Below are 142293 nucleotides of genomic sequence, written 5' to 3' on the forward strand. Positions count from 1 at the left end.
TGTATTTTAATTTATCCCTTTGTCCAGTACCCCAGATTACACCACAGGTCAATATACCATACTAAGATCTGAAATGTGTGGGGAATATGCCTTTCTTTTGTAAAGTGGAGAAAGAACTTTTAAAAACACAAATTTGGGATGCCTGGGTGGCTCAGTTGGTTAAGCGTCTGCCTTCGGCTCAGGTCATGATACCAGCGTCCAGGGATCGAGTCCCACATTGGGCTCTTTGCTCAGTGAGGAGCCTGTTTCTCCCTCTGCCTGCTGCTCCCCCTGCTTGTGCTCTCTCTCTCTCTGACAAATAAATAAATTTAAAAAAAAAAAAACACATTCATTCTCAGATCAATTTTAGAAGAAAACAAATGGAAGTAAGGGATCTAGAAACTGATTCCCTTAAAATTGCATAGTCCTTGGAAAGAATTTTACAGGGGTTTGCCTACTCTAAGTTAAAGACCAATGGATTAATGCATATCATAATAAACTGACTACTATTTACTGAGCACCTACATCTACCAAGTATGATAGGCAGTTCACATATATTATCTCTAATCCTAAACAACCCTATGCAATAAGTACTGAATTATCTTCATTTTACAAATGAGGAAACCAAGGCTTAAAGCAGTTATTTGCCCAAGGTTTTATAGCTGGCAAGTGACAGAGTGGAGATCTAAACCCAAATCTGGGGGTGCCTGGGTGACTCAGTCGTTAAGCGTCTGCCTTCGGCTCAGGTCATGATCCCAGGGTCCTGGGATCGAGCCCCACATCGGGCTCCCTGCTCTGTGGGAAGTCTGCTTCTCCCTCTTCCACTCCCCCTGCTTGTGTTCCCTCTCTAGCTGTGTCTCTCTCTGCCAAATAAATAATAAAATCTTTAAAAAAAAAATAAACCCAAATCTGACTCAAAGTTCATGCTCTTTTCATAACACTTTGTATACATCCAATGCTACCAGACCTCTCTTACCTTTAGTACATCAGTGGGGTTGGCTATAGTGGAAGATATCACTCCTGACACTACCCCACAGATCATATTAATTAGAAGAGTTTCATCTGTAAAAAGGAAAAAAAAAGTCTGTATTAAGTACTAGTTTCAAAGAACAGAGTACTCATCTATCAGAGGAAAGGAACCCTGGGCAGAGAAATGACTGTAAGAAATGAACCACAGGGGCGCCTGGGTGGCTCAGTCGTTAAGCATCTACCTTTGGCTCGGGTCATGATCCCAGGGTTCTGGGTTCGAGCCTCACATCGGGCTCCCTGCTCCACAGGAGGCCTGCTTCTCCCTCTCCCACTCCCCCTGCTTGTGTTCCCTCTCTCACTGTGTCTCTGTCAAATAAATAAATAAAATCTTTAAAAAAAAAGAAATGAACCACAAAGCTTACAAAACTAAAGAAACTCAAATATTTCTAGATCCCAAATCAGTACTGAAACATAAATCATTATTTTTTTTAAAGTATTTCTAAAAGACACTGGAACGTGTCCTATTATTCTATATACAGCAACTGCCAGTAACCCACATAAATTCAGAATGTGGTATTTCTTCTTCAATCATTTCAAACACCTAAAGAAAATTCTTTTGTCCTTTTCTGGAGAATCATCAACTCTAGAAGACTTAGGAACCAAATGTTAAAAAATAAAAACTTATGTGTTGGGGCGCCTGGGTGGCTCAGTTGTTAAGCGTCTGCCTTCGGCTCAGGTCATGATCCCAGGGTCCTGGGATCGAGCCCCGCATCGGGCTCCCTGCTCCGCGGGAAGCCTGCTTCTCTCTCTCCCACTCCCCCTGCCTGTGTTCCTTCTCTCGCTGTCTCTCTGTCAAATAAATAAAACCTTTAAAAAAAAAAAAAAAAAACTTATGTGTTAACAGAAAAGATTACCTAAATATTGATTTTGACTGGCCTTGATATCTACTAGCTTCTATTTATTTAAAGAAGATTCTGTAGACAAATATGAAAAACCAGTCATTTGAAACTAAATCTGCTCAGCAAAAGAGAAAAAAAGAAACCACAGAGCATAATGTTCCAAAATGAAAATTCCATCTTCACCATGCCTCCTTACCATGAAGAGCCTACAAATAGAAACTAGGTAAACCCAAGTGAAGCATCTGTGAAAGGAAATTATTTTAGGAAGCAAACCCTTCCGAATCCTCAAAGAGGCTCCAGAAAAAGTCAATTTAGGACAATAAAGTAATTCAAAGACATTACTAATCAAAAGGCTCTCCAGCTATCCCCAACCATGCAAAAGCCCTAGGCCTGTGGTAAAATAACCATTAAGTACGGTATCAAGCTGGAAACACTGCAGCAGCACATTTAGAGACATATGATAATGCTGAATGTGGGTAAGGTGGCCACAGTATAACAGAATCTAGAACAGTCTAAAATTACTCCATCTAACAAAAGCTTATCAAAATTGGCAGCTAGAGAATTGCTTATAGCTGAAGTCCTTTTGTTGATGAGGACAGCATTAATTTTCTGGACAAACTTACTCATGTTCCCTCTGTGATGAGCAGAAACCTTTTTTTTTTTCTTTGATAGGAAAAGGGACAAACTTAAAGAGCAGGTCCCTCTATCCCATATATCACCTCTGCAAGGATTAATCCCAAGTCAGTAGGACCTTGCTTTGTCCTTGCAATGACTGTCACCCACTCTCAGGCATCCCATGATGCATGCTTCTCAGTAAGCATGATTTCAATAATCCCTCTGAGTATTACCCTAAAAGAGAATGAGTGTATACTGACCTTCTAAACGTTCTACAAATAATCTCTTCAAGCTTTGGTAAATGCCAATTTTAATGGTGCCATATGATGCCTGTCTTAGTAAGGCAGGGGCAATTCTGCCAAAAAAGAAAGAAAAAGTCAATTATATTCAATGTGCACTTGTAGATTATACATATCTAGTTTACTCATTTCCATTACTCACCTCATTCCACCCAACTACATCAGAATATGTTTTTCAAGAACCCATGGAACATTCACAAAGAGAGCACATTTGGATCATAAAACAAACCTCAACAAATTTAAAAGAATTGGAAGTCATATAGAGTATGTTCTCTGACCATAATGGAATTAAACTAGAAATCAATAAGGAAAATCCTCAAACACTTGGAAATTAAACAACACATTTCTAAACAATCCATGGTTCACAAGAACTCTCAAAGGAAATTTTAAAAATATGCAGAACTGAATGAAAATGAAAATTCAACCTATTAAAATATGTAGGATACAGCCAAAGCAGTGCTGAGAGGGAAATTTATGGCACAAAATGCTTACGTTAGAAAGGAGGGAAAGTCTCGGGCAACCCTCTGGGGTCCCCTCCCTCTTTAGGAGCTTTGTACTATCACTTTACTATCTCAATAAACTTTGCTTTGCTGCCCACCCAAAAAAAAAAAAGAAGAGAAAGAGAGGAGGAAAGTCTCAAATCAATAATCTAAGTCCCTAACTCAAGAAATTAGAAAAAGAAGAGCAAAGTAAACCCAAAGCAAGCATAAGGGGAAGGAATAATAAAGAGCATAAATTAACAAAATTGAAAACAGAAAAACAGAGAAAAATCAATAAAACAAAAAGATAGCTCTTTTGAAAAAAATCTAAAATTGATAAAACTCTAGCAAGGTTCACAGTAATAAAAAGAAAGAAGACATAAGTCACCAATATCAGGAATGAAATGGAGAGCACCACAAATTCTGCAGCCATTAAAAGAATAAGGGAATGCTATAAATGACTTTATGCTCATAAATTCAAGAACTCAGAAGAAATGGACTAATTCCTTAAAAACTATGAACTACCAAAACTCAAAATGAAATAGATAAAAATATGGGAATCATCAAAAAAAGATGAAACAGATAATCTGAATAGTCTCATAACCATTAAAACATTTTTAATTCATAATTTAAAAGTTCCCAAAAAGGAAATCTCCAGGCCCAGATAATTTCACTGGGGAATTCTACCAAGCATTTAAAAAATCAACACCAATCTTACACAATCTCTTCCAGAAAAGAGAAGAGAGAATATTTCCCAATTCATTTTATGAGGCTAGTATTACCCTAATACCAAAACCAGACAAAAAGAGTACAAAAGCAAAAAAACTATATGCCAATATCTCTCAGGAATTTAGATGCAAAAATCCTTAACAAAATATTAGCAAACCAAATCTAGCAATGAAAAAAAGAAGTATAGGGCGCCTGGGTGGCTCAGTTGGTTAAGCGACTGCCTTCGGCTCAGGTCATGATCCTGGAGTCCCTGGATCGAGTCCCGCATCGGGCTCCCTGCTAGGCGGGGAGTCTGCTTCTCCCTCTGACCCTCCTCCCTCTCATGCTCTCTGTCTCTCATTCTCTCTCTCGCAAATAAATAAAAAAAAAAAAAAAAAAGAAGTATACACCACTATTCACATCATGGAGATTTTTTATTTTTTTTATTTATTTGGGGGGGTTATATGGTATCATTTGTTTTTTATTAAATTCTTTTTTAATTTAAATTCAAGTAATTAACATATAGTGTATTATTAGTTTCAGAGGTAGAGTTCAGTGATTCATCAGTCTTATATAACAACCAGTGCTTATTACATCACGTGCCCTCTTTAATGTCCATCACCCAGTTACTCTATCCTCCCCCCAACCCCCTCATGGAGGTTTTTTAAAAATCAACCGTACTTCCTAACAATTGCAGATACATCTTTAATCTATCAAGGAGGTACAGAGCCAAGATTTCACCCTATTTAAGTTCTGCTTATAAACTGAAGACATTCTCACTCATACCGTATCCTTTGAGATTCTTCCAAATTGCAGAACTACACTTTAGTAGTTATAAATAGAAAGAAGACAGCAGCTTGGATGGTTATGATTTTTAAAATGATGACTAAATATGCATATTTCTGACATTATTGCTTGCTATTAGAAAAAAATAATCTTGTGATTATCCATGCTGATTAAAGAACAAGATGAAACAGCTGATCCATGATTCACTAGCTTCAGAATGTATTACTTGATCTTTTTCCCTAAGAAAATTATCTTTTAAAATTAAGTCTAGGGGCACCTGGGTGGCTCAGTCGTTAAGTGTCTGCCTTTGGCTCAGGTCATGATCCCAGGGTCCTGGGATCGAGCCCCGCATTGGGCTCCCTGCTTCTCTTCTCCCTCCCTCTACCACTCCCCCTGCTTGTGTTCCCTCTCTCACTATCTCTCTCTCTGTCAAATAAATAAATAAAATCTTTTAAAATAAATAAATAAATAAAATTAAGTCTAACACAGGTTAATAGTAAAATTGATGTCCATTCTCTGAGCAGTAAACTGGTAACCTGAATGCAAGAGTGACCTAGGAAATGGCAGCAGATACATGGCAAAATGGATGATAAACCACAAATCTACAGCTCATTAAAAGTTGACAAATAGATGGGTCTCCCTCTCTCTCATTCTGCATTTTATGTTTCAGCTCCCAGAACAGTATTTCTTTAAAGAGGAAAATTTTAAAAGAAATGAGTATTTGGCAACTCAGGAAAAATATTACAGAAATATATACAGTTAACTGGTGCTGCTATTCACAGTGTGCTATCGATGACTCTCAGGAAAACAGGAGAAAGCCAATGCTGCAATGAGATATCCATTTTAAAACATATCACTTAAAGCCAGATGAACACAAAATCCAAAGCTCGAGACCTACAAGCAAGTGAAATATAAACTGGCACGTCAATATTGAATTACAAATTGGAATGGTGAATATGAAGGGCACACACTATCAGACAGCTGAAATACATGGCTCCTTTAAAAAGTATTTCCCTTCATGATGTAAGGAAAGAATCCACTCTCACCCAGAATACAGAGCCAATACACCTTCTTCTTTATAGATGCGGAACAAGGCATGAAACATTCCTCGGTATTTTATCTCTTTAAAGCGAACATCAATGCTTTGGCCTTGAACTTGAAGTCGCGTTTTGGTCAAGTCCACAGGGAACGTTCCTATAAAGGAACACAATGATTTATAAGTTTTTCCAAAGAGTCACAGTTAAAATTTTGGCCAAATTTAAGCCAATGACAATTTTAAAACATAAGACAAAGTTCTTTTTATAACACACAGAGGGTATCTCTACTAGGAGTACCACTGTCAGAAGAGTTGAATGTGGTAAAGTGAAATATACTGTACTGTATCTAGGCAGTAGGATTTGACCCACAGTATAACTGAAACTGTGAAGTGCTTTAAGATGGTCCTAATATACTATAAATACAAAATAATTTAAATGTTTTATTCATCTGTAACATACAATTTGGCATTTGTCTCTTCCTCTGTCCCCCATCTCATCTCCCCACTTTGCCTTCATAAAATCTCCCCAAATTTTCACAAAGAGGATAAGAAAGCATGGGATTGCTGTTCCAGGTACCCTTATATACTATTAGAAAGTTTTGTGGTTTTTTTTCTTTTATCTGTTTACAAGAAACAAATAGTTCCCTAATATTATGAAAGATAACGGCAAAGTCCTATTTGGCCTACTCATCTGGATTCCCAGGTAATTTGGGACTAATACCAGCAGAGTGCTTAGGAAATTTCTTTAACCAACTTCTTTTATTACATCAACACACAGAAGTGGCCATTATATTGACAAAATATGTTCCAGGGAATCTTTCAAAGTCTAAAACTAACAAGGTGATTATGTAGCTCTGGTCACTGATGACCTTGATATCACAACACCAGAGCATTTGCCAAGAAAGTCAACAAAGATTAATGGATTAGAGTCACTTATGAATATTTTAGGAAAGAGAAAATTTGGAAAATGAAAAAACACAATCTAAAAATATTCCAAAATTAAAACCAAATAGAGAAGAATCTAGTTTGATCTTATTAGTCAATTTTCTTCTAAAATGGGACAGAGGTTTGAAAAAAAAGAAGTTTGGATACTCTCTAAGAAAGCTATAAACAACTTAGCATAAAGGAAAGACCATTAGTGCAAAAATATAGCAGAAACCCCTATATTATCTAACTCCCTTTACCTTTTCATATTACTTAAGCCTAGAGCAAATTAACAAATCATTAAACTATCAAAAGAGCTTCTTAAGTTTGACTTTTCTTAATCTCACTCACCATACCATTTGTAGTACTTTCTCAGAAAATATTACTTGATGGCTTAGAGACAATAGTTTTAAAACAAACAGAATGAGCTTCTTTTCACTTTTTTTCTAGTTTTCACCAAAAATAACTGTCACCATAAGCTACCATCTATAACATAGAAGCAGATTTGTCAGTTTTCACATTCTTACCAAACTCAGCAACAATAGAGGCAAGGCCGCCATATACAAAGGGTTTCCAATTCAGACCAGACATCTCATGGCTTACAGTGGCACTTTTCTGGTGCTAAAAATAAACACAAATCAGAACAAGGCACAAGAGTGAGGAGCATTTGTGTCTGATCATATTATTTATATCAACAAAATTGACAAATAAAACAGATGTAGAGGAAAAACCCTACCAAGTGGAATGAAACAAAATGGGGAATCCTGTTTTATGTGCTGGATGATCATGAATGTGTTCTTTACTGCCATTCTGTATGGGTACGCGTGCAATTCCCTCAAAGATCAACTTGCACCCTTCATTCTCTCTAATTTTATCCATGTCCCCACCCGAAGAAGAGGTTTCAGTCCATCCAGCACAACCAACTTAGACATTCAACTAGACAATTACAAGTGAAGGAACCTGGAGTTCAAATTATATAGGCTGAGGCATCTCATAAAAGCAGTTCATGGTATTCTGTTACCTTGATTCAGGTGCAAAGCAAAGGCTGACACCACTCCCCTTTCATGTTCTTAGACCTCTCATCTCTCTACTAAACTTCAGGGTTTTAGTTCATCTAGCTACTTCTAGCTATATACAACTTCTCCCCTCAAAGCCCAAGCTGAACTAAGTACTTTTTCATCTTCCTTCTGATTCCCAGAGGAATGAAAACAATAAAAATGATGTCTTTCTTCTCTCTGACATTTAACATATATCCATCTAGTGAATTTCTTTTTCCCTGGCCTTTTAAAGCACATACATATAAATATTGTTTTTCTTTGATGTTTAGACTCTTTAACAATGTACTTCTATTTCCAGCCCCCTATCCTTCTTCCCCATCCCACCCCCATTAGACCTGTCATCTTCAATCTTTTCATTTTTGTTTTTCCTGCCACTCTCAGCTATTTCTCTGTTGGATTTTATTTTTTTTTCCATAGCTCTGCCCTTTAGATTAGTGGTTTTCAAATTTTAGGTGCACCAAAATGATCTAGAAGGTGAATTAAAACATAGTGTTGGGCCTCACCCTCAGAATTTCTGATTAGTGCCCTGGGTTTGGCCTAAGAATATACAAGTTTCCAAATAATGCTGGTGCTTCCACACTTTAAGATCTACTACTGCTCTATGCATCACCTACTAAATTCTGGTCCAGATGGAAGTAATCTCATTTAAGATGGACTCTGAGATTTCTTTTAAATTATTCCTTTTCCAGAACTTCACAGTACGTATACTATTGAATTTCAAAAACATCTTCAAGTGTTTTACGGTCAGGAATAAAGATTCGGAAGTCAGACTGCCTACGTTCAAATCCTGACACTACCACTTACTAGCTCTGTGACCAAGTTACTTAACTACTCCATGCCTGCATTTTCATAAAATGGGGACGATAATAAATACTATCTTATAGGTTATTGTGAAAATTAAATGATATATGTAAAATACCTAGAAAAGTAACTGGCACCTAGTGCAACTATTATTTTTTTTAAGTTTATTTTTTTAGTAATCTCTATACCCAACATGGGGCTCGAACTCACAACCCCAAGATCAAGAATCACATGCTTTTCCAACTGAGCCAGCCAAGCACCCTCTAGTTCAACTATTAGCTATTATCATTACTACATTTTGAAAAGTACTCAAAATTACATTTTAACAGCTATTACTTGCTGCTCACCACCCCCACTGCCCAAACTGAGGTTAGCACCATTGAGTCACAGTCTCTTTTTAGGGGAGACAAGGTTTTGCTTTATTTCCACAAAAGGAAATCTCTGTAACTAAGCACAAATGAACAATTTTCCAAAGAGGACAGCAAACATGCAGACAAATGTTTTAGTAAGAGGCCACAAAAATAATTATGGACACTTCCTTTAAGCATAGTGTGATCAGCCAGTCCATCTGATACATAGAGTCTGGAATAGATAGCTCTTTTGGAGGAAAGTTGTTGAAAGAAATTCTAAAAAGCAAAGTAGGAATAGGCACTTCAAGTACGAGCTGCAGTTTGAAATGAGTCTTGAGTACTATTATCTTATTAACATTTTCAGTTATGACCACATTTTATTACAATTGATAGTAAAACGTGACACACATGGTGAGAGGGTAAGCATGGAAAAGCAAGGACCATGGCATATCCCCTCTCTTAGTCAACAGAGAGGGCATTCCCCCCCACACACAATTTAGAGATTTCCCAAAACAGTCAAGCATTTCAAATGGCTGCTATGCTTCTCTCCAAAGCTTTCTTTTTACAACTTCTTTCCACTCATCTCATTACAGAGAAAGCCTCTATCAGAACTTCACTACCTGCTGCCCAGACTTTTAATAAGGAAGATGTTCCCAGGGTTCAGGGAACAATACATCAGTTAAAGGCAGGGGGCAGAGCCATAGCAGGGAATGGAATTTTAGATCAGTCAGTCCAGTGGTTCCTTAATGAAGTTTTCACAATTCTGAGGTGAAATGAAGAAAATAAGGGCACCTAGTGCTTTTTTCTTCTGCTGAATGTGTTTAATTTAAAGAACTATCTATTAGGAAATCATGTTCTTCCTCCTGGAGCATTTTTTTAAATCACCTTTCCTGTATGAAATGTAGTTGGTAGTTGATTTGGTTTAGTATTCTTCTTAGTAAAATAAGACTGGCTACCTTAATTTGTGCCTCCTCCCCACACTTTCACTTAAATGTTATTGGTGCACAAAATCCAAAAGTCTAGGGACCACTGGCCAAATTCAACACTGCTACCACTCCCTCATCTGTCAGTAAAATCCCTTTTCCTCCATGTTAGGAAAGAATCTTGTTACGAAAAAGTCCTTTATATCTTTAATTAGGTCTGCTTTTAGACATTCTTTCCTCATACAGAGCCAAAAGTCTGCTTTCCTCTAGTTTTCAACCATTTGGGGAGGTAATATTAAACATATTATTTTTCCCTATGGGGGTCTTTCAAGTATTTAAAGACAGCTATCATGTTCTCCTACATCTTTCTCAGTGTAAACATCCACAATAATTTTCATCACTCACTATATTATACTCCATTTACTACAGCTGAAAATTGCAGTCACTTTTGTGGAGGCCATATCACACTACTGAAATCATTAAAATGCCAACTAAAACCTCTAAGTCTTTTACATAAGGCCATACACATACATGCATGTCCTGTTATATCTATTCCACAGTTGTGCAACGTTTTTTGAACATTCATTTACCCCCTTCTGTATCTTAATTTCAGGCACATAGGATGAGATTTCTCTTCTAGTTGTCCCATGTTATTTTCTCTCTTATCTAGGTAAGATTTCTGAAGGCAAACACCATGTCTCACAGTACTTTTCATAAGCCTTGCACAGAATTGGGTATATAGCCATTAAATACTTGGTTGATTCCAGTGAAATGTCCTTTATCTATGTAGGCAGTGTGTATGTAAAAGATTATGTGAGAAATTAGAAAGTTAACTTGCTAGACCTGAGCAATGCTACACACTCTGTACACAACATTTTGTTTTTATTCATCCTCAGCGATTCTCTAATTCTCTTCCCTTGGCTTTTTGCAGAGAATTACTTGTGTAAAAGACCCCAAGAGTGCTAAAAATGATTTTTTACTTGTGAGGGTTATCCCCAGATATGGGTAAAAGGAAAGAAGTCACATCTGAGTTAAAACAGAAATATAGTACCTTAAACATTTATCGCATAAAGCAGCCAATGAAAAATGTCTTTAAAATGCAAATTGTGTTCTGAAGTCTAAGGAAAATCTGATCTCCTAAAGAGTGAGAAGAATGTCTTAGAACACAAGTTACATAGCACTACACTATTCCAAATATCTGCTCAGATAAATCTGGGTGCTTTTCTCACTTTCTCCTTTAAAAAAGAGTAGGCATTACAGATTCTCAGACTTCGGAGGTAATAATGGAAAGAGAAGCAAATATTTATTGAAGGCATACTTAATGCCCAAACCTGCAACATGCTATGGGTATAAATGTCATGTTAAAAGAAAACAAACATATGTTCTAACATATGACAATATCTATCATTCAACCTATCTTTCCTGGATAATCAAGGAGATTGGGGTGGGGATAAAGTTGTACAAAATATAGTACTTGCCTTTCAAAAGCTTATAGTCTGGCAGAAGAAATCAAAGTAGTTCATTAGAGAAAAATTAAGCACTAAATTATATATTACAAACTACAAGAGCAGGAGCATGGAAAAGGAGACAAACAGCATGGGCCTGAATAATCTGAAAGGCTTCTAGATGTGAAAGACTTAAAATGGGCCTTGCCAGAGTGCAGGCAGAATCAGGATAGGTGTAGGTAAGAGAGGGGTGGAGGATGAAAACAGGATGAACAGAGACACAAATGTGGAAAAAGCACAGCAGGTGGAGGCAGGCATCAGTAGAGTTTGTTCCGAGAAGGAAGAGTGGAACCTAACTGGAACAGAGAATTCCCTTAACAGATTGAAACAATTATCAGACAAGAAGTACGGTAAGGAAAAGGTTACACTGAAAAGCTTAAAACCAAAATGCGTGTGTGGCAGCGTGAGACGGATACTATAAGTTTTTGAACAGGGAAGGGACATGAGGATATCCACATTTTAGTTAGCTTACTAGGGCTGCAGCAAGCAGTGGATTACAAAGGAGAGAGGCAAGGAAACTAGCTTAAGATGGTATGAAGTAAAGCAGACAAGATGCTTGTTGGCAATGAGGTTAGAGATAAACTTATAAAATAGAAACACAAAGGAACTTGATGATGTAGGGAATGAAGACAAGAGTTCATAATAACTCCAAGCATCCCTAGCCTGGAAAAAACAAGCAAACACTGACAGAAAACCACAAACGTCCCTGCTGTTACCTTGTCTGAGAATCTAATTCATGTTGATAATGGCTGTCATCCCAATTAGTTAGCTGAACTGCATTTTAATAGATGCCTTCAATGCCTTGACCTTAAGGAGTGGCAGGGGATAGAAACTGAAGGGGAGCATCTTTTAACAGCATCCCTCACACTAACACAATGGAGGTGTTTGCTTACTCCGCTTACAATCACGGCCGCCGTTGCAAACTTCACCCTTAGAAAAATTAGGATTATTCCAGGAAAGATACCCATTCACCCTCTGGGTAGCAGGATCTTGCCAGTTCCTCAGCTGTCAGAGCGAGTTCGTGGAGAGAAGGGAGGCGCCTGAAGAAGGCGGCCTCCCAAGGGGGTCGAGGAAGCAGGGTTCAATCGAAGAAGTAAAACCACCGATGCCAGAAGAGTGAAAGACAGGGAAGGGACTCAGCTGAGGGGAGAGAGAGATCAAAGGACCGTTAAACCCCTCCCAGGCCGGGAACCAGGCCAGCCCGGCCCCGCGCGGCCTGGCGCGGCCCAGCCCCGCTCCCCAGCCTGGAAGTCCAGGAGCTCCCCCTCACCTGCTCGGGCTCATCGGACGACTGGGAAGCCGAGGCTCCCACAGTCGGAAACGCCACCGCAATGCCAACCCGGAAGCATTGAGACCAACGGAAGTAACCAAGTCGTCGCCCCGGCAACGGTGGCACAGGCATTCCAACACCACCTCCTCAAAGCCTAAAAAAGAAGGCACGAAATGAGAGGTGGAAACGACAGGGGTCTTAACGGGGGAAGTCGAGCCGGCTGCGGATGCAAAGACCCAGAAAGGGCAACCTTTTGGAAGGTGTAGGGAGAGAGAACTAAGGCGTGAGAATTTGACAGCTTCTGCAGCTCACATGCTCGCCAGTCGGGGGCAGAGATGTCGCCTGGTTACCGCGTTACCACCCACCTCGCGCGTACTAGGGCTAGGAAAGGGGCGGGGGTTAAGAAGAGAGCGGCCAGCCGAACCTAAGTGACGCGAGGGGCGGGACAATCGTAGTGAAGGGACGAGACAATCGTAGTGAAGGGGCGGGGCGGGGCGCCTGCGCGCAAAGTACGAAAAAGGAGGGAAAGTGAGGGGGCGGGGCAGAGGACTTAAAAGTAGGAAAATGAGGGAAAGGAGTGAAGGGTATTTAGTGAGGTGCCCGAAGTCAGAGAGAAAATAAAGATCAAGTAAATAAACCGCGGCACCGAATGGGCGCCAGGTATTAGGGACTGAGGAATCATACTTGGGCCCTGTACTCAAAGCACACAGTTGAGAAAAAACAGGTTGGAAACAGAAAGGGAGACCATAAAAACTTAAAGAATCTGAAGAGTAGAAAACCTAAAGGGAGAGTCCAAATTAATCCGTACCTTACAATCGGCCAGAAAATGAGGAGCGAGCCTGAGTTGCGGCTTCTAGCTCTAGCCCCCAGGGACCGGAAGGAGTATTTGCAAAGCACCCTGGGTAATTCCGTTGACCAATGGGCTACATTCGATTTTTAAGCCGCTCACGCAAAGGTTCCATAATCCCGCGAGAATACAAAATAACAGAGTTTGCGTGTTGCGTGTAAGTAAAAGTGGGTCGATGCAAGGAAGTGGCCCTAAATTATTGTTGAATTAATAAGTATTTAGAATACTTTGTTCCGAAAGGATTTTTCTCATTTTAGTTAACACTTAGGTTTCTCCGCCCATTAAAAAATTTCTTCAGGCAGCACACATAATATTACCTGATGTGGAATGCTTACCAAGGACAGTGCCAAGAGCTTCGTGTGCCGACAACTACTCCATGAGACAGGTACTATTATTTTCCCCTTTTGATAGATGAGAAACCTGAGGTTTTAAAGGAGTAACTTGGTATTGGCAGAGCTGGGACTCAAATCTGGGTCTGACTTCAGAGCTTAGGCTCTTAACTGCCCTGCTATACTGCTCTCGACTTTAATAGTACTCTTGTTACCTTCGCATTCCAAAATGTGAATTCCCTTCAATTTACGTCTCAGCGAACACTCCCTTCTAGCCAAAAAGGGCTGTAGCTTAGAGTCCTTCTTACTTGGAAGAACTGTATTCTCTCCAACGATGTGAATTTTATGTCTCCAGCTGTGGCCTGGTCCTGTCCCTCACATCCAAGTCACTGAACTTTATAAAATTAAGGCTTTCTCTGTGAGCAAATCACTGTCTTAACTTTTCTACAAGACTGCACTTTTGCCTCTTCAGCCACTGCCACCACCAGCTAGTCTCACTGACCACCCAGGTAAACTTTGTTAAAAGCAGCTTTGTTTTCAAATGACTTATCTTAAAAGTTCTACAATAGATGAATTAAAAGGAGCGTTTGTAGAAACAAACACATACCACACTTTTATTTAACACATTTGCTATTTGATTGTTTAGTTTGTTTTCAACATTTTTCTAAAACAACATAAAAAAGATCTAATCCTCATTATCAAAGTTGACCATTTTCCTTTTTAATTACCTTCTATTTGTAGTCTCTATCTCACAGACCAGTATTTGATTATACTCTGTCTTATGTTATGCCTGAATTCTGATCTCTCCAGGAGAGAAAGTATTCAAGAGGATAGAATCCTGGAATCTTCAAGTTGGAGGGGCACTTAGAGGTCCCTTCTATAATATTCATTATGTACAGTGATCCAGTCTCTGCTAGAATACTTCCAGTATAAGTATGCATCACAAGTCAGCCCATTACACTATTGGATAACTGTTAGGAAGTTCTCATTTATGTCGAACCAAAATATGCTTTCCTCTTTCTACTCTCCCAAGAGAAACACCTGGTCTTAAAGAATGAAAAGAGCATTGTATTTGGAGCCAGAAGAAATCTTTTTTATTAATTAAGGTGAAGTTTACATCATTAATACAATATTATGTCAATTATATCTCAATAAAAACAAAAAATAAAATTGAGAACATTTTTATTTTTATTAAAAGACATAATTAAGAGAGGGAAAAGGCAAGCTACAGGCTGGGAAAATAGACTTCTAATCCATGTATCCTACAAAATCTCATATTCAGTATAAATAAAGAACTCCTAAACTCAGCAGTAAAAAGATAGGCAACTCAGTATGTATGTATACATACACATATACACACGATGGAATATTATTCAGCCATAAAAAAGAATGTGATCTTGCCATTTGTGACAATATGGATGGATCTAAAGGGTTTTATGCTAAGTGAAACAAGTCAGACAGAGAAAGACAGCTACCATATGATTTTACCTATATGTGGAATCTAAAAAACAAACAAAAAACCCCAAAGACTCATAAATATAGAGAACAAAACTGGTGGTTACCAGAGGGGAGGGGGATGCGGGAATGGGAGAAATAAGTGAAGGGGATTAAGAGGTACAAGCTTCCAGTTATAAAATAAATAAATCACGGAGATGAAAAGTACAGCATAGGGAATATAGTCAATAATATTGTAATCACATTGTATGGTGACAGATGGTAAGTACACTTACCATGGTGAGCATTGCATAACTTACAGCATTGTTGAATCACTATGTTGTACACCTGAAACTAATATAACATTGTATGTCAATTCTACTCCAATAATGAAAAATTTTTTCTTAAGTCTGCATACATGCCAAAAAAAAAAAAAGGCAACTCAATTTTTTTAATGGGGAAAATACTTGAGAGGTACTTCATTAAAGAGTATATCCAAATGACATATAAGCATATGAGTAAGTGTTCAACATTATTAGTCATCTAAAAAATTAAAATTAAAATCACAATACACACCCACCAACATGGCCAAAGTTAAAAGGACTGACAGTACAAGGGGTTTGGTGGAAAGCATCTCAAATTCTCATACACTGCTGGTAGAAGGATGTATTAGTTTTCTATTGCTGTGTAAAAAACATTGCCACAAAGTTAGCAGCTTAAAACACCACACATTTATTGTCTTCCAGTTTCTGCAGATCAGGAATCCAGGCATGACGTAACAGGGTCCTGGGCTCTGGGTCTCAGGAGGCACAATCAAGGTGTGTTTATCTCAAGACGATTAGGGAAGAATTCGCTTCCAAGCTCTCTCAGGTTGTTGTGAAATTCACTTCCTTGCAGCTGTAGCACTGAGGGCTTCAGTTTCTTGCTGGCTGTTGGCCAAAGGCCACTCTCAGCTCCTGAAGCTGTCCCAGTTTCCTACAACATGGCCCTCTCCGTGGGCAGTTCACAATACGGCCACTTGCTTCTTCGACGCCAGCAGGAGAATGAGAGCCTAAGATGTGGTTTTATCAACACAGAATATAGTGAGACTATTATTTTTCTGTGATGAAGTCTACACCTATTTTTCAAAATTAGGATGGTTTCTTTTTTGATTTAAAAAAGTACATAGTCATTATAAAACATTTAAACTGTACACAGAAGTGGAAAGAAGAAGGTAAAAATCACCCAAAACCCAAACATCCGAAGGTTGCTACTCTTAACAGTGTGGAGAACCTCCTTCTAGTCCTTCCTCAGTGCATGCACACATACTATACTATCATTCTTGGGATGTGCATGTTTCTGTCACATGTTCCTACAGGGTGGCCTCTGTGCTGAAGTCAGTGTCCCCTGCTACCTCTTATGGTCCTCCCACATTTCCCCAATTTTAAAAGTTATGTATCTTTATAAAGGGAAAAAGAAAATATAAAAACCATAAACAAGAGGATAAAAATGCAACAGAAGTAAAAAAAAAAAAAAAAAGTAAGCATCACCCCCACTACCCAGATAATACCATTAACATTTCTATGTGTTTCCTTCTAGTCATCTCCACTACCCAGATAACACCATTAACATTTCTATGTGTTTCCTTCCTGTCTTTCCATCTTTTATATAATTGTATATATACCTCATAAACCTTGCCTTACCTCCTGGCTTCTCACAAATCTCAGACCCCTACTCATCCACCCCCCCATCCTGGACAGCCAACGTCTCCCTCCATTTATCCTTCTTATTAGCTTCATGTTCTTCCCAGGGTACATGGGAAGAGAGAAAATCTTCTAACCCTGTGTCACCCTCCAGATACTGCCAGATCACCTTCCATTCATAGCCCTTTAAATTTTTTTTCCTTTAAAAAAATTTTTTTAAGATTTTATTTATTTATTTGAGAGAGAATGAGAGAGAGAGAGAGCATGAGAGGGGGGAGGGTCCGAGGGAGAAGCAGACTCCCTGCTGAGCAGGGAGCCCGATGTGGGACTCGATCCCGGGACTCCAGGACCATGACCTGAGCTGAAGGCAGTTGCTCAACCAACTGGGCCACCCAGGCGTCCCTCCTTTAAAATTTTTTAACAATATTTTACTTAACCCAGTATATCTAAAATAATATCATTTTGGAATGTAATCAGTATAAAATATTGTGATATTTCACAGTTTATTTAGATACTAAGTTTTTGTGTATTTTACACTCACAGCCCATCTCAGTTCAGACTAACATTTCAAGCGTTCAATAGCCACATTGGTGAGTTGGCCACCATACTGGGCAGCAGAGATCTAACTCATTGCTCCATCTGATCACATACCTTCTCCAGCATCCCCCCTCCCCACTCCAAGAATCATCTAGCACCCTGCTACTCAAATGTGGCCAATTGGCAGCATCAGTATCACCTGGAGCTTGTTAGAAATGCAGACTCTTAGGCCCCACACAGGACCTACCTAAATTAGAATCTGCATTTTAACACTATGCCCAGGTGAAATGTTTGCATCTGTTAGACTTAAGAAGTCTGTTCTGCCTTGTATTAAACACTTCCAGTAACAAGGAACTTCTTATCTCATCCCTAAGGAAGCCCATCCCATCTTTAAATGGTTCTAATTATTAGAAAAACATTTGTTCTTCCTTTATTGAGGATTCCCTGTAAGCCTGGCATTGTGCTAAGAACTTCACATCAATTACCTCATTTAAGCCCAACACTCTATGAGATAGTTGCCAATTTTGACTCCTTTTGTTGTTGTCGCCATTTACTGCAATAAAATATACAAAACATAAAAATTTGCCATTTAACGATTTTAAGTGTACAATTCAGTGGCATTACCTACATTCATAATATTGTGCAACCTTGACCACGTACCTCATATAAGTGAAATCATACAATATTTGTCTTTTTGTGTCTGGTTTATTTCACTTAGCATAATGTTTTCAACATTCATCCATGTTGTACACTGTATCAGAATTTCCTTCCTTTTTACAATAATTATTCCATTGTATGTATGTACCACATTTTGTTTATCCATTCATCTACTGATGGACATTTGGATTGTTCCCACTTTTAGGCTATTGTGAATAAGGCTGCTATGAACAGTGGTGTACAAGAATTTATTTGAGTCCTTGCTTTGAATTCTTCGGGGTAAATACCTAGGAGTGGAATTGGGGATCATATGGTAATTATATATATTTAACTTAAGGAACCACCATACTGTTTTCCACAGCAGCTGTACCATTTTATCATAGCCTTTAAAAAATAGGAGTCATCATATGTGGAATATAAGAAATAGTGCAGTGGGGAAAGGAGGGAAAACTGAATGGGAAGAAATCAGAGACAGAGACAAACCATGAGAGACTCGGACTCTGGGAAACAAGCTGAGGGTTGCTGAAGGGGAGGTGAGTGGGGGGATGGGGCAACTGGGGAATGGACATTAAGGAGGGCACGTGATGTGATGAGCACTGGGTGTTATACGCAACTGATGAATCATTGAACACTACATCTGAAACTAATGATGTACTATATGTTGACCAAGTGAATTTAAATAAAATAAATAAATAAATAAATAAAAATTAATAATAGTCATTGTGGTTATTTTTCTGATCAGAAAATTTTTAAAAATGCTCTTTTAAGAAAACTGGACTATAGAGAGAAAAAAGATTTTTAAAAAATTGTAATCCCATTATCCAATGAAACTCTTCACATGTTCATAAAGATTCTTCCAGGATTTCTTTTTATGACAGTTGTTCCTTAAAATAAAGGTTTTTATGGGGCACCTGGGTGGCTCAGTTGGTTAAGCATCTGCCTTTCGTTCAGGTCTTGATCCCTGGTCCTGGGATGGAGCCCCAAGATGGGGCTCCCTGCTCAGTGGGGAGTCTGCTTCTCTCTTTCCCTCTCCCTCTGCCCCTCCCCACTGCTCATGTGCTCTCTCTCTCGAATAAATAAATAAAATCTTTAAAAATAAATGAATAAATAAAGGTTTTGTTTGTTACCATGGAATTCTAAACATGCTTTTGAAGGAATAATATTTTAGAAATGTACTTGCCTTAAAAATACACCATTTTTCAAATAATATGCAGCCATCAGAAATTATGTTTATGAGAACTATGCAATCATAATAATAAGCTTTATCTTCTATTCAATGCCTACTGTATTCCAGAAACTTGACACATGCTGACTCTAATCCTCACCACAACCCTATGTAGGCTTTACCATTGGATGGGCCAGGTTTTGCCAGCTGTGTTGTCTTGAATAAGTACCCAAACTTCCTGTCCCTACATTCCCTCACCCATGAAAACAAAGAACCTACTCGCATCTACCTCTGGAGTTACTAGCATTCAAATGAGGTGATCCACATAAGGCACTTGGAACAGAGACTGGCTCATTATCAGCACTCAAGAAATGTCTATGTTCACCAAATAAATTTCAGGGGCCCTGACAATTTAAACATGAAAAATGAAATCCAACCATGACAGTACTCACAGTACTCGAAGAATAGAATATACTAGGGCTCCTGGGTGGCTCAGTCGTTAAGCGTCCGCCTTCGGCTCAGGTCATGATTCCGGGGTCCTGGGATCGAGCCCCACATCAGGCTCCCTGCTCAGCGGGAAGCCTGCTTCTCCCTCTCCCACTCCTCCTGCTTGTGTTCCCTCTCTCGCTGTGTCTCTGTCAAATAAATAAATAAATAATCTTAAAAAAAAAAAGAATAGAATATACTAGGGGCACCTGGGTGGCTCAGTGGGTTAAGCCTCTGACTCTTGATTTCGGCTCAGATCATGATCTCAGTGTTGTGAGATAAGCCCCACGTCACATATGGCTCCATACTGGACATGGAGCCTGCTTAAGATACTCTCTTTCCCTCTCTATGCCTCCCCTCAGCCCCCCTCCACCTCCCCCCCCCCACACTCTATGAAAAAAAGAATAGAATATACTAGAAGTATAACCCTGGGGGCGGGGAAGTCCTTCTAAGCACACTGTCAAAGGCAGAGACAATCAAAGCAAAGGATTATTAGAACTGACCACACAATACAAATTATGGCTGAGTGACAGAAAACACCAAAAAGTTAGAAGATAAGCAATAATTTGGGGGAAAAAAATGTAGCTAATTTGACAGATAAAAAGGTCTTTAATATACAGCAAGCTTTACAATAAAGAAAATATGAACAACGGTATTTTCCCGGAAAAATAGGTGAAGGATAGAAACAGTCAAGCAAGACAGTCCGATGTGTATGCCTGGGGACATTTTGGTGAGCCCTCCTGACGCAGCTGCCCTGACACCTGACACAGCGGCCTGTTTCCGCTGTCCCCATCACAGGGCACCCCCCGACCTCCAGCCCAGAGAACTCTCACCTTGTAGTTCAGTTCTTTCTGCATTATTTATGTGTTCTACAAAACTGTTATTTCTTATCAAAAAAAAAAGAAAGAAATTTTTTAGACAGGGCTAAGCTCCAAGGGGAAACTAAAATCATCTTTATAAGAGAAGTTTTATGATATTAAACATAATGCTTGCATACTCGAATCCTGAGAGAAAAGTTGAGAATTTCATTGAGCATCTCCTCTACATTCTGGCATTCTGGAGCTGAGAATAAGGAATCTTACATGTTCCAAATACCTTCCTTCTTCTCCTCCACTCAGTGTCCGTAGACAGATAGATACATAGCTAGCTAGCTAGCTAGGTAGATAGATAGATGCAATTTATTCATCCAGTCACTGGATAGGTACTTAAGAAGCACCTGTTGGGTGCCAGGCATTGTGCTAGGCAGAGGGATCTAGCAGTGAACTAGAAACAGTCCCTGCCTCCATGAAGCAGATAGTCTAGTTGGGGGAGGAGGGGCAAACAGAAAGGAAGTCAATATTCAGGTGAATGACATCGTCCGGTGTGAAGAAAAATGAGGCAAGGAAAGGACACAGAGAATGGCAGGGGCTGCTGTTTTAGATTAAATAGGAAGGACTCCTCTAATGCGGTGATATTTGAGGAGAGGCATGAAGGAGGTGAGGGAGTAAGCTATGAGGATTTCTGAGAACATTCCAGGCAAAGAGAACAACAACAAGAAAGGCCCTGAAGCAGGAGGTGTGTTTGATGAACCTTGAGGTCACCAGGGTGACTGGAGCAGAGGGATGAAGGGAGAGAGCAGTAGGAGATGAGGACGGAGAGGTCATGGGTTGAGAGAGATCAGGTAGAGCTGTGTATATTATGGTAAAAACTTTAGATTTTATTTTAAGTGTCTGGGAAGGTTGACATAATAAGGAGAAAGCAAGCCTACAGAAAGCAGAGGTATCTATCCTTTATATATATATATATATTTTTTAAAGATTTTATTTATTTATTTGAGACAGAGAGAATGAGAGAGACAGAGAGCACATGAGAGGGGGGGAGGGTCAGAGGGAGAAGCAGACTCCCTGCCGAGCAGGGAGCCCGATGCGGGACTCGATCCTGGGACTCCAGGATCATGACCTGAGCCGAAGGCAGTCGCTCAACCAACTGAGCCACCCAGGTGCCCTCTATCCTTTATATTTTTAAACAAAAAAGAGAGTAATTTCCATTAAAACAAATGATTCCTAGTTATATGTGATTATAGACCAAATGGTGCCCAATCCCTAATCATCCTTTACTCCCCCATCATTAAGACCTTTACCTCAAATTGGCAGGGTTAGCAATAGGGAATTTGGGTGTTATGAGGAAAGAGTTAACATAGCAGGTTTGGTGGCTTACTCCTTGCATGTCTCCAAGAGAACCAGGATAGACCCTTAAGCAACTCACGAGAATCTATCTGTCAAAGTGTTCTTTATAATGCCAATGGATTGATGATTTTGTTGTGTACACCTAGAGTAATAGGCCATGCCATGCCATCTTGTTAGGATTACTTGGCACAAACACAAAGATTGATGATGTGAACCTGATTTCATTGTTGAGGTCAACATTGTTGAGGTCCTGAGTCTCCTGGTCATGGCCAGTTATCAGGATGTAAATATGTGACCAGCCCTCCCATCTGTGACCCAAACCCTGAGACTCAAAATGGGCTTTACTGGGCATAGATATTCCATATGTGTCCCTGGAATTCACTGCTATAAAACATTGAAAGGGAAATCAGAAAGTATTTTAAACAAAATGAAAATGAAAACCTAACAACGTAACAAAAGCTGTGGGATACAGATCAAGCTGGATTTAGAAGGGAATTTATAGCCCTGAACTCCTATATAAAAAAAGAAGAAAGGCTTCAAATCAATAACTCCAGCTTTGATCCTCAGGAACTAGAAAAATAAGGAGAAATTAAATTAAAAGTAAGCAGAGGAAAGGAATTATTAAGGTAAGGGCAGAAATCAATGAAATAGAAAACAGGGAAAATATAGAGAAAAATCAATGAAACCAAAAACTGGTGATTTCAAAAGATCAATGAAATTTATAAACCTATATCCAGAAAAAAAGAGAGAGAGAGAAGACACAAAGTGCCATTATCAGAAACGAGAGCAGGGATATCACCATAGATCCTCCAGACAGCAAAACGATAAGGGAATACTATAAACAACAAACAACATAGGAAATTTAGATAAATTGGAGTTCTTCAAAATTTAAAAATTTTTGTGACTTAAAAAAATAAAAAACTTTTAAGATGAGGTTCATATATACAATGGAATATTACTCAGCCATCAATACTCACCATTTGCATCAACATGGATGGAACTGGAGAGGATTATGCTAAGTAAAATAAGTCAAGCAGAGAAAGACAATTATCATATGGTTTCACTCATATGTGGAACATAAGGAATAGCACGGAGGACATTAGGGGAAGGAAGGGAAAACTGAAGGGGGGAGAATCAGAGGGGGAGATGAACCATGAGAGACTATGGACTCCGGGAAATAATCTGAGGGTTTCAGAGGGGAGGGGGGTGGGGGGATGGGTTAGCCCGGTGATGGGTATTAAGGAGGGCCCGTGTTGTAATGAGCACTGGGTGTTATCCGCAAACAATGAGTCATGGAACATTACATCAAAAACTAATGATGTACTGTATGGTGACTAACATAACATAATAAAAATAAATAAATACATGAAGTAAAAAAATTAAAATTAAAAAAATTTTTGTGCCTTAAAGGACACTACCAAGAAAGTGGTAAAATAACCCACAGAAAGGGAGAAAATATGTGAAAATCATATATCTAATTATAGTTTAGTATCTAGAATGAAGAACTTTCATAATTCAACAGAAAGATAAACAATCCAATTAAAAGTGAGTACTACAGGGCGCCTGGGTGGCTCAGTCGTTAAGCGTCTGCCTTCGGCTCAGGTCATGATCCCAGGGTCCTGGGATTGAGTCCCACATCGGGCTCCCTCCTCGGCGGGAAGCCTGCTTCTCCCTCGCCCACTCCCCCGCTTGTGTTCCTGCTCTCGCTCTCTCTCTCTCTGTCAAATAAATAAATAAAATCTTTAAAAAAAAAAAAAAAAGTGAGTACTACAGGGGCACGTGGGTGGCACAGGTGGTTGAGCATCCCACTCTTGCTTTCCGTTCAGGTCCTGATCTCAGGGTCTTGATCTCAGGGTTCTGAGATCCAGCCCCACGTCGAGCTCTGTGCTCAGCACAGAATCTGCTTGAGATTCTCACTCCCCCTCCCTCTGCCCCTTCCCCCCCAAAAATAAATAAATCTTTTTTTAAAATAATAAATAAATAAATAAAAGTGAGTATTACCAGAGACAGAGATGGACATAATGTGATTATAAAAGTGGGGGGGGGTAAATTTTGCAAGAGGACATACAATTCTAAACATTTATACACCTAATAACAAAGCTTCAAAATACACGAAACAAAAACTGATGGAATAGAAATGAAAAATAAGCAAATACACACTTAGAGATTTCAACACACCATCCAATAATTGATAGTAAAGTAGACAGAAAATATGTAAGGATATAGAAGAATTAACACTATCTACCAACTTGGGGTGCCTGGGTGGCTCAGTCAGTTTAATGTCTGCCTTCAACTCAGGTCATGATCCCAGGCTCTGGTCATGATCCCAAGGTCCTAGGATGGAGCCCCGCCTCAGGCTCTCTGCTCAGTGGGGAGTCTGCTTCTCCCTCTCCCTCTGCCTGCAGCTCTGCCTACTTGTGCTATCTCTGTCAAATAAATAAATCTTAAAAAAAAAAAACACTATCTACCAACTTGACCTAATTGAAATTTATAAAACAGTCAACGAACAACACAATATACATTCTTTTCACATGGCCAGGTAAGGTTTACCAAAATAGACCATATTCTGGGCCACAAAACAATTCACAACACATTTAAAAAGTATTAGAATTATAAAACGTATGTTTCCTGAACCCAATGAAATTAGATTTTACTAGATCAGATTAAATTAAATCAATAAAACAAAGATTTCTGGAAAATCCCCAAATATTTGGAACATGAATAACAAACTTTTTTAAAAAAATTTTATTTATTTATTTGAGAGAGAGAGAGAGATAGGAGAGAGAGCATAAGTGGGGGGAGGGGGGAGGAGGGGCAGAGGGAAAGGGAGAAGCCAACTCCCCACTGAGCAGGGAGCCCAATGTGGGGCTCCATCCCAGGACCATGGGATCATGACCTGAGCTGAAGGCAGATGCTTAACTGACTGAGCCACTCAGGCGCCCTGAATAACAAACTTTTGAATAACACATGGGTCAAGGAAGAAATCAAAAGGGAAATTATAAAGCATCTTGAAATGAATGAATATGAAAACAGCAAAAGGGGTGCCTGGGTGGCTCAGTTGTTAAGCGGCTGCCTTGGGCTCGGGTCATGATCCCAGGGTCCTGGGATCAGGCTCCTTGCTCAGCGGGGAGCCTGCTTCTCCCTCTCCCTCTGCCTGCTGCTTCCCTGCTCCCTGCTCGTGCTCTCTGTCAAATAAATAAATAAAATATTTTTTAAAAAGAAAAAGAAAACAGCAAAAATTGTGGGATGCAGTTATACCCATAGTTGAAAGAAATTTTATAGCAGTAAATACTTATATTAGAAAACATTAAGGATCGGGTGGGAGGATGGGTTGGCCTGGTGGTGGGTATTGAGGAGGGCACGTTCTGCATGGAGCACTGGGTGTTATGCACAAACAATGAATCATGGAACATTTCATCTAGAACTAATGATGTAATGTATGGGGATTAACATAAGAATAAAAAAAAAAAGAAAAAAGAAAACATTAAGGATCTTGAAACAATGACCTCAACTTTCACCTCAAGAAACTAGAAGACAAAGAGCAAATTAAACTTAAAGTAAGCAAACTTAAATCCAAAGTAAAGGTGACAGAATTCAAATACACTGAAAATTAGAAGAAAAGAAAGGAAGGAAGGAAGGAAGGAAGAAAGAAAATTGGTTCTTTGAGAATGTCAATAATATAGATAAACTTCTAGACATACTGACCAGGAAAAAAAAGGACCCAATGAACCAATATTAGGATTGAGAGGAAGAGCATAAATTATACATCCTACAAATATTGTGGCAGGTAGACTCTAAAATAGTCCCCATTGATGCTTGTCTCCTGGGATTCATGCTCCTGTGTAATCCTTTCCCCTTGAGTGTGGTCTGAGGTAGTGACTTGCTTCTAACCAATAAAATACAAAAAAGGTAGTGTGGTATCACTTCCATGACTAAGCTATGACTACCATCTTGTTATAGTCTTTCTGTTGCTGGCTTTAATAAAGCAAGCTGCCATGTTGGAAAGGCAGCATGGCAAGGAACTGAGGGCAACCTTTTGCCAACAGCCAACAGAAAATCGAGGCCCTCAGTCCAACAGCCCACAAAGAACTTAATCCTGCCAACAACCATGTGAGTTTAGAAGTGAATCCTTCCCCCAGTCAAGTCTTTAGATGAGACTCTGGCCCTGGGTTACAGCCTTGTGAGAGACCCCAAACAGAGGACCCAACTAAGCTGTGCCTTCTGGATCTGCAGAATCTGTGAAATAACAAATGCCTGTTGTTTTAAGCTGTTAAGTTTGCAGTAATTTGTTATGTAGAAATAGGTAACTAGTACAAATGTTAAAATAAGGAAATAGTATCAACAACTTCATGCTAATAAATTTGTGAACTTTGATTAAAAGGAAAAATGGACAAATTTCTTAAAATACATGAACTATCAAAACTCATTCAAGAAGAAATCAATAACCTGAATAGTCCCATTACTATTACAAAAATGTGTAGGGGCACCTGGGTGGCTCAGTCAGTTAAGCGTCAGACTCTTGATTTCGGCTCAGGTCATGATCTCAGGATTGTGAGATGGAGCCAGACGTTGGTTGGGCTCCCTGATCAGCGGGGAGTCTGCTTGAGATTCTTTCCCTCTGCCCCCCACCTCCCTGCGTATGCACATGCACTCTCTCTCTCTAATTCATAAATAAATATTTTCTAAAAATTTGTAGTTAAAAACTTTCCCACAAAGAAAACTCTGGGCCCAAATGACTTCACTGATGAATTCCCCAAGCATTTAAGAAATAATTAAAATTCTATACAAACTCTTCCAGAAAATAGAAGATAATAGAATACTTCCCATCTTGGGCACCTGGGTGGCTCAGTTGGTTAAGCGACTGCCTTTGGCTCAGGTCATGATCCTGGAGTCCCTGGATCGAGTCCCGCATCGGGCTCCCTGCTCGGCAGGGAGTCTGCTTCTCCCTCTGACCCTCCCCCCTCTCATGTGCTCTCTCTCATTCTCTCTCTCTCAGATAAATAAATAAAATCTTAAAAAAAAAAAAAAGAATACTTCCCATCTCATTCTATAAGACAAGCATTACTGTGATACCAAAATTAAAGACATTATGAGAAAGAAAACAAGGACCAATACTGCTCAAAAACTTAGATGCAAAAATTCTTTGTGAAATTTTAGCAAATTGAATCTAACTATGTGTACAAAGGATACTTCATCATGACCAAATGAAGGTTTATCTGAGGAATTTAAAGTAGGTTGAACAATCAAAATTACTGTAATTCACCACATTAACAAAAGAATAAAGAAAAACCATATCATCATCTCATTAGACCTACAGCTAACATCACATTCAATGATGACAGACTAAATGCTTTCCCCCTAACATCAGGAATAAAGCAAGGCTATCCACTTTTACCATTTCCATTCAATATTATACTGGAAATTCTAGCCAAGCCAGTAAGTTAAAAAAAAAAAATACATCTAGACTGGAAAACCTTAAGGAAAGGAAAACATTAAACTCTCATTAGTCATGGATGATAAATTGGCAAAACAGAAAATCTTCCGGAATGCATAAACAAGCCACAACAACTAATAAGTGAGTTTAGCAAGTTTGCAGGATATAAAGTCAACATACAAGAGTCAGTTGTATTTTTATATATTAGCCATGAATAACTGGACATTAAAATTTTTTTAAGCATCAAAAATATGAAATATTTAGAAATAAACTAGGTGAAAAATGGGCTAGGCATTTTTCTACTACAAAAAAATTACTGAGAGAAATTAAAGAAGACTTAAATAGAAAGATATACTATACTCAAGAATTAGAAGACTTGGTGGGCGCCTGGGTGGCTCAGTTGGTTAAGCAACTGCCTTCGGCTCAGGTCATGATCCTGGAGTCCAGGAATCGAGTCCCGCATCGGGCTCCCTGCTCGGCAGGGAGTCTGCTTCTCCCTCTGACCCTCCCCCCTCTCATGCTCTATCTCATTCTCTCTCTCAAATAAATAAATAAAATCTTTAAAAAAAAAAAGAATTAGAAGACTTGGTATTAATGTCAATCCTCCTCAAATTGATGAATAGATTGAACAAAATACCAATCAAAATCCTAGGACACTTTCTTGCAAGAATTGACAAGCTGATTCTAAAACTCCTCATTGATATGCAAAGAACCTAGAATAGGCAAAAACAATTTTGAATAATAATGACAAAGTTAAAAGACATACCACCTGATTTCCAGATTTCTTATAAAGGTACAGTAATCAAGACAGTAGTATAGCCAAGATAGACCTATAGATCAATAGAACAGAATAAAGGGTCCACTGCTCTCTCCCAGGCTGGCCAGGGTCAGGCGCTAGGCGCGGAGGGTGAGGCCCTCGCTCCCACCCTCACCTTCCACGGAGGAGCCCCTGCAGAGGGAGTGCCAGACCCGGGCGGAGTACGGGCTCCCGGGGCAAGTGAGCGCCTAGGTGGAGAAATGGATTCAAGTGAAACGGAGACCCCAATAACGGAAATGAAGGGAGGCAGAAGAAGTGTTTGAAAAGCTCCTTCCAGACCAGCTTGTCTTGCTTCTGGAGCATCTCTTGGAGCAGAAGACTCTGAACCCCCAAACTCTGCAAAGCCTCAAGAGGACACACCACCTCCCCCAACAAGATGCCGAGGGTCGCCATTGGTGGTGTGAACTCACTGTTAAGCACAAATGCACAAAAGCGTATGTGGAGAGATTCCTCCAGGAGGATCAGGGCATGGGCATATACCTCTATGGGGAGCCAATGGTGAGCGAAGACGCCAGGCAGCACCAGGTTGCCGGCCGGTGCTTTGTGCTGACCAAGGAGCAGATGGATAGATCCTCAGCCGAGGTGGTGGCTGAGATGTTATTCTGAAGAGGAAAGACCACAGCCAGATTCTTTTTCATGCATCTATGCCTAGCCCTGATGGGACCAGGATCTCATTAACCCTGGACATCACAGGAAGGGTAATGGGGCTGCTAAAGCCATCAGCCAGCAGCATCCACGTCTTGGTGCTTCTCTTTCCATAGGCTGCTCTCCCTGGAACTCATGGACGGCATGGTGCCTTTGTCCCCTGCCCTGAACTTGCCACCTCAAGATACTGAATCTGCACTGGATCTCTTCCCTGAGGTGAAGGCACTTCTTTCACACAAATGATGAAAGCTGCCTGAGATACATTGGAAAAGCTGCTGAACATTTTGCATCAATACCCTCAGCATATGGCTGTATTTCTAGAATTCCAGGAAGTCACAGATTCTGTATCCTGGGACCAGCGAACATCATTAGATAGTCTTCTCTAGATCATTTCAGGAAGATTCTGCAGGATTATTTTGATTGATATGTCTGTTGTTTAGATTTTTCCAAAATGGTAATACCCTTGGTAAAAGGGCAGGGTAAAATCCAAGATGTATTAATAATAAAACATAATGGATTACTAAACAAACAAACAAACAAAGAACAGAATAGAGGGTCCAGAATAGGGGGTCCTGGTTGCATATATGGTCAACTGATTTTTGACCAAAGTGACAAGGATAATATTTTCAACAAATGATGCTGTCAAAATTGGATAACCTTATGCAAAAAAATCAAGTTTGATTCATTTTGTCATATATAAAAATAAATTCACAGTGTACTATAGACCTACAGGTATTAAAATACTTCTTGAAGCTGTTATGCAGCAGTTAAACTTAATTCCTGATATAGAGGGATTCCATGGTGTTAAAAAAAATGTGAAGAATTATATTCCTCTCTTAAATATTTATAATGTAAAATAACCAATTAAAAACTGAGAAATATGGGACGTCTGGGTGGCTCAGTCGGTTAAGCGTCTGCTTTAGGCTCAGGTCATGATCCCAGGGTCCTGGGATCAAGTCCCGCATCGGGCTCCTTGCTTGGTGAGGAGTCTGCTGCTCCCGCTGCTTGTGTGTGCTTTCTCTCTCTCTCTGACAAATAAATAAATCTTTTTTAAAAACTGAGAAATCCAACAATAAACAAATCTCTTTAATTTTGTTTAATCCAGTAATACACAAATGTATTTGATCATGGAGCTCTTTATTTGCACATTAGTAATATCCTATGAAACACACTTTGGAAACCATGATTCTGTTCATCACTTTTGCTTTACTTGTGAGGAATCTGATACTCAGAGACAGTAACTCACTTGACCAAGACCACTTGTCTAATGATGTCTCCAGGCATAAATTCTCTGCTCCTTGTATTATGCAACAGATTATCATTTTCATTAGATATGGGATAAGTCTTGAAGGTTTCATAAGCAAGTGCTCTTTCTATTTCTGTGCTTCCACTACTCCAGGGCCTGTCCCTATTATAGCACTTATCATCATATAGTACAGTAATCTGTCTTCCCCATTAGACTGAGCACTCCCTCTGCCCAGGGAATGTGGATGGATAATTTTTGTTTTGCCCAGGTAGTTCCAGTGACTAGAATATAGTGGAATCTCAGTAAATGTTCCACGAATAAAAGGACTTGGGGTGGGGGAAGGACTTCCATGTGAACAGCCCAATAACAAGAGTACAGATATCCAAGAGAAGAGAACAAGACTCCAAGTTGGGAAAAAAGATACTGAGGAACAGTGATCTAGGGGAGCGAGACAGGATTGGAGAAAAATTAAGAACAGTATTCTCACAACAAGGAAACAGGAAAGTAGTCACCAATGCAGAGAAGATATTTGGTTCAGGACAGCTGGTGTGTTGTTGCATAATCTCTAAATAATTAGCTATAGTAAATGCCAAGAAAATGCTCTGCTCCCTGCAAAAAAAAAAACACACATTATGACATAACCACATTAAAATAATTACTTCAGGGGCATCTGGCTGGCTCAGTAGAGCATGCAACTTTTAATCTCAGGGTACTCAATTCAAGCCCCATGTTGGGGTGGAGTGTGCTTTAAGAAATAGGTAAATAAATAATTATTTCAGTTGGGTAACACTGAATATCTATTATAAGTATCAGTTCAATATGTTGGGGGAAATCATTTCAAGCTTGTTATTCTCAAAATAAAAATCAAATATATGAAAACAAAATTACATCACAAAAAGGACATTATTGATCACAACAAGCTCTTAGCATACATAAGCTCGTTTAGGTCTAATAACTACCCTGTAAGGTAAACATTTCCCTGTTCATTTTAAAAAGATTTGAGGAGGGGTGCCTGGGTGGCTCAGTCGGTTAAGGGTCTGCTTTCAGCTCAGGTCATGATCCCGGGGCCCTGGGATTGAGCACAGGGGCTCCTGCTCAGCAGGGAGCCTGCTTTTCCCTTTCCCTCTGCCTCTCTCCCCTGCTCGTGCTCTCTCACTCTCTGTCTCTCTCTCAAATAAATAAATAAAATCTTTTTAAAAATTAAAAAATAAAAAGATTTGAGGAACTAAATCTTCTAAGAATCTGCATTCTGTCATAAGAATCTGGGTTGCCCCAATTTTCCCTCCAATAATTTCCAAAACCAAAGTTGCTCTAATGTGGTGAACTTCTCCAGTGACCTCAATTTTATAAAGAGAGTTTAATTTTTCTGATTCACATAACTTCTTGTTGAGCATTTAATAATGATAACAGGTGCATCATCTTGTTCAGGACAAACTGTAGGAATTCAAAACAGCTGCCTCTCTAAGGAGCATCCAAGACTTTTAAGAGTTCCTAATATGGGTTTTGTATCAAAATCAATTTGTAACTTTTCATGGGAAGAGAAGAAAAAGAGGAACGAATGCTTATGGAGTGCTTAATAAATTCCAGATATTGTGCTAAACACTTTAAAAAGCTTCCTGTATATAATTCTCATACCCTCCTTTTGAGATAAAATGGACCTTGCTTTCGGAATGTTTATAAAAAATTACGAGTTTTAAAAGTTAGGAAAACAAGGGACACAAATGGGATAAATGTTTAAGAATGGAAATTAGTCATAAATATACATAAAGTAAACTTAAAGACAGCACTACTACAGGAATAAAACCTAATTTAACTTTACATATAAATTTCTATTCATTTATATCACTCAGTAACATTTTAAATAATAGTCCACAAATATAAGGCAACTATATTGATATTATTTCCTAACACCACTTGGAAATATTAGTTATGTTCTATTCTAGAAAACTCGTCACTTAGATGAGAGATCTTAAGATTAAGTTTAAATTGTAAAGTTAACCTATGATCTTCGCTTTGGAAAAAAGTAAATTTCATTACATTTACATTTACACAGATGCAGTCAAAATCGTGTTCAATAACTCTACCGCAGGAAAGATTCATTATAACACAGTTCTAGGGGTGCCTGGGTGGCTCAGTGGTTAAGCGTCTGCCTTCGGCTCAGGTCATGATCCCAGGGTCCTGGGATGGAGCCCTGCATTGGGCTCCCTGCTCAGCGGGAAGCCTGCTTTCTCCCTCTCCCACTCCCTCTGCTTGTGTTCCCTCTCAAGCTGTCTCTCTTGCTGTCAAATAAATAAATAAAATCTTAAAAAAAAAAAAAAAAACACAGTTCTATAGAGCAGGTGTTGGTCTTGCCTCCTACCCAGCACTTAACAACAAAATTCAACCCATTAAAAGTAAGGGCAGGCCCTCTGGTTTGAGTTGATATATTTTTTTAAGTCATTAAGTTATTCCCCCCTTCCCCCAAAATTCCAAAGCAGTCTTAAAATAAAAGTGCCCAGCTCAAATGGCTGGAAATTCCAGCCCTGTACTGGCTTTCCTATAACTGACATTTCAGGTATCATAAACCATTATTAATCTGATCTTGGGAGGGGAATGGAAAGGGATGTTGAAAAAAATTAATATTCTTTTTGCATATAAAACCTGATCCCTAAATTCCTAATAAACAGCAGGATCAGTGGATGACTCATGATTACACTTTTATCCTTTTTAACTGGTTAAATCAAATGACCCCTCTAGCATTCACATTTTAAATCTGCAAGTCTAGACATTACATCAAAATTTAGATGTCCAGCTTGGGGAAGCTGGACTCCAGCCCCAGGAACTACCACCCAAAGTAGATGGAGTTCACGCTACCTAGTCTACACATCGCCTTCCCCCCCCCTCCCTTTTTCTTTCTTTCTTTTTTTGCAAACCTCAGCAGAAGTCCAAGATGCCGTGGAAAATTCTCAAAGGGCACTAAAGTCGAGCAGGTCGCTCAGCTGCTTGTTGATCCCTATGAGCGGCCATGCGCTGCTGCTGGGATTCATCTTTGGCCACTTCCAGGAGGTCCTAACGCTGCGAAGAGGGGCTCAGTAGGAGACCACCAAAGCCCAAAGTGGAGAGTGGGGAGATGAAGCAGGGCGTCAGGAAAGAGGAATAAACTTGGGGGTGCTGGGCTGACTTCCAATGTCCCCTACTCCTTCCCAAAGCAGTGTGAACAGGAGGCGGCAGAGCCCGGGACGGGTGAAGGCTCAGTTCGGCGTCCCGCCAGCTGGGCGGCGAGGAGAGACGAGAAGTGACCCGTTGGCCCCGCGAGGATGGAATTGACAAGCTGCAGGGCGCACGTCTGAGGCGTTACATCCGCCTTACATCCCCAGGCAGGTGTGCAGTCGCAAAGCTCCCCTCTGCAGGTCCAAGGCGCGTTGTTACAAAGAAAACAGAGACACCGACCACTAGTGTCACTCTCGCCGGGCCCCCTCCTGCCTTTGCTGCCCTGTCCGCGAGCGACTAGCCCTGGACGCGCCGAGCCCACGAAGCCCGCTGCGAGCCAAAGCCACGTGCTCTCCCACTTGCCCGGGAGCCCCGGCAGCCGCCCGCGGGCTCGTGACCGTGAGTCGCCGCCCCGCTCAGCTCGCCAACGTGGGGCTGACTCCGAGTTCGGCACCCTGCGGAGGAGCGCGGGCCAGGGGCACCCCTCCCCCCGCCTGAAATTGCCTGCCACCCTCTGGCCGCATCCAGCCACCGGGATTAAAGTTCCCCTTGGCTGGGTTTACTTTGCGCCAAAGGGCTCTGGGTCCGAGCGAGGGCGGAGGGTGCTCCCAGCCCGCCCCTTCCTCCCAGGACCAAGTGACCGCCCCCCCCCCCCCCCGGACTTGAACTAGTGGGTCTGGGGCGGGCATTTGTTCCCTGGGGCGGTCTTAGCCCGGGGCTTGGCCACGGCTCCAGCTCTAGCGCCCTCTATGCCTGGAAAAGCCCCTAGTTAACCCCTTAGTCCCCAGCTCGCTGGCGTCACCTGCGCGGAGGAAGTAGGGTGGGTGGGGGGACGCGGAAGAGCCGGCGGGAACCGGGAGGAACCGCTGTGCGCGCCGGGACAAAGCCCTCAGTGGCGGGAGGGAGGGAGGGCTGGCGGGAGAGGCATGCAGGCCCCCTGGGGAACGCAGCGCGGCGGGCGTGGGCACAGCCTGCCTCCCGCTCTTCTCACTCCTTACTCCGCCCCGAAGCGGAGCCAGAAGGAGAAGCAGCTGCGGCCGCATCTGGATCCATTGCCCATGCCACGACTAGCTGTCGTCCCCCAGCAAGCCGCGCTGGATGCTGGAGATTCCTGCCCCGCGAGGTTGCGCTGCGCTCCGCGCTGAAGATGGGCGCGTGGGGGAAGGGAGGCCAGGCCCTGTCGGCCCATCTCGGCCCACTCTCCGAGTAGGTTTTAGTTGGTCAAATTCGGTGCGGCACCCAATGCAGAATAAAGGGCAGAACCGCCCTTGAATTCCACAAAGCAGCGTGGGCTTCATGTTTCCAAACACTACAATCACTCAACCCCCTCCCTGTCCACAAATCATGTCCTCCCATCCGAATCCTGTTCGGAATGCTCCACGGAATTTCGCAGTGGAACCAGTCCGTGGAAATGGATCAGAACAATCCTTTTCATTTCACAGAGGTGAACCAGACAGGTGTTGTCACATAGCCACTATCTGGCCAAGTTTTGAACTTGGCTTGAGGAAGAAGCCCCAAACGGAGAAAGAAAACATTACTAGACCTCTATTATGTTCAATTCAGGGATGGAAGTAAGGACGTCTCCACTGACAACCAGGCAGTTTTTCGGTCAGTGAAGGCAGTAGAACCGGTAAGACCCAAGCAGAAGAGGCAGTGCGGAGAAAGAAGACACATCCAGAGTAATACATTGAAGGAAACAGCCAGAGCTGAGGGCAGCACCATGACAAGAGGGAGCCCTTGGTACTCTGAATTGGATGAAAACAGGGAGGTAGAGTCAATGGAAAATATATGGATATAATTCCTTACAAAAGAAAGTGTCCGGGGGCGCCTCGGTGGCTCCGTGGTTAAGCGTCTGCCTTCGGTGAGTCCTGAGATCTAGCCCCGCATCCGGTTCCCCGCTCCGCGGGGAGCCTGCTTCTCCCTCGCCCCCTGCTTGTGTTCCCTCTCTCGCTGTGTCTCTCTGTCAAATAAATAAATAAAATCTTTTTAAAAAAAAAAAAGAAAGAAAGAAAAGAAAAGAAAGTGTCTGGCAGGGAAGGCAATTGTAGCTTGGGGGTGGGAATTTCCATGATATCAATGGCTTAAACCAAGACCCTGAGGCAGACTGACCGTATGGTAACTTCCCCAATATCTGCTTCTCCTTGTTAGTAACCGCCTCCTGTTCTTTAATGTTACATCCCTGCCCTGACTCCCTTCTGATATGTGTGATTCCAATCTTAGCGAATTAGCACAATTGAAATCTAAATTAATCAGCATAATCCCATTCCCTGCCATTGACTGACTACGAACATGACCCAGTTGGGGCCAGTGAGTGTAGCAATTTCCTGGGGGCTTTGGGAAAAGTTTTTCTTTCATGTTCTGGAGGAGTTTCAGAGGCAATCCCCTCTTCTGCATGTGCTCAAAGAAATAAGGAGCTCCTGATACTGTGGGCAGCCATATCTCAACATAACAAAGAGCCAAGTTAAAATAAAGCAGAGGTCAAGAAAACATAGGCAGAAAGAAATCTGACTTTGGTGTCATTTTTGATCCTCTGAATAGTGGAAATTTTCATATCTATTATGGCCCATAATATTTTATTTTATACCTTCTTTTCCTTATTAGACTGCAAATTCCATCAGGGTTCGAGCTGCCAGGCCTCTTTCTATAACATATAACTAACACAGTAGACACTTCAGAAATTGGGGCTGGAATGATATCTACCAATCACATGATGTTATAACAGAAATAATTTTTATGCTGTAATACAAGTCTTTGCATGTGTCATTGTTAATGTTTTTAATGACATATTTTGTTATTCCCCCCAGTGGATTTCCTATAATAGCTCTGTCCACTTGGGACTAGAGGGAACAATATGATATAAAAATTAATAACAATCAAGTTCATGCCTTTAGTTCACAGCATGCCAATCACCACTGAACTAAAATCCAAGATTGAGATCTACTCTATCATAAGCCATGTTCAGCATTTGCCAGCAGTTCCAAAACGGAAACACCTAAATATCCATCAAATGATAAATACATTAACAAAATATGGTGTATCCATACTATGGAATACTATACAGCCATAAAAGAGGATAAAGTACTGATACATGCTGCCACATAGATGAACATTAAAAATAACTATGTTATGTGAAGATGCCAGGCACAAAGGCCACATTTTGTATGGTTAAATTTTATGAAATGTCAAGCATAAGCAAATAAAGAGAGACAGCAAGTAAATTAGGGGTTTATTAGTGCTGAGGGGTGTTAGTGTTAATATGGTAATACTCCCCAAATTGACCTCTAGATTGAATGTGAGACCAGTCAAAACACCACCTGCTTTTTTTCTTTTTTCAGAAATGGATGAGCTGGTCATAAAATTCATATGAAATTGCAAAGGACCCCAAATAGCCAAAACAAATTTGAAAAAGAACAATGTAGGATTCCCATTTCTCCATTTCAAAACATTCTACAAAGCTACAGTAATCAAAAGAGTGTGGTCTTGCCATAGGATAGAAATATAGACAAGTGGAATAGAATTAGAGCCCAGAAGTAAACCCAGACAACTATGGTCAATTGATTTTTTACGAGGATGCCACAACCATTTAGTGAAGAAAATTAGTCTTTTCAATGAATGCTTCTGGGACAAGTGATATCCATATACAAAAGGATGATTTTGTCCCTTATCTCATACTATATACAAAAATTAAAATGGCTTGAAGACCTAAAACTATGATTTTCTTAGAATGAAATATATGTATAAATCTTGACTTTGTATTATTCAGGTTTCTTTTTTTTAACAGTATTTATTTATTTGAGAGAGAGAGTGAGAGAGTGCACAAGTGGTGGGGAGGGGCAGAGGGAGAGGGAGAAGCAGACTTTCCACTGAGCAGGGAGCCTGATATGGGGCTTGATCGCAAGCCCTGGGATCATGACCTGAGCCAAAGGTAGCGGCTTAACCGACTGAGCCACCCAGGCATCCCGGATTATTCAGGTTTTTTAAATATGACACCAAAAACACAACTGACAAAAGGAAAAAAGTAGATAAATTGCACTTCATCAGAATTAAAAATGTTTGTGCCTCAAAGGAAACTAATAAGTGAGAAGACAACCCACAGAATTGGAGAAAATATTTTCAAATCCTATTTCTCATACAGGGCTAGTTCAGAGTACAGAAATAACTTTCCAAACTCAACAACAAAAAGAAAAACAATCAACTTAAAAACAATCAAATTCAAAGGACTTGAGCAGACATTTCTCCCCAATGGCTAACAAACACACAAAAAGATGTTCAGCATCATTCCAATGCAAATCAAAACTACAATGAGATACCATTTCACATCCACCATTATAAGTACTCAAAAAAAGAGAAAATAACAAGTGTTGGTAAGAATATAGAGAAATTGGAACCCTTGTATATTGCTGGTGGGAAAGTAAAATGGTGTAGCCACTATAGAAAACAGTTTGGCAGTTCCTCAAAAGTTAGACATATAATTATTGTCTCCGTCGGCCTGGGTAGCTTAAACAACAGATATTTATTTCTCATGGTTCTGGAGGCTGGGAAGTCCAAGATCCATGTGCTGGCCGATTCTATTCCTGGTGAGAGCCCTCTTCCTGGCTTACAGATGGCTGCCTTCCTGCTGTATCTTCGCATAGCTCTATCTGTCTCCTGTCTCTTCTTATAAGTACACCAATCTCATCGTGGGACTATACCTTTATCACCTCATCTAAAACAATTTACCTCCCAAAGGCCCCACCTTTTTTTTAAGATTTTATTTATTTATTTGACAGAGAGAAACCCAGCAAGAGAGGGAACACAAGCAGGGGGAGTGGGAGAGGGAGAAGCAGGCTTCCCGCTGAGCAGGGAGCCCGACGCGGGGCTCGATCCCAGGACCCTGGGATCATGACCTGAGCCGAAGGCAGACGCTTAACGACTGAGCCACCCAGGCGCCTGGTAAGGCTACTTCTTAAAACCATAACAAGAATACCAGTATTATAATTTTTATAATAATTTTAATAGCATCAACCTTTCGGTCGGTGTTCAGATTTCCCCCAATTGTATCATGAACACTTTTGCTATGGTTTGTTTGTTCAAACTGGGATCCAAATAAGTTCTACACACTACAATTGTTTGATATATTTTAGGTGTGTTTTGATCCAGGGCATCTCCCTCCTTCTCTTTCAATGCATTTGTTGAAGCAATTCTGGGTTGTCTGTCCTATAGAGTTTTCCATAGTCTGGGTTTTCTCACTGTGTCATTTAGTGTGTATTTATCCTCTGTATTTTCTATGAATTATTATTTAGAGCTAGAGGCTTAATAGACTTTAGTTAGGTTTTTCACAAGAATACTTCATATGTGGTGTTGTATACATGCCATCAGGAGGCAATTATTGTCTGCTTGGCTCTATTTTGGGGAGGCTAACAGCCACTTAAGATCCCATCCTAGCTACAGTTTTTCACCAAGGATAATAAAATTATGACACTCTATCATTTCTTCTCCATTTATTAACTGGGCTACTTCTGTAAAAAAAGGAAATGTCCTCTTATTAGTTATGTGGATAACCTTAAGAACAATATGCATATGAAAGGTGAGATAAAGGGGACGCCTGGGTGGCTCAGTCGGTTAAGCGTCTGCCTTCGGCTCAGGTCATGATCCCAGGGTCTAGGATTGAGCCCCTCAAAGGGCTCCTTGCTCAGCGGGGAGCCTGCTTCTCCCTCTGCCTGCTGCTCCCCTTGCTTGTGCTCTCTCTCTCTCCCCTTCGCTGACAAATAAGTAAATAAATAAAATCTTAAAAAAAAAAAGAGAAACATCTGCCTCTAAAGCGGGGCTTGCAAATAATGAATTAAAAGGTGGCAGCAAAAAAAAAAATAATTAATTAATTAAAAAATAAAAGGTGGCAGCAAACATGAAATAAAATCTCTGGAAGGACAAGTATGTATATTTAGTCCCTAATACTCATTAGCCCTTAAGGATGTTCTGCTTCCTGGAATTATAATCCCTTCACAGTCCCTGGACATTTCATCACCAGCCAGCTCAGTAAGACTTGGTGGGAATAAGATAACTGAAAGGTTTTTGTTGTTAAGCGTCACTGGAGATGGCTCACTTCTTATTCATCTCAGCAAGAAGCTTTTATTTAGAAAACTGCTCTTACTCCTAAGAATTATAAACAGAAAGTCACTCTCTCCCAACCACCCAAAATTCCCTGTTTGGTTGCTTGGTGATATTTGTATTGGCTGAAACGTTAGAGTGACTTAAGCCATTTCATACTTGGTATAAATATCAAGGCAATTGGTATATATTTTGGAGTACTAAAAGTTTTCTTTAATTTTTGACCATGATGCTTCTAATTCCTATTGATACATTATAGAATCTCTCTCTTTCTCAGACAGAATGTTTGAAAGCTATTTTTCTAAGACTCCTAGACATGGGCAATAACTCTTTAGGAAGAAAACGAAGCATTCTCCAGAGAAATGCCAGCACATATTTTCATATTTTTTTATTTACCACATGTTTTCTTTATTTACTTTAAGACTCATTTCATCCATATTTTGAAAGAAATATAAGTCAGGTTCTATGGGATAAAGGTGTTTTTGATCAAATTTCATTAAGTAAAAGTAGTTGCAATTCATAGTGTATTTGGGGGAAAAAAAGACTTCATTCTATGGAATAGTTAATAGGGGAAGCCACTCTCCCTTCAAATTATAGAGACCCCAGGCATGGACTGCTTACAACAGAACTCAGTGTGCTTGAATCTATGTAGAGTTTACTGTTCTGCTGTCATGCTCTCTATAATCTACCATGCCAAAACAGAAAACTGGTTTGCATGCATTCCTGTAGGCTATGTTAATTTTTCCTTTTGTTCAATTTGTTAATTGTGGGGAGAGGGGTATATGGATGAGTGCAGGTGCCGGATAAAATACAGGCCATGCTTATACTAAAAATTATTTATTGTTTATCTTGAAATTCAAATTTAACCATGAGTCTTGTATTTTTATTTGCTAATTCTGACAGCCCTACTTATGAGTAGAGGGTAATAGTGACTAATCTTTAGAAATTAAAAAGGACTATATATTGTATAACATAAAGCAGCACTTCTTTATTTTTTCTTTTTATTTTGAGAGAGAGAGAGCACTCAAGTGGGGGTGGGGGTGGGAAAGATAGAGGGAGAGGAAGAGAGAGAATCCCAAGCATTCTCCTTGCCCAGTGCAGAGCCCAACGCTGGCCGATCGATCCCACAACCCCCAAATCACGGCCCGAGCAGAAATGAAGAGTCGGACACCTAACCAGGCACCCCTAAAACAGCACTTCTAAACTTTAATGTACATACAAATTATCTGGGGTGCTTGTTAAAAACTAGATTCTGATTCTGAGGATCTGGAGCAGGACCAGAGGATTTGCATTTTTAACAGCCGATGACAATAATGCTGGTTTGTAGACCACAATTTGAGCAAGGTTGTGGTGGAAAATTGTGTGTGTGTGTGTGTGTGTGTGTGTGTGTGTGTGTGCGCGCGCGCGTGAGTTTTAGCTGCCCAGCGTCTGAACTCACTTTCCATAGGGAATTCACCAGTGTATGATTCTTGGAGCAACGTAGAGCCTGGTTTCCACTATGGAAGCTGATAAAAAGCGTCGAATACTCATTTTACCAGCCTGCCTTGCAGCCTGGATTTAGCTGTATGATCTACACTGGACCAATCAGAAACCCCTACAAAGTGATCTGAATCAAGAATTAGTATCACATAGGGACACCTGAGTGGCTCAGTCGTTAAGCATCTGCCTTCGGCTCAGGTCATGATCCCAGGGTCCTGGGATCGAGTCCCGCATCGGGCTCCCTGCTCGGCAGGAAGCCTGCTTCTCCCTCTCCCACTCCCCCTGCTTGTGTTCCTGCTCTCGCTGTCTCTCTCTCTGTCAAATAAATAAATAAAATCTTTAAAAAAAAAATTAAAAAAAAAAAAAGAATTAGTATCACATAAAAACAATGACGGCAGTGAGTTCTCTCTCTGACAAGAGCCACAGCTGTGGCCAAAATGAGTTCCCAGGGCAGTAGGGGTTGGTGGAGGAAGGGGCAGGGTCCAGCATGAGCAGAAGCATCAGTAACAGCAGTCCTCTCACAGGGCTGAATCTGCAGCATGATTTTAGGCATTGTTCCTGACTGCACAGCTCTGAACTTGGTTCCTCGTCCTTATAATGATTCTGTGAGCTGCTTGATTCCTTTCCGACCTCAGTCACTCAGAACTGATCTTTGTGGCTTGAAACGAAGACCTCTGTTTGATCAAGCCAAAAGATCTGCCAAAGGCTAGTTGATCTGTATGGCCCTGTCGGTTGGCAGTATATGTGTGAGATACTATCAGGTCACCACTCAGGGTCATCTTTGCCTCGCAGGGTGAGCTTCATTCTAAGAGAGAGGCAACCTCCACTCATGGGAAGGATATCTATTTCTTGGCATACATTTCTATGTCTCTTCTTTTATTATTCTGGTGACGATTGGTCTTGGCTTAATAGGACAAGGTTCATATACCCACCCTATCACTAACCAGTTATGTGATTTGGGCAAACCACTTAGTCCTCTGTTTCCTGTTAAAGGGGGACAAGGCTCCATGATTGTACTATTGCATTTATTCACATTATTTCATAATTATTGTTTTTTTACAACCTTACTGAGATACATAGTACACATCATAAAATTCACCCATTTCAAGTGTACAATTTAATGACTTTCAGTAAATTTAGCAAGTTGTCCAACCGTCACCATAATCCAGTTTTAGAACATTTCATCATCCCAGTAAGATCCCTAAGGCCCATTTACTGTTAGCTAATCCCCATATTCACCCTCAGGCCTGGGCAACCACTAATTTACTTTCTGTGTCTATAGATTTGCTTTCTCTGGCCATTTCAAATATATAGGATCATTCGATCATAATTATTTGCTACACAGGTTTTTTCCTGCTATATATGAGTGCCCCAAGGGCCTGTGTCTAAGAGAAGAAATCAACAAAACTGAGAACAGAAAGACAATAATCAACGAAACAAAGAGCTGGAGCTTTGAAAAGATCAGTAAAATTGACAAATTTCTAGCAAGTCTGACAAAGGAAAAAAGGCACAATTACCAATATCAGGAATGAAACAGGGAATATCACTACAGATTCTGCAGACATCAAAAGGATAGAAGAGGAATATTACAAAAAATTCTACACACCTGTATTTTAGAATTTAGATGAAGTAGACCAGTTGCTTGAAAATCACAAACTACCAAAAATCACTAAAAACAAAAGAGATATTCTGAATGTTCCTGTAACTATTAAGTAATACTAATTCATAATTTTAACCTCCTTAAAAAGAAATCTCCAGTCTCAGATGGTTTTACTGAATAATTATACCAAACATTTAAATAGAAATAATACCAATTCTACCCAACATCTTCCAGAAAATAGAATAGGAGGTAACACAATACAAAAAAAGAACTTCAGAATAATATCTGTCATGAACTTAGACACAAAAATCTTCAACAAAATACTAGCAAACAAAATCTAATTTTAACTAAAGAATTATATACCACAACCATGAGGGATTTATTCCATGTACGAAAAGCTGGTTCAACATTTAAAAATCATTCAACGCAACCAACCATATCAACAGCCTAAAGAAGAAAAATCCTCTGATCATATCAATTGACAATGAAAAGTATTTGTCAAAATCCAAACTCCATTCAGAATAAAATCTCTCAGTAAACTAGGAATAGAGGGAACTTCCTTAGATTATAAAGTACATATACAAAAACCTACAGCTAATATTATACTCAACAATGATAGAGCATCATACTTAACTGTAGAAACTGAATGCTTTGCCCAGGGGAGCACAGTCCGCCCATGTGACTCCAAGAGTGTAGCTTTGGTCCAGTCCACTCACCTCCCTCTGGCCCAGCCTTTGGGTGGTGGAGCAGCTCTAGAGAAAAATTTGTCCTTCTGCAGCAGGGGGTCCAAGACTCAGGGGCCCCAGAGACCTTGTCTGCTTGTCTGGCAGAATGAGTGGCAGAGATTAGCCTAGGGCTAATGCAGAATCTCTTCGCTCGAGCAGCCTCCACCCCCATGCTTGCTCCCCTTCCCACTCAGCATCCTTTCTTCCACAGCCTTTCTCCTTTGAACCTTCTCCAGTTCTACACCCTGCCGTCTGAACACCGTGATATTTCTCTCTACAGTGAAAATGAATGAGCCAAGAGGATGTTTGTTAGAATAGTAATTAACATTTCTGTCAAGGTTTATACTAAACGTTCCACTGCTGTCCAGGCTTTCTTAACAGATTGCGTTTAAAGCAATGCCATGGAGACTTCTCAGTAAGGAGGGAGAAAGAATGCATCTCTCCTGATTCTTTAGCGACTCTGTGATGAACCCTTTCAACATTCTGAGTGTTCTCTATTAAGAGAATCTTAAACTGGTGAATTTCTCATTTGGTTTTCAGCTGTGGTCCATTCAGAGCATTTGATATATCTTTTACTTTTTATATCTTGGGGGGGGGGAAGCACCACTCCCTCCTGCACACATTTTCAGACTTATGAGCCACACTTGATGCACATATTTGAAAGAGGAAAATATTATATTGTGCCTTGTTTTCTCACTTGCATTACATCCTCCTGAGACTGTGGCTGACCTGTAGCCCGTGGTGTTCCTGAATTTGATTGGCACGGGTAATCAGCAAGCTAGTGAGAAAGAACAAAGAAAGTGATATCAAACAAGTACATAGAAGGACATCAGAACAATGGCTTCAGAGCCTGAGGACTTAGTGGACCACCCTAACTCTGCACAGATACCCTCTGGGACCTTGGCCAGGTTAGATCAACTGGCTGTATCTTCGCTCCTTCTTGGTAAATTAAATTAAATTAAACTCTTCTTACCATTCCTTATCTCACAAGTATGTTATAAAAATAAACTTACATTTTTAATCGAGGTGAAAATATTGAAGGTTTTGCTTGGCAAGGGAAGGGAGTGGTGGGTGAAAGGAGCTCTCTGAATGGAAGATTTAGTAGAAGAAAGCCATTTGACCTTCAGTTTACAAGCCATTCATTTAATTAAATTCAGTGTGCATCTATTGAGCACTAACTCTGTATATGCAGCATTTGAGGTTGTGTGCTATGTGGTTTTCATAGGAGTTATAACCCAGGGGAGCCATGCCAACACCTGTGCACTCTGACCTTCTCTTATGCCTCTGCTAGTTCCCAGCCCTGAGGCTGGTCCATTTTCATTCTCTTCCTATTTGTGCTCAAAGGCTGCAGAGCATTCTAAATACAGGCACAAAATGGTGTGGAAGTTGGGGCTCTCCACTTGAGCCTAAGTTGTGGGTTGGGATTCAGACATGTCTGATTACTCCAGGGACTGAGGAACCTCCTGGGAGAGCACATGTCCTCAAGGAAGAAAAAGCCAAACACAATAAGCTTGAGCCAAAAACAAAGACTAGGTCATCAGGAGGGAGAGATCCTCTGAGCCCAGTTCTGTCTCCTGGCCCTTGTCTGAGTCCAGAGGGCAGTGAGGTGGGATGGGGTGAAGAGAAAGAAGAGGGAGGGGGGCTATAGGTAAAAGCTGAAGTATCTGTTTCAAACTTTTCAAATCCCAAACTTTATATTTATCACACATGCTCTCATTTCTTACTTTACTTGAAGGATCAAGGCATCAACACAAGTGCAAGCAATAGAATACCTGACTAGAAGTGACTTTTTAAAAATAAGAAATGTATTATCTAATAAAATAAATTTGGGGGAAGATGATTCCAAGGTTGGTTAATTGAGTAGCTCAAGTACATAATTGAAGACCCAAGCGGATTTCTTCTTTCTACTCTGCCACACTCAGCATGATGGTAATATCTCCTATCATCTCCTGTCAGGGCTACACCACGGCTTCAGCATTCCTTGGCATCAGATGCAGAGAGGCATCCAGCAAGGAGGGACGATGCCTCCCAGATCTGTGATTCATTCCTTACACCCTCTCTCTCAACAAAGGAAGGAAAAGCCTTTCAGGAGGCCTCTAGCAGAATTTCCCTTGGGTCCCATCAGGCAAAATTGTGTCATGCACCCATCCTAAACTAATTCCTTGTAAAAGGAATGAGACTAATCATAATGAGCTCCTCATGCTGAGGAGGAAAATCACCTTGCCAAAACATGTGGCAGAGTAGGCTCCAACAACATCGATTTTTTCCAGAAATAAGGAAAGGTGACTGTGGCTTAAGCCTCAAGTTCCTTCACCTTCCCTCTCCTCCACTTCAAAGGTTTGTACGTACTTCCTTCTACTGTAAAATCTTTGTGGATCTATCCCTCTTCATCACCTGTATATTGTTCTGTCTTCATCCAGATTCTGTACTATTGCAATCTGAGAGGTAATACCCCTCCATTTCAAGACCTGGCCCTCTGTGTACCTGATAGGTCCTTGACCTTGCTCTTGTCCTAGCCCCTCACAGTGATTCCTGAACCACACCTACATATGTTCCACCTGGCACTCCTTAACTGAAAATCGGAGAATATCTGAAGACCTTTTATTTGTCCCAGAAGAATACAGATTTAAAGATTCAAGAACACTTTCAAACCCTATGAGGTGGGACAGGAATGGGGGCAGAGAGGTAAGGACCAAGAACATGCTTTATTCTTTCCTACCAGGATTCTATACACAAGGATTCTCTGTCCCATTCTGGTATGTAGGAGTATCATGTGGTATCCACAGCCTGTTTTGAGGCTCCCTCCTTTCCCCACCAGCCACAATCCCCTGGAAATTGAGTTCCACTCTAATTTTCTGTGTCCCATTCTGGAGATATGAGAATGACTGAGAACGATTTGGCTTGAACTTGAAACTTGTTCCATTTTCTTACACTCCACTGATGCGATTATTCATTCAACAAATGTTCAACTCTGTTTCAAGAACAATATGCTGGAAAGACATTGGTAAATGAATCAGGGTTCCCAGCCTCATGGAGCTTATATTCTGGTGGAGGAAATTGTTTCTCTCACAAGACTTGGCTTGAAATTCATGGCTCTCTGGCAGGGACCAGAATGGAAACAAAACCTAACAGCAATGCTGAGTTATTAACTCTATACAGTATAACTCATATTTTAATCCTTCACAAATAACTACTATTATTAGTCTAAGGTATTTTGATCTTTGTACAACTCATAACATATCGTATTTTTTCACTGAGGGCGTTGTTTCAGTCAATTACAGTTTCCAATAAGATAAACACTGTAGGGCAATGTACTTGTGGTACAATATGCTTTATTAACAACATGCCTTGTCATCTGAATGGGCTAGGCCAAGGAGCTTGTATCTGATCCAAGTTTATGTGCCATCAGAGTTGTTACCCTCTCTCTGCTCATGGTCAGGAATCGATCTGGTTATTTATCAGAATAGTTTGTAGATGATTTTTTAGGAGATAAAGTATTTACTGTTACCCACTACCTTTTGGCTACACTTACTGGAGAACATATGGTAAAATCGAATTTTATTTTCTATTTTAATGTTTAAAAATTCACCCAAGTTTATCATTCCTATTTTTGCTCAGAAAAAAGAAATGTTTCACAAATAGTGCTATACTATATGGGAATACAATACTGCTGTTTTATATTTTCTACTTACAGTAGTTTTGCTTCAGATGGTATCATGGACCCTTGGTTTCTAATTTATTCTGACAGTATCCAAAGTGGAACTAAGCCAGTTCAGAAATATGAATCTGAGAAGATGGATGTGAAATGAGAGCATTTAAATGAAATATGAACCCCAGGCAATCTGAATGAATTCCCCAGCACCTTGGTTCAGGAAAGAACCTGTAAGGGTCTTAATTCACTCACAATGGAGTACATGACCCCAAGCGAGTCACTTAATTTATCGCTGTTTCTTGGTGTCCCTGCTTTTATAACAAGGTTAATAGGACCAATAGCGCAACTGCACTTACAGGAGAAAAGAGAATTACACCCTTTCTGAAAGGTACTTGATAATTATCAATTATCAAGAGGAATTTACTGAGCCTTGGGTGTACTCACCATTATATGCCCAAGGCCTACTAAGTACCTTACATATAAATACTCAAGAAATCTTTGTTGCATAGATGAATGAGAAAATGAATGAATGAGCCATTTACTGAGTGCCAGGTCCTGTGCTATAGAAGATCTGAGATGCATCCCTGCCTTCAAGGAACTAATCATCTAGTCAAATAAGACATATATAGATAAGTTATTTAACAATTTAAGGTAGTAAGCACCAAATGAATGTTATAGTTCATCATCTTCAAACTAGAATTTCCAGATTCTCTGCTTCATTATGAATTCTTCCCTAAAATTTATTTGCTTTATCTATGATTTTATTGCATAGAAGTACTTGAGGATATTTAACTAAAGACTTCCAAATATAGAAATATATTTAATTAGGATAAAATTCTGTAGAGAAGTAGAATGGAAATATAAGTTCAAGGGGAAAAAAAGAAAGTTATAAAACATTTCCATCACTCCCAAAGTTTTCTCATGCCTCCATCTTGTGCATTTCTCCCTCCATCCCTAACTCCAAGCAACCACTGATTTTGCACATTGTCACTATAGGTTATTTTGCATTTCTAAGATTTTATACAAATGCTATCACACACTATGTACTCTCTTTTCTAGCTTCTTTCACTCAGAGTGGTGATCTTTTTTTTTATGATTTTATTTATTTATTTGAGAGAGAGAGAATGAGAGACTGAGAGCACGAGAGGGAAGAGGATCAGAGGGAGAAGCAGACCCCCCGCCGAGCAGGGAGCCCGATGTGGGACTCGATCCAGGGACTCCAGGATCATGACCTGAGCTGAAGGCAGTCGCTTAACCAACTGAGCCACCCAGGCGCCCCCAGAGTGGTGATCTTAAGATGCATCTATATTGTTCCATGTATTCATAATTTGTTCCTTTTTATTGCTATATTCCATTGTATGGATATGGCCCGATTTCCATTGTATACCACAATTTGTTTATCCATTCATCTGTTGATAGACATTTGGGTTGTTCCCAGTTTAGGCCGTTATGAATAAAACTGCTATGAACATTTGTGTACAAATCTTAATAGGGACATATGTTTTCATTTCTCATGGTGAATACCTAGAAGTAGGATGCCTGGGTCATATGGTAGGTATATGTTGTTGTTTTTTAATTTATGGTAGGTTTATTTTAAACTTTTTTATTTGAGTATAGTTTGCACACAACATTACATTACTGTCAGGTATACAACATAGTGATTTGACAAGTTTATACATTATGCTGTGCTCACCACAAGTGTAGCTACCATCTGTTACCATACAATGCTATTACAGTATCAGTGACTGTATTCCTTATGCTGTGCCTTTTATTCCCGTGACTTATTCATTCCATAACTGGAAGCCTGTATTTCCCACTCTCTTTCACCCATTTTGCCCGCCTCCCACCTCCCTCCCCTCAACTATCCATTTGTTCTCTGAATTTGTAGTTCTGATTCTGCTTTTTGTTTATTCGTTTTTTTGATTCCACATATGAGTGACATCATGTGGTATTTGTCTTTCTCAGTTTGACTTATTTCACTTAGCATTAATACCCTCTAGGTCCATCCATGTTGTAGCAAATGGCATTATCTCATCCCTTCTTGGGCCTGCATAATATTCTAGTGTTTGTGTGTGTGTGTGTGTGTGTGTGCGTGTGCATGCACCACATATATAAATACCACATTGTACATATATAGTATATATGTATATATATTTATATATACCACATCTTCCTTATCCACTTACTTATCATTGAACGCTTAGGTTGCTTACATATCTTGGCTATTGCAATAAACATAGGGATGCATACATCTTTTTTTTTTTTAGATTTATTTATTTATTTATTTGAGAGAGAGAGCGGGGGTGGGAAGGGCTTAGGGAGAGGGAGGAACAGACTCCCAGACTCCCAGCCAAGCAGGGAGCCCGGCGTGGGGCCCAATCCCAGGACCCCGGGATCATGACCCGAGCCAAAGGCAGACGTCCAACCGACAGAACCACCCAGGCGCCCCAGGGAAGCATGTACCTTTTTGAATTAATTTTTTCATTTCTGGGGGGGTAATACCCAGTAGTGTAATTATTGGATCATATGGTATTTCCACTTTTAATTTTTTTGAAGAATCTCCATACTGTCTTCTACAGTGACTATGCCAATTTACATTTCCTCCACATTCTTGCCAACACTTGTTATTTTTTTTGTCTTTTTGATTTTAACCATTCTGACAGGTGTAAGGGGATATCTCATTGTGGCTTAGTACCATGTTGAAGTGGTGATAGTGGCATCCTTGCCTTGTTTCTATCTTAAAAAAGAGTAATTCAATCTTTCACCATTAATTATGATGCTACGTGTTGGTGTTTTATAGATGCCCTTTATTCATTTGAAGAAGTTCCTTACTATTTCTAATTTTCTAAAAATGTTTGTCAGGAATAGATATTGGATTTTGTCATGTGCTCTCTGCATCTACTGGAATAATCATATGGGTTTTCTCTATCCTGTTCATATGGTGAATTACAGGGGCACCTGGGTAGCTCAGTCAGTTAAGCATCTGCCTTCCACTCAGGTCATGATCCCAGGGTCCTGAGATCGAGCCCCCCATCGGGCTCCCTGCTCCACAGGAAGCCTGCTTCTCCCTCTCCCACTCCCCCTGCTTGTGTTCCCCCTCTCGCTGTGTCTCTCTCTGTCAAATAAATAAATAAAATCTTTAAAAAAACCTATGGTGAATTACATTGATTGATTTTTAGAAGTTAAATTAACATTGCATTCTGGGATAAACCCTCTTGAGTCTTGAAGTATAATTTTTATATGCTGTTTATTTTATTTGCTAATGTTTTGCTAAGGAAATTTGCCTCTATATTCATGAAGGATATTGATCTACAATTTTTTTAAAATATTTTTCTTTTTTTAAAGATTTTTATTTATTTGAGAGAGAGAGAGCAAGCACGAGCAGAGGGGAGGGGTAGAGGGAGAAGCAGACTCCCCACTGAGCAGGGAGCCCAATGCGGGGCTTGATCCCAGGACCCTGGGATCATGACCTGAACCGAGGGCAGATGCTTAACCAGCTGAGCCACCCAGGCACCCTTAAAATACTTTTCTTATGTTTTGGTATGAAGGTTATGCTAGCCTCATAAAGTGAGCTGGACAGTGTTCCCTCTTTTTCTGTTTTCTGAAAAATGTTTGTAAGATTGGTGTTATTCAGTAGTGAAGCCATCTGGCACTGCAGTTTTCTTTTGGAGAAATTTTTTTCTAACAAATTCAATTTGTTTAATAGATAAAGTGATATTCAGATTTTCTGCTCCTTAAGTCTATTTTGGTAAATTGTATTTTTTCAAGAAATTTGTCCTTCCAGCTATGTTGTTGAATTGTTGACATAATGTTATTCATAGTGTTTTCTTCTTATTCTTCAATGTCTGTAGGATCTGTGCTGACAACCCTTAGCCATAAGCATAATCATTACTATATATGCCTTTGTCATGTATGTTAACATGTAATAGATTTATTATTGTTAAAACAAATTAATAAATAATTTTTAAACTTTTCACACATTTTACTTACCAGAATTTGGTTTTTTTTTTAAAAGGTTTTATTTATTTATTTGAGAGAGAGAGAATGAGACAGAGAGCACGAGAGGGAAGAGGGCAGAGGGAGAAGCAGACCCCCTGCTGAGCAGGGAGCCCGATGCGGGACTCGATCCCGGGACTCCAGGATCATGACCTGAGCCGAAGGCAGTCGCTTAACCAACTGAGCCACCCAGGCGCCCCAGAATTTGGTTTAAGGAACACCAGTCTGAGACAACATGGTTCAAATTTCAGTTATTACCATATATGGAAGTGTAAGGGAATACTATGCACAATTTATTTATTTATTTATTTGAGAGAGAGAGACAAAGAGCATGTGCAAGTGGAGAGATGGGCAGAGGAGGAGGGGGAGGGAAAGGGAGAAAAAATTTGAAGCAGATTCCATGCTGAGTGTGGAACCCCACATGGGGTTCAATCTCTTGACCATGAGATCATGACCTAAGCCAAAACCAAGAGTCAGACACTTAACCGACTGAGCCACCAAGGCGCCCCTATGCACAATTTTATGTGAACAAGTTAGATAACTTGGATGAAATGGGCAAATTCCTAGAAAGACACAAGTTATGAAAATGAATGCAAGAAAAAATAGAAAATCTGAATAGGTCAATTACAAGGAAAGAAGTTTATCTAATAGTTCAAAATTTCCCACGCAGTAAAGTCCAGGACCAAATGGATTAACTGTAGAATTCTACCAAACATTTAAAGAAGAATTAATACCAGTGTTTCACAAATGCTTCCAGGAAATAGAAGAGGATGTGATGCTTCCCAGCTCATTCTATGAGGTCAGTGTTACCCTAATACCAAGACCAGAGAGAGACATCATATAAAAAAGAAGGAAAAGAAAAGGTCCCTATGGATATAGACTCAAAAAATCCTCAATATGACTTAAATAAATGGAAAGACATCCTGGATTCATGGGTTAGAACACTTAATATTGTTAAGATGGCGGGACGCCTGGGTGGCTCAGTTGTTAAGCGTCTGCCTTCGGCTCAGGTTATGATTCCAGGGTCCTGGGATCGAGCCCCACATCGGGCTCCCTGCTCGGCCGGGAGCCTGCTTCTCCCTCTCCCACTCCTCCTGCTTGTGTTCCCTCTCTCACTGTGTCTCTCTCTGTCAAATAAATAAAATCTTAAAAAAAAAAATATTGTTAAGATGGCAATGTTACCCAAATGATCTACAGATTAAATACAACTTTATCAAAATTCTAACTGGCTTTTTTTCCCAGAAATGGACAAGTTGACCCTAAAATTCATGTAGAAATACAAGAGACCCTAAACTGCCAAAAAAAAAAAATCTTGGAAAAAAAAAAGAACAGTTGGAGAATTTCCACTTGCTAATTTCAAAACTTAGTACAAAGCTACAGTAATCAAGGCGCCTGGGTGGCTCAGTCAGTTGAGCATCCAACTCTTGATTTTGGCTCAGGTCATGATCTCAGGGTTGAGGGATCAAGCCTTGAGTGGGGCTCTGCACTCAGAAGCATGGAGTCTGCTTGAGATTCTCTCTCCCTCTCCCTCTGCCCCTTCCCCCACTCGCACATGCTCTCTCTCTCTCTCTAAAATAAATAAATAAATAAATTTTTTAAAAAGCTACAGTAATCAAGACAGTACAGTACTGGTATAAAGATAAATATAAAGGTCAATGGAATAGAATTGGGAGCCCAGAAATAAATCTTTGCATTTACAGTCAACTGATTTTTGACAAGAATATCAAGACCATTCAATAGGGAAAGAATAGTCCTTTCAGAGAATGGTGCAGGGACAACAGGATAGTCACATGCAAAGAATGAAGTTGGTCCCCTAAGTCACACTGTATATAAAAATTAACTCAAAATGGATCAAAAACCTAAATTTAAAACCTAAAACTATAAAACCCTTAGAGGTGCCTGGGTAACTCAGTCGGTTGAGCATCTGCCTTCGGCTCAGGTCATGATCCCAAGGTCCTGGGATTGAGCCCTGCATCGGGCTCCCTGCTCAGCGGGGAGCCTGTTTCTCCCTCTCCCTCTGTGCTCTCTCACTCTCTCTCAAGTAAATAAATAAAATCTTTTAAAATAAATAAATAAATAAAATCCTTAGAAGAAAACATAGGTAAATGTTTGTGACCTTCGATTAGCCAGCAGATATGATACCTAAAGCATATACAACAGAACAAAAATATAAAGTGGATTTCATCAAAACTAAATTTTGATGCATCAAAGGACACTATCGAGTAAATGAAAAAACAACTCACAGAATGGGAGAAAATATTTGCCAACCATATAGCTATATATCTAATAACAACCTAGTATCCAGAATGTTTAAAGAAGTCTTACAGCTCAACAATAAAAAGATAGGGGCGCCTGGATGGCTCAGTCGGGTAAGCGTCTGCCTTCAGCTGGGGTCATGATCCTGGCATCCTGGGATCGAGCCCCATGTAGGGCTCCCTGCTCAGCTGGGAACCTGCTTCTCCCTCCCCCTGTGCCCCTTTTGCCTGCTCATGCGCTCACTCTCTCTCTGTCTCTCTTTCTCTCTCTCAAATAAATAAAATCTTTAAAAAAGATAAACAATCCAAGTAAAAATGAACAAAGGATTTAAATAGACATCCATCCAAAGAAGATATACAAATGACCAATCAGTACATGAAAAATGCTCAAATGCATTAAGTGAATCAAAATTACAATGGGGGCACCTGGGTGGCTCAGATGGTTAAGCGTCTGCCTTCGGCTCAGGTCATGATCTCAGGGTCCTGGGATCGAGTCCCGCATTGGGCTCCCTGCTCCTTGGGAGCCTGCTTCTCCCTCTGCCTCTCTCTCTCTCTGTCTCTCATGAATAAATAAATAAAATATTTAAAAAAAAATTACAATGGGATGCCAGTTTATATCCATTAGGATGGTTTCACACCCACTAGGATGGCTATAACAAAAACCAACCAACCAACCAAAAAAAAAACCACCACCAAACAAACAGAAAAAAATAAAGTATTGGCAAAGTAGTGGAGAAATTGGAATCATAATAAATCCTAGTGGAAATGAAAGGTGGTGCAGCCACTGTGGAAAATACTGGTAGTTCATCAAAAAGTTAATCAGAGTTACCATATGACTCAGCATTTACACTCTTAGGTACATACCAAGAAAATTAAAGAAATGCATATATGAATGTTCATAGCAGCATTATTCATAGTAGCCAAATGTGGAAACAATCCAGTTACCCATCAATTGACAAATGGCTAAATAAAATGTGCTATATGCATACCATGATATATTATTTGGCCATAAAAAGGAATGATGTATGTGCTACAACATGGATGAACCTTGAAAATACTATTCTGAGGGAAAGAAAAGCCAATCACAAACAATGACACATTATATGACTCCATCTATATGGAATGTCCAAATCAGGGAAATCAATAGAGACAGAAAGCAGAGTGGTGGTAGCCTAGGGCTGGGGAGTAACTGGTGGGTGGGTAGGGGCATGGCAGTTAATGTGTATGGGGTTTCTTTTGGGGTGATTAAAATATTCTAAAATTAGGGGCGCCTGAGTGGCTCAGTCAGTTAAGCGGCTGCCTTCAGCTCAGGTCATGATCCCAGGGTCCTGGGATCGAGCCCCGCATTGGGCTTCCTGCTCAGTGGAGAGCCTGCTTCTCCCTCTCCCTCTGTCTGCCGCTCTGCCTACTTGTGCTCTCTCTCTATCTCTGTTAAATAAATAAATAAAAATCTTAAAAAAAAAAATTCTAAAATTGACTGTGGTTATGATCACACATATCTGTGATTATACTAAAAACCATTGAATTGTACAATTAAATGGGTGAATTGTATGGAATGTGAACTATATCTCAATAAAGCTGTTTTTGAAAAAGTCTTATACACAGTGTTCATAGCTGCATTATTTATAAGAGCCCCAAAAGTGGAAACACCCCAAATATCCATCACCTGAAGAATGGAGAAACAAAAATATGGTATAATCTATATGATGAAATATTATGCAGCCATAAAAAGGAACGGAATACTGACACATGCTACCACATGGATGAACCTACCTCAAAAACATTATGTTAAGTGAAAGAAACCAGACACAAAAAGCTACATATTGCATGATTCCGTTTATATGCAATGTGCAATGTCCAGAAGAGGCAAATCTGTAGATTACACAAAGTTAATTAAAGGTTACCAGGGCATGTGGGCAGGAGGGAATTGGGAATGGCTTTAAACAAGTATGAGGTTTTTTTTTGGGGATGAAGGAAATGTTCTGAAGTTAGATAGTGATGATGGTTACATAATATTGTGAATATATTAGAAACCACTGTGTTGTACACTTTAATTTTTTTTTAAGATTTTATTTATTTACTTGAGAGAGAGACAGAGAGAAGGGTAGAGGGAGAGGGAGAAGCAGACTCCCCACCTAACAGGGAACCCAATGTGGGGCTCGATCCCAGGACCCCGAGATCATGACCTGAGCCGAAGGCAGACGCCCGACTGACCGAGCCACCCAGGCACCCCTGTAATGTACACTTTAAAATGGTGAGTTTTTTTATGTGAGTATCTCGATTTTTAAAATTGCCCCAAAAAGACTATATAGGAGTAACTCCTCATTTAATGGCAGTCTTGAAAAGAGAAAAAATAACCAGTGGCCAGTTAATTAACAGAACCAACAGACTGGTTTTCTAGAAGCTTGAGGAGGAGTTTTAAGGAGAGTCAACCATTCAAACAATTTCCCATGTGTTGACTCCATTCTCACCAGGCATCCTTTTTATTATAGTTTGGCTTCTGTGTACATTTCCTTTTGAGAGAAAATTTGCTGACCAGGGTTTTCTGGTCTTCTTGGTTGTTATATTTTCCACGAAGAAAGAATAACCTGGATTGGAATTTTGATTTGGTTTATAAATGTTTTCTGATCATCCCACTGAGGCAATTTGACCCTCTCCCCCCCTAATTTTAGATTGGATGTGGAGGCTCATAACCCTCTATACACAGGGAGAATTACAAATTTTATTTTATTTTATTTTACTTTAGATTTTTATTCATTTATGTGAGAGAGAGAAAGCAGGAGCGGGGGGTGGGAGCATCAGAGGAAGAGGGAGAAGCAGATTCCCCATCGAGCAGGGAGCTGGACACCAGGCTCAATTCCATTACCCTAAGATCATAACCTGAGCAAAAGGCAGATGCTTAGCCAACTGAGCCACCCAGGTGCCCTGAAAGAAATTTTATTACTCAAGGAACCTCCCTGGAGAGCAGGAAAGCAAACAGGTCTGGGTTGGCTTGTGAGAGGAAGAGAAAGTATGCTGGGCCTTTAGGGTCTAGAGGATGGGACTGGGGAAAAGCTTCCCTTCACAGACTGTAGATTTGCAAGTTTTAAATTTCATGCCTGTGCCAAAGGAGATGGTGGGCAGGCTGCAGAGTTGACAGTTTTAAATGTCTCATCAGCACCAAAGGAAGAGGCCAGCTGGAGAGTTGCGAGTTTTAAATTTCCCACTGACAACAAATGAGAAGGCACTGGGCTTTCCTATTAGCCTGTCCAGAAGTGGGGAGGAATCTATGAATGCCCCAAGATTTTGGAACTTTTAACTTCCCATAGTTGTTATTTTGATTATTCTGTTTTTCTTGTAAAGCTTATTTTCAGGACCAGTAGCAAAGGGTAGTATAGATGAGAAAGAAGAAACTAACTCAAATAGAAGAATTGGTAGGATTCAGTGACTGACTGAATTTACGTGTGTGTTCAGGAACTAATGAAGCAAGATTTTAAGTCTGGGTAATTTGAGAGCGGGACCCCTAGTGCCATAGACCTTCTGAAGTACTATCGGGAGAAGAAATTTTTTTACTCTTCAGAACACACATGTTTAGAAAATGTTTGTGCAAGCAGTATCTTGGCAAATGTTTTTATTGTAAATGTAATTTTTCTTAACATTTTAATAACTATTATAGACATCTATATGACGAGACTAACGGAGTTGCAAGCGAAGTTATATTATTTAAAACAAATTTGGTGAAATTAACCAATAATTCAAATAATCTGACTTTTATTCCTTTTACTCCTCTGGTTTATGTCTTTGCCTCTCAGGTACAGTACTAATTTTTACCGGTGTTCCTGTCTCTTACACTCAAGGAAGACCCGGAATTCACATTTTCAAGGTGTGCAGCCCAAATTTCAAGATTGCAACTCAGGTCGAATAATGGATTCACTGAGGAGATCGTCATCAGCGTGGGACCCTTACCCTGGCCCTCCCCCCGCAGCCCGTGGCCCAGAGTGCACTGCCAGAGTGCCTCTGCCTTCGAGAAAGTGTAAGACCACGCACATGTCCGCGCCGCCCTTCCCGGTCGGTTAGAAAAGAAACCCGGATGTGCACGGGCGGGGGGAGGAGTTGGCGTCTACCCATGAGGCAGTGCGCGTAGTTATATACTTTTCCCTTGGTCTGAGGCGCTCATTCCGCGCTGGGAGTCGCCGCGGCTGCCGCCGTTTCTGTGGCCGCCGCCTAGTGTCTTCGCGCTCCTCCCTTTCCTCCTCCTCTTTCTCCTCCTCCTTCGAGTCCCAGTCAGGGCGACCTGCTCTGCTCACGGTAAGCGATCCCCCGCCCCCGCCTGCTTCTCGCTGAAGCCGGCAGCGGCTTTGCCACACGGCCGTGGCCGCATCGCTCTGAGGGTGGCGGCGCCGGCTCGGCTCTGAGGGGGGCAGGTTGAGGGTCCGGATGCCGGCGTGTGTTGCTAGGATCGCCAAGGGAGCGGGGGAGGGGACGAACTTGGCGGCGCGGTGGCGGGTGGGCCACCATCTTGCGCCAGCCCCGGCGGGGGAGGGATCTCGGAAAGGTAGCTGCTCGGCGGCTGGGTTTGGCGGCCCGCTCAGGCCGTTGGCCGGGCGGGCCGCCGCCGCTGCCTCCTCACCAACCGGGGCCTGTGCGTCTTGTCAGTCCTCAGCCTGGTTTTGGCTTTTCTTTCTGGAGGCAACTCCCTTTGGTCTTTTGTATATTTGATACCAATGTTTGGTGAGACCCGCCCACCCTCAAGTCTCTTCAGTCTTAAGAGACCACAGAAGGTTCTGAACTTTCTGGCTTCTGGGCCTCTTGGGCCCCTCCTTTCAGTCCCGGTTCCCCCATCCAGGTTACTGGTCATTCAGTGCTGATACCCTTGTTCTTGCCAAAGGGACTGTGCTGTGCTGCTCGTTGTAGAAATCGTGCTCCATTCAGTTATTGTTTAGAAGAGAAGAGCCCTAAGGAGAAACGTGGAGTTAGATACACAATTTTATAACAGTGAGCTTTGCACGTTTTGCTTGGATGGAAAAAATTATTTCATTTTGAGGTTTTATCCTTCTCTAGACACAGAGGGAGTTCCTCTTAAGTTATCTCAGTTTTAATGCTTTTTTAAAGGAGAAATCATAGAAGAAAATGTCAAGTGAGCCAGGTTCTGCAAGCACAGGAGATCTTCATCTAAGGGATTGTCTTTGTTTGCAAAGATTTTTTAGTTGTTTTTTTTAAATCTGTGAACTTAAAATTTGCCTTTATTGTTTTCTGGTTTGGACTGAATTTTAATGTGTTTTTGTGCCATTAAAAATAAAATTGAAACCAAGAAATAGAGTTTCAAACTACAAAAGTCTCCTCTTAGCATTTGTGAAATGTCCTGATTTGGGGGTTACTGTAAAAACTCAAGCTGTCTCCTTAAGCAGAAACTTTACTGAGCTTATGAGGGAACTGGTTTGCTTATAAAATTAAGTTAGGACTGTGTGCCCTTGGTGTTTTAACATCGGTACAGATTCCGCTATAATTGCGTCTTTCATTTGTATAGTCATTGATAATTGGTCCTTTTAAGGTGCTGTGGAGTGTTGGTAGAACTGTTTAGAAGGTGAGAAGACAGCCTCAAGGAGAAGACTTTCCCTGAGGCGACTTGGATAGGAAGTGATAGAACCAGTTCTTGAACCTAGGTCTTCTGACTTCTCCAATGCTCAGTTCACTGTATCATGCCCCACTTCTAATGGGAATGAGGTGGTCAAGGAGAATAAGCAAGGACACTCACCTAAAAAAAATATAGGAGCTATTTTTCAATTTCCCTTTCCTTTATATTTTCATTTTTAAGACTTAATATCTTTTCAACTTTTTAGTATTTAAATGATATCGTTATTATTTCCAAGCATGTTGAAATGTTGAAGAATAGCCCATTCTTCCAGTAGCTCATTTTTCCATCAGAAAAAGTTGTGATGTTGAAGGGCTCCAAATTTCAGCTTCCCTGTTCAACCCATTTTCCTCACTTAAGTTTTCTAGTCCAATCTGATTTCTTCATCCCAGTGTTTTACTACCCAGCACCAGCATTTTTAGTAGAAAAGGAGACTTAAGTGGAAAGAGTATATAATTCAGTATCCTTGCTTCTCTACCATTTGTTTTCTTTATTCAAGAGGACATTTAGAACCATATCAAAAAAATTGTTGTTGCTGTTGTTATACTAACTGGGCAGGAAAAATACTTAGCTGAAAAGTGATTTTTGTGAATAGAAAGTAATCCATAGTTTTAGTGACTGGATATAGGAAACATATTGAAAACATAGTTTGTTGTTTCAAAAGTAACTTTTCAAAGAACAGAAATATTTGTGATATATTCAGTAATTAAATATATAACGCTGAATATTTTTTCTGTCCTCCCGCTTCAGAGAGGGACTTGAAAATGTTTGGTTTTTATAAGGTTTTAAATAATGACTCAGGAAGACATGGTTTACTCAGTAATTTGTATCAAAAATGTGTTTTTGATTCATTCTCTGCAAAGCAGTTTTATTTTAAGGAGTGGTTTTATTAACCCTCAATATGTCAAGGAAAATAGTGATCCCTATGTATCATCTGGATAAAATGGACCATTTTATTTTATTTTTTATATTTTAAGTCCTTTTACAAATAATTTACATAAAAATAAATAGTGAAATCAACTTTATTAGATATTTAATAAGGATTGAAACATGGTGTACTTCTTTGTATATATTTAGAAAAAAGATACATTTCGGAAGCTGATAAAAGAATCCAGCTGTCTTTTATTAAACAGATATTAAAGACATTTGCAAAAATGTAAATCAGTGCCACTCTTCTCATTAAATTTTTTGTTTTAGAAAATATTTTCATTAAAATATTTATATGAACATGTAATGGGCTTATTATTACTTTAAATAAATTAATACATATTTAATTTTTTCTCGTTTTCAATTTCTAATATGGTAAATATCAATAGATATAATCCATATAAACAAGCTCATTTGGGTCTTCAGGTTTGAAGAATGCAAAGAGGTCCTGAGACATCCTGAGATCAAAAAGCTGGAGAACTACTGGTCTGGTATACGTTATTGGTGACAACATCTTAGCAGTTCTTTACATGAACTAGGATTTTGTTTTCCTTTAGTGTTTATATTCATCAACTTGTAATATGACTTCCAGTAAAGAAGGAAAAGTTGAGCAAAATAATGTAAAGTACTGTACAATAATTTTTCTTGTGCTTTATTTAATCTTCCTAATAGTGCTGCAAGGAAGATACTACTGTTTTTACTTTACAGGTAGTAAAACTAAGCTCAGAGAGGTTGATTAAACATCCTGTAGGTTTGGCAATCAGAAAGTGGTAGATTCAAAATTCCCAGTTATTCAGCCCCTATGTCAAGTGTTTTCATCATTGTACTCTACTCTTTTACTTGACATTTTCCACAGTGGATGTTTTATCCCTATAAAATGTGAATTAATTAATAATACTTCCTGAGATTACTTTAGTAATTAGTGATTATAGAATATCTTATGAAACTTATATAAAATATTTATTATATAATTTGGCTTTGAAAAGCCAATTATTTTAGCCTTTTTTGCAGATTATGCCTTCTACATATGAAGTGCAATAAAAACATTCTTATAGGTAAAATCTTTACCTTGAGTATGATATAAAAATTACTTTGCAGAAAGTAAATTTTGTAGCACCCCACCCAAAAAACTAACATAAAAGAAAATATTTTAAAATATAAGCAATCTTGGGGCGCCTGGGTGGCTCAGTTGGTTAAGCGACTGCCTTCGGCTCAGGTCATGAACCTGGAGTCCCGGGATCGAGTCCCGCGTCGGGCTCCCTGCTCAGCAGGGAGTCTGCTTCTCCCTCTCCCGCTCCCCCCTCTTGTGCTCTTTCTCTCTCTCACTCTCTCCCTCTCAAATAAATAAATAAAATCTTTAAAAATATATATATATATAAGCAATCTTGGCAAAGTATTATGCTAATGAACCTCAGTTGTAGTGTCAACTAGCTACTTTCCACAAATAGATGAAATCTGAATGTCGACAGAGGGGAAAAAAATGAAAACCTAAATAAAATAAGGGGGAAATAGGAAAATTATTAAAGAAATATCTTCTCAAAATATGCCAGGACTTCATGTGTTCAGACTTGCAAAAAAAATAATTCCCACAATATAAAAATTTCTTAAACAAACAAAAAAAAGATGATGAGCCTAAGTTTTCCTTCTAAATTATATGTGATTTGTTCCCAAAACCTGGTTTGAGAGTTTGAATTGTTTAGGTGTCAATGAAATTGTCTAAGGAATTAAGGTATAATCCAGTGTTCCTTGCATTTGAGTACTGTAGCAATTAATTTCTGTTATAAGAAAACATTTTCATAGACATCTTCCTACTTAAAATGTTTAAAATATTTCTAGAGCTCTTACACAATCATAAAACAAAATCAAAACTATAAAATCAATGCTATTGGAATTAACTTTAATACATTGAGTGAATATACATTTTGATGAAACAAAGTCACTGCCTACTTGTATTGCATTTTTCATACCTATCTAAACAATGGCAAGATTTTTCTATTTGAATCTTTTAAACACCATCATTTTTATAGCTAACCATACTGTCATTTGTCCATTTAGTGCAAATGCATCATTTAGATATTTTCTTCTTATGTTCTTTAGTTTGTTATTAGCCAGCAGCAGTAAAAGTGATAGTACTTGATGAAAATGCAGTAGTAAAGACAGACAAAAACAGCAGTACTGATATGATCCAACAATTTCTGCTTCTGGGTATTTATCTGAAGAAAATGAAAACACTAACTCGAAATAATATTTGCATCCCCATGTTCATTGCAACATTATTTACAATAGCCAAGACATGGAAACAACCAAAGTGTCCATCATTGGATGAATGGATAAAGAAAATTTGGTGTATAAATATAAAATGGACTATTATTCAGCCATAAAAAGGAAGGAAATCCTGCCATTCATGACATGCATGGACCTTGAGGACTTTATGCTAAGTGAAATAAATCAGAAAGACAAATACTGTATGATCTCACTTACATGTGGAATCTTAAAAAAAGGGGAGGGACTTATAGATACAGAGAACACATTGGTGGTTGCCAGAGCTGGGGTGTGGGATGGACGAATTTGGTGAAGATGGCCAAAAGGTACAAACTTCCAGTAATATAAGCCTTGGAGATGTAATTTATAGAATGGTGATTACAGTTAATAAGACTGTATTGTATATTTGGAAGTTTTTAGATAGCAAAACAATATATTGTTTTAGATAGAGCACTCTTGCACCATCCGCAATATTATCTTTTCCCCAGAGGTCTATTAGTTTGAAAAATATGGGGGTAATAAGCCACTGGTAAGTGTATTATTACTCTTGGATGCAAGTACCAGAAACCTCGCTCAAGGTGGATTAAACCAGAAATGAACAATTATTCCTCCTCTTAACTGAAAAGTCTTAATAGTTAATTAACTTCAAGCATGGCTAGCTTCAGGTATTTAATGGTATTATCAGAACTTGAATATCTCCCTACCCTACTCTTTCTCTACCCCAGAATCTTAAGGCTTTTCCATTTTCTTTGTTGGTTTCTTTCTTAGACATTCTTTCTCCACATAGTGACTCCATTACTCCCAGGCTTATATCCTACCAGCTTATTATTTTTCTTAACAGCTTTATTAAGATAAATTTCACATAATAGGGGCCCCTGTGTGGCTCAGTTGGTTAGGTGTCCGACTTGATTTTGGCTCAGGTTATGATCTCAGGGTCCTGGGATCGGATTGAGCCTAGCATTGGGCTCCATGCTCAGTAGGGAGTCTGATCAAGATTCTCTCTCTCTCCCTCTCTCTCTGCCCCTCCCCACCCCATGCTCTTATTCTCTCTAAAATAACTAATCTTTAAAAATTTCACATAACATTCAATTCAGCCATTTGAAGTATACAATTTAATGGTTTTAGTATATTCACGGTGGCATGTAACCATCACCCCAGTCAATTTAGAACATTTTCATCACTCCCAAAAGAAACCCCATATCCACTAAGAGTCACTCCCCACTTTACCCCTAGCCCTCCCAGCCCTAAGCAACCACTACTGTACTTTCTGTCTTTATGAATTTGCCATTTCTGGACATTTCATGTAAATGAAGTCATATAATACATGGTCTTTTTGACTGGCTTCTTTCACTTAGTATGTTCCCAAGGTTCATCCATGTTATAGTATGTATCAGTATTATTGCTCTTATGACTGAATATTATTCCATTGTATAGGTATATCACATTTTGTTTATCCATTCATCAGTTGGGCATGTGGGTTGTTTCCACTTTTTGGCTATTATAAATAATGCTGCTATGCACATTCCCGTATGTAAGTTTTTGTATGGGCATATGTTTTCAATTCTCTCTCACTTGGAGTGGAATTGCTGTGTCATATGGTAACTATGTATAACTTTGTGAGTGACTGCCAAAGTATTTTCCACAGTGTCTGCACCATTTCATATTCCCACCAGCAGTGTATGAGGGTTCCAATTTCTCCATATCCTTGCCAACACTTGTTATTATCAGCCTTTTTTATTATAGCCATCCTAGTAGGCACGAAATGCACATAACATACAATTTACCATTTTAACTATTTTAATCTATTAACATTTTTTGAAAATTTTGTAGAATTGAACTCTTAAAAGATAGGTGAATTTTAAATATATAGAAACTGAAACCATAAAATATCTAAGTAGTAGTTATTATTTATACAGGCCGTCTCCAAAAACTGGATTGTATTCCAAGAGGTCTTTCATTAGTTACTTGGAATTCATTTTTCCCTCATAGGAACAGTGTACTAACATGGGCATAGTATCTCTACCTAAGTCAATAGCTGAAGTGGAGAGTTCTTTTCTGTTCTGCCTATTTTGGTGCCAGCTCTGAGTTGCAGAACCTAGAGACCCTCTGGAGCTGCTATTACGGGAGCTTTAAGATCCTCATTGCACGTTTTGCTGGGTATTCCATTTCTTTGACAGATGACTTACTCTCCCATATAATTCCTTGCATTGTCACCAGAACTCTGAAATTATGACTTGAGAGTTTTTTTGTGGTGATAGTTTTGGAGGGCTTGACTACTTTATCGGATAGTGCAGCTTTAGGTGAACTTATGGTTCTAATGGCATCTGAGGATTTCTGACTTTTTAGAGTGTTTATAAATGTACCAATTGAAGCTCCTTGGTGGCTGTTACAGGCCTCAGAATTCATCTCTGTAGTCATAGGCAGTGGATATGACTTGTTTATATAAACTACATGTATGTTCAGTTCTAATTTCAGGCTATTTGTGCTAATAGATATTTTATGTGAGCATTTAATAGAAGTGTTATACATGAATCTCCATAGGCTATGCAGTTGTGACTCTTAAAAAAAACTTGTGTTCCTAGTGGCAGTAGGTCTTTAATACTGAGCAAGAATTGACATGTATTTTTCTACTTGACATATGCAGTACCTTAATTCTAGTTTAGGGAGAAATAGTAACTATTCAAATAATTGAGTTAAAGAGATTTGAATAGTCAAACCTCAAGACATTTACTTAAGTACAGAATTCACTTGAGATCCTTGTGATAGTAATTCAAACATTCATACCAGTAACTTCTTCTGGAGTTAAAGTACGTTTTTTCCTTTGGCCTAATTCAGTCTAAATAATTTGGAATTGGAAAAAGCAGGAAAGCTTGCTTTTATCAGTCTGAAAATAAAGACAAATGTGAATTCCTGCTTTAAAGAAAGCAATTCAAAAACAATTTTTGATAATGTTTAATACAACAGCTTTTTTAAAAGCCCAAAGAACTGTAGATATATTAGACTATAATCTTCTGAAGGCAAGGACTATGATTTATTCATCTTATTTTTTCCCTAGAACTGAGAACATCACTTTGAGCACAGAAGGCAATGAGTCATTATTTTTTAATGAATTAATCTATAATGAAGTTTATCCAACTGATTTTCTATTCCTTGCAGTTAGTGTTAATAAGAAATAAAAATATATAAACTAAAACTTTTTTGTATGTGTTTTCTTGTAATTATATTTATTTCTGAAATATGGAGAATAAGTAACGGTTAAAGATTAACGTCACTTAGCATTTCAAAATTGAGATTGACTAAAACATGTAGTACAAGGTGATTACTCATATTTACACAAAGGTGCTTTTCAAAACTTATTTGTAATTTAACAGTCCATCAGATTTCTTCGAGTAATAAATGCTTAATACATTTCAGCATTTTTTTTACTAAATTTGCATTTACAATTAGGTAAAGTCAGTAGCATATGTATATCAAACATATCAAACTCAAAAGGTAAGCTCTTTGTAGGAGAAAATGATTAAATGTGAATGCATTTAACAAATCCACCCTAATAGTAGGTATCTTTATCTTATAGGGCAGAAAACTAAGACAACTTGCTATCTTCTCTGGAGTCATATGGTGAGTTTGCCGGAGATCAAAATTAGACCCAAAGATTTCTGAATCCCAAGTTTCATGTTTCAATATTTGGTGTTAAAGTAACTCATAAAATTGATTGATGTCATGTGTTGGTGCTTAGGTGACTCTGCAACTTGATGGACGACGACAACCCTTTTCAATCAAAAAGTAAGTATTCCTGCTGCAAGTGATACTAGTATGCGTGGCTTTTGTACTGATGACCTTCCTTCGTGAGAAAAGGTAAAAGAAACAGAAGTATGCACATTTTAAAAGAACACTTAAATTTATTAAAGTAATACATGCTCATAGTAAAAAAGAAAATATACAATAAAAATGTCAGTAAAGTAGAAATGAAGTGTTTCTTCCTGATCTCCAGAGATAACTACTATTATTGGTTTGGTACACATAATCACAAGCTTTTTTCTTTTTTTTTTTAATTTAAATTCAATTAGGCAAGGTATAATACATCATTGGTTTTTTTTGGTTTTTTTTTTTTAAAGATTTTATTTATTTATTTGAGAGAGAGAGAGTGAGAGAGCACAAGAGGGGGGAGCGGGAGAGGGAGAAGCAGACTCCCCGCTGAGCAGGGAGCCCGATGCGGGACTCGATTCCAGGACTCCAGGATCATGACCTGAGCCGAAGGCAGTCGCTTAACCAACTGAGCCACCCAGGCGCCCTATATCATTGGTTTTTTATACAATGTTCAATGATTCATCAATTCAGTATAACACCCAGTGCTCATCACATCACATGTCCTCCATCCTTAATGCCCATCACCGAGTTATCCCATCCCCCCACCCACAAATTTTCTTCTATGCATAGTCAAAAATTTTCTAAATAAGACCATACTATATATGCTATTATGTGCCTTTAAAATTTTTTTTTTTAAGATTTTATTTATTTATTTGAGAGAGAGAAAGAATGAGAGAGAGCACATGAGAGGGGGGAGGGTCAGAGGGAGAAGCAGACTCCCCGCCGAGCAGGGAGCCCGATCCGGGACTCGATCCCGGGACTCCAGGACCATGACCTGAGCCGAAGGCAGTCGCTTAACCAACTGAGCCACCCAGGCGCCCCGCCTTTAAAATTTTTTTACTCAACAATCTATCTTGAATATATTGACAATGGTAGTACCCCGTTAAAAAGAATGAGGAAGATCTATGTGTCAGACATGGTATCAAGACCATGGTATCAACATTATCTGTATACGTGAGTGTCCCTCATTTTTTTTAAATTTGGCATTGCCTGACTGCCTAGTTTCTTAGTTCACTGATTGTCATATTAAGTGCTGATGCTTATCCAGTAGACTACTATGTATAGGAGGAGATACACAGGAAGAAGAAAATAAGTTCTTCACTCTTCCTTTGGATCTTACTTTGGTGTTAGACGTGTACAGTAAAGAAACACACATTAAGAGGGGTGTCTGGGTGGCTCGGTGAGTAGAGCATCTGACTCGATCTCAGGGTCATGAGCTCAAGCCCCACATTAGGTGTAGAGCTGACTTAAAAAAAAAACATTAAGAAATAGTGAGCAATTTGAAATTATATATAGTAAATCTTGAACTATATGGTATAGAATGCCAGTGTAGTAAAAGGTGGAAGAAAAACAAGGTCTACTGGTTTATTGAGGAAGTTGTAACTGAACCAAGAGTTGGGAATTAAGATTTTGTTGAGTATTTGCTTGAGGTTAGGTTAGGTACTTCATATGACATTTTTCTCAGTCTACATTGTCACTTCTATTAGGTAGATATTGTACCCATATTAGAAGTAAGAAAACAAGATCCAAGTAATTTCTCCAGAGTCACATGATTAGAAATGCTGCAATGGAGATTTCAGCTATTCAATTTGATGTCAAGTCCATGCTCCTTCTACTATACATGAATAACATGGACAATATAAGGTAAGAAGGAAGAATATTTTAGATAGAATAAACCCTACAAAGGAGGACTCCAGGGGACACAATGAGGATGGTGTTTTCAAGTATTCAGAATATGCAGATGCTAAACTGTGAGTTACTCTTTTAATTATTTGACTTAGACCATTCTGTATATGTGTTTTCGAAGTAAAGTTAGAAAGTTCATAAAACTGGTTACATTTGGAAGGGTGAGAAGGGTTTTGTTTTGTTTTGTTTTATGGTAAGTAGACCACTAAACATTAAACAACATTATGCCAAGAAATGATTTTGGCATACCTATATAGATGAGGAAATTAACTTTAAATAATTTTAAAAGAATAGTGCCTATTTGGGTTTTTTTTAAGATTTTATTTATTTGAGAGAGAATGAGAGAGAACATGAGAGGGGGGAGGGTGAAAAGGAGAAGCAGACTCCCCACTGAGCAGGGAGCCCGATGTGGGACTCCATCCTGGGACTCCAGGATCATGAGCTGAGCCGAAGGCAGTCGCTTGAACCAACTGAGCTACCCAGGCACCCAAATGGTGCCTGTTTGTTAGGGTGTTTCTTTTGTAAGCCATCCCCAAATCATTGTTTTCACACACGAATTTTGAGTCAAAATTAGAAATGACATTTAATCTAGTAAAATTACCTTTAGAAATGATTGCATTTAAAAAGTAAAGATATCATTGTCTAAGAAAAACAGATGATTATTATTATTGTCTAAGCCAGAATCCTGGAATTATTATTTTGTTTTGTTTCTTTTTAGTTGTTCCTCCACCTACATCTCACTCCATATATCTAGTACCACTTGTATCCATCCCCATTGCTATTATATTAATTTAGGGGCTCCCTTAATACTTTTTTTAAGATTTTATTTATTTGAGAGAGAGAGAGCGTGCGAGCACAAGTGGGAGAGGGGCAAAGGGAGAGGGAGGAGCAGACTCCACTGAGCAGAGAGCCTAACATGGGGTTCAATCCCAGGACCCTGGGATCATGACCTGAGCTGAAGGCGGTTGCCTAACCAACTGAGCCACTCAAGCACCCCCCTCAATACTTTTTTAAAAGCAGAACAAATGCATGCATAGTTGTAAAAAAATAATCTGAAAGTTATAAAGTTGCATAACCACAGTTTCTTGAAGGTAAGAGTTTGAGAGTGGTGTGCATGTGTTCTGGGCTTGTTACTCCTTGTTTTGCAAGCCATTCACTTTCAATATTTTAGCTTTTTTTCCTAATAATTTCCATATTTCTAAATTAAAAAAAAATTTTTTTTAAGATTTTATTTGAGAGAGAGTGAGAGAGAGAGAGCACAAGCCGGGGGGGAGGGGGGAGAGGCAGAGGGAGAAGCAGACTCCCCGCTGAGCAGGGAGGCCCAATGTGGGGCTTGATCCCAGGACCCTGGGATCATGACCTGAGCCGAAGGCAGATGTTCAACTGACTGAGTCACCCAGGCGCCCCTCCATATTTCTAAATTTTTAAAACACATACACATACTCCTGTCTCTTAAATCATCATTTTCTTGCCATTATCTAATAATTTTTCTATCAACGGAACATGATGATTTTAGTTTTCTTACACTTACCCCTCCCTCTAAGCATCTCCCACTGCATTTATATCTGTTTTTGGTTAAATCATATTAAATGTTTTTATTCTAATGGCCATAATAAATATTGTTCACTGATGAGTATAGTGCTATGGTATTAATATGTTATGGATATATTCCCTTTTTCTCTTTTTTGTGTATACCCAGATATTCAAATTTTTAATTTTTTAAAATTTGCTAAATTTTATTTTTTATTGAAGTATAGTTGACTGAATTTGCTAAATTTTATTAAAGTCTATAGCCAAGTCTTCTTAACCCCTTCCGTAGCCTCTTAACTCAATTTTCTACATGGTAAACTTGCCAGGTAATCTAACATTTTAATTTTTGAATCTTTGTGTGTGTGTGTGTCTGTCTGTGGTCTCCTGGAGACATTCCTCCTGGGAGTCATGTTCTCTTGCCCTATTCTGGCTGGTTGTTATTTAGACCTATTGAACAGCTATTATCCTGGGACTTTTCCTTTGTCTTTGTATTGTATTGAATGTCATGTTTTCTGCATTCTGTATCTTTCTCCTTCTTAAGTCCCATATTTTGGTGGATTCTTCCTAAGAAAGAAAGGGTGAATGGGGGGTAAATTTTGTGTGATGTTGGTGATCTTTATTTTTGATGAAAGAATATGTACTTCATGCTTGATGAAAACCTTGGCTGGTCGGTATAGAATTCTAAATTGAAAAATTATTTTCACTAATACTTTTGAAAGCATTATTCTAACTCTCTCTCTCTCATGCTGATTTTAGGATAGTTTCCCTCTCCAGCATTCTCAAGTCTCATGAGAGATTCTCTACTGTAGACTTTTGTCCTTGATTTTTGTGCTGGGTCCTGGTAGGCCTTTTCAATCTGGACATTTGTGTCCTTTAGAACTAGAAATTTCTTTTGTATTTTTCCTTTGATTACATCCCCTTTCTTTTTTCTCTTTTTCTGGAACTTTTATTAGGTGAATTGTACCTTTGAAATTGATTTCTAATAATCCCATCTATTTAGTGTATATCTATTTTTTGTCTTTTAGTTCCACTTATGGGACTGTTATTCAACTTCGGCATTTGTGTTTTTGGGTTTTTCTTTTACTGAATTTTGACTGTCTTATTTTTAAACTTTTATTTTCTGAATGTTACTTTTTATAACATACTTTTTATAACATTTTATAACATTTATTTCTCTAAAAATGCTAATTACATTAATAACTTTTGCATTCTGTACCATCTCTGTTTTCTTTAAGAGCTTTTAATCTGTTTTATTGTTTTGGTCTTTCACATTGGAGGTTTAGTCATATTTCTGGTATTCACTGGTTGTCTATCCATATTTAGGAGGCACTAAAATGCTTCCTCAGAACTCTGAATGCTTGGTCAGTACTAGTAGGCTGGTGGTATTCACAGTATGTTCTTTGCTTAGTTTCTTCAGGTGAGAAATGTCTAATCTTTCCTGGGATGGAATAAGCCTCACTTAAGTCCCCTATTTTCATTCTTGCACTTCATCCCTGCTTTGCTCTGTGCCTGGTGTTTATGAACCTAGTTCAGTTTTTCTAGTGTATCTCCAACCTGTTGCCTCTTATTCTTAGCTTACCTCCTTTTTGTTAACATAAAAGTTTATGGTTTTTTTTTTTTCAGATATAGTTAGGTACAATCCTTTAATAGATATATTCTGTTCATAAAACTGAAACTGCTTTTGATTGGATTTGATTATTTTTTTAAGTTTTTATTTAAATTCCAGTTAATTAACATACAATGTAATATTAGTTTCAGGTATACAATATAGGGATTCAGCACTTCCATAAAACACCTGGTGCTCATCACAAGTGCACTCCTTAATCCCCATCACCTATTTCAACCATCATTCCCAAACCCCCCCCCAGCCACCCCCCACCCCGCTCTGGTAATCATCGGTTTGTTCTCTAGAGTTAGGAGTCTGTTTCTTTGTTTGCCTCTCTCTCTTTTTTCCCCCCTATGCTCATTTGTTTTGTTTCTTAAATTCCACATATAAGTGAAATCATATGGTGTTTGTCTTTCTCTGACTTATTTCACTTAGCATAATACTCTCTAGCTCCATCCACACTGTTGCAAATGGCAAGATTTCATTCTTTTTATGGCTGAGTAATATTCCATTGTATACACATACCACCTTTTCTTTATCCATTCATCAGTTGATGGACATTTGGGCTGTTTCCATAATTTGGCTGTTGTAGATAATGCTGCTATAAACATAGGGGTGCATGTATCCCTTTGAATTAGTATTTTTGTATCCTTTGGGTAAATACCTAGTAGTGCAATTGCTGGATCATGGGTAGTTCTATTTTTAACCTTTGAGGAACCTCCATACAGTTTTCCAGAGTGGCTGCACCAGTTTACATTCCCACAAACAGTGCAGGAAGGTTACCCTTTCTCCACATCCTCACCAACACCTGTTGTTTCTTGTGTTCTTGATTTTAGCCCTCTGACAGGTGTGAGATGGTATCTCATTGTAGTTTTCATCATTGTAGTTTTCATTTGTATTTCTTTGATGATCAGTGATGTTGAGCATGTTTTTACGTGTCTGTTGGCCATCTATATGTCTTCTTTGGAAAAATATCTCTTCATATCTTTTTTTTTTAAAGATTTTATTTATTTATTTGACATAGAGATAGTACAAGTAGGCAGAGAGGCAGGCAGAGGGAGAGGGAGAAGCAGACTCCCCGCTGAGCAGGGAGCCCGACGTGGGGCTCGATCACAGGACCCTGGGATCGTGACCTGAGCCGAAAGCAGACAACCTTAACCGACTGAGCCACCCAGGCGCCCCATCTTTTTTTTAAAGATTTTATTGATTTGTTTGTTAGAGCACAAGTAGGCAGAGCGGCAGGCAGAGGGAGAGGGAGAAGCAGGCTCCCCGTTGAGCAGAGAGCTCGATGCGGAGCTCGATCCCAGGACCCTGGGATCATGACCTGAGCCGAAAGCAGACAACCTTAACTGACTGAGCCACCCAGGCGCCCCTCTATTCATGTCTTTTGTCCATTTTTTAACTGGATTGTTTTTTGGGTCTTGAGTTGTATCGGTTTTTTATATATTTTGGGTACTAACCCTTTATTAGGTATGTCATTTGCAAATATCTTCTCCCATTCCATAGGTTGCCTTTTAGTTTTGTTGATCGTTTCCTTCACTGTGTAGAAGCTTTTAATTTGATGAAGTCCCAGTACTTTATTTTTGCTTTTGTTTCCCTTGCCTCAGGAGACATATCTAGTAAGAAGTTGCTACAGCTGATGTCAAAAAGATTACTGCCTGTGTTCTCCTCTAGAATTTTAATGGTTTCCTGTCTCACATCTTTCATCCATTTTCAATTTATTTTTGTGTTTGGTGTAAGAAAGTGGTCCAGATTCTGGGGCACCTGGGTGGCTCAGTGGGTTAAGCGTCTGCCTTCGGCTCAGGTCATGATCCCAGAGTCCTGGGATCGAGCCCTGAACCGGCTCCCTGCTCATCAGGGAGCCTGCTTCTCCTTCTCTTGCTCCCTCTGTTTGTGTTTTCTCTCTCTGTCAAATAAATAAATAAAATCTTCAAAAAAAAAAAATGGTCCAGTTTCATTCTTTTGCATGTTGCTGTCCAGTTTTCCCAACACCATTTGTTGAGGAGACTATCTTTTTCCCATTGGATATTCTTTCCTGGGTTTGATTATTCTTTTTTTTATGTTTCAAGTTTTTTTGGATTTGATTATTCTTAAAATTTATTGGCAACTACTAGTAATTACTGTCGTCTGTTACTTAGCTAGCTTAATTTTACTAGTTTACTAGTTTAGATCTTAGAGATTGAGGTGAGTTGTACTGACTGCAAATATCAATTCAGTAATTAAGATTATTAAAGTATATCTTAAATATCATACTATGCATTGCAAAAAGTTTTTTAAAAAATAAGATGCGTTTCTCTCTTGAAAATTAGATAACCCAAAAATGGCAGAACTCTTTATGGAATGTGAAGAAGAAGAGCTGGAACCGTGGCAGAAGAAAGTAGAAGAAATTCTGGATGAAGATGATGATGAGCTGATTTTTGTTGGAGAGATATCAAGTTCAAAACCAGCCATTTCAAGTAAGCATTTATTTCAGTGAAGTAAAGTTTTATAAGTTGCTGTTTCTAATAGAAAAATCTGTGAGCTGTCTTCTGTGTCCTTGTTATTCTGTAAGGAGTTGAAGCATACAGATCAGTGAGAATTTGTGAGAATCAGAGGGGGGATATGGTTGGGGACTTGAGTAAGGTCAGAGGTTAAAATATCATTTGAGAGAAAAGGGAAATGTTAACTAAGGTAACTAAAGGTTAAGATTACCTAACAGCATTATAGGCCTTCTGAAATTGGCAATCTTAAGTTTTAGTGGAGCTAAGTAGCCTATTCACCTGTTTGTTAATTTTTCTTTTTCTCCCTTAAGTCCAAAAACACCTAGAATAGGAAGTGTTTGGAGTGCTTTGCTTAAAATACCAGAATACTGAGTAAGTTTGTTAGTCTCTGATGAGGGTTCTCACAGCCAGACAACTGCCTCATCACAGTGTCATCTTGAATCATGGCTACAAAATGAACAGGCACTGCATGATTATACAGTCTCTGGTATGTGTACCAACCTGAGCTATAGTTTCTGGCCACACGCATCTTCCAACAACTCCTGATTATATTCATGAAGGAAGGAGGGAGGGTCTGGTCTTTAGCTACTGTACTAGTACAATGCAGGCGGTTAGCACACTTAATCCTCATGGCTTTCTGGCAGAACACGTTCAGTAATTTTGTAGATTGTTAGATTTCAGTTAGAGTTAGAATTGCCATTGTGATAATGTTATAGTGAAGATATTGATGACACTTGTTAAAATGTCCAATAAAAAATGTGTAAAGTGCAGACGAACAACATACTGAATTTCAGGGGAGAACGAGAAAATAGATTCTTTTCCATTATACTTACTTTTTTTTAAGCCAGGAGAATTTAGCAAAGAATGTAGGCAGCCATACCAGTGTTTTCTTACCTATCATGGCAGTGCGAAATATTGTGGTTAAGAGAGGAGTTTTTAATTTTTTGAAAGCCCGGTTTTTGCTTCTCTTGACTCTAAACTTCAAATAGCTCTTCTATTCAGTTTTATCAGAGATAGAATAATTTAATTCTCAGTATCATTTCCTGTGGCAAATTGAGAGGTGCTAAGTGGAATGTCACTTCAATTATAAAATGAAGTATGTTGGCATGTTTGTTGCTGATAGTGGAACAGAATAATATAAATATTGTTTCCTAGTTGCTGTGATTTTTATCCCAAAATATTATCATATTTCAAATTATTATTCAGATCATCTTATTGAAAGCCTGGCAGTTCAGGTTGGGTTTATATCAACTGTAGATAACTGTTAACAGTACTCAACTTGAATAATGTGTGTTAGTTTTAAGTGATTCTATCAAAAAGAAAGTTGACCCCAGTGAAATTTCTTTTCTAAATGAACTCAAAATTTAGGTGATTTTATTGATGTTTTATGTGTGAGCCATAAAATATTTTTGGCATATGGAATATGAGCTAAATATTTATATAGAACCATCATTAAGTTGGGGGGATGGTAAAAGGTTGTGTTTGATAGACCAGTCACCACAGAGTACTACTATAGGTTTAATTCTTTAATGGCTTGAGTAAATACTTATTTTAAATTTCTGAATGAAAACAAAGTACTATAGGTTTAACTCTTTAATGGTTTGAGTAAATACTTATTTTAAATTTCTGAATGAAAACAATATCAAGTTGTTTGAGCAGATTTTTCTCCTAGGAAACTTCTTTAGTGCCTAGGTTTAGAGAACTGAATTTCCATTATCATAAAACAACCCTACTTTTGTGTGACCCTTTATGGAATTAATCTATGAGATCTGGTTCTTTTCTACTAGGAGGGGAAAAGGAAATTTTTTTTGAGGTTTTTATGGGGTTTTTAAAATATACCTTTTCCTGATTAGCAATTTTAGGCATATCTCTACTCTTCCAAATTTTCATTTGATTCCTTAATAACCTAGAAGTTATGGGTTCACACGGGTACAGGAGTGAGCATCTTAAACTGATTCATAGGGTCATGTCAGGCTCCAATTGACTTTTGGTATAGTAGTAGATTTGAGATACTCTGGTAAACTCTAGATTAAATTTAGTCTGCAGTCTTCAGTAGTGTCCCTCTCAGAACTCAAGAGGAGTAGTACAGATAATGTGACCAGCTTACCCATAATGAAACTTCCAGGCTTTTAGGGGGTATGAATGTGGCATGGGAATTGGGGAAGGGTTTGATCTGAGGTCACCACTAAGAGAAAGAAATATACTTAAATTATTAGTTGTATGTGGATATATTTTTGGAAAGTTTTTTATTGTCTAAATATATGTTCAATTCAAATAATGAGTTTTAAAATAAACATAATATTTGTAGATATTTTGAACAGAGGTAACCCCAGCTCATCTTCAAAGGGAATAAAGAATGAGACACTTACTCAAGGTATAGTATTATACCATTTTAATTTTAAAGTGAAGTATTTTAACAAAATTGGTTGTATAGAAAAATATTCAATATGTTGTGTAATTTTAAAATGCAGGTGTTACTGATCCATTCAAGCCTACAAGTCAACACTGCAAAGATCCAACATCAAATCCAGTGGCTGCCTTGCCTAGATTTCATCCTGAATCTAAATCTTCACAGAATTCTGTTATTGTTCAGAACGTGTCTAAACCTGTAAGTGTTTCTGAAACTATAATTAGTTCAGGGATGCAATGGATATTATAGTACCCAGTTAGAATTGTGGACTATCATAGCTAGTCACCATTCCACTAGAAGCATGATCACAATCAGAAAATGTCACTATCTTTGACAGCTCAACCAATACCCAAAGTAATAACTGTAGGAACTAACCAACTTGTCAATAAATCAGGTAATATGCTTAAATTAAATAGGTATAATATTGAAAACTAGGCTATCTAAAACTGAGTAAAAAAAATGATCAGTAATGAATGTTGCATAATGGCAAAATTCTTAAGAGAGTAAACGGAACCAGGTATTCTTATTTGGGAAGATCGTTCTGAGGTCATTGTTGCTGTTTACTCTGAAAACCTACTTTCATGGCTTAGCTTTTAAAACTTTTAAGAGAAGTAATAGTTAATGGTAATATTTAACATTTGTTATTCTGTTACTATGGGTAAGTCTTTATTCTGAATGTTGTATGTAAATTAATATCTTTTTTCTTTTTTTAAAGATTTTATTTATTTATTTGAGACAGAGAGAATGAGAGAGACAGAGAGCACATGAGAGGGGGAGGGTCAGAGGGAGAAGCAGGCTCCCTGCCGAGCAGGGAGCCCGATGTGGGACTCGATCCCAGGACTCCAGGATCATGACCTGAGCCGAAGGCAGTCGCTTAACCAACTGAGCCACCCAGGCGCCCCTAAATTAATATCATTTAATTCTTACGATTTCCCTATGAGGTAGGCACAGTTATTATCCCCATTTTATAGTTGAGGAAACTGAGACTCAGGCTAAATAATTCACTCAAGGCCATATGACTCATAAATAAAAGATGGATCTGGGATTTCAATCCAGGTTAGCCCAGAGGTTTGATTTTATTTTTTTAAGATTTTATTTATTTATTTGAGAGAGAGAGTGAGCATAATCAGGGGGAGGGGCAGAGGGAGAGAGAGAAGCAGATGATGCAGGGCTTGATCCCAGCACCCTGAGATCATGACCTGAGCCAAAGTCAGATGCTTAACCAGCTAGGCCACCCAGGTGCCCCAGCCCAGAGGTTTTAACATATGCATACACACATCCATTCATACATTTAAGCATTGCTATACATAGAAACACTGCCTTAGAGCAATAGTACAGTGCACAGACCATTGGGGTTCCCTGAGACCCTTTCGGGGGTTCGTGAAGTTAAAACTGTTGTGATAATTACACTGAGACATTTCCTCTTTTCACTCTGTCAACGTTTGCACCGATGATGCAAAAGCAACAGAGGGTAAAACTGCTGTGCTTTCGTATGAATGAAGGCAGTGGCACCCAGCAGCGCTGGTAGTTTTTGTATTCGTGACCATCAAACACTCAGAGTAGAAAAATTTCACTCACTTGAGACTAACCTTGAAGAAGTGATAAATTGTTCCTAATTTAAAGTTTTTTTTTTTTTTTTTTTCTTAAAGATTTTATTTATTTATTTGAGAGAGAGAGAATGAGAGACAGAGAGCACGAGAGGGAAGAGGGTCAGAGGGAGAAGCAGACCCCTTGCTGAGCAGAGAGCCCGATGCGGGACTCGATCCCGGGACTCCAGGATCATGACCTGAGCCGAAGGCAGTCGTCCAACCAACTGAGCCACCCAGGCGCCCCAAAGTTTTTTTTTTATTTATTCATGAAAGTCAGAGAGAGAGAGAGAGGCAGAGGCAGAGAAGCAGGCTCCCCGCAGAGCAGGGAGCCCGATGCGGGACTCGATCCCAGGACCCCGGGATCATGGCCTGAGCCGAAGGCAGACGCTTAACCATCTGAGCCACCCAGGCGCCCCAAATTGTTCCTAATTTTATTAACTCTCAATCCTTGACTTGTATCTGCATTCTGAAACAATAATAATTGGAGTCCTGGAGGAGTAGTCCAAGAAATCTAGGTTGAAAATGAAAGACTTGAGTGTTGATTCTGTCTGTGCCTAGCTAAAGCATTGTTTACAACCTCAGTGGGCCTCACTTTCTTCATTTTTAAAATGAGAATCTTTACCCAAACCACCGGCTCTCAAACTTGGATCCTCTAAGCAACCACGGGCTGTTCTTAATAAAAACTTAATAGGTGTACCTGATAATGGCAGGCTGCCAGAAATGCTAAAATTATTTTATTTTAGCTGGAATCAGACTAATTCAGCTGTTTGGCATTTAAGAAAAGCAAAAACAAAAAAAACAAAAAGGGAACATGATTTATTTACATGGAGATAGACGAAAATTATTCCTACCTTGGACCTAGAGAAGGAGAGCAATGGAGGGGGGGGTGGTATCTTTCATATTAAAAAAAAAACTTAGAAACTAGAGGTCATTCAAACTCAGAACTTTTTGTTTTTGTGGGCTTGGGTGTTTAATCGAAGCTCTTCAATCAGTTTCCCAATCCTAGGGAGCTTTAAAAAACAGTTTTTTATCGGGCGCCTGGGTGGCTCAGTCGTTAAGCGTCTGCCTGTGGCTCGGGTCATGATCCCAGGGTCCTGGGATCGAGGCCCGCATCGGGCTCCCTGCTCCACGGGAAGCCTGCTTCTCCCTCTCCCACTCCCCCGGCTTGTGTTCCCTCTCTCGCTATCTCTCTCTCTGTCAAATAAAAAAATTAAAAAAAAAAAACAAAACAGTATTTTATCATTTGATCTGGGGTGAGGCCTGGGCATGATAGACTTTTTTTTTTTTTTAAACTCTCCAGGTGATTCTAATGTGAGCCAGGGTGGAGAATGACAGATCTATATTTTCAAATAAATTGAGAATCCTATGTGAGGGAATTTTCTCTGAAAATTTTAAGTTTTTTCTTCTCTTTACCACAACTCTTCAGGGCAGTCTAGAAGATAATTGTTACTGTCCCTTTTCATGTCAGTGTGATATAGCTTAAGGGCACAGGTTGTTGTTGTGGTTTTTTTTTAATAGGCTCCACACCCATGGGGCTTAAACTCAGGACCCTGAGATCAAGATTTGAGCTGAGATCAAGAATAGGATGGATGCCTGGGGTGCCTGGGTGACTCAGGCTTCCAGCTCTTGGTCTCAGCTCAGGTCGTGATCTCCATGCCATGTGGAGCCTACTTAGAAAAAAAAGAAAAGAAAATTCGGACGCTTAACCCGACTGAGCCACCCAGGTGTCCCAAGGGCACAGGCTTTATAATCAGGCCAACCTCGGTTCCGATTCCAGCTTCATCATCGAGAACAAGCTGGATTGTACTGGGAACCTTACTTAACTATACTCAACTTTAGTTTACCTATTTATAAGGTGGGAGATAATATTAGGTCTTTATTAGTACTGTTGTGACAACTACCTGATATAAAACACATGGACTGTAAAAGTCAAGTACGTTTTAAATAGACAATTGGCAGCTATTATTTCAGTTGGAAAGGTGAAAACTTGAATCTCAAGTGACTGGCCCAAGGTTCCACAGTTAAATAAATGGAGGTCTTTTAAATCCCAGTCTATTGCCTGTTGTACCTCACTGTTGTATTTGGTATCTTGCTGAACTATTTTATGAGATATAAAAAATTCCCAATTAGAGAATTATTTTAATAAGTTATTTGTTGACTAATATGTCTGCTCTCTGAAATAATGGTACTTAATTGGACAGAGTTATCACCTAGGAAAAGGTTTAAAGTATTAACTTTAGGGGCACCTGGGTGCCTCAGTTGGTTAAGCAACTGCCTTCAGCTCAGGTCATGATCCTGGAGTTCCGGGATCAAGTCCCACATCGGGCGACCTGCTCAGCAGGGAGTCTGCTTCTCCCTCTGACCCTACCCCCTCTCATGCTCTCTCTCTCTCTCTCTCATTCTCTCTCTCTCAAATAAATAAATAAAATCTTTAGAAAAAAAATGAAGTATTAACTTTATTTGGAGGAACTTCTGTGAAAGAACTGTTTGGAGAATTGCTAGTGAATATTTTCCATTTGTAAGTACACATATTTGGAGAAAATATTTACCTTGCAGAAGATTATGCTTGGTTACAGTTAAGTCATAAAGCCATCATTGAGTCATACAGCCATTTTTTATAGTACATGTTAAGGCTCAAATGCAGAAATCTGCCTGTTATGCTCAGATTCTAGGAATGGAATGGTTTGGTTCAGTTCAATATCTGTCTCTATAACTTCTTACTAAGCCCATGTAAACAGAAAACAATAACAAAGTAAAATTCTTAAAACCTGATTTTTTCTCAACTTGTAAGCACAAAACACGCAAGCAAGATCCCTATATTCCTATTTTATAAAGGTACTGTGTATGGGGGCGGTAGTTAGAAAAGAAACAAGACAATACATACTGTACTTTAATTTTCTTTTTTGCAGATGGTTAGTGTGGTATATAGAATATATCAATCAGGATTATATTTTGTACACAGATATGTGCTCCTCTTTTTTCACTGAACTTTATATTGGAAACATTTTTCTTTGTTTTTGGTTATTTTTCAAAAGCATGATGTTGCATTATAGTCTGTCGTTTAATTTATTTAACCATTCCTCCATTGTTGGACATACAGGTTTTTATTTTCTGCTATTATAAATAATTCTCCATTAAATATTTTCATTTCCTTAGCATAAATTAGTGTAAGTGGAATATTTGGGTCAAAGGATATGAACTTTTTAAAGCCCTTGATAGATATTGCCAAAATTTTCTTGCAGAAAAGTTGTACCAAAACATGTCTACTTTGCCAATAATATTGTCATTATTTCTTAACTTTAACTTTTAATTTCAAACTAATTTTAGATTTATAGAAAAACTGCAGAAGTAATCCAGAGAGTTCCCATATAACCCTTACCCACTAAATGCTAACTTTGACAGAATAATAATTACCTTAGTGTTTTATAGCTTATTAGTAATTAAATTATTAAGGTGTTATCTTTATAGTATTATCATACAATTAAATTTACCTTTATAAAAGTTTATGAAACAAAATAATTATAACTTTTTACAGGATTTTACAAAGAATTCATTACAAGTTGAATCGGATGATTCTTCAGACTTACTATTTGACTTGACCCAGGATACAATTCCACTGTCCCAAGAGGGATCAACAATTTATATAGAAGGTTTGGCTTAGCACTTTTTTTGAGTATAATAAAAAGAAACTTGATGAATATAGATGTGGAATGAATTTTTATTTTGAAACCCATACCTTCATGTTAAGTTTTTCATATACCATAAAATAGAAGCTAATAATCCCTGAATGCCTTTCTTGTGTGATTTCTTATTTAATAATAGAATATTGTATCTCTTTCTATTAAGTTAGCTAACATGTATTTTTTGAGCTCATTCTCACTTAGAGCCAGCCATGGGCTGAAAAATCTTAATATAAATTCTGTGAGTCCAGGAAGTCTCCTAATGACCTAATACTATCATTTTTTTTTTAAAAAAAGTATTAATCATTTGGAAGGCCATTAGTATGAGAAAAAGTACATGGTTATAGTTGATTTTTTTAATAGACTGGTGTCTTTCTTTCCAAATAAATGATGTTGATATGATAGTTAAATATGATTACAGAGTATCATTATAAAAAGGAAGTATTACAAAAATAGTAATTTGTGCATAGTAAGTACTTAGTAAATATCCATTAAAAGAATAATGTAAATTTTTAATTGAAGAATTACAGTTCTTTGTGTACAATAACAAAGTTCTTCATTAACTTGAAATAAATTAGTATGCCATGAAAGAATTTTATTTAGTTGAAAAATTCCCCATAATCAAAGCAATTGCTGTTTGTATATTAGTAAATTTGTTATATTTCAGTAATTGGACAGAGGTACATAAGTTTTTAATGTTTAAATTGTTTACTAACAAATTCATATACATTTACCAAACCAAAATAGAAAAAAAATTATAGTAATATGTTTGCCAAAAATACTTTTCCCATTTTGATAACACATGGCTTGTTATTCACCTATCTAGGTGTCACTTATCTAGTTAGTAAAATAGCCAAGAACCAAAATAAATGAGGAAGTAAAATAGTTGTCTGAAGTCTGATTTTATAATGTACGTGGTCTTTATTCATAAAAAAGTCTGAATTCTTGAAGATTCTAGGGGGTAAAACAGTGATGCCTACTCTCTCTGTAAGTTGTTGTATTGCAGAGAGTGGAACTTTGCCTTGATGGGAAATAGGGTTATAGTCAGTTAGGAAGGTGTAGATTTGAGCCTGTATCCTCAAGATTTTTGTGGCCTTTATCGAGTCACCTCTTTACACTTCAATTTTCTCATTTTATTGAAATATATACTTTTATCTTTCTCAGATAATACATTCATTCTCCAGACCTGAAGTCACCATTTGGAGATATAATTTTAATTCTTGCTCTACTTATCTCAGGCCTTTTTTGAGGTTCAAATGAGATAAGTGAGAAATGAAAAATGCCTTAAACCTTTAAAGAACTTGACAGTAAACAGTTCTTAGAATGATAATTATGAATGATAGTACGTATTATGTGTTCAGAAGCATGATTAATGGACTCCTGTCAAGGATGATCATAGAAGGTTCTTGGAGAAGGTTGGATTTGAACTTGATTTTGAAGAATGAGAATAGGATTTTTATTGGCACTGTTGAAGATAGTGAACAGCACAAGCCAGAGGCAATAGAAATAAACAAGTTAAACGGTTAGAATTTAAAACTATTGAGCTCAGAGTGATTTTATTTAACTTGGAGATTTACTCATGCTTAAAAAAATTATATACAAAACAGTCTATTTTTACTATACAGCCTGCTAGAGAACTAGTTGCCAAAATACCAGCACTCATTGGTTGTTCAAGTAACCTAAGCATCTGAGAAAAATGTTAGTGATTACACAGAAATCAGTCCCAAGTGCCTGCAGTATGGCTGTCAGTAACTATGTGCTTGCAGATGGAAAAAAAAAAATCATTTCTGTTATCTCAGAGAATGAAAGACAGATCTGACAGGGAGCCCACTAATGCGATGCTCTCCTTTTCCTTGTATTTCTCTATTCTACTGCTTCGCCTATTAGTGTACAGTTGGGAGCATTAAAATACGATGTGCAGTTTTAGAATCTTTATCACAAAGTACAATTGTGTGTTATTTTCAAACGGACTTTTGCTGTGTCTGGTTATAGCCTAAATAGCCCCACTTTTCTTGCAAATGCCCTGAATTACACCATCCCTAAGCCTTTAAGGTGATGGTTTTCAAGCTCAGAACTATCTTTAGTGATGAAATCTCCTCAAACAAAATTTTATGTAAAAATCTGATTTTTTAAAAAAGGTAAAAGAGTTTTTCTATCTGACATGCTTACTGTATTCCCTAAAGCAAAATCATTAGCCTCAGGGGAGTATCATTTGAAGACCATTATACTAACTTCTTAAGACTTTTCATATGAATGAGCAAGGTATTATTCAAGATTAGTTGTTTGTACTTTGTTCATAGGGAGTAAACAGATAATTTAAACCCATCAGATTGTTAATAAGTGGAAAAAGAACCAACTTGAGTTTTCCATTAGACATCTTAAGTTTTTTTTAAGTATCTTAAAGGGTTTTTCTAAATTTTTAGAATAAAGATGGTTTTTGTTTCCAAGCCCAAATGTATTTAAGCATCTAAAGATAAATTCATTTTTGGGAACTGAGCTTAGAACATTCTCTGTGCTTTAATTTTTTTGCTTCGGATTCTTTTGGTCTGACCTCTTTTATACCTATTTATATATTTCTTTATTTGAAAGTATTTTTAGAATTTTCTTGTATAAAAAGTTTATTTCATGAATTGTTCAAATACGTGTAGTTCATAATAGCTGTACAATTTCTTTTTACCTATTGATCATATAAATTTTTTCTTTTTTTGATCATATAAATTTTGATCATTCTTTGTCATTTGTATGATATAATTCAATTATGTTATCTTTAATTTAGCTTCAAAGTGTTTTTACTTAAATTCAAATATAAAGCCATTTTAGTAGCATTTGTAAGCAGTGTTCTGTACATATTTACAAATATTTTTCCCACTATTTAAATCATTGTAGGTATAGATCAAACTCTGCCTATATTAAAACGTTCTTCTGCTTCTAAAGTAAACAGTGTTACTCCAAAAAAGCCAAAGACCAGCGAAAGTGTTTCTGAAATAAGTCCTTGTGCTTCACTGTCTCTAACTAACTCTCCTCCAGTGACATCTTCCCATGTTATGATATCAAAAGGTAAATATGAATCTAGCATATAAAATAGAAATTGTATTATTTACACATAAATTTTAGAAATTCTGATGAATTTTTAAACTTTTTTTTACTGGTTGTTTAATGTTTAAAAAAGAATTTGAGTCGTAAAAGTTCTTAATCTATTTTAGGTACAAATACCTCATCAGCTCACTATAAAACTGGAACACCTTTTCTAAGATCTTGTCCAAAGTGCAATGTAAAGTTTAATCTTCTGGATCCTTTGAAATATCACATGAAGGTAAAACTTTTTCCAAAATTTGATTTTTAAAAATATTGACAAATCTCTGAAAACATTAAGGATTGATATATAGTAAATGCTCGTTTGTCCAGGTATTTAGATAAGAAATCTTCTCATTGGTATTTCTATATAACTTAAGTAAGAATTGATATTTGTGATGACTATCTTTTTTTTTTAGATTTTATTTAAGGAGGGCATGTATTGAATGGAGCACTGGGTGTTATATGCAAATAATCATGGAACACTACATCAAAAACTAATGATGTAATGTATGGTGACTAACATAACATAATAAAATAAAATTTAAAAAAATATTTTATTTATTTATTTGACAGAGAGAGACACAGCGAGAGAGGGAACACAAGCAGGGGGGAGTGGGAGAGGGAGAAGCAGGCTTCCCGCAGCGCAGGGGGCCCAATGTGGGGCTTGATCCCAGGACCCTGGGATCATGACCTGAGCCGAAGGCAGCTGCTTAACTGACTGAGCCACCCAGGCACCCCATAGTGATTATCTTTATACAAGATTTTAAAAATCTTTCCCAATCATGAAATCTTAAAAATTAAGCTTATATGTACTATCGTATATGCATATTGTATTTTTGGGGGAATATTAGAGGATACGAAGTAATCCTTGATAATTTTATTAGATGTGATAATGGCTTTATCAACCATAAAATTATTGGTAAAAATATCTGTTTTCTGGAGCTGGATGCTGAAGTAAGGTGAAAGTGACAATGTGTGGGAGTTGCTTTAAAACTAATGATGCTAGATCAAAGCTTTAGTTGTTGCTTTGTCTAAGAGATGTGACTGTCATTGATCTCTCTGAGGCTTGAGAGAATACATTAAACACAGTATGTAGTACTTTAAGAAATGGAAGAAATAGACCTACCTCCGACCTCTTTAAAGTATTATATCTGGAAGACTTTGCAGAAAGTCCGATGTTTCTCTTAGTGACAGCCCTGAGTGTTTGCGGGTATTAGAGCTTTCCCAGGTGAGTCATTTATTTCTCGGATCTTTAACATTTCTTTCTCTTCATTTCTGACATTTTGCCACTTGTAGAGCAGATGTCTGTGGCAAATCTCGTTTGGAAAATCCTTTGCCGCGACCAGCAAAAATGGTTCAGGGGTGGGGGAATCCGCTCCCTCTCTGGGGTGGCCTCTAATCGCATTACTTTATTCAATCCCGAACAGTTCCCAGCTAAGTGAGTCCCACGTACCACAGCCACTGAGTCATGCAGGGGCTGCAGCCTTTGTCGGGTAGGGTCCCCAGGTGGATGGCACTCACACGTGACACTTGAATCTCTATGCATATTGTAGGGCACTTGGGTGGGTCGGTCAGTTAAGTGTCTGACTCTTGATCTCTGCTCAGGTCTTGATCTCACAGTGGTGCATTTGAGCCCTGCATTGGGCTCCACGCTGGGCGTGGAGCCTACTTAAGAAAAAAAAATCTCTATGCATGTTGTATTTTAACTTTTAATGACAATAATGTATTAATCAGAATATTTTATTGACTAGATCACGCTATTCTTCAAAGCTCTTGTAAAGCAGGCATTTTGTTTTGTGCTTAATCTTTCCTATAACTTAAAAACTCCTTTTTTTTAACATGATTTTTTTGTCTGGTGACATATGAATGTCACATTACTCAAAATCTCAGTCTTGCATTTTAATGTTCAGCACTCAGACATAAACTCATAATGGTGGAGCATTTCTCAAGAAATCACAGTGTTGGGGCGCCTGGGTGGCTCAGCCGTTAAGCGTCTGCCTTCGGCTCAGGTCATGATCCCAGGATCCTGGGATCGAGTCCCGCATCGGGCTCCCTGCTCGGCGGGGGGCCTGCTTCTCCCTCTCCCACTCCCCCTGCTTGTGTTCCTGCTCTCTCTGTCTCTGTCAAATAAATAAATAAAATCTTTAAAAAAAAATAAAAAAAAATAAAAAAAAAAAAGAAATCACAGTGTTAACTCAATCCAGAATATAGTTTGTATAGTTGTTATAAATTCTACCTTTACGTTGGTGTAGGAAGCTCTTAAAATTAGGTTTTAGGTAATTTTAGAAGTACTAATGAAGTATGAGGTCTAGGTATTATTCCACTTAAGATATTTTAATAGATATTGCAGTGTTCTGTGTGTCTGTGGAAAGATAATCTGTATTCTTCTTGCATGCCCAGTATAAATGGCAAGAAGGGAGAAAGGAGGCAGGAAAAAACGCAATGTAGATTATATTCAGGAAAGAGGGGGTGAGAAGACTGCAAAGCAGAGAAGCAACTTAGAAAAAGTTATTGCTTGCTATTTCAAAGATCGGCAATTTTTTCATTGCAATTCAGCATTTTACAAAAAATGTAGAAAGAAAAGAAGTATAAAATTCCAAACACAATTTCTTTATTCTTGGACAAAACTGTATTTGATCTATCACTATTTCTACCTCCCTGAGGGTGATTCCTGTGAACTGGACTTCGGGTTTTGGTTTTATATAAAAATTAACTTCTGCCAGTGTTTTCAATCTTCCAATCTATGTAATATGTAATATTGTATAGAAATACTTGATGTTTTATGTTTTGCATCATAGATGCATAGACTGATGAATCACAGACCCGTACCTCTGAAACAAATAATACATTATATGTAAAAAAAAAAAAAAAAAGATGATAGTAGGAAGGGAAAAATGAAGGCGGGGAATCGGAGGGGGGGAGACAAACCATGAGAGACTATGGACTCTGAGAAACAAACTGAGGGTTCTAGAGGGGAGGGGGGTGGGGGGATGGGCTAGCCTGGTGATGGGTATTAAAGAGGGCACGTATAACTGGGTGTTATACGCAAACAATGAATCATGGAACACTACATCAAAAACTAATGATGTAATATATGGTGATTAACATAACAAAATAAAATTTAAAAAATAAAGTAAAAATTTTAAATAAAAAAGAAGGTATACAGTGAAGAATCCCACTTCATCTGTTTGCTTAGTTCCCAATAGGACTTGCAAAAGAAATCATTTTTTATTAATTTGTTTTATGTCTTCTTTGACTTTAATTTCTGAATGTACAGGCACACATAAATGTTCTTATTTTCCCTCTATTGTATACACAAATCATAGCACATTATATATATTTCTGCACCTGAAGAAAGTGGCAAGCATTCTCTAAAATGTAGCTTTTATTTCTTATAGCACTGTTAGTCATTAAAAAAATAAGTGAGACTTTCACATTTTAGCTTATGCATTTTTTTTTTTTAAAGATTTTGTATTTATTTGTCTCTGAGAGAGAGAGAGAGAGCACAAGCAGGGGAGCAGCAGAGGGAGAGGGAGAAGTAGGCTCCCCACTGAGCAAGGAGCCCAATGTGGGACTCAATCCCAGGACCCTGGGACCATGACCTGAACCAAAGGCAGATGCCCAACCGACTGAGCCACCCAGGCATTCCGCTTATGTATTTTTTATATATCAGTTAAATTTATATAATATTACAGTAAGGATTTCCATTTTGAAAAAAATGTGAATTTTAGATTATTTGTGAATGATCTTTTGCTGTTATTATAGGTAAGGAGATTGGTATACCACAAAGGTAATCTTTTCTTCCAAAGGAAGAATTTTGGGAGTGTAAGTCAAACATCCTATTGATCTAAGACACCATACTAAGCTTTAAAGTATTATTTCATTTAATCCTTAGAAAATTCTTTAGGCCAGATCTTTTTCTCATTGTTTTATAGCCAATTAATTGGCATAGCTGAGATTCAAACCTCAGTCTCTTTGCTGGCAATGCCCAGGTTCCTTTTCTCCCCATTTTGAAATTTGTATGTGCTGTTTTCTTGAATGTTACATAGAAACTTGAAAATAAGGGGTGTTAATTTGTTTTTGGAGTATGGAATTTGATAGTTATCAGTCAGATCTAACATACTAATATGTTATTGAGGTTCCTGTGTCTTCACTTATATTCATCTATTTGCTCTGTCATTTTTTGAGTAGGTCTCAAAGTCTCAAATTACCACTATTTTCTTTGATATCTTACAGTTCTGTTTTATGGCTGTTACTATTTAGGATATAGACGGATCTATCTCTTTTAACTTCATTGTGAATGTATCCTTTAGCATTTTTATTAAGTGTTCCCTTTTTGGCCTGGATTCAATTTTGTTTGACATCAATTTCACAACCCTTGTTTTCTCATTATTACCATTTGCCTGTTATATTCTTTATCTTTTTATTTTTTTTTAAGATTTTATTTATTTGACAGAAAGAGACACAGCAAGAGAGGGAACACAAGCAGGGGAAGTGGGAGAGGGAGAAGTAGGCTTCCCGTGGAGAGGGAGCCCGATGTGGGTCTCCATCCCAGGATCCTGGGATCACGACCTGAGCCGAAGGCAGACGCTTAAAGACTGAGCCACCCAGGCGCCCCTCAAGCCTTCCAATCACTTTGTTTTTGGTATATTTCTTAATTTTCACAGAGTCATTTTTTCTTTTGTGATCCTATGTGAAATTTCTTTTTTCAGTAGCTGAGTTAAACCCACCCATCTGTATTCATTGATAGGATGGATTTAATTGATCTGATAGGTTTGATTGGTCTTGATTCTGTCACAATTTTTTGTTCTTTATTTTTCTAAGTTTTTCCCTTTGTGGTTGCTTTGCAAGTATGTAATTTGGGTTTTTAGAAAAGTTTGTATTTTTGCTCCCTAGTTACTCTTAAAGAATTATTCTAGTGAAATTCCACAACTGAAAATTGTATATAATAAATGAACTAGTTTTATCTCATTGAAAATTAAAAGTTAATGTATGAAAGTATTCCAGGGGCGCCGGGTGGCTCAGTCGTTAAGCATCTGCCTTCGGCTCAGGTCATGATCCTGGCGTTCCCAGGGTCGAGCCCCGCATCAGGCTCCCTGCTCAGCGGGGAACCTGCTTCTCCCTCTCCCACTCCCCCTGCTTGTGTTCCCTCTCTTGCTGTGTCTGTGTCTGTCGAATAAATAAATAAAATCTTTAAAAAAGAAAAAGTATTCCCTATTAGGGTCAGTTTATATGAGGTCTTAATTTTATTCATGAGATTGATTTCCCCTTAACATATTTCAGCATTCTAGATAGACTGTGTTGAGGTTTTTAAATTATAACTTATGCTTCTTTTTTTGTGTCCCATACGTTTTCCAGTACCTTGAATCTGGGGAATGGCAGGTTACCTGTGCTCAGCGTCTAGTTCCAACCAGGCTTTACCAAAATACTACTATATTATTTGATAATTTAGCATGTGCAGAATGGCATATAAAACTTCCTTTCCAGGGCACTTGGGTGGCTCAGTCGATTAAGCGTCTCTTTTCGACTCAGGTCGTGATCCTAGGGTCCTGGGATCGAGCTCCGCATTGGGCTCCTTGCTCAGTGGGAAGCCTGCTTCTCCCTCTCCCTCTGCTTGTAGCTCCCCCCACTTGTGCTTTCTCCCTCTCTGTCAAATAAATAAAATCTTTAAGAAAAAATAAAATAAAACTACCTTTCATTTTAAGCTATATCCTGACAGATATGAACGATTTTTGGCCAGGGATCAAATTATTATTAAATATTTATGTCTGAGGGGTGCCTGGGTGGCTCAGTCGTTAAGTGTCTGCCTTCGGCTCAGGTCATGATCCCAGGGTCCTGGGATCGAGCCCTGTGTCGGGCTCCCTGCTCAGCGGGAAGCTGCTTCTCCCTCTCCCACTCCCCCTGCTTGTGTTCCCTCTCTCGCTGTCTCGCTCTCTGTCAAAAAAATTTAAAAAAAAATCTTTAAAAAAAATATTTACATCTGAAAATTGGAATTACAAGGAAAATGGTGTTAGATATTTAGCCATTCCTGGCCTCAGGTTTTTAATTTGTTTTTGAAGTTATTTCTTTATTAAGGTAAGAGGTGTTTATTGTTTGAATTTTTTTAGACTCTATAAAGAAAGAAGCCAACATTTTGGTGACTCTCTCCAGATATATTGCCAAGCATAGTTTTACATAAGCTGGCCCTAGTTATAAACACAGAATCAATTTTTTTCTATCTAATTTTTTAAAGAGATTAAGTAAAACTTACATATATTTTTTTTCTCTTTCAGCGTTGTTGTCCAGACATGGTAAACAAATTTTTGGAAATGATTAAAGCAGAACTTGCAATTACTGAAAATAAAAAGACTGGTGCAGAGAAAGGAAAATTGATCATGTTAGTTAGTGACTTTTACTATGGAAGACATGAAGGAGCTGTTGATGATGAACAGAAGACTTACACAACCTTTAAATGCTTCAGTTGCTTGAAAGTTCTTAAAAACAATATTAGGTATGTAAATACTTATTTCTCTTTCCATCTGAAAACTGGGATGCAACTGATGTAAATATTGTATCTTTATTTTCCTGTGCTATCCTAGATAAGCAATTTAAACACTTTCTAAGAATAAAGGCAGATTATCACGTCAAAGCATTTGTTTTTTATTGTATTTTAGGAGTTTAACACTTGATTTGTACTTAATACAGCTTTAGAAAGGGCGAAATTTATTTTAACTTAGAGAAAAATCACTTATCTATATTACCATTGAATTCAGAATTTTCAGTGTGATATTTTTACTATTTAGCTTCTTTTGAATCTACTTTTCCTATCACAAGAAGTACTTTATCCAGTTTGACCTCTTCCATATTAGTCTTATTTAATGTTCTAGTTTTTCAATTCATTTTATCATTTTTACCACATTAACCTTGCAGAGAAAGTGACATTTTTGATGATCTTTAGAGAAGTGCCAGTTTATGAAACATGTCTGCTTTGAGTTTATAATTTAACACATTTTAAAAGTAGAGATTTAATTTTCAATTTTGAAGGTTTTGAAGACTTACACATGTATGCTTTAAATGTTAGGAACTTATACTTCGCAGTCTTGGAGTAATATGGCATATTACATATCTACAATCCTAAGTAAGATAGTAACCAAAGCAACGTAACAAGATAAACTGATTGGTATTTTGCATTGGCTATGTAATCTGACATTGTCTTTTCAACATTTTATTATAAAAAGTTTCAGATATTCAGCAAAGTTGAAAAAATTTTACGGTGAACATCTGTATATTTACCACCTTGATTCTACCATTAACATTTTACCTCACTTGTGTTACCGCATACCTGTTCATCCATAGACTCTATCTGATTTATTTTACATTTCAGAGTAAATTGTAGACATCAGTGCACTTCCCTTAGATGAGATAGTCATATGTATGTATATTGTGGCCCACACACATACACACGTGTATATGTAAGCTTTTAAAGATATTTACCCTGATGACTATCTTTTTTAACTAGCATTCTTAAGTGTCCTGTAGGTCATTTCTAAGCCTAGCATTTATTTTATTGTCTGATGAATCCTTGAGTCCAAAATGAAGTACATAGAAAAACCCTAAAATGCACTGCAAGATAAACCTGAAACAATTATGCATGCTACATTTGTGGTAGCTTCTTGTAGTTTTCATGGACCTTTCACATATATGAGTTTTCATACCTCTTTACCTCCTTTTATCAAGCCCTAACGGCCATCAGTTGCTAATGGCCCAGTAGCTTAACAGAAGAGAATTGTGCTTTGAGATATAACACTGAAATAATGTCACAATATAACTCTGTGACCTGCTTCCATATCTTTACCTTTTTACAGTAAAATATATCAGAAAATAAAATTAGTAAATTTGGTGAAATACACCGAAAAGTGGGTCCCTGTTTAAGTTCCTTATTATACTTAAATGTTGGGCGTATGATATTAGAAGTTCTTTCAACAATAGCTTTTTGTTTTTTCCTGTAAGATTAGTCCATTTACTCTTAAACATGAAATTTCCTTTTTTTTGTTTTCCTTCCAAAAGACTGGTTACAGATTATCAGAATATCTAGAAATTTTAAGCTAACCATATTTTATAACATTTAGAAAAAAATTTTTTAAGACTTTGTCAGAGAGAGAGAGAGCAAGCAGGGGGAGCTGCAGGCAGAGGGAGGGGGAGAAGCAGGCTCCCCGCCGAGCAGGGAGCCCAATGTGGGACTCGATCCCAGGACCCTGAGATCATGACCTGAGCCAAAGGCAGACGATTAACGACTGAGCCACCCAGGCACCCCAACATTTAGAAATTTTGTAGCATTTTTGACATATTGTTTAGTAAATAAAACCTGGCCAGTAGACAGTAGGTAACCAAAGAGGTTAATATGTGTTAAATAATATTTTACCTAATGGTAAAATCTAGGATGGCAAATTGATGGTTTTAGAGGATGATAGAAGCTAATAGTTCAAGATTTCTACTCTCTGCCCTGTCAAGATATTGTAGGATTATTTTTTCCTACATTAAGTGTCACTAAAACCAGTTAGGGCTATTTTATTCTGAGAATAGCTTTGTGAGGGGGTTGCTTTTTCCCACATCTCCATCTGCTGGTTTGAGAAACGTGCACTGCTGATGGGGCAGTGTAATAATTGAGAGATAGCTAGCTAGTTAACAGATCACTTTATACAGATGGATTTTATTTATTACTTAAAGGTATGAGCTGAAAGGTTAATGGCTCATGACCTTTATATGTAAATATTTTGGCAAAACTAGGATTTTTTAAAACAGATTTTAATAGAGATGATGTTAAAATTAAAGGAGGAGGGGGTACCTGGCTGGTTCCGTTGGCAGAGCATGTGACTCTTGATCTCAGGGTCATGAGTTCAAGCCTCACGTTGTGTGTGGAGCCTACTTAAAAAAATTAAAGGAGGATAAAAGATATTTCAAAGTGTACCACCAGCAGGAGATGTGAAAAGATAAATGTTAAAGCCTGCATATTATAATTGCTATCTAGGTTAAAGACATAATCACTTCAGGATTATATCCTTTTGGGACTCATAATGAATAACTTAATATTTGGCTCAGTATTAAAGTTAATTTGATTGAATAACTTTACTTTGAAATTTAAAAAGTTTTAATAAGCCCTATGAAATAGATCTGCCTTTTTATATTGTACTCTCTGCCACTGAAGGTCACAGTTCCTTCTCATAGGAAACCTATTATGGAATCTGACAGCGGAATGTAGAGCTAAAAAATGGACTGTGCTTCAGAGGGCACAGTCTGTGAAAAATGAAGTGTTTGTGCTCACAGTAAACCAGCATCATTAAATAAAACAAAAAGTTCTTGTAATTATAGGTATTAAGATTGCTAGTACATGCATTTAGAAACCAAACCACAAATTAAAATACTAATTTGCCATTAAGCAGCTGACAACCTATTGTATATCTTTAAGGCCTTTAAAAGATTTCTCTCGGGACTCTGTAGCTGCTTTTGGTAATAGGGTTTTCTTTCCTTAAGGATTTTATTTTCAAATGTAAATAGTACTTCATGTATGGAAAAGAAGCCCGTTGTTCTTTTTTTTAAAAAAAAGATTGTATTTATTTATTTGACAGAGAGAGACACAGCGAGAGAGGGAACACAAGCAGGGGGAGTGGGAGAGGGAGAAGCAGGCTTTCCGCTGAGCAGGGAGCCCGACACAGGGCTCGAGCCCAGGACTCTGGGATCATGACCTGAGCCGAAGGCAGACGCTTAACGACTCAGCCACCCAGGCGCCCCTGCAGCCTGTTGTTCTTTACAAAATTTTTTAAATCTGAAATAATGATGAAGAGTTCTAGCAAATTAGTGGTATTTCATATGAACTATATTAATGGATTATTTTAAAACAAAGATGCAAAGAAAAATGTTTACTGAGCCACTTAAGGAAAGAGATCATCGGGACACCTGGGTGGCTCAGTCGGTTAAGCGTCTGCTTTCAGCTCAGGTCGTAATCCCAGGGTCCTGGGATCGAGTCCCCCATCGGGCTTGCTCTACCTCTGCTCTCCCCCTCTGACTGACAAACAAACAAGTGTGATTATTTAAAGTGCATACTCTTCTAGAGGACTTTCAAGCTTTGGAGAGATTTTGAGTACTACAACTGCATTTGTACCATTTAGGTTCAAATCCTTATATGAGAGGTTTTTTTCTCTTGGTTATAAATCTGAACATTTGCACCTGTTGACAATCACTTACAGGTTTATGAACCACATGAAGCACCATTTGGAACTTGAGAAGCAGAACAGTGAGAGCTGGGAAAACCACACCACCTGCCAGCATTGCTACCGTCAGTATCCCACACCATTCCAGCTGCAGTGTCACATTGAGAGTACACACACTCCCCATGAGTTTTCTAGTAAGTCACAGCCTTATGGAAGTCTTGAACAGTAACGATTGTGGTCGTCTAAACTATGAGGAGTCCTTAAGAATCCTGACCAGAAACCTAAAAATAAGAAATAGACTTTGGATTTGAGGGCACAGTTGAAAAACAAATTTCAACTTGTACAAACTTTTCAGTAGAATTGCTTGCGAAAACTGAAGTCCTTCTTGTACACAGAAACTTCCTTTTGCATGACTCATGCATTCACTGTATGTAGGGGGCTAAGTTAGAAAATCAGATTCTCTGGTTTGCAAGTATGAAATCATTGGTCTTGATTCACGCTCTCATAAGAAAAGGAACTGCAGTGATAGTTAAAAATCACAGAGTCCGGGGCTAGCTAGGATTTAAGTTCCGGCTCTGTATCTTAATATGGTTGCGAGGTCTCAGGCAAGTTCCTTAATCTTTCTGTGCCTCAGGTTCCTCATCTGACAAATGGGGGTAAGATAGCAGTACTCTGTCAGTGATGGCATGAGAAGTAAGCCGATATAAGTGAAGTCCATGGAACAGCATTGCGGAGTTAACAACCGTAGAGCTGTTGGAGCCACCACCACGATTACTGTTGCTACTTATTGCTGTTGTTGTGGATGTACAAAATGAATCTTTTGTTTATATACATCCATAAAATGGTGTAATGTGTTTTTTTCCACTTTCAGCTATTTGTAAAATCTGTGAATTATCATTTGAAACAGAACATGCTCTTTTGCAACATATGAAGGACACTCATAAACCCGGTGAAATGCCATATATTTGCCAGGTACACATTCATTTTACCATGTACTTAGGTGTTTGTTTTATTTTCATGTGCCACAAAATAGTAGTACTCTATCGCTCTTTTTAACCGTTAGAATAAAATGGATTACTAAAATTGAAGACCCTCTTCAATAGCGGAAAATCCCTTGACATAACTCTTGTATGTGGAGATGGTGGCTTGGACTTGGACTGGAGGCTGCAGTTTACTGACCCCTCTCCTAGACAGACAAAATGCCCTGCTGGAGAAGACAAATATATGGATTTTCTTACCATGTAGAGAAGAATATAGACATGACAGAGAAATAGGAAATGCTATTAGTTATGGGGAACTCAACTAAATGCTTTGGGACTAGTATTTTTCCAGAATTTGAAGTGGTTCCCAATAAGATAGCAAGATAAGAAAAATTTCCTCTGTCATAGCCTGGATGCTATTTAAAATCCAAAGAAAAGAATATTCTATTTTATACAGCAGGACAAACTTTCTAGGACAAGAGATGTCAGAGTTTAAAAATTCAAGCAAGGTAGGGAGGGTAGTAGATCTGAGAAGAAGAAGAAAATCTGGTTATATTTAGGAATATATCCCTAAACTTTGAAAGGTAACTTTTCTGTTTCGAAGATTATACTTATTATTTTCAGTGCTAGAATTCTTGGTTGTATAGGCAAGAGAGCTGAATTAGCAGTGCGTAATATTCCTCTAAACAAGTGACTCCTCATTGCTACTTTGATGTAATTGCGTATCAGGTATAAACTTTCAAGTTAAACTAAACCTTCTTTATATTTCTAGGTGTGCCAGTTTAGATCATCAACATTTTCTGATGTAGAAAGTCACTTTAGAACATCCCATGAAAACACTAAGAACTTGCTATGTCCATTTTGCCTCAAAGTTAGTAGAATGGCAACTCCCTACATGAATCATTACATGAAGCATCAGGTGAGATTTAGCAGTTATTTGCTCATTTTGTCTTAGTAAAAAGGTAGATATATAAAACTTTGAGCATTTGTTAGATTTGTTCTAAAAGGAAAGTTAAGTGGTTCCAAATGACACAATTAATTTACAATTTATGCTGAATGACTTTTGAAACTTCCACTTCTTTTCTTTGTCTGCTTCCTAGTGGTGATGAGGCTCTTGACTAGTGAAAATACGGAAACAAAGGTAGAAGTAGGAACCCTAGAGTGGAAGGGAAAAGGGAAGATGGGTGAAATATTTAAGTTGAATATTTCAGGTGTCTAAGAGTGGTGAAAATGGAAAGGATTTTGAAGGTAGTTAATCGAGAGTAGGGAAAAGGATATGTTTGAACTGGGGAATAAGATTGAGGACTCAATCTTTTTTCCTCCTTCTCTTCAAACTTCATTTCTACTTTCTAGCTTACTTTTCATTATGAAAAGACATGTGGTTGTCATTAGCAACCCAGAATGGTCTTTTGTAGCAGCCAGTGACAAAGGAAATAGCAATGACACTTATTTCTAGATGTGTGAACTATGCCAGAGAACTATATTTAGGTTATAACTTGTTTCCTGGATGACTTTTGCCAGTTCTGCTATGTAATTTCTGGGATACCAGTATTAGTGCTTGTACCTTTCTCTTGAATTCTCATTTTATTCTTGCTGGGTCTTCTACTGACACAATTAGACCATCCTTTAGTTAGGCTGAAAACTTCGATGAAACCGTAAGCCTATTCTTGAGTGTGTGAAAGAGCAACGGTACCTTTGCCAAAATGAGAAGTCAGTGAGTTTACTTAATGTGATTATGTAATCAAGTTTTGTCTCCTCACTGATCAGCTCATTACGTTTTCTTATTATTGATTGCATTGCCATGGCCAATTTACTCAGCACTGGTGCTAACATTGTTTTCAGTTCCAGTCATTAGATGATCATGAAATCAACTTGTAGTTGTTAATTGAAAAAAAAAATTACAAAAGTAGACTATCCGAGTACATTCAGGATCACCTATGTTATGAATGGGATGGTTCCAACATGCTGGTATGGCATGTCACCGTTAAGAACCTCTGGCAAAAATCTTTCTATTCTAGAGTTTCCCCAACAGTTTTCCATCAGATGTTAATAAATGTTCCACTCTAAAATTGCTCCTGGAATAACAAATTCAGTAAATGACTAGATTTATAAAATTAACAGTTTTTTATTTTTAAGATTAGAGCTTTTAAAATGCTGGAAAACCTCATAAATCTCCAAGGAAGGGATATTGTACATATTGTTTCCAAGACTTATTTAACCATTTATTTGCACAATACCTATTAACATTTCTTGAGAAATAGTTCAGAAAACGCTGGTCTTGGTTCTCTATTCCATCTTTTGACCTTTGATTTTGTTTTTTTTAAATATTTTATTTATTTATTTGATAGAGAGAGGCACAGCGAGAGAGGGAACACAAGCAGGGGGAGTGGGAGAGGGAGAAGCCGGCTTCCCGCCGAGCAGGGAGCCCGATTGCAGGTCCCTGGGATCATGACCTGAGCTGAAGGCAGACGCTTAACGACTAAGCCACTCAGGCGCCCCTGACCTTTGATTTTGAAAGGAAGGATGAGATGTAAAACAGTAGCTCTATTTCATTATGAAGCTTTTAACATAGTGCTTTCTGCCGTGCTTTCCTAAGCTCCAGAGTGAGATATAGATGTAAGGAGAGTAATAGTATCCTTAGAAAGGTAAGAAAGAGATGGATGGACTTGGTATGGGGACTGTGTCTCTTAAGTGGTTTACCTGATCTGTAGTCACTCTTCATACCCTGAATTGTATGTTTAACTTGCCGTGTGTATAGGAAAGAGTTAACCCAGCAGGTCTGAGTTCTTCAAATCGTGTACATTTTCAGAAGGGTCTACTTGCATACTTGCATAATTGGCCCTTGGCTAACTCCTGGAAATGGAGGCTTTGTTATTAATTGATGAGTGTTTTGCACGCCTGGAACCTTGAGCCATATTGTACCAGCTTTTCTAGATCATTTGTACAAAAAGTATGATTATGGTGAGCACCTGCTTTTCTTCTGGAAGACTGAAGATTTGGTAACTGAACCCTTTAAAAAAAAAAAAAAAAACCTGGCCTCTTAGACTCAAGAGAGCTTTCCTGGTAAAAAGCACTTCATACATGTTGCTGCAGTTAGTTGCTGGGGGATTGATTGAGGCGTGTCCTCTGCAACTCCATTGGGAGAGGGCGCTTGGAAGCTGTTGCCAGTATCCTCCAGACTCCACCCAATGCACTTTTTTCCTTTATTAATCCTGCTCTGTATCCTTTCACTATAATACATCATCATATCTATGAGTATAACAACTTCTAAGTCCTGTAAGTTCTACTGCATCATCAAACCTGGGAGGAGTCTTGAGGACTACTGACACACCATTGGTGCCCAGTTTTTGTGAGTTCGGAGTACCTGAGAGGTAGGCAGTCAGCAGTCAACAGATGAAAGACTCTTAATCAGAAGGATCATCAGGCATTTTTGAAAGCACTTGCAATTTACACAATTGTTCACAAAAGACTCAAAAACCGTAACTGAGCAGGACTATACTTGTAATTGGGGTAATATAGGTGTGATTTTAGGTATTAGGAATTACTGAATATATGGCTCATTCTATTCTTTTTAAAGACTTTAGTTGTAACCTTTTCCTAAAAAGAACATATTATCGGGGCACCTGGGTGGCTCCGTCGTTAAGCGTCTGCCTTCGGCTCAGGTCATGATCCCGGGGTCCTGGGATCGAGCCCCACGTCGGGCTCCCTGCTCGGCGGGAAGCCTGCTTCTCCCTCTCCCACTCCCCCTGCTTGTGTTCTCTCTCTCTCTCTCTCTCTCTGTCAAATAAATAAATAAAATCTTTAAAAAAAAAACATATTATCATGTCCTAAGTGATTTTAGAGCTAACAAATACAGTTCACACAATTTTTAAGAAAGGATGAGGGATTTTAGATATGTTAAATATTCTTATTAGATCTTTATAAAAATCACAAGTAGTTAATATATACTAATCACTTGCCATATGACAGTCACAGTGTTTTTACTTGCATTATTTTGTTTAGTCTTCTCAACCACCCTACAAAACAGGTATCTGATCATTGATAAGGAAACAAAGCTTTATAGAGAATAAGTTACTTGCCCAATATCATATTCTCTAATAAACGGTAGAGCCAAAAATAGACTTAAAGCCCAAGGTTTTATCATAGAGTCATATCCTTTACTGACACTGTCTCAAAGCAGATATTATAGATAGTCAGAATTAGCCTTGAAAATTCCTCAAATCACCCAAACAATACAGTATGTTTGTCAAAACGTTCAACCCGGACAGGTTATTCTCTATGCTTGGAACAGATCACCAATTTTTTGGTTGAATGTCATATTATTTAAGATGTACTGTATTATCCTTCTTACCACATCTCAAGCATACATGCATAAGAGAGAGATGCAAGACTTGAGTCCAACTAAGGGAATAGTAGATGAATGTCTCCCATCCCAGGGCTTTGGGTAAATGCTCATTGAATGAAATGGCAGACATTTTGAATTAGTTAAATTGTGCCTGCTTCTCATGTGCACACTCTGTCAATCTCTTGCTGTCTTCCTCACTATTTATTTAACAAATATTTATTGAGTGCTTAATATATGCCAGGGACTGTTTTACAGAAGTGAACAAAGCAAAGTTTGTGCTCTCTGGAATTTGCATTGTAGTGGAAAAAGTATGTGTACTATGTCTGAATGTATATGTGTGCCAGCTGGTGATAAATACCGTGGGAAGGGGCGCCTGGGTGGCTCAGTTGGTTAAGCGACTGCCTTCGGCTCAGGTCATGATCCTAGGGTCCTGGGATCGAGCCCCGCATCGGGCTCCCTGCTCGGCAGGGAGTCTGCTTCTCCCTCTGACCCTCCCCCCTCTCATGTGCTCTCTCTCTCATTCTCTCTCTCTCTCAAATAAATAAATAAAATCTTTAAAAAAAAAAAATACCGTGGGAAGAAAGCATGTGAGGGTTGGGAGTGCCAGGACTTAGGAGGTGAGGAGCCCTTTCTGTTTTATATATGGTGGGGCGGGGGGGGGGGTTGGTCAAAGAGAGCCTCTCCAGAGAAAATAAGCGGGTTAGCTGTGTGGATATCTGGGAGAGAACATTCCAAGGACAGGGTACAGTAAGTAGGCAGTGAGTTGAGCATATATGTAGATGTTCAAGGAGCAGCAAGGCCAGTGTGGCCGGAGCATGGTAAACAAGTGGGAGGAAGAGTGGTGGTAGGAAAGGAGATTGTACCAATAGAGTGCAGAGCAGATGCTGTAGGGTCTTGTGAGCCAGAGTTAGGGTTTTGGTATGTATGGAAAGCCACTGGAGGCTTTAAGCATGTGAGAGATGACTCGGGCAGCTGTGGAGAGAAGAGACTGTTAGGAGGAAAGAGTGGAAACAAGAAGGCAGGAGGCGATTGTCAGAGTCCAGGTGAGTGGCTTGGACTGATATGGTGGCTGAACAGATGAAAAAAGTGGAAAGATTGTTCCTGAAGGTAGAGCTGACAGGTTTTATTAATGGGTTGGTGGATGTGGGGTGTGAGAGAAAGACAAGAGTTAAGAGTTACCGAGTTCTTTTGTCCTGAGCCACTGCCAAGAATGGTGTTCGCATATATTGAGATATTGGGAAGACTAGGCAAGGAACAGATTTTTTTTTTTCTTTGCAGGGTATATGGGGGGAAATCTAGAGTTCAGTTTTGTCCATGTTGATTTGAAATGCCTATTAGATATCAAGTAGTGATGTCGAGTAGGCAATTGGATGGATACTATTTAAAATCATGAAACTGGGGCGCCTGGGTGGCTCAGATGGTTAAGCGTCTGCCTTCGGCTCAGGTCATGATCTCAGGGTCCTGGGATCGAGTCCCACATCAGGCTCCCTGCTCCTTGGGAGCCTGCTTCTCCCTCTGCCTCTCTCTCTCTCTCTCTCTCTCTCTGTCTCTCATGAATAAATAAATAAAATCTTTTAAAAAAAAAAATCATGAAACTGGATGAGATATAGGTACAGGCAGAGAAGAGACTTCTGGGAACTGTACTCTGGGGAATTTTCTATCCTGTTATATTGCTGTCTCTTTCTTGACTGAGATCTTTTTCCCTCTTTCCTTCTCTCTCTCGAGCACATATTAGGTGAATCTGTTTACATTGCCTGTACCTGTGAGACGATCCGATGCACCATACTTCTCAACTTGTCTTAAAAATGAAACTAAAACAGTAATATACAAACATATTTCTATATTGCCTTGAGATTTTTTTAAAAGATTTTATTTATTTGACAAGAGAGAGAGAGCGCGCACAAGCAGGGGGAGCGGCAGGCAGAGGGAGAGGGAGAAGCAGACTCCCTGCTGAGCAGGGAGCCCGATGCGGGACTCTATCCCAGGACCCTGGGATCATGACCTGAGCCGAAGGCAGACGCTTAACCGACTGAGCCACCCACGCGCCCCTGCTTTGAAATTTTTAAAGAACTTTATATTTATCAAATGCCTGCTGTGCACCAGTAACTGCTAGTTACTTTCGTTTATGTTAACTCATTTGCTTTTCCTAAGTGATTAGTTGTGCTTTACATGGAAATAGTGACGGGCCTGTGGAGATGTAGCTTTGGAGAAAACATTCTTTTGCATTTGTATGTTCTAAATTTACATATAAATATAAAATGTATTTTTTAATTAGAGCGTATACATAAAGATTGCAGTTGATAATATATACTAGAAGACCAACTAGCTGTGAGCAAATGACTTAGATCTCTCTTGGGTCCTAATTCCCATTGATAAAATAATAATAGGCCTGAGTTTGAGAAGGGACCTAGTCAAGGGGTTCTCTGACAGTAGTTTGGGATCCGTTGTTCTGATTTGTGCTTCTACACCCATGCTGTCCAATAGCACACCCACTAGCCACCTGTGTCTATTTAAATCTAAATTAATGAAATTTGTTTGGCGGTAGGAATTTCAGTTTTTTATGAAACATAGAAATTTTAAAAACTAAAAATAACTTGGTCTTTTCTAGGATTAAAAATTAACTCATTTTCACGGTATCGTGTGCTTGAATGGTTTATACTTCAAATTTATAATTAAAACTTTCACACTACAAAGGTATAGGACTCATCACATTTTAAACTAACTGATATAATTTTCATTTTGATTGCCTATATGGTAACAAATACTTTTTTTTTTTTAAGATTTTTTTTTTTAGGTAATCTCTACACCTGATGTGGGACTCCAACTTAAAAACCTGAGATCAAGAGTTACTGTATGCTCTACCGACTGAGCCATCCAGGCGCCCCACAAATACTTTTGAAACTCAAATACTAATGCAAGCGGTGTTTTTAAAAATGAAATAACATTTTGGCATTATTTATGATGGGATATGGTAAAATACTGGTTTTTAAAAATTATTTAGCAATTACAATTAAGAGCAACTTCAGGTCCCAGGATTTGTAGTGGTAGAAGTTATTATTTCTGATAGTATTTTTAATGTTTTTTGTAAACAGAAAAAAGGAGTTCATCGTTGTACAAAATGCAGACTGCAATTTTTGACCTGCAAAGAGAAACTGGATCACAAGACCCAGCATCGGACCTTTATAAAGCCTAAAGAGCTAGAAGGATTGCCTCCTGGTACAAAAGTGAGTTTTCAATATGTTGTATTTTAACATTTCGTGTGGTAATAGAAATAAATTCCTGCCTGGCTTTATCTGTAATATTAAAAATTAACTTCTGCTTCTCATTAAGATTTAATTTTAGGTTTTGTCATTCTTTTTTAAAGATTTTATTTATTTATTTGTCAGAGAGAGAGCACAAGCAGGGGGAGCGGCAGGCAGAGGGACAAGCAGGTTCCCCACTGAGCAAAGAACCTGATACGGGACTCGATCCCAGTATCCTGGGATCATGACCCAAGCAGAAGGCAGACACAACCGATTGAGCCAGCCAGGCATCCCTTAGGTTTTGTCATTCTTATGTTTGGAAAGAAAAACTAATATCCATTTTTTTTTTTAGTTAGTTGACACATGCTATATTGGAGCAGATTCCTTTATAGTGAGTGCAACTAGATTAACTGGAGACTGAGTCAGTGAGTTGTTTCAATACTCTATAGGCTGTTCGTGAGCTTTTCCAGCATATATGTCTGCTTCAGCTGCTAAGGTTAAGAATCATGTTTATTTTATCTTTGTGTCCCTAGCATCTATCATAGTGCCTTGAATGTCATACTTTGTTGAAGTTGGTATTACTGAGTCTACTCTCAGTTCCTTATATATTCTGTATACCAGTCCCTTATTAGAAATATGACTTGCGGGATGTCTGGGTGGCTCGGTTGGTTAACTGCCTGCCTTCAGCTGGTCATGATCCCAGGGTCCTGGGATTGAGTCCTGCATCCAGCTCCTTGCTCAGTGCGGAGCCTGCTTCTCCCTCTGCCTGCTGCCCATCCTGCTTGTGCACTCTCTCGCATGCTCGCTCTCTCTCTCTCTCTCTCTCTCTGACAAATAAATAAATAAAATATCTTTTTAAAAAAGAAATATGATTTGCAAATACTTTCTCTCATTGTGTGGATTGTCTTGTCACTTTCTTAACAGTGTCCTTTGAAACACAGGAGTCTAAAATTTGTATGAAGTCCATTTAATCTATTTTTTCTTTGATCGTTGGGCTTTTGCTATCTTATCTAAGGAGTCATTGCCCAGCCCCAAATTATGGAGATTTCCTCCTATGTTTTCTTCTAAGAGTTTTGTAGTTTTAGCTCTTATAATTTGATCCTTGATACATTTTGAGTTCATTTTTATATCTAGTATGAGGTAGGGGTCAAAATTCATTCTTTTGCATGTAGATATCCAGTTGTGCTGGCACCATTTGTTTGAAAAGACTATTGTTTCCTCCACTGAGTTGTTTTGGTATCCTTGTCAAAAACCAATGGACTGGGGCGCCTGGGTGGCTCAGTTGGTTGGGCGACTGCCTTCGGCTCAGGTCATGATCCTGGAGTCCCGGGATCGAGTCCCGCATCGGGCTCCCTGCTCGGCGGGGCATCTGCTGCTCCCTCTGACCCTCCTCCCTCTCATGCTCTCTGTCTCTCATTCTCTCTGTCTCAAATAAATAAACAAAATCAAAAAAAAAAAAAAAAACCCAATGGACTATAATGTCAAGACATGCAGTGAACTTTTTAATATTAATGCGACGATTAATTTTCTAAAGTATGTATATATTTTGCCTTCATTTTTATAGGTCACTATTCGAGCCTCAATTGGACCGCTTCATTCAAAACCAGTTACATCATCTCCCAGTAGTAGTGTTCCAAGCACTTCTTCTTTTCAGCTCTCACCTGCGAAGTCTAAAAGTATAACTGCTAAAAATTCCACAAAATCTAATACAAGTAAATCTAAGACAAGTAAGCTTCATGGAACTAAACCTAATACCAGTAAGCAAGGTAGAGGTGCATCTAAATGCAAGACTAAAACCTCTTACAAGCAAAAGAAACAACGCAACAGAAAGAATAAAATCAGCATGGCTTTGAAGAACTTAAGGTAATATCTTTTATTCCAGATATATAATACTAATTGAATCTTAAATATTAAAGGTTATTTTAATATAATTTACCATATCACAAAGGTCCCTTGCACGGTTACATGCTGATCACTTGTCTGGCATAAAGGCTAAGCAGATTAAAAAAAGGTACTCTTTACAACTGCTGAGCAGAACTGGAATTAGTGTTCATTGTATAATTATCATCAATTACACTAATCTATTTTGTGCTTATATCTTGTGATAGTTGAATTGATTAATGTGATTCTTTTTATTCCAGGGAATAAAATGTGATCCTTTTTATTCCAGGTGTTTGATTTTTGACACTTTATTCTAGCTTATTGTTTCAAATCAAATTTTCAAATTATGTCTCTACTTAAAGATGTTAATTTAAGCATTTTAGCTTTAGTTAATAAAACGTGAATAAGGCTTTACCTTATTATTTTTGTTTCATGATATATTTTCATCTTTTTTTTTTTTTTCTGTCTCTACAAGGTGTCGTCGGGGAGTTCACAAGTGCATTGAGTGTCATTCCAAAATAAAAGATTTTGCAAGCCACTTTTCAATATATATCCACTGTAATTTTTGCAAATACAACACTAACTGTAACAAAGCCTTTATAAATCACATGGTGAGGTAAGTTAAACATGTACACCACCAATCAAAATTCCCATTTAAGATGTTTGTTTTTTAAAAATAAAGTTGTCCTAATAGTTGTCCATGTCAAGGAGCTAAAAGGATTGAGCAATAGGGAACTTCTAGGATATTACTTAATATTATTTTCCAACATAATAAATCGTGAAATTAGGGGGACAGAAATTTTTAAGAACAGTTAGACCAATGAAATTAGAATAGGTTTGGGAAATTTGTTTTTCTAAGTCTTTTAAAAAGTGGTTATTCTCAAACATAAAAATGTTTAATGTTTTCAAAATATTTATCACATAAATACGTGTAACCCCATGAGTGTTATCCTCTTCAAAGCAGTCACTTTGAGAGACTTCCAGGTTTGTCAAAGATGCTAAGAATTTCTCCCCCTCCTTCTCCCCCCTTCCTTTCATCCATCTTTCTGTCCATTAGTCATTCAAGCCATTTATCTTTGCATTCAACAATGAAATGTGAAATGAGAGACTATAGGGATATTCTAGTCATGATGCTACTGTTAGAATTCCTTTTCATACATCAATTCAATTTATCTTATTTGAGCACCTACCGTGTACTCTATGCTAGAGAAAGACGTCAGAGACCACATTACTTTCATTTGGACCTCATTAGTAGCAGCTTACTTTATTCTTTCAGGAAGGATTTATTTAAATACCTAAAAATTATTCAGATATAAATATGCTAAGTTGATTATTCAAACTGAGGTAGTTCCATTTATTTTCAGTCAGAAATAACTAATAAAAGTGGTTTTCGTGCAGAGCATAAGACCTCTGTTCTATGTTGTACCCCCTTCCTTACCAGTGTCCCAACTTAGCTCATCATATACAGTATTCATTTTGAATTCTCATTACCTCATGATTTTTATTTTTTTTATTTTTTATTTTTATTTTTTTAAGATTTTATTTGCGAGAGAGAGAATGAGAGACAGAGAGCATGAGAGGGAGGAGGGTCAGAGGGAGAAGCAGACTCCCTGCTGAGCAGGGAGCCTGATGTGGGACTCGATCCCGGGACTCCAGGATCATGACCTGAGCCGAAGGCAGTCGCTTCACCAACTGAGCCACCCAGGCGCCCTACCTCATGATTTTTAGAGTCTTGACCCTTCTTTCTAGTCCAGCTGCACCAATCTAACTTCCTATCAACCTCACCCTTAAGGTCATCTGTTTTGAATGTTGCTTGCTTTTTATCCTAGAATCCTTTTCATATTCAGACATGTTTAACCTTGCTATCCGTGAATCTCTTATCCTTTTCAATCTTTTGCTGTGCTCCTTTCCAAACTACCAAACTGCACTTGATTTAATTAGCTCTGAATTTGTGATTTTTAACTTTAATTTCGTTCTGTGTTTTTAAAAATGCTTCTTTGTTTTTTTTATCTACAACATCTGTTTAAATCCTTTTCAATACCCTCAAGATTTTATTCTAGTCTCTTTGTTGTTAGTCTTGTTCCTACTAATTACTCAGAGGTCATCCTTCTCATTTTTCCCAAGATTAACTTTTTTCTACCTCAGGTTTTTCTCCCTTTATCCAGACATAAATCTCAGAAAAAGATATTTCTCACTTTTTGAAAGCAAATACTGCCCCTCATCTCTTCCATTTTCCCCACAACCTTATTCAGTTATTTTGTGTCTTCATTTCATCTCTTTTTCTCTACCACATTCCTTCTGCCTGCACATATTTTCAGGCATTTTTTTTAGGATGAAGGAGATTTGCCTTCACTGTGCATATTTTTTGTCTTCCTTTTACTGTCAACATTTTAAAGAGTTTCTTTACTACCTATTTGCCACTTCTTTACCCTTTGTAATTTGAGTATCACCCCCACCTATTAGTTAAAGCTGCCCCTTTAAAAATTATCAGTCATATCCTAATCACTAAATGTACTCACTAATTTCCATTCTTACTTTTCTGTGACTTCTTGAGAATATTTGATGCTTTTGATCACTCACTTCTGAAAATCTCAACTTCTCTTAATATGTTACCATAATTTTTTCTTCCCTTTTGGCTACTCCTCTATTTCATTACCTTTTCTTTTTTTGCCTCATTTTTTTACTTTTTAAGTTTTTTCATTTTAAAACCTGTATAGTTAACATACAGTGTTAATATTAGTTTCAGGTGTATAGTATAGTGATTCAACAATTCCATATATTACTCAGTGCGCATCATGATAAGTGTGCTCTTATTCCCCATCACCTATCCCACCCTCCCCCCTCCCTCCCCCCCGTAACCATCAGTTTGTTCTCTGTAGTTAAGAGTCTGTTTCTTGGTTTTGTCTCTTTTTTACCTTTGCTCATTTGCTTTTTTCTTAAATTCCACATATGAGTGAGATCATATGGTGTTTGTCTTTCTCTCACTTATTTCGCCTGGCATTATGCTCTCTAGCTCCATCCACGTCATTGCAAATGGCAAGATTTCATTCTTTTTATGGCTGAATAATATTCCATTGTGTATATATATATACATCTTTATCATTCATCTGTCAGTGGACACTTGGGCTGCTTGCATAGTTTGGCTATTATAAATAATGCTGCAATAACATAGCGGTGCATGTATCCCTTTGAATTAGTGTTTTGCATTTTTTGGGCAAAAACCCAGTAGCGCAATTAGTGGATCCTAGGGTAGTTCAATTTTTAACTTTTGAGGAGCCTCCATACTGTTTTCCACAGTGGCTGCACCAGTTTGCATCCCACTGACAGTGCATGAGGGTTCCTTTTTCTACACAATTTTGCCAACACTTGTTGTTTCTTGTGTTTTTGATCTTAGCCATTCTGACAGGTATGAGGTGATATCTCATAGCAGTTTTGATTTGCATTTCCCTGATAATGAGTGATGTTGAGCATCTTTTCATGTGTCTGTTAGCCATCTGGATGTCTTCTTTGGAGAAATGTCTGTTCATGTCTTCTGCCCATTTTTTGATTGGATTATTTGGTTTTTGGGTGTTGAGTTGTATCAGTTCTTTATATATTTTGGATACTAACCCTTTATTTGATACGTCATTTGCAAATATCTTCTCCCATTCAGTAGATTGCCTTTATTTCCTTACCTTTTCTTTTTTTCAACTCTTCTTGCCTCCTTACGTTCCTTTTCTTGGTACCTTAATCACTCAGAATTTTGTTTTACCTTTCAACTATAAATCCTCCAGTTTCAATGCTGAGTTTTCCTGAGATCCATCTCTTCATCAGTTTGATAGATATTTTCATCTTTGACCCACTGGCATCTCTAAAGAACAAAAATAAGTCAAACATCACTGTCTGTCTGGGATCCAAACTACCATCACCCCAATACTCTTTAAGCTCAGTTTGTCTCAGTTTGTCTCAAGGTGTCATTTGCGGAAATGTGGAGCATCAACTGAAAATAATACACGTTTCTGAAGCCTATGGTGCTCTCTTCATCTGCCACCATTCATAATGGCTTCCTGAATGTCCACCTTCTGCAATTTACCACTCTGCCTCCCAACTACTGCAGGGCTTTCTATACCTTGGTTGCTCTAAACCAGGCCCCAGCAAATCTTTCTCTCAGTATACTGCTGGGAAGAATGCTGGTATTTTGTTAATTTAAGTATAATTAACATACAGTTGTATTAGTTTCTGGAGTACAATATAATGATTCAACAATTCTGTACATTGCTCAGTGCTCATCAAGATAATTGTACTCTTTTTTTAAGATTTTATTTACTTATTTGAGAGAGAGTGAGAGAGAACACAAGCAGGGCAGGGGAGAGGGAGAGGGTGAAGCAGATATAACATTTGCAAATTTCTTCTCCCATTTAGTAGGATGCCTTTTTGTTTTGCTGATGGTTTCCTCTGCTGTGCAAAGGCTTTTTATTTTGAGGGCCCCTGGGTGGCTCGGTCAGTCAGGCTTCCGACTCTTTTTTTTTTTTTTTTTAAGATTTTTTTTTATTTATTCATTTGAGAGAGAGAATGAGAGTGGGGAGGGTCAGGGGGAGAAGCAGACTCCCCGCCGAGCAGAGAGCCCGATGCGGGACTCGATCCCAGGTCTCCAGGATCACGACCTGAGCCGAAGGCAGTCGCTTAACCAACTGAGCCACCCAGGCGCCCCCAGGCTTCCGACTCTTGCTCTCAGCTCAGGTCTTGATCTCAGGGTCAAGTGAGTTCAGGCCCTGTGTTCCACACTGGGCATGGAGCTTACTTTAAAAAATAAAAAAAGCTTTTTATTTTGGTGTAGCCCCAATAGTTTAATTTTGCTTTTGTTTCCCTTGCTTGAGGAGACATATCTAGAAAAATGTTTCTACAGCTGATGTCAAAGAAATAACTGCCTATGTTTTCTTCTAGGAATTTTATGACTTCAGGTCTCACATTAGGTCGTTAATCCATTTTGAGTTTATTTTTGTGTATGGTGTAGGAAAGTGGTCCAGTTTCATTCTTTTGCATGTAGCTGTCCAGTGTTTGTAGCACCATTTGTCAAAGATACTGTCTTTACCCCCATTGTATATTCTTACCTCCTTTGTCATAGATTAATTGACCATGTTAAGTGTGGGTTTATTGCTGGGCTCTCTGTTCTCTTCCATTGATCTATGTGTGTGTGTTTGTGCCAGTACCAGACTGTGTTGATCACTACAGCTTTCTAGTAGTATATCTTGAAATCTGGAATTGTGATACCTCGAGCTTTGTTCTTTTTCAAGATGGCTTTGGCTGTTCGATGTCTTTTGCGGTTCCATACAAACTTTAGGATTATTTTTTCCAGTTATGTGAAAAATGTTGTTGGTATTTTGATAGCAATTATGAATGCTGGTCTTTTATTCTGTGCCAAACACATGGCTGCCCCAATGGAGCTTTAATTCTGCCCCTAATTTGTAGGAGATTAAATTGGAAAATATTTTTAGTGTTTCTTAAACCCATGGTCATTCTGTCCTCCTGCCTCCCATTTTCCATAGGTTCTTCAGCTGTCTTCTAGGACCTCCAATACCATTCTATCCCAAAATATTCCCAGTTGGCCTCAGGCTTCCTTTATAACCTTTTCCTAATTTCCAGTGAGCCCCAACCTTGCACTGCATTGTTATCACACACATGGAGCACTTACTCATTATTAGCCTCATAAAGAACTGAAAGTATCCACTTCTGCTTTTCTAAGGGCCTTTGCATTTCTCCTAATTCAGTGGTGTCTTGCTTCCTTTGTTGCCTCAGGTACCTCCCTCTGAATGGTACACCCTGACCCAGTGTGGACTTTTGTCATAGACTTGAGCTCTGTACCTACAGAGTCTCATTTTCTTAGAGGTTGAGTACCTTTATTCCCAGCCCGCACCGACTCTGTAACAAGTCAGGCCCCCCAAATTAATCTTCCCCAACATATAGTTTGTTTCATATTCAATATCTAAAGTGGTTTTCCATATTCTTTGTTATTCCTTGGACTGCTCCCCTTCTTCCCTCTCAGTTTACCTTCTTCTGTGAAGAATATGATCACCACAGCCACTCATAGGAATCATTCCTTCCTTTGAGTTCTGTACCATTGAGCTATTCTGCCTCATATTAAATATGTGTCTTATCTACTTGAGAGAGCAGTTCTTTGTATTCAGCATGGCACCTATTCTGCAGCTATTTTCATGGGATTATAGCTAGCCAGAATCATTTTTTTTCCCATGCGTACATGGTATGCTGGTGATAGTTACCTTTTGTCTAATGATAATCATTGACCTGGTGTGTTGGCTGGTTTGGGTCTGTCAGTGCAAGCTAGGGCAGCTAGTGTTTCTCAGACTTTAGCTTGCATAAAAATTCACCTGAAAAGGGGCGCCTGGGTGGCTCAGTCGGTTAAGTGGCTGCCTTCAGCTCAGGGCATGATCCCAGGGTCCTGGGATCGAGCCCCGCATCGGGTTCCCTGCTCAGCGGGGAGTCTGCTTCTCCCTCTCCCTCTGCTACTCCCCCTGCTTGTGCTCTCTCTCTGTCAAATAAATAAGTAAAATTTAAAAAAAAAAAAAATCACCTGAAAAACTTGTTGAAACTGATTTCTGGGTCTCAGTGCCAGCAATTAATTCAGCAGGTCTAGAGTGGGGCCTGAGACTTTGTGTTTCTGCTGAGTTCCCAGGTGATACAGATGCTGCTGGTCCATGAACCACACTTTGAGTAACACTGTGCTATGCTAGTCCTGGCTAATCCCGCCTGACTTTCTAATACAGGAAGGCTTTCCTTATCAGTTTAAAAGGGGGTACTGGGTGGCTCAGTAAGTTAAGTGGTCGACTGTTGATTTTGGCTCAGGTCATGATCTCAGGGTCCTGGGATCAAACCCCATGCCAAGGCTCCACACTCAGCAGGGAATCTGCTTGAGAATCCTCTCTCCCTCTGCTCCTCCCCCTGCTCACACGCTCTCTCTCTAAAATAAATAAATCTTTTAGAAATAAAAATAAAAGGGGGTATAAAAGCTAATGCCATTGGCTGCAAAACTTGGTTAGTGGTTTTTTTTTTTTTGTTCTGTGCATAGAAGAAATACTGTTTTAACTCATGAGCTCTGCTTTGCTTTCCCTAAAGGCTCTCCTAATAATTGCAAAAGATTCTTTAAATGTTTCGTTTTACTGATGGCAGGTAAAGGTAATGTAATTTAGCCCAAGTAGCATTTACTTCAAGGATCATTCAGATTCTCCCCACTTGCTAAGTATATTAAGATAAGAAAGTGTGAAAATTATTATTCATAACAATTTATATTATAGCAAAATACATTATTAACAAATACCTTTTAAATTGTTTTCAACTCTTAATTATTGTAAAAATTTAAATTGATGCTCTTTGCATTTTTAACTATGAGAGGTTTTTTTTTTTTTTATAATGGTGAGGGTACTGATCATTTAAGAATATTCTCAGGGAAATACGTTGTTAGAAAATACACAGGTAAAATGAAATGTAAGATAAAAAATGAATTAAAACAGAAGAATAGAATTTAATAATTTAGGTCATGATCTTTTATTCAAAACTAAGAAACTAAACATGGACTTTGAAATATGGTCATAAAATTAATATGACTTATTGTATAATAAAATCCCACTTGTCTGTTGTCTCTCCAGCTCTCATAGCAACCATCCGACTAAACGGTTTTATATTTTTAAGAAGCATTCTGGAACTCTCAGGTAAGTAGTTGATCTTTTTCCATTCTCTCTTTTGAAAAATTGTAGTAACTTTTTTTTAACCTGATGTTTAAGTACCTAGTTTGGAAAATGAATGATTGCTACCAGACATAAGACAGTTCTATTCATTATATCATAGATCAAAGAGGAAATAGCTATGTTTTCTAGCTAAACTTTGTTGCAGTGGTGTTAGGCATTAAGATGAAACTTTCATGGGGGCGCCTGGGTGGCTCAGTTGGTTAAGCGACTGCCTTCGGCTCAGGTCATGATCCTGGAGTCCCGGGATCGAGTCCCACATCGGGCTCCCTGCTCGGCGGGGAGCCTGCTTCTCCCTCTGACCCTCCCCCCTCTCATGTGCTCTCTGTCTCTCTCATTCTCTCTGTCTCAAATAAATAAATAAAATCTTTAAATAAAAAAAAAAAAAAAGATGAAACTTTCATGGATTTGCATTATAAAATAAAAAAATAAGGCTCTCCAACAATATTTGAAGATTAAAAAGATGTTTAAGATATCTACTAAATTGAATAACACCGGTTTTGATCAATATATAGCCTTCACAATTCTTAGGGGTTTTTAAAATTTTGAAATAAAGAAAAGTACACAACCTGTTTACAAAAGGAATTGCTGATGAACATTTCTAAAGGCATTGATAATTAACTTTGATTATACCACACACCCTTGGCTCAGAATCCACTAAGCATCATTTTTTTCCACATTCTTCTGATTTCTTTTGACTTCATATTCCTTTAATTATTTTGCTCATGTCGTCATTGCTATTTGAAATTACAGTGCCAAGATCTTGGTAGCACCAGGCTAAGACAAAGACTTAAGTTTAGCCAGTACTTATTTTGATGCTTTGGCTTAGTGGGAAAGTGGAGGAGGGGATGATAGATCTCAGGATCTTTGTATTTATTATTCTTTCTGCTTGTTGACTCTTCCCTAGATATCTGCAGGGCTAGCTCCCTCACCTCCTTCAAGTCTCTAGTCCAATGAGTGAGGCTTTCTTTGACCACTTCATTTAAAATAGCATTCTTTCCCCTGGGCTCCATTCCCACCACTCCCTATCCCCCTTTATTGTTTTATTTTTCTTCACTTTTTACTTTCCAACATGTTGCATACTTCACTCTTTTGTTAATTATCTGTGTCTTCTCATTAGAATGTGTATGGTTTGGATATTTGTCTATGTCAGATGCTTACTAAGCATTGAATAGTGCCTGACACATGGTAGACATTCTGTAAATATTTTGAGTAAATTAGTGTATATGTTGAAAATGACATATGTGGATGATGGACCAACAGCTCATAGGCAGGGGAAAGTTTGATTCTATTGTAAAAATATATTCGTGCTATTTTTAAAATATTACTAAATTCAAGGAAGTAGAATTTTACTGAAAAATTTTATAAGAATGAAAAGGGATTTATTAATTCTAAAGATTAGAGAGTGTAATTTTATTTACCTCACTATTGTCAAGCTTAGTTGTGTGCTTGATTCTTGAATTCATTCTGTGACTTTAAAGATCTGAGATGCTTTTTTCTTAACTTGGGCGGGCCTCAGATTTAAATAGAAAGTTGATAAATTTCTGTGTATGGGACTTAGCATATTTATAATTCTGTAAAACAGTAAATTTTGTAATTACTGTTTTGTTAAAATGCAATGTTCATTTTTTATTTATTGTGCACCTATTATGTATAACACAACGTAGCAGTTCCTATTAAGTTGACAGTGATGAAGAAGGCTTGGTACCAGCCTTCAAGGAATGTACAATTTATGATAAGGTGTGAATATAAGTAACTACAGTAATACAGGAAGGTTCGTAATAAGTGCTGTGAGAGTTACTGATTTCAAAGGGAGGAGAGACTTCCACTTAGAAGAAACACAAGGGCATTCTAGTTGGAAGAAATAGTATAAATAAAAGTACAGAAAGGAAAGAGCAGAAGGCATACACAATGAATGACTAGTAGTGCAATTTAGATGAAGCATGAAGTTTATATAACATAGTATTAAGATCAGAGTCTGGGGGAATAGTTTTGAGCTCAGATCTAGATTATGAAATCCTTGAAAACTAGGCTAGGGAGTTTGGACCCATTGGGGAAACTGTTGGTGTTTTGTGTAGAATTAAGGAAGGTCAAAGTGGAGGGTATATGAGGTAAGATGTAGCTGCATGGGACACAGACTGTTGAAGATTGTTACGGTAGTTAAGTCTGATTTAATAAGAATCTGGGTTAAGGTGGTGAAATGGTATCACACTGTTTAAGAACATGGACTCTGGAATCAAAGGGCTCATTTTCTTTTTTTAATTTTTTTTTTAAGATTTTATTTATTTATTTGACAGAGAGAAACAGCGAGTGAGGGAACACAAGCAGGGGGAGTGAGAGAGGGAGAAGCGGGCTTCCCGCCGAGCAGGGAGCCCGATGCGGGGCTCGATCCCAGGACCCCGGGATCATGACCTGAGCCGAAGGCAGACGCTTAACGACTGAGCCACCCAGGCGCCCCAAAGGGCTCATTTTCAATCTAATTTTGGCCTTGGTAGGTTATTAAACCTGACCTTGTCCTTTATAAAAAAGTAAAAATTTTAGCACCTACCTCTTTGGTTTGTTATAGGATTTAGATGAGATAATATGTCTAAAACCCTCAGCCTGGCACAAAGTTAAGTGTTCAATAAATGGTTAATATTATAAAATATTTGAAATATTGACTGTTCTGAGAACAAAGAGAGTCAAATAATTTTGAGCCTTTGTGTTGGGAGCATGACATCACAAGAAAGATTATTAGTTAGGAGGAATGGTTTTCAGGGGTGGGGACGAAAGTACAATTTCCGTTTATGAAGATCATTTTTGATGTGCCGGCATGACAGCCAGGTATAAATATACCGCGGGCTGTTAAGACTAGAGCTGCAATAGGAGCACCTGGGTGGCTCAGTCAGTTAAGCGTCCGACTCTTGGTTTCAGCTTAGGTCATGATTTCATGGGTCATGGGTTCAAGCCCCACTCTGGCAGGTAGGCCCTGCACTCAGTGGGGGAGTCGATTTGAAAGATTCTCTCCCGGGCGCCTGGGTGGCTCAGATGGTTAAGCGTCTGCCTTCGGCTCAGGTCATGATCTCAGGGTCCTGGGATCGAGTCCCGCATCGGGCTTCCTGCTCCTTGGGAGCCTGCTTCTCCCTCTGCCTCTCTCTCTCTCTCTCTGTCTCTCATGAATAAATAAATAAAATCTTTAAAAAAAAAAAAAGAAGAAGAAAAAAAAAAGAAAGATTCTCTCCCTGTACCCGTCCCCCTACTCTCTCTCAAAATAAGTAAATCTAAAAAAAAAAAAAACTAAAGCCACAGGGGAGAAGTCAGTCTAAAGTATGCTACTGGTTTTTATTCCTATACAAGTACTTAAATTTAAAGTATTCAATGAACTGTAAAAGTATGTTTATGCTCGTTAACTGACAGATAATAATAATTAAATTACATGATTTATTTTTAAAACTTTCCCATTTCTTTTCTAATTTTATCACCACTAAAATAAGATATTAGATTATAGGCTCCACAGAGTTTACCCTCTTTTTTGTTCACTCTTGAATCCACAACACCTAGTAGTATGGAGTGTGTAAAGAAGGTCCTCAGAAAATGTATATTGAGGGGCGCCTGGGTGGCTCAGTTGGTTAAGCGTCTGCCTTCGGCTCAGGTCATGATCCCAGGGTCCTGGGATCGAGTCCCGCCTCAGGCTCCCTGATCAACGGGGAACCTGCTTTTCTCTCTCCCTCTGCTGCTCCCCCTGCTTGTTCTCTCCCTCGCTCTCACTGTCTCTCTGTCAAATATAAATAAATAAAATCTTTAAAAAAAAGCAAATGTATATTGAATGAGTATTATATCCTTGTGTTCCAGATGGGTGAAGGTACAGAAAGGATGTTAGTGGAGCCACCACTAGGTTTTAGGTCTCTTAACTCCTGTCTTTTAGCAACCAATATGAGAGGGGACAGTTTACAAAGCACTGAATGTTAGCATGACTTAAACATGGCTCTATCATTTTCTAGAGTACCGTTTCAGATAAATCAGGCTTGTATAACAAAATTGGAAATTGATGGTCATGACACATAAAAAGCACATCAAGAGTTGTTACATGGAAAAATAATTATTGAACTTCTATATGGACTTTCATAAAAGATTAAAAAGATTAAAAACCTTTGCTTTCTTTTTTTCTTCATAGGGGCATTACTCTCGTGTGCCTTAAATGTGACTTCCTAACTGATTCTTCTGGTTTAGACCGTATGGCTAAACACTTGTGTCAACGTAAAACTCATACTTGCCAAGTTATAATAGAGAATGGTATGTATGTATAATTGTGTTACTTTGAATTTCTGATATTGATTCCAGCATTTTTGATCAGCCACAATATGGGCTCTTTTGCATTAAGTTAATAGTCTCGCTCATTATCTATACTATTTTAAACGTAAAACTCTTCTAATTTCAGTTCCCGAAAGTACCTCAACTTTTGAACCCAATTCTGAACCCACTTCTGAACCCACTTCTGAACCCAATTCTGAACCCACTTCTGAACCCAATTCTGAACCCACTTCTGAACCCAGTTCTGAACCCACTTCTGAGTAAGTTTTATTTTCATTGAGTGCATTTTTCTTTGATGGATTTTAGCACTGTTGCATTTTTAAATGTATCATTAATAGAAATGAAAAATATTAAAGTATTTTGTTTTTGTTTTTGTTTTTAAAGCCGCTTGTTGAAATAGATTCCTGCTCTATGGAGCTCGTGCAACCTGGTGCAAGACAAGTTGGAATTTCCTAAGTTCAAAGTTCTGAAGTGTTTTCTTACACAAAGGCAGTTTCCTAAGTTCAAACTTCTGAAGTGTTTTCTCACACGAAGGCGGTTAAACAGCCAAGTTCATGACACTAGCTCTGATTCAGCTCTTTTCAGCTTTCAGATGGCACTAGATTCTTATTCCACCTTATCTTTGTGTCAGGTTAACATATCTTAACATATGCTTTTTTCTCCAGTTGACTCTCCAAAAATAACTTTTGTTGCTATGGTCTTTTTTTTGCTTTGCTTAAAATAATTTGTGTTTTTCTCTGCTGTACTTGCCTTCAGAATATTGCATTCCAAATGATATGGCTATTCATTTTCTTTGTTTGTTTTGTCTGGTTTCTTAGTTAATTTCTTATAAGTCTTACATTTTTAGGTCAGATAGCTGTCTTTTTCCTCTTTCCTTGTCTGTCATTGTTCTATTTTTCATATTTTTCAGATGCAGAAGCAACACAGAAATTTCAAAAAATGTCCAGGATACTCCTGGTCAGTGTCCCCCTTCGATGGACACAACTGATGCCTGTTCTCTCTTTCCAAGGAATGTGAATTATTTGACTGTGAGACCTCCTCTAGATTGTGGCCTTAAGAAATCAGACCTTGGGGAGAGTCCCTTCCTTCATGACTGGCCTCCCATAAGGCTGATGCTAATTTGGCCAGAGATGACCTCAAGGCCCACCAAATTGAGCACAACTTCCCACTGGGGGCTTTGGTTTTTGATCTTATGCTTATTGGGTTCATTCTAACCAAGAAAGACCCATCAAATCCGTGCTTCAACATCCAAGTTGAAGTTTAATCATTTTGGCTGCTGCCCTTTAATCTTTGTCTAGTTTGCATGCAGTCCAAGGAATATAAAAACTGGTTGTGTAGGGAACCAAGGTTACTTTCATGTTCTTGGAAAACAAGTCTCTAAAATTACAGTTCCAAAGTTATAGTTATTTGTACTGTCATTTGAAGTTTTATCCAGTATTAACCCTAGGAGTCTTCAGCAATACTAATATTCAAATTTTTTTAAGTTTAATTTTATCTTGGTTTTATGTTGTCCTTCACCAAATTTATTAATGTGTGTTTTGTTATGTCCACTTTTATCTCTTCTCTTTAAAACTTTTGTTTTGTGTTTGTTTTGTTTTGTTAAGAACCTCAAGAAATTCTTTAGAATTCTCTACAAATTTCATGTAGCTACCTATTGATGGCTTCTAGATTTGGTAATTATTCAGATAATTAGACATTATTACATCCTCTGCCTATCTTGGGACTATCATTATCTTAGTGATTATCAATTCAAAGACATAAATAATTGGCAAAAAACACTTCCTACAGACCTTAAAATAAATTTTAAAGCTATGTTTCTGTACATCTAATACATAATATCTTCTTAGCCATTAATGTAATTCCTTTGGATAAAGATAATATATTCAGAAAATATTGGGACCAAAAAATGCACTTGTTTCTTGCCCATATATATATAGATGTATATTTTTTTTATTTTGGTGTTTGTTTATTTTGGTTACATTGAATATAGATTTGCTGAACAGTTTGATGTTATTACTTATTTTTTTAATAAAATTTGTATTGGTAAAGTGCCTCAGGAGTTATTCATGTAAAAGCTGTAGATTTTATCATGTAAGTAGGAGCATTGCTTTGCTTCTTACATGGAAGCTTGATTACTTGGCCTACAGACTGAGAGCTTTACTGAGTGCATCTTACAGTCTTTCCTCCAGCACAGTTAAAAGCTCACTATGTATATTTTACTAATTTCTTGAACTTCAGAGACTGGCAAAGTCCCTTTGTGACCTTTAAAACCATTAAGGTGGTCAGGCTCTGAAGTTGTTTGACTCAGTCATGAGTGGTTTTTTCATCTTAACATCAGAACTTCTTGTGCTTTGTACTCGTAATTGTACTTTGAAACGGTCTTAGTCCCTTTGGGCTGCTATAGTAGAGTATCACAGACTAGGTATATTATGAACAACAGAAATGTATTTCTCACAGTTCTGGAGGCTGGAAAGTCCATGATCAAGGCACTGGCAGATTCAGTGTCTGGTGAGGACCCACTTCTGGTTCGTAGAAGGATATAATTCATAGTCAAAAAGTTGAATCCATTAGTTTTAATTTTCCAGACTGATTCTGCCGTAAATGATTTTTCCAAAATCTCCAAAAGTGTTGTTTCTTAGTAGTGTTTCTACTCCTACTTGTTTCTTTCTTCTTTTTTTTTTTTTAAAGATTTTATTTATTTATTTGAGACAGAATGAGAGAGAGAGAGAGAGCACATGAGAGGGGGGAGGGTCAGAGGGAGAAGCAGGCTCCCCGCCGAGCAGGGAGCCCGATGCGGGACTCGATCCCGGGACTCCAGGATCATGACCTGAGCCGAAGGCAGTCGCTTAACCGACTGAGCCACCCAGGCGCCCTCCTACTTGTTTCTTAATAGTAGACTTGGCAGTGTTCGAGTCTTTATTTCTGTATCAGTCCCCAGAATGTTTCTTCATCCACCATCTTTCTATCCATTTTTTTTTTACTTTTCAAAAATTGTAATGAAAATATATAACATAGATTTTGCCATCTTAACCATTTTCAAGTGAAAAATTCAGTACTAATTACACCAAGTTTTAAACTTTTGTCCAGATATAAATTCTTGTGGTTTCAACATAGATTCTCTTTTTGTATGCAGATATTTTCCCTGGCTCTGTTATAGTTTGAGGATATGATAAACTACATTGTTGCTATAGCAATATTTTAGGTAGGGGTACATCTTTTTGTTCTTCCATAGGATTCTATTTCTAACAGTATGTATTAGGTTCATTTTCTTAAAGTATAATACTCTTAAAGTTCTGTGTCCTGTAGCACCATATTTTTTTACTTTCTTTAAATAAAACATTTCAAACAGTAAATACTAAGCTTGCTTATTATAGGCAGTTAGTTGAGTTTTAATTGGGGCAAATGAGTTTTAGCTTGACATTTTGATCCCATTACCCTCAGGTTTTTCTAAATAGTTCTTTCGCTTGATTCAGAAATAGCCAGCTCGTGCATGTCTGCTTTTTAAAAGGTTACAGCTGAATAAAAGTTGTGATTGGCTCAGTTGCAATCTATCACCATTCTTAGAAAAATAGCCTCTGAACTACAGAGACAGTTTCTTGCTCCTTTTTGTCACACTTTGCCAAAACATCTCTTTGGGCCTCACTTAACTTGTTCAGCAAATATTTATTGAGCACTTACTATGTGCCTAACACTGCTCTAGGTGCTGGAAAAAAATAGACTGAAATCTCTTCCCTGGTGGCGCTTACATTTCAGTGGTTGAAGACAAGACGATAAAAATTAAGAAAATTAAGTAGTATGTTAGATGATCAATGCTATGGTGAAAAATAAAGTGGGCAAGGAGGATGGTAAGTGTGGGCTGGGGGTGGGAGGTTGCCATTTTAAATTTGGTGGTCAGGATAGGCCTCTGTGAGAAGAGGACATTGAGTATAGACCTGAAGGAAGTGAGGAAGTGGGCCACTGGATTATCTATTGGAAGAGCATTCCAGAGAGAGAATAACAAATGCAAAAGTCCTGAAGGGAAAATTGGAACCCTCACACATGGCTGAGGGGAATGTAAAATGGTTTAGCAACTGCGGAAAACAGTTCAGCAGCTCCTCAAGAAGTTAAAACATAGAATTACCATATGACCCAGCAATTCTGCTCCCAGGTATATATCCAAAAGAATCTAAAGCAGGGACTCAGATACTCGTACGTGCATGTTCATAGCAGCACTATTCCCAATGGCTGAAAGATGGAAAGAGCCCAACAGATGAAGGAATAAATAATTGGTAGTATATTCATACAATGGAGTAACATTTAGCCATAAAAAGGAATGAAGTACTGATACATGCTACAAGGTGGATGGACGTCAAAAACATGCTAGGTGAAAAAAGCCAGTCATAAGAGATCACATATTGTATAATTGCATTTATGTGTAATATCCAGAATAGTTAAATCCATAGAGATGGAGAACAGTTTGGTGGTTGCCAGGGGCTGAGAGGGCAGTGGGGAATGGGGAGTGACTACTTAATGGGTACAGGGTTGACCTTGGGGTGTGATGAAAATGTTTAGGAACTAAATAAAGATGGTTATACAACATTGTGAATGTATTAAATGCCACTGAATTGTTCACTTTAAGATGGTTGACTTTTTTATGTTTTTTAAAGATTTATTTATTTATTTATTTATTTATTTATTTGAGAGTGAGCGGGAGAGAAACAGCATGAGAGGGGAGAGGGTCAGAGGGAGAAGCAGGCTCCCCGCTAAGCCGGGAGCCCGATGTGGGACTCGATCCCAGGACCCTGGGATCATGACCTGAGCTGAAGGCAGTTGCTTAACCTGAGCCACCCAGGCGCCCCAAGATGGTTGACTTTTTAAATTTTGATTTTAAGATATGTGACTCTCACCTCTACAAAAAAAAAAAAAAAAACCCTTAAGCTTAGCAAGTTAGGAATATGAAGGAAACCTTTTTAACCTAACCTAATAAAAATCAGCTAACAAGGGGCGCCTGGGTGGTTCAGTCGTTAAGCGTCTGCCTTCGGCTCAGGTCACGATCCCAGGGTCCTGGGATCGAGCCCCGCATCGGGCTCCCTGCTCGGCTGGGAGTCTGCTTCTCCCTCTCCCCCTCCCCCTGCTTGTGTTCCCTCTCTCACTGTCTCTCTCTCTCTGTTGAAAAATAAATAAAATCTTTAAAAAAATAAAAATAAAAAATCAGCTAACATAACAATGAAAGGTAGAAAGAATGAGTCCTGAAGTAGGATCATGCCTAGCTCAAGGAACAGCAACAAGACTGATGGGGCTACAGTAGAGTGGGGCTGGACAGGGGGCTGTGTAGTAGGAGATGGGGCCTGTGAGGTGATGTGGACCATGTAGTATAGGGCCTCCTAGGTAGTTGTAAGGATTTGGCTTTCATTCAGAGATAGGAAGCCATTAGTGGATTCTGAATGGAGAAGTCTTTAATACCTCAATGAAAAACAAAAAATCTTTTTTTTTTTTTTTAAAGTAGGCTCCATGCCCAGCGTGGACCCCAGTGCGGGGCTTGAACTCATGACCCTGAGATCAAGACCTGAGCTGAGAGCAAGAGTCGGACGCTTAACCGACTGAGTCACCAGGTGCCCCCACAAAAATTCTTTATTACAGTCTTAACAGGCTCACCCTAGCTGCTGTCTTGAGAACAAGCTGCAGGGGACCAAGGGCAGAATCAGGAAAATCAGCTAGGAAGCTGTTGTAATAATCCATTTGGGAGTTAATAGAGGTTTAATTAGGATGATGAGAGTGTAGGTGATAAGTGGCTCAATTGAGGGTATATCTTGAAGGTTGAGCCAACAGAATTTGTTGGTGGTTTGGATATGAAGCATGAGAGAGAAAGTGTTGTGGAGGATGGCACATTAGTCATTAGCCTAAGCAACTGGAAAAGTGGTATTAACTGAAATGGAAAAGACTAAAGGAGGAGTAGGTTTGGGAGGGAAGATGAGGACTTTGATTTGGGACATGTTTGCATTTGAGATGCCTAATAGATATCCTAGTGGGGATGCCCTGGACATCCTAATGTGTGAGTTTGGAGTTTAGAGGAGAAGTCCAGGCTGTCAGTAACCTTTACATTTATTAAAGAGTCACAGACTATGAGATCACCACAAATAGAACAGGGATAGAGAAAGGACAAGGTCCATAGACTGAGCTCCAGGGCATGCTAACAATAAGAGGTTAGAGAGATGAGAGGGAATCAGCTGAGGAGACTAAGGAGTGGCTGGTATAAATTGTTCTTAGGAGAAAATGAATTCAGAATGCCACATACCACCATCCCTAATAGCAGAAACAGGGACTCTTTAAACATTGAGAGAACAAAATACCCCCAATTACTCCTACGCATGATAAACTCCCCTCCTGGACTCTTGTAAAAGTAACACTTGTCCAAAAGAAAGTATCTAGATCTGGAATGAATGTCCATAATTTATAAATGGTCTGCAACAAAGAGGTGCCATGGCCAAATGTAGGAAATACTGGGTTACAGTTGCATAGATTCTTTATTACGGGATTGTTCATGCTACATGTGGTCTGTGGTTCTCTAGGAGAATTTAGTGAGCACTTACTGGATCCTGGAATTTCCCCCCTTACTTAATAACTTCTAAACATTCATCTCCGTAAGATACAGTATGGAGAATGCTGACCTAGATTAATTATTGTCAGATTTTCTGAATTGAAAAATAAAAAATAGTTGAATGAGGGCATTGACTAAGACGAACTTCTAGACATTTCATTCATGTTCATGAGTCATTTGTAAGGTGGCATATGTAGCTGGAGGCTAGTAATACCATTTTCATAGTCGTAGAAATTATATCAGGAAAAAATTGTATGCTCATTACGATGTTTGTAAAACTTCAGAAATATATAACTGGAACAGACCAGTAACTTGTGTTGGAGGACATCGTCATTTTACATTATTTCAAATTCCAAAAGCTTCAGACTCTTACTGTAATAACGTCTAGCTTCTCTCTATAACTTATGCTTAGCTTATCAGTCTACCCACTTGCCTACTTTTCTTGAAACCATTACAATTTTCAGCCTATTATTATCTATTAAGGAGTATCTATTAAAGTTTACTTCCTGCTTACACAGCTTCAAGAGATCTTCCTTGATTATGAGCTTCAATACCAGACTCCAGAGTAAACCCTCCCTGTACCTTCAAGGGGCAGTGTGGCGGAGGAGCTACGAGTCCAGACTCTGCAGCAGACCGCCTAGGTGGGATGGAGTTCCTACCCTACCAATGACTAAATGTGTGTGACTTTGAGCTCTGTGCCTCGTGTGTAAAATGTAAACAACAGCACCTACTCATCGGGCTGAGGGAATTAAATGACTTCATAACTTGTGTATAGCAGAACGGTGATTGGCACACAGGAATGTAAGTCACCATTGTTACTATTATTGTTAGTTTATTACCACCCTTCCTGATTTTATTTTTGTTTTCATTTTATTCAGATAGAATGGCCCTAATCTTCACCCTGTTTTTCTTTTATTTATTCATTCATTCATTCATGTAATTTATAGAGAGCGTGTGCAAGAGCAGGGGGAGGGCAAAGGGAGAGGGAGAGGGGATCCCAAGCACACTCCCTGCTGAGCACGGAGCTGGAGGCGGGGCTCAGTCTCACGACCCTGAGACCACAACCCCAGCTGAAATCAAGGGTCAGATGTTTAACCAACTGAGCCACCCAGACGCCCCCACCCTATTTTTCATTATGACCTTCCTACAATCATTTCTGGTAATTTTCTTTTCCTTAACCCACTGTGTCTTTCTTAAAGATTTTATTTATTTTTTTGACAGAGAGAGACATAGCGAGAGCAGGAACACAAGCAGGGGGAGTGGGAGAGGGAGAAGCAGGCCTCCCGCAGAACAGGGAGCCCGATGTGGGACTCGATCCCAGGACCCTGGGATCATGACCTGAGCCGAAGGCAGACGCTTAACGACTGAGGCACCCAGGCGCCCACCCACTGTGTCTTTCTTGAGAGTCATTGGTGAAGCACACAGTACTAAAGTGGGCATACCATTAGATTTTTCATGTCTCAAGCCCACCAGACTTCCATTTTTATGGAATGTCTATGAATGCTTCTAGGTGCATTTGAGTCATAACTGCCTTTTTAAAATAGTATTAAGGTATTTTCCCTAAATTATACTGCCTTTCCCTTAACCACACCATGGTTCGCCTCACACTCAGACTCACACACCTCACTTCTCTGATTTTGAGATCCTTCTGCAGCCTCCCTCCTGTCGCTTTGTTATTCGACTCCCTGGAAAAGCTTGCTGTCCTCAACAAACTCGGAGAGGCTAAGGTGTATCTCTTCAATTGTTTGTAATCCTTCACACTAAAAATACCTATTTATCCATACCACCATGATGTATGCTGGTGTACATAGAGTTAAGCCTTGAAATAAGCCAGTCCTAGGTTTACATCGTGGTTTGTTGTGTAGCCTCAAACAAACTACCTCAAGGCTCGGCTTTCGCATCAGTGAAAGGTATGTAATGACGACTTTCTCACAAGTCTGCTTTAACAATTTGTGTGTGTGTGTGCGTGCGCGCGTAAGATTTGACACTGGCTTGACAGAAAGTAGGCAGTCGATAAATACTGCTGCTCCCACTACTACCACTCATGTTAGTGCTCTTCCTGCGGCTTCTGCTGTTACTGCTTCCGTTGCTGTCACTATTACCACTGCTTAGAGGAGACCCTGGAAGCTACTCATCAGTAGAATCTTCTTGACAGTTTTAGTGGCAATCCATCAGCACTGTGGTTATCTGGAACCTTGTGTTGTAGTTCCCAGGTCTCGCAGTACATTCCTCCGAACTGCTGGGTGGATGATGTTTTATCACAGTGCTTCAGTTACATGTGGTGTAATTCTCCAACGTTGGAAATGAGTGTAGTTCTGTCTAAAGGCTATGAAACGACACTGCCTTGTTGAAAACTAGTAGAGAATCCAATCTGCTTTGGAGAAAAACATTGTCTTTCGTGCTTAGAGAATCCTTTCCTTATGGGAGGCTTTTTAGTAATTATTACCAGGAATTCATTTTCAGGAATCTCGGCTACTTATCCAGTACTATTAATTTTGTGGGAAAGTGTCATTGTAAATACCAACAGTAAAGTGGCCTTTCTTTTTGTAGGACTTGGAAATGATTAAGAAGTTCCCTTTTTTCAGAGGTTAAAGATAGTGTTACTCAGTCTTGGAATTGTTCTGTTTGCCCCTTATCTCCTTCCCCCCTCTCCATCTTCTCCAGTATATCTACCTGACTAATTATAATGCAGAACATTTTAAGTTGTACAATTTTCTTTCTTGATAAAATTTTGAGAATAGAATGGGGTAATTCTATCTAGCAAATCTTCAGAGCCTTAGAGCATAAGAATTCTTTTTTTAAACATTTGTTTATTTGAGAGAGTATGCACGCACGCAAGTGGAGGGGAGGGGAAGAGGGAGAGGGAGAATCACAAGCAGACTCCCCGCTGAACATGGAGCCCTATGCCAGGCTCGATCCCACAACCCCAAGATCATGACCTGAGCTGAAACCAAGAGTCGGATGCCCAGCCAACTGAGCCACCCGGGCACCCCTGTAGCATAAGAAATCTTGAGCGAATCAGTAAGTATCTCAAGCTTAGAAAACTTAGGCTATTGAACCAGTTGTCTGATTGATTAAATCAAATGTCCTAAAGACCACAATGTGAAGTGATTTTAAAAGTTTATTTAGTTCTTTTGGTGACTTTCAAGTAGCTTTGTGGTCTAATTATTTCAGTTCTGAATAATTTAAAAGAAGAATATATTCAATGCAGCTTTATTTTCAAAACTGAATGATCAGGAAAAACCTGAATGGTCTTCCATTTTCATTTCTTCCCGCTGCCCTTTATATCAGAGGAATTGAATAAGTATAATATACAAACTTTTCTCCATAAACTACATTTCACATGTATTATCTTAGTTAAATCTTCAAAAAAATCCTGTAAAGATGATTTTCAATCCCATTTTACAGATGAGCAAACTGATTTCACTTGCCATTCTGAAAAAAGTATCAAGAAGTACTGACTTGTTCACATTACAGAAACATTATCCTCCCTGCCCTGGTTTTAGTCGAATCTGAGCATTCTCATTAATAAAAGATATGCACAATTTCAAAGCTGATTCTGATCTGTAGACAAATGAACAATCCTCATTCAGAGGCCTAAAACTGCATTATCTTCATAGGTGGCTTAAAATACATATGGACATTGAAAAAAAAACTAATGCATGATCACATCGTTTGTTGTTCATAGTAATGGAAAGCTGGAAAGGATCTTAGAGGTCATTTCTTCCCATTTCAAATGGTGCAAGAAGGTCTTCTAAAATACCTCTTTTGAATGAAAACAGTTCCAATCGTTAGAGCCAGCCCATTCCTAGACTTTCCATCTCCCTATCCTGCCCTCCCATCCTAGGAGGACAGTTTGATCCTCGGTTGCCCACTCAGTCCCTGTCCCCAGGTTCTGGGCCTATAGCTGAGCTAATAGTGATTAAATCAGTTCAAGACCTGGCATCTAGCATCAACTCCCAACTCATCTACTACTTAGTCCTAAATGCAACAGCGGTGGAGCCCTTAGTCTCAGGCCCAGGAACACGTCCTCGTCTTGGGCTTAAGAGAAATAGAGAAGAGTAAGAGAAGTTAGCATTGTGACTAGCTCTGCAGTTAGACAGATCTTGGTCATACCCTGCTCCAACACTGGGCAGCATTTTGACCCTAGGCAAGCTACTTTGATCATTCCATGCCTCACAGGTTATTGTGAGGATTACACATGATAGTCCATGGTAAGCACATAACCGAATACTTGGTGCATAGTAAACAATGTTGGGCACCTGGGTGGCTCAGTCCATTAAACGTCTGCCTTTGGGTCGGGTCATGATCCCAGGGTTGTGGGATCGAGTCCCACATTGGGCTCCCTGCTCAGTGGGGAGTCTGCTTCTCCCTCTGCCCCTCCCCTCTGCTCGTGATCTCTCTCTCTCTCACACACTCTCTCTCAAATAAATAAAGTCTTTTAGAAAAGTTCGCTGCCGGGCACCTGGGTGGCTCAGTTGGTTAGGCGACTGCCTTCGGCTCAGGTCATGATCCTGGAGTCCCGGGATCAAGTCCCACATCGGGCTCCCTGCTCGGCAGGGAGTCTGCTTCTCCCTCTGACCCTCCTCCCTCTCATGCTCTCTGTCTCTCATTCTCTCTCTCTCTCAAATAAATAAATAAAATCTTTAAAAAAAAAAAAGAATTTAAAAAAAAAGAATTAAAAAAAAAAGTTCGCTGCCATTAATGTTCTTTCAGTTGGAGGAATAGAGGTTGGAAACTAGGCTAGATCTGATATTCTTCCCATCTAATGATCTCCCTGGAAGGATAGGCAAAACCACAATACCTGGGGTACATCCTCTTTATCTGAAGCATTGGGATTTCCACCTGGGATTGCTGGGTAAGGATCAGGTAGGCCAGATTTCTTATCCATGATTTTACCTGATGCTTCCTCCTGTACTTTAAGATTAAATGCAAAGGGTCACGGTACTTACTTTGTCACTAGGGAAGGGATTAAGTACCAACTATAGAGTCAGCTCAGGTCTTGAGGTCCGTTTCTCAGTCTTTCTCAACTGGTGTAGAGGAATATTCTTGTGCCCTCAATAGTATCTCCTAAGACTCTCAGGCTTCCTTACCCACCCAGCTTCAAAATCTAGCTCCCTGGGCAGGTGAGGTGCTTCACAATGTCTCTTCTCCCTCCTTGCTGCCATGCTAGTAGTTCCTACCAGGGTCTGCAGATTTCCCTGAGCAGAGGTGAGCCCTAGTGATTCGGTAGAGGTAGCTTACTTCGTAGAGTAACCCTTACCGTGAGATCTCCCCTCTTAACAAATTGTAGGTGTTCTTACCACACACATGAAAAAAGGGCACAAAGGAACTTGGAGGTGATGGATATGTTTATTACCTTGATTGTGGTAATAATTTTATGGGTATATGCCTATGTCCAAACTCATCACATTGTATAAACTAAATAAGTTCAGTTTTTTTATGTATCGATTATACCTCAATAAAGCTATTTTTTTAAAATTAGTAACCCTTCTAGTTTCAGGTGTCTAAGTGCCCAAACTGGGACCAGGAGTAGCTTCTTCTGTACAGCCTTCCAACCAAGGAAATGGTCAATACCAGTCAGAAAAACTCCTACTGGTGAATACTTTCCAACCGTCATGAATTTTAACCAGCAGAGGGCACACAGCAGACGTGCAATCTCTATTGAATTATCAAGCTGTGTCTTGCGTGGAGTGGTCTTCACGCAGCTGGGTTCCATGGTTGCCCAGATCACTAGTTTTGAAGCTCTGGCTTGGGAAAGGTAGTTTCTGATTTGAGAGTTCATCAGGAAGCCTGGGGACACCCAGCTACCCAGAGAGAGAGAACATGTGCCAGAGAGAAGAGACCTGGGAGGCACATGAGAACCAACTATGGACATTTTAAAAATACAGATTCCTGAGCTCTGCCCTTGGGGCTAGTATCCCAGGAATCTGTACTTTAACAGATTGCCAAGTGAGTTCATGCAGTTGGCTATGAGCCAGCATTTTGGAGCCGCTAATCTAAGGGTATTTCTGGGACCCCTATCTCGGTCCTGCTGCCCCAGCTCCAGTTGTCAGGGTCGTGGATATTCAAGGGGACTTGGAGTCAGAACAAGATTTGAAAGCAGTGGAGCTTTAGACCAGTCCTTCCAAAGGGAGCAAGACCTCTCCCAGTGGGGGGGATGAGGGATGGTGAGTGGAGGAGAGCCTGTAAGTTAAGGCAGTGACTCTGTCCCCTCAGGTGTTACAAGAGGATAATCATTGACCTCTTTCTGCATCTGCTACTCGAAGTTGCTAGAGAAGCTGAGCCTTGCTATCCAGGGAGCTCTCAGCACATCTTCACACTCTCCATCCCCACCCCACACTCAGGGTGGGCTGCAGTCAGTTTCACTTGGTGGGCTTCTCCAGCTACTCTGGGCTGGGTATCCCTCCTGGGCACTGCTCTAGGTGGTGGTGCTCAGAGCAGCATCTGGTCTTGGGCTCTTTGACTGAAGGATCCTGCTGAGACAGTCCTCAGCCTCAGTGAACTTGGCCAAAGCAAGTCATCAGGCTGAATCTGGAGGCCTGAGCAAATGCAAGATACTGGGAGAGGGATAGTTCATGGGGCGACATGGGGGACCAGTGACAATATCCTACAGCCCCAAAGGCTGAGCAGCAGAATCCAGCTGTCTGTGTGGTTCCCAGCTGTTGTCCAAAGGCAGGGATATCTTGGGACTCCTTTGGCTCAGAGCTGACAATTCTGTCAGCCACTTGGGCTTCTTGCAGAGACCTGATCAGGGCATCCCGTTCAAGAAGGAATGTTCCCATTCTGGCCTCCTGGATATTGAATGACCTGCTTGCCAAACCCCCATGGGTCAGGGGGACCAGCTCTATTGAACCTGTAATCCCTGCAAGGGTTCTGGAGCTTGGAACTAGCTAGAAAGACAGTATAATATCACTGAAAGAGCCTAGACTGAAGTAAGACAGATCTCGCTTAGCCACTTACTATATCGGACAAGTCACTAAATCTGTCAGCACATCTATATTCATATATGTAAAATGGAAATCATTATCCCCACCTCATAGGGTTGAGGGAGCATTAAATGAGCTAGGGAAGGAATGTAGTGTTTTACTATAGGGCCTGGCGTATAATAGGCATTCAAATGTTGGTAGTTATTTCTCTGGGTTCTGTCTCTGTCACACAGGCTATTCAAGGGCATAGCTCCAAAAAGTAAAGAGGAGCTGTAGAGGAGACATCCTGGCCATCATGGATCATTCCAGAGACATAGTGAGGCTGAATGAGAGGCCTAGAAGCACCTCACTTCACTTGATTGTCCCTGCTCCTCACCACCCTCACAACAACCAGGGTGTCATGGTTCTCTGGCCTCCTGAGTCCCCTCCCTCTGGTTGCATTCTAGGAACAGCCCATTCCCAAATCTTTTTGCTCAATCTGATGGAGGCCTGAGTGCCATTGTGCCACCCTGCTGATGCCAGCAGAAAGTTCTAGGGCTGGGAGACTGGGTGAAGCCCGGAGGTTCTCAGGATTCTCTGTTCCCAGGTACCTGAGGGAGAGCAGTGTCATTACTGCAGGTAAGGACAGGATCACGAAGGTGAGGCTCAGAGGACAGAGGCAGGTAGGATTGGTGAGTGCCTGCTAGTCACTGCAAAATTACCAGAGCCTTGGCAGGACCAAAAGATGATAGTCTTGGGGAAGGTCAGAGTCTGGTTTTTGTTTTGTTTTTTAAAGATTTTATTTATTTATTTGACAGCGAGAGAGACACAGCGAGAGAGGGAACACAAGCAGGGGGAGTGGGAGAGGGAGAAGCAGGCTCCCCGCCGAGCAGGGAGCCCGATGCGGGGCTCGATCCCAGGACCCTGGGATCATGACCTGAGCCGAAGGCAGACGCTTAACCAACTGAGCCACCCAGGTGCCCCCAGAGTCTGGTTTTTAAGATGGGGGCCAGCCAGCATGGAAATGACAGCCCTGAGGCCCACACTCAGGAGTTACCCAGGAAGGGTGTCTATTCCTCTCAGAGGAGCTAAGAAAAGTAGAGGCTTTTCCCTCTTTCTTGCTGGTCAGCAAGCCTCCTGAATCTTTCCAAAGGTTACTGAGTCTAGATGATGCTAAAACTTTCCACTGGCTTCCCACTGCACTTAAATAAAACCCTAGCCAGTAGACCTGGCCTTACCTACTTCTCAACCTCACCTCCCATATTTCCCCCCTTGCTCACACTAGCCTCTTTGTTGTTCCTCAAACGCACCAACCTCACTTCTGCCTCAGGGCCTTGGCATTTGCTCTTTCCTCTGCTCGGGGTTCTCTTTCTGATCTTACCCCTGGTTGCTTTTCTTCATTCGGGTCTCAGCTCAAATGTTATCTCTTCAAAGGTATCTTTTGTGTTCACTTTATCTAATATATTGCCCTCCTGCCCCCTCCCTCACTTTCTATCCATTTACCGTTTTATGGCCCTCAGAGTCCTTACTGCTCTCAAATTCTCTCATATGGATCTCATTTCTTGTTTAGTGCCTATCTCCTTTATGAGAGCAGAATTTTATATTGTTCACCTCCATATCCCGAGGGCTTAGCACAGTGGCTCATAGTAGATGCTCAGTAAATGTTTGTTGAATGCCTAAAAGGTGTCAGAGGCAATTCAGGTCTAGAAGAGGCAATCCTGATTAGAGGACTTAGAAGGTTGTTATCTTGACCCTGTTACAGCAGAGAAGGTCCCTGACCAAGACAGGCCAGGACGCAGACTGAAATGTACCCACTAGAATGGACGAGCATACCTGCGGCCACTGAGAGATGATCCAGCCCTGCAGCCAGGTCAAGAGCCAAAAGACCACAATAGCAGGTCGTGTCCCAGGTAAGGAGTCAGCATCTCAAGTCTGAGGCAAGGCCCAAGGTTATTCTGCTGGGGAGAAGCATAGCAACAGGGGTTTCGGCAGACAGTTCACCAACAGACAACAGGCTCCCAGCCCCTTGGGTGAGATTCAAGGGCAGGGCATTGGGTGGGGACAACTAGTAAGAAAACACAGCCCTAACCAGGGTATTAGGCAGGTTCCAAAGACAGATCCAGGCAGAAGCCAAGTGATGAAAACCAGACTGGGGGCTGGGACTCAGCTTGAGGCCAGGTGGGGGGTGGGATGGGGATGGGGTGGGGAGTTAGCCAGTTCTAGAGGAAGAAGGTTGTAGGGACAACTAGGCAGGACCGGACAGGCTACTTGTTTGGGTGGGAAGCACATCTGGTACGTATTACCTTTCGCTGGGGTGACGGGGAGGAGGACAGGGGACAGACCTGAATTCACCTGGCAGAGGAAAGTGCTCAGGGGCCGTCTGCCTGGGACCCTCTTTCTGTGGGCTTCTGACAAGAGAGCAGCCTTAAGGAGCACCCTCAAAACAAAGAAATCCATCTGGGGCTATTGTAGCTCTGCCTTCATAACCACTCTTAGTTGCTTTAACAATTGGACAGGGGGCTTTCACATCCATAGGACCAGACATTTAAGAAATACCTACAGGACTCCTGCTGGAGAGCCACCAAAAACTCCCAGTGACTCAAAGAACAACAAACTGTCCTGCCTCTTGTGCAGGCCTCCCTATCCTCAGCTCCCCACTAGGGCTGCTCAGCTCTTGTCTTTTCACTCAACCCCCAAGGTCAATCCTGCCTCCCTACTTTGGCCCACCCCCCTCTTCTTTACCAATCCAAATGTAACACTATTCAACATACAAAATAAGGTCAGTTATTTTTCAGTGACTCCTCCCTAATGTTGAGTACATAACGCTCTCAATTCCCACGGCAGACTCGAACTTGGTGATGTCATTGTCTAATTTTCGTTCACAAGTGGTTTCAGTGTGTACATTGTTCCCACAAGATCAGAGGGTCTTTGAACATAGGGGACAAATCCTCTTCTTGCTATGTTTCCTCCATAGGACCCAGCAAGGATCTGGGGGCATAACAGATTGTTGGCTTGAGTCTTACCCTCTTCAAGAAACACCACTCTGGGTGTCAGAGACTGCATGGTGAAACATGGGAAGCAGGATTTAACTACTTTGGAAGCCAACTGAGCCCCTTGGGAAACCTATACTTTTTATTTTTAAGCTTTGGGAAATAAGGAGAGAGCCACCTACTCTCGACATCCAGGGAACCTAGGAAATACTTGTGAGTCAACATCTCCTTTCAAGACTTCTCTATCCTCCACCTCCATTGGCACCCTAGAAAAACATGTCTGGCCTGTATCCCACCCCCTTTGGGTGTTTCTGCCCACTGATGACACTGAGTTAACAGAAAGAATTAGTCCTGAAGAAGTGACTCAAATGATTCAGGTGGCATAGAAGGCTGGTAGGGAGTGTGCCTTGGCAAAGTGTACCACTCTAGGAGGGCAGGCTGCTCTTCTACTCAGCACAATCAGAAATGTCTTCTTGGAGGAAAGCAAGACATGAAGGCATGTGATAATCTATACAAATTTTATTTTAATATCAATTTTTATGGAAACAAGCAAGTGTCAGCGTTATGCAGGCACGGAAAAAAAAGGGAAAGAAAAAACTCCAGTAATAATGGATCTTGTATTTACACCATTTGGTTTCAACAGGGACAGGAAGTTTTACTGTTAGCTTCCTGTGGGAACTCCAGTTTCTGCACCTTCCCCTGCTGCCTCTCAGCATCACGATAGAGCAGGGATTTCTGAGCCTTTAATCGGCAAGCCAGGCACATGAAAATTGACTCCACGTTCTGGCTCTCTTTGGGGTCCTTGGCTGAAGTCTCAAACAAGAGCATGTTGTGGGCATCGGCAAATTTCAGGGCTAAGTTGGAGGGCACCTGGATCTGTTCCCTCAAGTCACACTTGTTGCCCACAAGCACTTTGGGGACTAGTGGGGGCACGGCATGCCCATTGCATTCTTGGATCCACATCTTGAGGTTGGTGAAGGATGTCATCTTGGTGACGTCATAGACGAAGACCACTGCATGCACATTGCGGTAGTAATGCTCGACCATGCTTTTGCGGAAGCGTTCCTGACCTGCTGTGTCCCACACCTGAACCTGGAAGATACAAAACCCGTATCTGGAGTCAGAAAAGGAAACAAGAATGCATAGGAGAAAACTTGATTCTGTGATCTTATAAAAAACGTGGTGAGAGGGATGCCTAGGTGGCTCAGTCAGGTAAGCGTCTGCCTTCGGCTCAGGTCACGATCCCAGGATCCTGGGATCCAGTCCCGCACTGGGCTCCCTGCTCAGCGAGGAGCCTGCTTCCCCTCTGCCTGCCGCTCTCCCTGCTTGTGCGCTCATTCATTCTCTCTCTCTCTGACAAATAAATAAATAAATTTTAAAATCTTCAAAAAACAGGGGCGCCTGGGTGGCTCAGTCGTTGAGCATCTGCCTTCGGTGCTGGTCGTGATCCCAGGGTCCTGGGATCGAGCCCCACATCGGGCTCCCTGGTCAGCGGGGAGCCTGCTTCTCCCTCTCCCACTCCCCCTGCTTGTGTTCCCGCTCTCGCTGTGTCTCTCTCGCTGTCAAATAAATAAATAAAATCTTGAAAAAAATAAAATTAAAATCTTCAAAAAACAAAAATGTGGTGAGAAGCCCTGACACAGACTGGCAGAGTGGACTTATCAAAGTATAGAGAGAGGTTTCTCTCAGGGATGTAAAATATTTCTTAAAATTTTTAGTTGAAAATCTTGAGTCAAAAAATCTTGGGGGCACCTGGGTGGCTCAGTTGGTTAAGCATCTGCCTTTGGCTCAGGTCATGACCCCAGGGTCCTGGGACTGAGCCCCACGTTAGGGTCCTGGGATTGAGCCCCACGTTAGGCTCCCTGCTCAGTGGGACCCTGCTTCTCCCTCTCTCCGCCGCTCCCCTTGCTTGTACTCTCTCTCTCTCTCTCTGTCAAATAAATAAATCTTTTTAAAAAAATCTTAAGGCTTTTAGTTGAAAAATTAATGTAAATTGGTGAACTTTTCTGGAGGGCGATTTGGCAATATTATTAAGAACCTTAAAAATATTCAAAATTCTTCAAGTCTGTAATCTCACTTCCAGAAAGCTATATAAAATAGAGATGTGGTCAAAATTCTGTACAAAGGTCTTAATTGCAGTATTATTTATACTTTTTTAAAAACAGGAAATAACCTAAAATATCAGTAAGAGAACAGCTAAAATGAATGTACATATCTATACAATGGACTATTATGCAGACATTAAAAATAATGTTTTCAAAGAGGAAATTCTCATAAAGTATCAGGAAGAGGGGCGCCTGGGTGGCTCAGTCGTTGGGCGTCTGCCTTCGGCTCAGGTCATGATCCCAGGGTCCTGGAATCGAGCCCCACATCAGGCTCCCTGCACAGTGGGAAGCCTGCTTCTCCCTCTCCCGCTCCCCCTGCTTGTGTTCCCTCTCTTGCTGTGTTTCTCTCTGTGAAATAAATAAATAAATAATCTTTAAAAAAAAAAAAGTATCAGGAAGTAAAAAAGCAGGATACAAAATCTTTCATATACTATGGTCCCAATTTTTCAGAAAAATATTAAACATAGATATATGCCTAGGAAAGACTGGAAGCATACGTACCAGGAGATTAATGGTTATTTATGGGCCGTGGGCTATAGATGGTATTTATTTTCTTTCTTTTTTGTATTTTCCAAATTTTCTACTATAAACATATATCACTTTGTCTTGCATTCTTTGCATGACTTTTTAAAGAAAATGAAGTTAGTGTTAAAAGTCTCATCTTTTAGCTTATTTTAAGTTCACTTTTTTGGTATGTAAAAGGCAATTTAGCTCACTGGATTTTTCTTCTGCATCTCAGCTTTTAGGATAAAGGCCAAATTATGAAGGAAAAATGCTGATATCAGTAACATATACAAAGATGCAACTCCCAAGGGATACCCTGGAGTCGACACACATTCAGCCCCATCTACTTCCCTTTATACATCCAAAGTCTTGGACAAGAGAAATTCATAATCAGAATGATGGTCCCAAGGCCCTATACAATTCTCAGTTATCAAAGAAAATTGGATTATGGTCACTAATTGACTACTACAGCTCTTTAAAACCAAGTATAGCCTTTATTTGGAGTTAGCAGTCAGTGAGTATCTGGTAAATATAATTGAATCTCTTTGCTGAGTGAAGATCTTACAGGGCCCCAGAGTCCTCATCATTCTGAACATCAATTTTCATTGTCCAGGCTCCCCTTCATCTCCTCTAGGGACATGACTGCCACATTCCTTTGGCACAATTGTCAGATTCACCCCTTCTTCTATTTTGATTTTCATGTCCCTAGGCCAGACCCTCCTCTCCTCACTGCTGGACTACAGCAGAGTCTTTTTGATTCTAGAAGTCTCCACTCCACCCAGCCTGGTTTCAGACTGCTCGGCTACACCCGGTTTGTTCCCTCGTGCTAGTCCATCCTTCCCCAGCAGAATTGGGTGCCCCCTCATTGCCCTATCTGAGTCTCACCCATCCTTCAAGGCTCAGCTCACATCTGCCTTCTTCCTAAAACTCCATTTTTCTCCAACTTCTCTTAAATTCTCTTTTCTTAAAACTTTCTATTGCACTTTGAGTCTGTACCACACCATTTATTTTTTTAAAGATTTTGAGGGGAGGAGAGAGGGAATAAGCAGGGGGGAGGGGCAGGGGGAAAGGGAGAAGCAGGCTCCCCGCTGAGCAGGGAGCCCGACACAGGGCTCAATCCCAGGACCCCAAGATCACGACCCGAGCCAAAGGCAGACCCTTAACCAACTGCGCCACCCAGGTGCCCCTGTACCACACCACTTAGAATATATTATTTGTTCTCTAGTTATTTAATCAGTGCTCTTGGCATTTCTCCAGCCAAACTTGTAAGCAGTTCTTTTTCTGCATCAGATCACTTGTCACCATGGTTGCCACCATCATCATCATCACCATCATCATCATCCATCATCATCATCAAAAAGCAGTACTGGCCTGAGCCACCAAAACTACAAGCAGTCTGGCATCCTACATATCTGCCAAGGCGATTTCAGAGAGAACGTTCGACTTTGGTTACGCAGGAAAACATAAGTCCTTGAACACTGATTTGCGTCAGAAAGCAGAGACAGAAAAGATTTCATTTCTTCCACCTCGCCAGTGCTCTGAGCAGGGAGGAAGGGAGAGCGGGCGAGGAAAGGGATGGAGGTCAGTGGGAAGAGAGCGGGTATAGCACAAGAATATCATTACCACTTGGCTCCCCACCCCCACCCTCCAGTAGTCCTAACTCCTGCCTCTGAGCAAGGCTGAATCCCTACCAGCCCTCAGGCATGTGGCAGATGCTTTAACACCATGAGCTCAGAACTCTAAAAATACCTGCCACTAGCAGGAACACGGGTGGGAGTGTGTGAGGTGTTTGGGGCTGAGTAGGTTGGCTGTTTGGCTTTTCTTTGGCTTCAGAATTGTATACACCATCCAAACTGCCGGAGCTGTGGGGGAAAGACCCTTTCTGCTGTAGACCTCCTTTGCCTTTCCAATGCCATGGGGAGCCCTGAAGCTTTTGTCTGGAGGCTCAGAATTTAAACTGTAACACTGCTCCCGTTCTAGCTCCTTATAAACCCCACCTTAAAGTTCTTTGCACCCCTCTCTGTGGCCAGCAGTGAGCCAGGAAACAGGCTGCTCACAGCAGAAAATCAGAATGGATGGTTTGGCCTCAGAGCCATCACAAAGGGAGAGCACAGCAGTCGGTTCACTGCACACAAATGACTTCATTTTGTTTGGGGGTTTGGTGTCCCTGTTCTTAGCATCCTCCCAAACCCACAATCCCTGCCAGACAGTGAAAGCAGCTCCTTCCGCTTTCCAGCTGGTACTCCTCTCATCCATTCTTCCTTTCCTGTGGGCCCTGCATCCACACAGTAGCCAGGGGTGCTGACTGCCCCTTAGCCACCTACATGCTCCCCAGATCCTCTATTCTCTCCAAGGGCTAGTGGGGGCATAGAGGAAGCAAACCAACTTGGATACAAACCTCAGCACAATCATGTGCTATTACTAGTCAGGTGTCCTTAGGCAAGTTACTTACTCTACCTTCAGTGTCCTCCCCTGCAAACTGAGGAGAACCTCAGCAGTCTTGTGGGGATGCTGTAAGCATTAGCGTTCCTTATAAGTACATGACACAGCGCCTAATGCGCACTCTCCCTTCCTCCCTGGCCCGAAACCTCCACCATCAAGTCTGGCCTGACAACTAATTGAGCAGGTGCTGTGGGAAATGCAGCAGCAGTAGCCTTGGAATTGAGAGACCTGGGTTCCAGCTCCTCCACTTAGTAGCGGAGTAAGTGACTAGGCAAATTAAATAACACACAAGAAAGAGCTTTTGCAAAATAGAAGTGTTCTGCAAGAGCTAGTTGTTGCCATTGTCTCAGAAGGCCCATCAGCCGTCCTGGTAGCACTGGTCCTTGGATCCACTGGTTCTCCTCCTGGAAAGCCCAGAAAGCTTGGCTTCTTGATGATGGGCGAGAGCCAAAGCTAAGGCAGTCACTGGGGAGGGGGAGAAGAGAGTAAAGCCAGCAACATGCGATGGGTGGCTGGGGGCAGGCCCAAAGGGACAGGGGGTCCTGTCCTATTGGAGGAGGGTCGAGGGGCAGAGTGTGGGGAGCTGCCAAAGACAAATCTAGTTTTTTAAACCATTTTCCTGGGGCTACCGCTGCCTGAGCAAGTTTCAGCAAGTCCCCCACCCCTGCACGTGCTCTTAGCTGACATGGGTATTTCTTTTCCCTGGGGAACATATCTGGCAACTTTCTATAGATGAATGTCCTTTTGTTGGAGGCCGGTGGGGGAGGGTAGAAATGGAAAAAGGGAGACAAATACATCTGTAACCTTCGGAGGATGCCCGAATGGATGATGGGAAAAGTCTAAAACAAATCTTTTTTCAACTAGCTGGACTGTCCCATCTGCGTCTAAGATACACACCCATTCACACAAGACGCTGACACAGAGAATGGCAAAGGAGGACAGAGACAAAGAGAAACTCACGTGCAGAAAGAGAGGCAGCAAGGCCGACAGAGAAACACACACTAAGAGATAATTAGCCATTAAGCGAACTGGCAGAAGATGGAAGCTCAGAAGCCCTAAGGAAGACATGATGTCATTCTGACTGCAGGCAGCTTCTGAGGGAACACTTAGCTCAGCCTCCATCCACTCAGTAATGTAACACAGGAAGGTGTTGGTCCAAGTGCTCAGCAGAGGAAGAGAGTCCACAGTCCTGGGCAGCACCTGCCCACGGCCATGGCTGACCTGCAGTTCGCCCCTGGTCTGGAGGGCTGGGGCAGAGGGGGTGCCCAGCTGTCGGGGGGAGAACCAAACTAGACAGGAGCAGGGGTAAATTCCATGAGAATTTACAAAGAATGGCTCAAAAATTAGTTCTGAGCCTCCCCTCTCTTACCTCCTCCATCCGCCCCCCCCAGCCTCGACTCCTATCCGGCATTTTTCAGTGCTTTTGGGCTGTGGCAAGCTCAGTATGATTGAGCTAAACCTGTAGGAGATGGACACATCCTGTCCTTAAAGGCTGATGTCAGGAAGACCTGTCATCTTTCCTATATGATGCCCCTCGTGTCCCTGTCACAGGTAACTGCATCGGTTGGGCACACCATGGGACTAGCCCAAATTGCCAGGGAAGAGCACTGGCCAGGGAATGGGGAGACCTGAGCGGTAGGCCTGTCCCTGTGTGATCTTGGGCAAGTCACCTTCCCTCTCCAAGCCTCAGTTTCCTCTCTGTTAAATGAGGACACTGGGTTAGAGATTCTTTAAGGTCTCTTCCATCTCTGAACATTCTCCGATTCTCCACATCCAAAGGGAGACAGTCAAGGTGCAAAAAGTAAAACCCAGGCACTCAACTCAGTGTCTGGGGTGCAGTTGAAGGAGACATCTTGAAGGCTCCTGAGTTCCAGGGCTATAACCCTGGGTCCCTGGCCTAGAAGAGCCCACAAGGCTGGCTGCTCCACCTGCTACCCGCCCCTGAGCACACTGCCCGGGGGCCAGAGATTGCCCCCCCAGAGCAGAGAGCCGCGGTAAAGAGCATGGGCTCTGAATCCACGTGGAAATCCGGACCCTGTCCCAGGGAAGGCAGGGTAGTGAGACAGAGGAGTGCTTGGGCTCAAGGGTCAAAGACGGGAGCTCAGATCCAAGTGCCTTTAGGCAAGTTATTTAACCTACCTTTGGTCTCCGTATCTATAAAATAGGAATGATAATAACAGTCCGATTTGCATAGGGCAGCTGTGAAGATCAAATTAGATAGTGCATGCAAAGCACCTAGCCCAGGCTCTTGGTTTAATCAATAAATAGCAGTTATTATTATTGTTGTTGTTGTTGTTGTTGTTATTGTTGTCTACTCATTGGAAGCTTTCCTGGATGTTCATGTTAACCAGGAAACACTGGATTATAAATGTTGTGATCGGGAGGGGGCGGGGATACATGATTGGAGACACCAAATGGGGCTTCGAAGCCCTCGAGATGGCCCTGGTAATTAAGAGAGTAGCCCCCAATCCAATAACACAGTCCCCCATCCCCCTGCAGGGGCCCCGGTGAGGCAGCCCAGCAGAGGCCACACCCTGTTCCGGGGCCGGGGAAGAGCTTGCCCAGACCTCTTCACCCTGGCCCTGTGGGGGCTGGCACTCCTCCTATCGCTGGCTGTGGTCTAGGGCCACTTCAGCCTGTCACCCTGGACTTCTCTCCCTCCCCCGAAGGGAGAAGCCTTCAGCAGTCACCTCCTCGCAGGGATTCGGCATTTGTTCCCTGAAAAGCCCCCAGCCGGCGGGAGTGTTGGGCAAAATCGCCTCCCCTCTAGATCCGGAGCTAGCTGCCGCGCGGCCACCTTCCCACAGACACGCCGCTCTCGCCTGCTGCCTTGGGCCCCCGAGCTGCAGCGGCTTCACAAGAGGCAGGGTCACCCTCTCGCCGCCCCCGCCCCGCACCCTGAGCTCCTTCAGAATCTGCACTCAGAAGGCCCCTCGGGGAGCAGTGTCACAAGGCTCTGCCCTCTCGAAAATATCATCTTCCAAAAAAAGGCTGTATTAAGCACTTATCGGCACATGGTGTTGTGCTGAGCTCTGTTTCTGGTGAGTCACACTGTCACAGGCTCTGCCCTCTGGGAAAAAGTCTGGAATCTTTGGCAAAGACTGTAAAATCCAGTTTTGCTAAGTACTGGGGTGTTAGAAGGGAAGGAGTCTTCTAAAAATTTCCCCAAGGCCATTGTGCAGTGGCCCTCTTCCACTTGTTTTCCCCTCCCATTTCCCACTTTCTGGCTTCCTCCTCTCCTCTCCTCCTGTCCTCTCTCCTCCCTCCTTCCCCAAACTCCCAAACGCTTCTTTTTCCTCCATATGAATTTCAGGTGGACTTATTTCCCCTCTTTTAAATCCAGAGAACTCTTTGGCTCAATGGGACACTTGATTTTAAGCAAGCAATAGCATTAAGCGTTAAGGCCTTTGAGGGTTGAAGAGCACATCCGTAAGTATATTCCCACTTTGCATTAAAAAAAGGCATGTTTTAGAAATTCCAGAATCTTACAACCTTGCATGAAAGAAGTTTGACACACCAGAGAAAGTCCAAACCAAGTAAACCTCAACATAAGAGCCCTAGAAAAGGATAGAGACGGATAGCTACTTTTAACTTAAAAAGGAAATGTAGCAATTCCCCTCAAAATGCAAGGGACAAAAAGGTCACTATTTCAAAACAGTGCCCTATCTTCCTGACCCTGGGACTCACTTGTTCTCCAGAGCTCTCCCTTACCAGGACTGAGCTGTCCATCTTCCTGACGTCTAGTGCCTTGGCCCAGTCTCTGAAGCCATTTTAACACATTCATCCAAGAAATAATAATAAAAATAAAATAAAACACCTTCATTTTAATAATCAAGGAATCCGGAGTTGTGCACAGTTCAGAGTGTTTCATCCTTCTCCACTACTCAGCCCTTCTCTCCACTTCACCCAGAAGAGGGGCCTTGGGGTCCTTTGGGCTCTTTGACCAGCAAGGGGGAGGCTGACCTTCACCCGACAGGGTCAGACCATAGCCTCGAGAAAAGCCCAGCTGTGGGCCTAGGGGAGTTGGCCTTTAGTGCCCAGTGCCTTTTGAGGTGCATTCCTGCCCCTCATCCTGTCCCCTGTGCTCCCGACACATGAAGCTGCCCTTGTCATGTCCTCCTTCTGCACATAGAAATATTTCTGCACATTGAACTATTTCTGTCCTATCGGGTTTCTACCTTTTTTTTTTTAAGATTTTATTTCTTTAGGGGCGCCTGGGTGGCTCAGTTGGTTAAGTGACTGCCTTCGGCTCAGGTCATGATCCTGGAGTCCCGGGATCCAGTCCCGCATCGGGCTCCCTGCTCGGCGGGGGGCCTGCTTCTCCCTCTGACCCTCTTCCCTCTCGTGCTCTCTGT

At 39.7% G+C, this 142293-nt stretch overlaps 3 protein-coding genes and 1 long non-coding RNA gene across 9 annotated transcripts in view; 1 reads left to right on the plus strand and 3 right to left on the minus strand.

The window, feature by feature from the left end:
- Positions 1–13494, minus strand: part of SLC25A14 (solute carrier family 25 member 14) — a 31095-nt gene extending 17601 nt beyond the window's left edge. The window contains exons 1-6 of one of the 4 annotated variants that reach the window (XM_006735169.3): positions 13410–13494; positions 12602–12755; positions 7222–7315; positions 5781–5928; positions 2723–2817; positions 956–1041 (exon numbers count right to left, since the gene is read on the minus strand). In XM_006735169.3, the coding sequence (XP_006735232.1) occupies positions 956–1041; positions 2723–2817; positions 5781–5928; positions 7222–7315; positions 12602–12733 (555 nt within the window). In that variant the 5' untranslated portion in view covers positions 12734–12755; positions 13410–13494. Of the gene's footprint in view, positions 1–955; positions 1042–2722; positions 2818–5780; positions 5929–7221; positions 7316–12224; positions 12472–12601; positions 12756–12851; positions 12975–13409 lie in introns of those variants that run through there. The other 3 variants (XM_031030083.2, XM_006735171.3, XM_006735170.3) reach the window with 3 other exon arrangements.
- A 1453-nt stretch (positions 13495–14947) lies between these two features.
- On the minus strand, positions 14948–20071 carry LOC145717946 (uncharacterized). Its single transcript, XR_014141479.1, has 2 exons — positions 19705–20071; positions 14948–16262 (listed from the first exon to the last, which is right to left on the minus strand). It is a non-coding gene; the product is annotated as an uncharacterized LOC145717946 (long non-coding RNA).
- Positions 20072–57171: 37100 nt separating this feature from the next.
- On the plus strand, positions 57172–119765 carry ZNF280C (zinc finger protein 280C). 2 transcript variants are annotated; one of them, XM_081808246.1, is made up of 20 exons: positions 57172–57315; positions 65403–65446; positions 65565–65611; positions 72827–72973; positions 75306–75371; positions 75469–75605; positions 80532–80646; positions 83563–83733; positions 83880–83989; positions 90024–90241; positions 93975–94132; positions 94810–94910; positions 95691–95837; positions 102356–102487; positions 104070–104368; positions 104862–105002; positions 112027–112089; positions 116276–116394; positions 116540–116672; positions 116797–119765. In XM_081808246.1, exons 3-20 carry the CDS (start codon positions 65581–65583, stop codon positions 116810–116812), a joined length of 2304 nt encoding a protein of 767 aa, XP_081664372.1. In that variant the 5' UTR covers positions 57172–57315; positions 65403–65446; positions 65565–65580; the 3' UTR covers positions 116813–119765. The 2 variants fall into 2 exon arrangements, with proteins under 2 accessions (XP_081664372.1, XP_081664373.1); XM_081808247.1 differs by lacking the exons at positions 57172–57315; positions 65403–65446; positions 65565–65611 and adding an exon at positions 66613–67339.
- A 13626-nt stretch (positions 119766–133391) lies between these two features.
- Positions 133392–142293, minus strand: part of RAB33A (RAB33A, member RAS oncogene family) — an 11552-nt gene continuing 2650 nt past the window's right edge. For both annotated transcript variants that reach the window (XM_081808248.1, XM_081808249.1), the window contains exon 2: positions 133392–133979. In XM_081808248.1, coding sequence (XP_081664374.1) covers positions 133524–133979 — 456 coding nt within the window. In that variant the 3' untranslated portion in view covers positions 133392–133523. The remainder of the gene's footprint in view (positions 133980–142293) is intronic.

This window comes from Leptonychotes weddellii, chromosome X, assembly GCF_054177405.1.
Source record: "Leptonychotes weddellii isolate Sample4059 chromosome X, ASM5417740v2, whole genome shotgun sequence".
Classification (NCBI taxonomy): Eukaryota; Metazoa; Chordata; class Mammalia; order Carnivora; family Phocidae; genus Leptonychotes; species Leptonychotes weddellii.

Coding starts and splice junctions, on each gene's coding strand:
- ZNF280C (XM_081808246.1), top strand. CDS start 65,581: ATGGACGACGACAACCCTTTTCAATCAAAAA. Junction 94,133..94,809: donor CACTCCCCATGAGTTTTCTA/GTAAGTCACAGC, acceptor TTCCACTTTCAG/CTATTTGTAAAATCTGTGAA. Junction 102,488..104,069: donor GATTGCCTCCTGGTACAAAA/GTGAGTTTTCAA, acceptor TCATTTTTATAG/GTCACTATTCGAGCCTCAAT.